At 37.7% G+C, this 144,179-nt stretch overlaps 2 protein-coding genes across 2 annotated transcripts; one reads left to right on the forward strand and one right to left on the reverse strand.

The window, feature by feature from the left end:
- Positions 1-29,305: 29,305 nt before the first annotated feature.
- MMRN1 (multimerin 1) lies at positions 29,306-115,144 on the reverse strand. Its single transcript, XM_052641741.1, has 8 exons — positions 114,555-115,144; positions 78,703-78,822; positions 75,510-75,616; positions 63,325-63,426; positions 61,518-61,691; positions 48,627-50,612; positions 31,340-31,492; positions 29,306-30,055 (listed from the first exon to the last, which is right to left on the reverse strand). Exons 1-8 carry the CDS (start codon positions 115,142-115,144, stop codon positions 29,634-29,636), a joined length of 3,654 nt encoding a protein of 1,217 aa, XP_052497701.1. The 3' UTR covers positions 29,306-29,633.
- Positions 101,687-104,414, forward strand: LOC128049482 (serine/arginine repetitive matrix protein 1-like). The gene is given in 2 exon segments (XM_052641742.1): positions 101,687-103,899; positions 103,901-104,414. Coding segments are annotated over 2 exon segments (2,706 nt in total). The 5' UTR covers positions 101,687-101,707.
- Positions 115,145-144,179: the final 29,035 nt, after the last annotated feature.

Below are 144,179 nucleotides of genomic sequence, written 5' to 3' on the forward strand. Positions count from 1 at the left end.
TCTTACTTCCATTTTATTTCAAAATTACTAAGTCAAATGTATGAGAATGCACCTATCACTAAGTTTAAAATATTTAAGTTTAAAATATTATTTGATATGTTATATAATATAGTTGAAAATAGTTTTGTGTATATTTTTAAAGTGTTCCTTTTTTTCTATCCTTAGAAGACCAGTGGTTTTCTAATTCACTTTGGAGCAGAATTCTGTTTTTAAATTTAATCTCATGTGGAAGCTCAATATAGAAAACAGATAGAAATGGAGTTGATCTATTTTAAGCTGCCTCTGCTTTGCCCTTTTGCAAGTGGCCTCTGACCTTGGAACACAGTTTGAAAACCACTACTTCAACCAGTTCAATATATTTAATGACATTTCTTGTTCCCCTATTTCTATATAATTTGTTGGGCCTGTTACTACAAGAAAGGAACAAATTGCTCATTTTCAGTGATACATGGACTCAGGGATTCCTCCAGAATACATTTAGTAAATTACTTCTAGTGAGCTAAATTGTACTTTTAACCTGAAAGAGATCATGAAATTCAGAAGAAAAAGCAACCTACATCTCATTTCATTCTTTTTGTTAGGTTCTGCTCATTCTGTACAGTTTGGGTTTTTAAGGGTTTTTTTTTTTTTTGATTGTTATTATTTGTCAATATTTTGTTTGTTACTTATTCCCAACAGACTATGTTGGGGATCACATATTATTGGTCCTTCTCTCTAATTTGTCATTATTAACCTTTCAAATCATCTGCCAGCTACATCTTCATCTAAGTACAGATAATTTTAAAACTCATTCTTGGGGAATGATCTGACAAAGCATAGTTATTACAGCAGGAAAAGGCAGGGACTGCATTCATTGATCTAATTACAGCCACCAGGAAGAATTCATTCTAGCAAGATCTCCATAGGGGCTGTAAGTAAGTGAAGGTTGCTCAGCCCTGTTCAACTCTGCGACTCTATGGACTATACAGTTCATGGAATTGTCTAGGCCACAATACTGGAGTGGGTAGCCTTTCCCTTCTCCAGGGGATCTTCCCAACCCAGGGATCGAACCCAGGTCTCTCACACTGCAAGCAAATTCTTTACCAGCTGAACCACAAGGGAAGACCATAGGGGCTGGAGGAAGACAAAAATTGAGTTCATTGTAGCCGCTTACACGCTAATACATTAGGTGTCCTATCAAACAGCTACGTACTAATTAGGAATTCAGAAGCTGACCAATGTTAATTCTGATGGGGTCCCAAGACATCTATCTCCTGCAAGCAGCAGAGAGTGCTACTGTTTCCAAAACATTGTAGATGCCAAAATTACAAATGACATTACTTGCTGCCTCACTATGCTATGGTTCAGTCATAAATAATATTATTCAATGGCAGTTCAGTCCCTCAGTCATGTCCGACTCTTTGCAACCCCATGAATTGCAGCTCGCCCGGCCTCCCTGTCCATCACCATCTCCTGGAGTTCACTCAAACTCATGTCCATTGGGTTGGTGATGCCATCCAGCCATCTCATCCTCTGTCGTCCCCTTCTCCTCCTGCCCCCAATCCCTCCCAGCATCAGAGTCTTTTCCAATGAGTCAACTCTTCGCATGAGGTGGCCAAAGTACTGGAGTTTCAGCTTCAGCATCATTCCTTCTAAAGAACACCCAGGACTGATCTCCTTTAGAATGGACTGGTTGGATCTCCTTGCAGTCCAAGGGACTCGCAAGAGTCTTCTCCAACACCACACTTCAAAAGCATCAGTTCTTCGGAGCTCAGCTTTCTTTACAGTTCAACTCTCACATCCATACATGACCACTGGAAAAACCATAGCCTTGACTAGACGGACCTTTGTTGGCAAAGCAATATCTCTGCTTTTGAATATACTATCTAGGTTGGTGATAACTTTCCTTCAAGGAGTAAGCGTCTTTTAATTTCATGGCTGAAGTCACCATCTGCAGTGATTTTGGAGCCCCCAAAATAAAGTTTGACATGTTTCCACTGTTACCCCATCTATTTCCCATGAAGTGATGGGACCAGATGCCATGATCTTCGTTTTCTGAATGTTGAGCTTTAAGCCAACTTTTTCACTCCCCACTTTCACTTTGATCAAGAGGCTTTTTAGTTCCTCTTCACTTTCTGCCGTAAGCGTGGTATCAGGCAGCAGAAGAGGGGGATACACATCATGGAGGATAACACAGATATGAGCTTTTTAGCAGTATTAGCCAAAGTAGTGTGTTGCTAGTGGGGGTTCTGCCTCCCCACTCTATTTCCTCTCACCCCCACTAGCAACACACTACTTTGGCTAATACTGCTAAAAAGCTCATATCTGTGTTATCCTCCGTGATGTGTATCCCTCTCTTCTGCTGCCCAACTTCTTTCTTGCCAATACTCATAACAACCCTGTTCTCTTATCCTTTTGATGCATTAATTTGGCAAAATGACAACCCTAAATCAACATAATCCCACCTTTCTTTTCTCATTCAGGAGATACTGAATGCTCACAACTACATAGACTAATATTATAGCAAAATCATGGTGTCCAGTCTTGATAGAGCAGACTCCCGTTGTTGACTGCCAGTGATTCTATGAGTAATTCTGTAAATATTTCAGTTCAGTTCAGTTCAGTCACTCAGTCATGTCCGACTCTTTGAGACCCCATGGAATGCAGCACTCCAGGCCTCCCTGTCCATCACCAACTCCTGGAGTTTACTCAGACTCATGCCCATTGAGTTGGTGATGCCATCCAACCATCTCATCCTCTGTTGTCCCCTTCTCCTCCTGCCTGCAATCTTTCCCAGCATCAGGGTCCGTTCCAATGAGTCAGTTCTTCGCATCATGTAGCCAAAGTATTGGAATTTCAGCTACAGCATCAGTCCTTCCAATGAATATTCAGGACTGATTTCCTTTAGGATGGACTGGTTGGATCTTCTTGCAGTCCAAGGGACTCTCAAGAGTCTTTTCCAACACCACAGTTCAAAAGCATCAATTCTTCAGTGCTCAGCTTGTGTTATAGTCCAACTCTCACATCCATACATGGCTTGGAAAAACCATAGCCTTGACAAATGGATCTTTGTTGGCAAAGTAATGTGTCTGGTTTTTAATATGTCCTCCAGGTTGGTCATAACTTCTCTTCCAAGGAGTAAGCGTCTTTTAATTTCATGGCTGCAATCACCATCTGCAGTGATTTTGAAGCCAAGAAAAATAAAGTCAGCCACTGTTTCCACAGTTTGCCCATCTATTTGCCATGAAGTGATGGGACCAGATGCCATGATCTTAGTTTTCTGAATGTTGAGCTTTAAACCAACTTTTTCACTCTCCTCTTTCACTTTCATCAAGAGGCTCTTTAGTTCTTCTTTGCTTTCTGCCGTAAGGGTGGTGTCATCTGCATCAGTAAATATTTATCAAGTCTCTATTATGTACCAGGAGTTATTCTATGCTCTGGTGAGGTAGCTGTCATGAAAACATAAGCAGGTCCCCTCCTTCATGACACATTCCAGTTGAAGAGATAGAATATAAATAAGTGAACCAAAAATAAAAGGAGGTTTCAGCTATTGCTGAGTGCAATAAAAGTGGTCACCAGGATGACAAGATGGAGGTAGAGGTATGTGAAGAGTGCCCCTGTTGGTCATGGTCAAGGAGGGCCTCTGGGTAGATAAATAAACATAATTGTATGTGTGTGAGTGAAGGTTCAGTGTACATACATATATTATCTAGCTCCAAGCAATGAGAGGATCTAGAAGCAGTGACTCTTTCCAAAGAGTACGCTCAGTGTTAGGATCTTGATTTTGAGTATATTCTCCAAGAAGAGAACCAGAACTCCTTGGAGAAACTGTGATTCCAGCGCTGTGTTGAGAAAAATGCAAGAGAAGCCTAGAGCATCTCATTGTGCCAGCATCAAATTGTGCCAGTTTGTGTGTTTTACAAACATGCTAAAAGAAGGAAAATAAAAAAAGTTTGGGTCAGATTGAAAAGACATAAGATTCAGTCTGAAAGAGTTCCTGATGGCCATATCTGGACCTATTGGGACAGTAATGTAATTAACTATGGTATTGGATTAAAATCTGAAAGATTATTAACCACTATGGGAGCAATCTGGTTTTAAGGCTGTTTATGGTTGACCTGTGTTTGATGCTGGTTTTCACTCTTGGAAGTTTCTGTGAGGAATTGCATAATGTACTTTTTTTTGCATGAGTGGTATATGACTTAATGAGCTGTTGTTGCATCCCCTCCCCACATCTATCCTTTTACTTCTGTGGTTCCTTGTCTTAGGCAGTCACACTCTCGCGGAAGGTTCCTTTCAAGATGACTCTGGCTCAGGGAAAATATTAATCCTGAGCTCCCCTGCATGCCTAGAGATGTAGTTTCTGGTTTTGTTTCCAATAGAGTCACCTCTGTTAACTCTAAGATCAGAAATGCCACCTGTCTGTAATAGTTCACTTAAAACTTTTCCAGATGTGGATAACACTGACTTAGTAACTCCCTGAAACTCTGAGCAGTACAAGTCAAACTCTCTAGTCCTCCTGACTACCATCTCGATTTGCTCATGGTAAAAAATGAATAGTCTGATCCTGTCTTTTGTTGACAGAAAAGGGAAAGGGAGAAAAAAATGCTGCAATGCTTCACCAGCCTTCCTCACAGAAACTCTGTCTCTTCCGTTCATTCAACTTCAGACGTTTAGAACTCAAAGAGGGAACAGCATAGGAAGAGGTATTGGCTAAGTGTGTAAAATGGATCTTTGATCACCTGCTTTATATGTCTTGCATAGATGCCCAGCACATCACTTTGAAATGTGGAAATACTTGCAACCTGTGTGTTAGTCCATAAACTATCAACAAATTCTCAAGCTTTTGGGTTCCTAGTATGTTTAAGACCCCAAAAGTCCTGTTTACTTCTTATTTTTAAAAACATTTTTATTTGCACACAGGATAATAAACTGTTGTGGCCTGTGAGACCTTTAGTTGTGGCATGTGGGATCTAATTCCCCAAACAAGGATCAAACCCAGGCTCCCTGAATTGGGAGTGCAAAGTCTTAGCCACTGGACCACTGGGGAAGTCCCTGTTTTCTTATTTTCACATAAAAACAAACTTGTCTAATAAGAACTAAGTTCTGTTCTCCACAATTCAGAATTGAATAACTTTCCAAAAAATTCTGTGGACTTCAGTAGAAGACCTTACCTTATTAGAAAAATGAAATCCAAGAGAAATTACTTCAATTTTTCCAACTCATCTACTTTTATCCATCCCTTCTTTTCATGGAGTGTCCAAATTAATGATTTAAATAAATCAATACCTAGACACATAGTGAATATTCAGAACACTTCTGGAAAAAGAGGAATATCTGTAAGCATCCAGAGAGGAAGAGAAAACCAAAAAATAGAGGGCCGCTAATAAAGAATGATGGGTCAAAACAATTTTGAATTTCTCCATGCTCACACAGAAAGCTAACAGTGTCATGGATAGTATGCTAAGAGAGCTGGAGGAAATTGCTTTAAATTGAGAATTTTAAATCAAACAACACTGCAATCAAGGATAGAATAAAGATATTTAGTCATGTGGAGTAGCAAAGAATTATGTCCCTTGTACACTTTCTATGAAAGCTGGAGGAGTTGATTCTTTCAAACGAGAGGCAAAAAACAGACACAGGAAAACACTGAATAGATTCTTTTTGGAAAGACATGAAAAGAATCCCCACAATGAGAGTACAAAGAGTCCTTGTATGACAGCTGTGCATCAGGCCTAGAGGGCAATGAGACTAGAGTGGAGCAAAAAAATGAAACTGACATAATGACTCATAAATCTGATCATTTAGGAGAAGATATTTAAATATTTGGCAAATGGTTTGGGATTGAATTAGTGAAGAGTATAGAGAAAACTAAGCAAACAAACAAGATGATTAACTCTAGAGAAAACTCATTTGTGACTAGGATTTGCATAATCATCATAATGTAAACAAAAATATTAATCTAATCAACATACGACATAGCTATATTGGGAGGGTTAGTGGTGGGATGGTTGTGTATTTGTGGGGCTCGTCTTCCACAGTAGCAAGTGATCGAATGATTCCTAAAACTGAAATGTCAAGAAGTAAGATTACCAATATCACTGCCTATGGAAAGGGGAAATGTGTGAAAGACATCCAGGGGATTGCTTTGTTACCAACCTTATGCACTTATTTCTTTTTAAAACTTCTGTACATGTAAAAATGTTTATTAAACACAGTAAAAAGAAAACTTTACCAAAGGCAGGTTCCTTACCTTAAGTATATCTGTCACATTGGCTAACTTTTCCAGGTTCCAGGGGTTGTGTTCAGGAGAGAGGGGCATCATTTGGCTGACCACAAGTTCTCAGAGAGCATTAAATGTAACTCTCATTGTTGATGAGGGAAAAGATGCAAAGTTGAAATGACCTGCTCAGACTTATCTAATAACAGGGCTGAAGCCAAACGCAAGCCCTTTGCTGCAGAGGTCTCAAACTCAATTAGAAACAGAAAGTCACTTTTTGTCTGATTTTGTATAGGCAAACTGGAGATCTGTGAATTATAGAAACTGGGGATCAACAATTCAAAAAGAAGTCATGAAATTTTTGGTTTTATTTGGATGATAACCCTAAAACTTATTTTTAATAGTTAAACATATAAACTTCTCATTTATAGTGCTAATTCAGAATTTTAAATATTTTATTAGATTAAGAATTGTGTCTTCAATTAATGTCTCTCAACTGGAATCACTTTCCCGAGTTTTCTGGAACTTTTTCTTCTTTTAAAGAAACAATGGTCGAAAACAGTGTTATAGACCAGTGTGTCAGCACATTAATTATTCAGATAATTAAATAATATTTCCCCTCACACCTGGAGAAATAGAAATAAACATTGTATGGCCAAAATCCTTCCTGTTGAAACAGTGAGGTTTTCCTATTTCCATACCATTTTTTGCAATCATACCAGCACACTCTTTTCCATTTTGTTTGTATATTTGTTCCACACATAAGATTTCTGAGCCAATGGGAGAAAAAGAAGTTAAAAACAATGTCATGGATGATTAAATCACAGCAGAAAGTGTGTTGGAATGGTAAAATTGCTATTGTCAGTCATCACTGCACAGTTTTCTGCCCATCAATTCTATTAGGTGAATAACCATTTAACACAAGAGGAAAGCATTCAAATTCAAGTTGTTTATTTGACAATCACTCAAAGTTGTCACAAGGAGGGATGAAGAAATAATATCAGCATATATTCAAAATAATTGGGTCAGTCCTAATGCTATTGGGAACTTTTCATTTGCAAATATCTATTGAAGAAGATTTTGATTTATTAACATGTTCAGCCCCACGACATTTTGTTTCAAAGGTGAACTTAACAAATACCATGTTCTTATTCCTATTTTATGATCTCGTTCTCAAGAATATACTCTAGGGGTAGATTCTAACTCCTATTTTGGCTGTATGGGCCTTCTGTTGTGGTAGGCTGATTACTCTGGGTGGTCTGGCAGGCAAGGCTGGCCTCTGTCCCAGACCCTGCCTTATGTAGAAGCTGCCAGTTAGTTGCTGGTTGTAGGTCACAAGGTGGCTGGCTACAAAACCCCAGAGGGCTGCAGAGCTAGGGCTGGCTCACTGGTGGGCAGAGTCAGAGTCCTGGGGTTGGTGCTCACCTTCTGGTGGATGAAAGTAGTGGGGCTAGTGCTGGCCCACCAGTGGGCAGAGCTGCATCTTTGGGTCTGCTGCAGGCTTCAGAAGTCCCAAAGCTGACACTGGACCACTGGTTAGTAGGGCCAGTTCTTGCTGCACTGGCTGCAGAAGTTTGGGTGTCCTGAAGCTTGTGTTAACCTTTGGTGGGATGCCTTTGTGACAAGAGGTGAGCTCATGGTCTTTCTGCTCTGCCATCTTGGGAACGCTTTCAAATCATTAATTTTAATATCAAAATATGAATTTTTTCCTACTGTTATCAGGCTTACACAACCATTTTTAACATGAGATCAACAGTTGTATAAATTTATACAGGGGTTTTTGAAAAACCTGGTTTCTTAAGTAACATCAACCTTAAAATAATCTTCCAGTGCAGAAACCAAATAGAACTGATTCACAATATTTCAGTGAGAGTTATGTATCAGTGTAGCAATAGACAAGAGAGTGGATTTTGGAGTCAGACATGGTTCATGTTTTGCCTCTGACATCCAGTTCATATTAGTGAGTACTCTAACACTCCAGTCTCTCACTAACTTCTTACGTAAAATTGGGATAATAATGTCTTGTGTGGTCAGTCATTCAGTTGTGCCTGACTCTTTGCAACCCTATGGACTATTGCCCACCAGGCTCCTCTCTCTATGGGATTGTTCTGATAAGAATACTGGAGTGTGTTGTCATTTTTCACTCCAGGAGATCTTCCCAACCCAGGGATTGAACTTGCATCTCTTACACTTCCTGCATTGGCAGATGGATTCTTTACCACTGAGCTACTGGGGAAATCCTAGTAATGTCTTGCTTGTAAGCTAATCTTGAGTGTTAAATTGTTATTTTATGTAAAATGTCTTGTAATATTATTTTAAGACATCACTTTTGTAAGATTTTAAAGAAGTAGAGTACTAAAATATTTGGAACCTATACTATAGTGGAATCCAGTGAAGTTTCCAGCTATCACTAAATCATATGGATCAATGTGTCCCATAACTATGGAGTATAAATATAATTCCTATGAAAGTGAGAATTTTTCAGGTAATGATCTGATCCTCACAGTTTTACTTAGCAAATGACACTCAGGCACTTAGTCAATTTTTAAATTGTTTATTTGACAGTCACTCAAAGTTGAGATATGAAAAATAAACTCATATAATGTCAACTGACTACAAAATGATGGTCTTTGAAGGGAAAATATAAATTAGATTTAAAAATTCTGGACTCACTTTTACTCAAGAATTAAATCTCATGGTTCTTAATGGTATCTTTAAAGTGAATCAGAAAAAGCTTGGCAATATTAACAATAATGTACCATATATGCTTCTCTTGGCCTCTGCCCCTGACCTCGGACATGGGGTAGCTCCTCTCTGCCACGCTTCTGTGTGGTCCATCACAGCTGGCGACAAAGCCTTTGACTGTATGGATCACAATGTGGAAAATTCTGAAACAGATGGGAAGACCAGACCACCTGACCTGCCTCTTGAGAAACCTATATGCAGGTCAGGAAGCAATAATTAGAACTGGACGTGGAACAACAGATTGGTTCCAAATAGGAAAAGGAGTATGCCAAGGCTGTATATTGTCACCCTGCTTATTTAACTTAAATGCAGAGTACATCATGAGAAACCCTGGGCTGGAAGAAGCACAAAGTGGAATCAAGATTGCCAGGAGAAATATCAATAACCTCATCTATGCAGATGACACCACCCTTACAGCAGAAACTGAAGAGGAACTAAAAAGCCTCTTGATGAAAGTGAAAGTAGAGAGTGAAAAAGTTGGTTTAAAGCTCAACATTCAGAAAACTAAGATCATGGGATCTGGTCCCATCACTTGATGGCAAATAGATGGGGAAACAGTGGAAAGAGTGTCAGACTTTATTTTGGGGGGCTCCAAAATCACTGCAGATGGTGATTGCAGCTATGAAATTAAAAGACGCTTACTCCTCGGAAGAAAAGTTATGACCAACCTAGATAGCATATTCAAAAGCAGAGATATTACTTTGCCAACAAAGGTCCGTCTAGTCAAGGCTATGGTTTTTCCAGTGGTCATGTATGGATGCGAGAGTTGGACTGTGAAGAAAGCTGAGTGCCGATGAATTGATGCTTTTGAACTGTGGTGTTTGAGAAGACTTGCGAGTCCCTTGGACTGCAAGGAGAGCCAACCAGTTCATCCTAAAGGAGATCAGTCCGGGGTGTTCATTGGAAGGACTGATGTTGAAGGTGAAACTCTAATACTTTGGCCACCTCATGCGAAGAGTTGACTCATTGGAAAAGACTGTGATGCTGGGAGGGATTGGGGGCGGGAGGAGAAGGGGATGACAGAGGATGAGATGGCTGGATGGCATCACTGACTCGAAGGACATGAGTTTGAGTGAACTCTGGGAGTTGGTGATGGACCAGGAGGCCTGGCGTGCTGTGGTTCATGGGGTCACAAAGAGTCGGACATGACTGAGCGACTGAACTGAACTGAACCATATATGCTTCATGAGCAAAGAATAACCTTTATTTAAGAAAAAATATACAGTGTATAAGAATGTGAGAACTCACGATCAATGATGTCAAATACAATAGATAGGTCCAACCACATGGAAGTTGACAGCATGCTGCTATCGGCATATGTGAGCAAATGATTGGTACATTCTTCTGAAAGATGCAGCCACCATAATGTGGGAAGATCAAAATGCAGACAGAAATTTCTCCTTAAGTTTGTTAGGTTGAAGGCAATTGTGTAAGTATGTTGTCAGCACTTTTTAAAATGCTCTTGGCTAGAGAAGGCAAATTCCTTGGTAGCAAAGTAGAATTTTACTCCCCAACAAGCTATCTATTTTGAATGATCTCTGCATTCTATGTTTTTTTTCAATTCATAGCTAGTGTTTTCCAACATAGATGAAAACTTATAAAAATTTATTACAGACATGAATAACTTATATTGACCTTAATATTATTTCTTCCCACCTTAATTCACCCCACTGGATCATTTATAGATAAGATATAGGTGATATACATGTAGATTTAGTGTTATCAAACTCTTAAAATTATATATAACAATATATAAGGTAAATATTCATGTTATATATTAATTTATTATACATTACTGTGTTATTGAATATAGTAAAAACATACATGTATATGATTGCATAATAATTATATATAAATAACTATATACAATACACATGTATTAGTTTTCTAGGGCTGCAATAACAAAATTTTAGATTGAGAGGCTTAAGCAGCTGGAAATTTACTTCATCTGGATTTTGTAGTCTAAGGTCAAGATGCTCACAGGTTTGTCTTCACAGGTTAAGGCCTCTCCTGAAGACTTGCACGTGGTCATCTTCTTGCTGTGTCCTCACATGGCGTTTCCTCAGTACAGGTGCTTCTCTTATTATAAGGACACCAGTCAGTGGATTAAAGAAAATGAAAGTATTAAGTCATTCAGTCATATTGACTCTTTGTGATGCCATGGACTGTAGCCCACTAGGCTCCTTTGTCCATGGAGTTTTCCAGACCCATTCTCTTTTCCAGGGAGTCTTCTCGACCCAAGGATCAAACCCAGGTCTCCTGTATTGCATGCAATTTCTTTATCTTCTGAGCCACTAGGGAAACCAGTGGTTAAGACCCAGCCTAAAAACCTCATTTTAACTTTATTACTTCTTAAAGACCTTGTCTCCAAATACAATTACATTTTGAGATACTGAGGATCATGATTTCAATATATGAATTTTGAGGGAGACACAATTCAGTCCATAACAATATATTTTATATTAATTGTGTGTATAACCATAACATTAATAGAGTTTTATTATAGTTGCTAAGTTTTGCATAATTAAGTTCAGTGCTCCATTTTCATTTATAGAATATCTTAAGGTGAAATGACTTGAGACTCATTTTAGGTCTCAGTTGCTACAATATTGGAGAAAGATGCCTACAGTCCTATCAAGTGATCCTTGAATGACACTTCCAGGGAAACTGGGAGTATTGAGGGGTGGGCATTGGCAATCTCAATGTCATAAACCCGCCACCTCTGATAAGTCCTATTAGGCAAAGCTTCTGAACATCCTTTCACATGGTATTTGTGTGCCTGGAGCACAGCATTCCCTTCTGGGTATGACATTCTAAAAGAGGCATTGACAAGTCATAGCAAGAATGTAGAAATTATTTTTATCTGATTTTACATGAAAGAACTAAACTAATGTGAAAATAAAATATATTTTACCTCAGTATTGGGAACAATATATGTGCCTTAAAATAGAATGGGCTTCTCATTATGTGATTAACCCCCTGGCCAATAAAGTATTCAGAGGCAGGAAAATCCCCAGACCACCCTCCATGAAATACTTATCTCTTTCAATTTCTACTATTAATTGTAACTGGGTCTAACTTGTGCATATATTGGTAATTACTAATTTGTTTCCTCCCAGAGAAAAGAAATCTGCAGACAAGTAAAAATCTTACATTTGAGAGCATCAGGGTTTCTGGAACATCAAAGACTGTGGTATATAATGGGACAGTTATCATCTTATCCTCCTTCAGTTTTTCAATATTTTGAGGATTTTTAATTTGTAAAGTTAATTTAAAAATTTAAAACTCAACAGGAAAACTCCTTTTAGTGATTTTTTTGGTATGGAACAATTATGTTCTTCTCAATATAAAGGCAAATATATGCTGAAGTATTATTTTTCTTTTTTAGAGAATTAACTGTGCAGTCCACTGTATGGCTTAAGAGCTATGATAGCTTATTATAATACACAAATGGATTTTTTAGAATAATTAAAAAAATCTTGACACCCGCTTATTGTGTATCTTCTTTTTGTTGTCTCTTAACTCACGACAAATCAAATAACTAGACAATATTAACTGAAGACATTTTTATTCCCAATGATTTAGTAGGGATTCTGCTTAGGCAGCTGCTCACTAAAAGAGAAGCAGGCATAACAGAGCAGAAGATGGGGCATGGGGATTGAAGCAGTGACTGAATTATATTTCCCAGGGGGTTGTGCACCTTGTATAGGATCCTGAGTTCAGAAGTTAGGTTTAGTTTAAGGGGAACCAGTTCTAGGGGGAAGGGAAATGAATTTGACCTTGCATTCCTGTCCTGAGAGCCATATTGCTATACCTAGCAAGTCACAGCAATAAGCATAAAGATAAGTGGAATTCTGAATTTCAGAAAATAATTTTCTATTATATCTTCCTCTGTCTATGCTCTCATTTTAAGTAGCCAGGTTTCCCTGCCATAAACAGAATGACTGCTTTCCTAGTGGTTAATGGTACACGTGCATTTCAAAACGGGTGAGGAATCCAGAGTACACAATTATTTTCTCTTGGTGGTTTTTTTCAAAATTTCAGCTTTTCATATGTGTATGTATATATATATGTATGACAAAAAAAAAAAAAGAAGAAAGAAAGCAACTGTATCTTCACCTTACTGCTTTTTTTCTCTCTTTGCCAAATCACTGATCTGAGTCACTTAACTAGACAACCGAGTCAGTCTTAATCTACTTCTGTTCTCATCTTACTCCACCTAATTGCATTCACTGTCTATGGGGTTCCATTGTTTTAACAGGCTTATTCTTTCATCAACTCTCCTTTGCTCTTTTAAGTGATCTACCACCATGATCTGTTTTTTATCTATTAATACATGGAAAACTTTTGACATCAAATGTGTGGATTTTCCAGACCAAACAATTCTGCATTTCTCAGCTAGGTTCCTACACTGATTATGCCAATTATCTACCCAGAATTAATGTCAACCCGAAAGTTAAGGGATCAGTCTCGCATGACTGTCTTCCATCTTTAAATGCCAGTCACAAGTAGTAGGTCACCCGTACTCTTCTCTGGCTTGGTTACAAATTGAGATTTCTACAACTATCTTCTCAGTTTTAATAATTTGCTATAATGGCTCATAGAGTTCAGAAAAAATTCTACTTAGTATTTTCAGTTTATTATAAAGGACACAAATGAATAGCCAGACGAAGAGGCATATAGGATGAAATCTGGAAACATTCCAAGTTGTAGGAGCTTCTGTTTCCATGAAGTTTGGGGTATATCAACCTTCTGGCACTCAAATACATTCAGCAACCCAGAATTTCTTCAAATTCCTTTGTTTAACCATTCTCCAAGACAGGCTTCAGCAATAGGTGAACCGTGAACTTCTAGATGTTCAAGCTACTTTTAGAAACGGCAGAGGAACCAGAGATCAAACTGCCAACATATGCTGGATCATTGAAAAAGCAAGGGAGTTCCAGAAAAACATCGATTTCTGCTTTATTGACTATGCCAAAGCCTTTGACTGTGTGGATCACAATAAACTGTGGAAAATTTTGAAAGAGATGGGAATACCAGACCACCTGACCTTCCTCTTGAGAAACCTGTATGCAGGTCAGGAAGCAGCAGTTAGAACTGGACATTGAACAACAGACTGGTTCCAAATTTGGAAAAGGGGTACGTCAAGGCTGTATACTGTCACCCTGCTTATTTAACTTATATGCAGAGCACATCATGAGAAATGCTGGACTGGAAGAAGCACAAGCTGGAATCAAGATTGCCAGGAGAAATATCAATAACCTCAGATATGCAGATGACACCACCCTTATGGCAGAAAGTGAAGAGGAACTAAAATGCCTCTTGATGAAAGTGAAAGAAGAGAGTGAAAAAGTTGGCTTAAAGCTCAACATTCAGAAAACGAAGATCATGGCTTCTGATCCCAACACTTCATGGCAAATAGATGGGGAAACAGTGGAAAGAATGTCAGACTTTATTTTTTGGGGCTCCAAAATCACTGAAGATGGTGATTGTAGCCATGAAATTAAGACATTTACTCCTTGGAAAGAAAGTTATGACCAACCTAGATAGCATATTCAAAAGCAGAGACATTACTTTGCCAACAAAGGTCCATCTAGTCAAGGCTATGGGTTTTCCAGTAGTCATGTATGGATGGATGTGAGAGTTGGACTGTGAAGAAGGCTGAGCACCAAAGAACTGATGCTTTTGAAGTGTGGTGTTGGAGAAGACTCTTGTGAGTCCCTTGGACTGCAAGGAGAGCCAACCAGTCCATCCTAAAGGAGATCAATTCTGGCTGTTCATTAGAAGGACTGATGTTGAAGGTGAAACTCCAATACTTTGGCCACCTCATGTGAAGAGTCGACCCATTGGAAAAGACTCTGATGCTGGGAGGGGTTGGGGGCAGGAGGAGAAGGGGACAACAGAGGATGAGATAGCTGGATGGCATCACCGACTCAAGGACATGAGTTTGAGTGAACTCCAGGAGTTGGTGATGGACAGGGAGGCCTGGCGTGCTGCGGTTCATGGGGTTGCAAAGAGTCAGACATGACTGAGCAACTCAGCTGAACTGAAGGTTTTTATGGAGATTCTGTTATCTAGGCAGGATTGATCAAATCACTGGTTGACAGTGATTAGTTAGTCCCTTTCCCTTCCCTGTAGGTCCACTGGGTAAGATTGTAAGTTTCAGCCTTCCTCTGGTTCTAAACAGAACCTTATCTGGAAAGCTATCTAGGGTTTCAGTAACTAGTCATGTAATTAGCATATATACTCAGATATAGTTGAAAGGGACTTATTATGAATTACAAAAACAATCTGTTCAGCCTTATCACTCAATAAATCTTGAGGGTTTTAGAAGCTCTATGCCATAAACTGGGGACAAAGAGCAAATATATATATTTCTTTTACATCACAACACCATAAATGGATTTAATCACTCTGTATAATAATAAACAGATATTTTCTGAACTTCTGTTTGAGTAAGTCATCACTAAATCAAGCATGCAGGAATCCATGTGGACAAAGTCTGAAATCTATGACTTACCTGTACCATAGACTAGATATTTGAAAAGATTCAGGAGGGCAACAGACATAGGAAGAAGTCATTTTAGCACTATTTGAATGTTTATGTTCTACATTAACTTACTCAAGAGATTCTTAATAAAATATTTCCTGTGAGAAGTATTTCAAGTGAGGTTATTATAAAATATTATGTTATAATAATAACCATAAAATATTTCAAGTGAGATTTTCTGAGAATCTCGTCATCTTTGTTTAAAGTGAAATCTTTGAGATTAAAATTAAACAAATGTTAGATAATGAATTGAGGTATACATCTCTGGGCAACACTGTACTGATGCCAAAGAAGTTTTTTTAAACTTTGAGATTATTTCAAATATTTTACCTTTAAGTGAAATTACAGATACCATAGTGAATATTTGAAGAATACCACTTATGTGCTAATTAGTATTCTCAATGCTATAGGTCTATTAATTTAATCCCTGCACCAATCCTATGAGGTAAATAGTATTACTATGCTTTATAGAAGATGAAACTGAGCCTCAGAGAGGTTATTAACTAACCTAAGGCCACACAGCAAATGGCAGAGCCAGGTTTTGAGCCAAGCAATCTTACTTATAACCACTATGCATTCCAGTTCCTTCATAAACCTTTTATTTAATTGCTCTGCTCTGCTTTTACTTTAGGATTTTTTCTAATGTCTTTGGAAGAAAAGTTATGACCAACCTAGACAGCATATTGAAAAGCAGAGACATTATTTTGCCAACAAAGGTCCGTTTAGTAAAGGCTATGGTTTTTCCAGTGGTCATGTATGGGTGCGAGAGTTGAACTGTGAAGAAAGCTGAGCACCGAAGAATTGATGCTTTTGAACTGTGGTGTTGGAGAAGATTCTTGAGAGTCCCTTGGTCTGCAAGGATATCCAACCAGTCCATCCTAAAGGAGGTCAGCCCTGGGTGTTCTTTGGAAGGAATGATGCTAAAGCTGAAACTCCAGTACTTTGGCCACCTCATGCGAAGAGTTGACTCATTGGAAAAGACTCTGATGCTGGGAGGGATTGAGGGCAGGAGGAGAAGGGGACGACCGAGGATGAGATGGCTGGATGGCATCATCGACTCAACGGACGTGAGTTTGAGTGAACTCCCGGAGTTGGTGATGGACATGGAAGCCTGGCGTGCTGTGATTCATGGGGTCGCAAAGAGTTGGACACGACTGAGCAACTGAACTGAACTGAACTGAGAATAGGGGAAAATATTTTTAAAAATTCTTACGTTAGATAAGTCAAGAAATTTTGTTGAAGCATTTTACCACTACTGAACTAAACAATTCTGAGCAATATAAAATGATTTTCTTTAGCTTCATGGAATTTTGATTCATTAGAACAGTTCATGAAGTTCAATAGCTTTAATTTCTACATGTTATATGTGATCTGTCATTTTGACACTATGGTTAATATAATCTAAGAAGGCTGGAATACTGCTACAGTAAAACTGATTTTAAAAAGCCATTTTTCCAGCCTAAAACTGTATTTAACTATTTATACACTTGAAACTAACATAATATTATATGGTGATTATATCTCAATTTTAAAAAAACTTATGTGAGAAATTCTTTTTCATTTTGCCATTTTTTCATATCCTTTTATAGTTAAACATTTTTGTACACCGTTGCAAGGTTTGTGTCACTGTGACATAAAGGTGACAAATTAATACAGAATTTGAAATTTAGCAAATAATTTTCTGTTACATTTTTTTCTTCACATGACCTCATTTTCTGTTTTCCCCAAACACTGATGTATTACCTCAGGCTAAAGATATATTTCATTTCAGAATTATTCAATCCAGTGTGCAAGGCTTGCTTTGTACATCTTTTTCCTTTCATATTTTTAGTCTGTCACAGATGAGTATACAAGTTTATTCTTGCAAAAGGGCATCTTTTGTCCTATCCATTTTCATAAGCTTACTTTCATTCTGTTTACTGCTTTTCGTTTTCCTTGTTAAAAGTTGAAAACAACAATAAGCAGTGGTTGAGAGCTTGCCATTTGTCTCCTCCCCTCCTCTGGGCATTCCCCTTTACTCTTCATGATCTTCTTTCCAGCATCACGGTGTTAGCCCATCATTTAGTGAGTATTTCCTAGGTGCTAACCATGGCTTCCACGGTGGCACAGTAGTAAAAAATATGCGTGCCAATACAGGAGACGCAAGAGATGTGGGTTTGATCCTGGGGCCAGGAAGATCACTTGCAGTAAGAAATGGCAAGCCACTCTCCAGTACTTTTACCTGGAAAATTCCATGGACAAAGGAGCCTGGCAGACTACAGTCCAGCGGGGTGCAAAGAATCAGACAGGACTGAGTACACAGCCACACAGCCACTGTGTTTAGTGTTTTACAAGCATTGTCATAATTAATCTCTATAAAAATCTTAATAATACATGGGAACTGTTTTTATGTCTATTTGCAGATAAAGAAAATGAAGCACAAAAGAGTCCAATGCTCATGACTGAGTTTGAACTTAGTAATTTCTGCCTATAAAATCGGCACCCATAATAGACAGCCTTTCCCATGAAATAGATGTGATCTCTGGGATTGACTGATAACTGATTTCAGGCCTTGTTATCAAAGAAACCTCTGACCATCTTGGGACTTAAATCTGTGCTTCATTCTGGTCAGAAAATTTGATTTAAGGTAAATAAATAATAAAAGTAGAAATTTTAGTTAGCAATATGCAAATAGTCAAGGCTTCCCGAGTGGCTCAGAGGTAAAGAATTTGCCTGCAAGGCAAGAACCACAGAAGATGCAGGTTCAATTCCTGGGTTGGGATGATACCCTGGAGAAGGAAATGGCAACCCACTCCGGTATTCTTGCCAGGAGAATCCCATGGATAGAGGAGCCTGGCAGGTTATAATCCATGGGGTGGCAAGAGTCAGACATGACTTAGCGACTAAATCACCACCAAGCTGTAGTTAACAAATGATTTTTATAACCTTTTATTCAGAGTTAACATAGTTTCATAGATTTAATTGTTACATAGGCAGATTATGGGGAACATCAGTTATATGAGAGAGATTGTTTTCATAAACTTTAAATATTACACTGACTATTTCACACTCTTGCATTTATAAATTATGTAATATGGCATCATTCTGTGTGAAATAATTTTAGCTTCTTTCTTAGGCAGTGTGAAACATTTGTACACACCTAAAACTTGTGCGTATGGACATTTAACTCATTTATTTTCGAGTTAAGTGTTCAGTAAACAAATACTAAATAAATATCTACTATACATGGCCACTGGGTTAGTCCTTGAGGATATTATAAACAAGAAAAACCAATATTAACTCTCTGTAAAATAGCTTTTATAAATATAAATGTAAATGAACATTAAACATTTTTGATTCTGGGATTTTTTAATAGTAGTTATGACTGAATGAAGATACCAAATATGAGAGTTTCTTTGAATGAAAAGCAACACATATAGGGTTTCAGAAATCTTTTTCTGTTTTAAAATCTCATCCACTTGCAAAATAGGTTTGATTATTTAGAGAGGTCTATAAATTACCCTTTATTCAAAATGTCTATAGTTTTAATCATGCTATTTTAGTTCCAATAGATTGTAAATTTGCAATAAAATAACAAGAGGGGAGGTTGTAACAGATGTTCTGTCAGCACAAGTGATTTCGTCTGAGATAATCAAGTATTCATCTTGCTTAATCTTCATCAATTGAAACATACAGATTTTCAATAATGTGAGCTCTGTACATTCAAAGGGCTTCTGATACTTAGGAAGAAATTTTTTTTGACTAGGACTTTTTTTGTATAATGGCTAATTAAACCCAAGGGTTGCTTCATCTCCTATTACAAGTCAAATTGTTATATTTTGTTGTATTTTTTTTAACTTGATTATAAAGGTGGCTATGTACAGACTTTTTTTTTTGTAATTCATCCCATACGTTTATTTGCACAAGACAAACATTTCACTTAAATAAGCAAGGTGTTTCTTTGCACAAGATAAATATTTCATTTAAGTAAAATCTATGCTTAAACTAATGGCAATTTGTAAATAATGATGTGAAATAATTTCTTTTAAATATAATACTCAGATGGCAGTTTGATTGGTTTAGATAACTATAGAATCTTGTTGAACAGAATATTAATGGTAACATTTTCAAAAAGAAAATATAATTAGGCCTTTCTCAGGTCTATATGGACTTCCCTGCTGTCTCAGAAAAGAGTCTACTTGCAATGTGGGAAACCCAGGTTCCATCCCTTGGTCAGGAAGGGCCCCTGGAGAAAGGGAACGGCTATCCACTCCAGTATTCTGGCCTGGGAAATTCCATGGACAGAGCAGCCTAGCGGGCTACAGTACACGGGGTTGCAAAAAGTCAGACACGACTGAGTGACTAACACTTTAACTTTCAGGATAATTACTACTTTTCTTTCAGGTCTATATACAATGAAAATAAATTTCACTGAAAATACAGTATTTCCTAGAAAGTGTTTTAGAGTATTCTTGGACTTTACAAAATATGGGGCAAAAAAAAAAAAAAAAAAAAGGAAAGAGTTGGAAAATAAAATACTTTTCAGAATGTCTTTCCATTTATTCTGAAAAGAAATTCTCACTTTAATCTGGATGATGTTATGAAATATTTCAGAAGGGAAAATCAGAATTATGTGCCTCTGGTATCTGTTCTGAGATTTTACAAAGAACTTCCTCTCCCAAACTCCACCTCTGTGATTATTTAGTTATATATTTGTTAATCAAATTCTCTTTTTCTAAAAGAGATGCAGGCTGAAATTAATGAAATTTTACTTTAGATGGAAATTTATTTCCTTTATCTTTTAAGAAAAAAGAGATTTGGGGAGAGAGAAAAATGCATATTATGATAAATTATTTTATGATTAATATTTATACAGAACATACTTTATAGTAAGAGCAATCTGAATTAAATACAGATTTACTTTAAAGCCACTACTCTAATTAAAAAAAAAATTCTGTAGCATTTTCTTTGCTTTTAGAGCTCAGAAACACATAAAAAGTTTAAATATATTTGCCAACTTCCTACACTTATCAGCAGCAATGCCAGTGTAGAAACTTGGCAGTTCTTGGTATTACCAGAACATAAGCTTAATTTGTTGAAAATGTGACCAATTTACCCATTCATGCCTTTTGTTTTAAAGTGCAGATCTTTAAATGGGACTTCAAATAATATGCTGAATAAACACACTGACAATCGTTTTATACTAGGAAATAATCTTAGAATTCCACTAAAAGACAATTTGTAGGAATGCTAACTTTTTCTCTCGTTAGACCCATTGCCAAGTTTTAAGAACAAAAAGGAAGAATATGAGAACACTATCATTCAGAATTTTTGGGATGAGAAAATAATTCCTTTTCCCTTTGCTTCCTATTTTGTGAAGTTGGTATTACATTACTCAGAAAATCAGTTCAGTTCAGTTTAGTTGCTCAGTTGTGTCCCGACTCTTTGCAACACCATGGTCTGCAGCACACCAGGCCTCCCTGTCCATCACCAAATCCTGGAGTCTACTCAAACGCAGGTCCGTTGAGTCAGTGATGCCATCCATCCATCTCATCCTCTGTCCTCCCCTTCTCCTCCCACCTTCAATCTTTCCCAGCATCAGGGTCTTTTCCAATGAGTCAGTTCTTCACATCAAGTGGCCAAATTATTGGAGTTTCAGCTTCAGCATCAGTCCTTCCAATGAATATTCAGGACTGATTTCCTTTAGGATGGACAGGTTAGATCTCCTTGCTGTCCAAGGGACTCTCAAGAGTCTTTTCCAACACCACAGTTCAAAAGCATTAATTCTTTGGCGCTCAGCTTTCTTTATAGTCCAACTCTGACATCCATACGTGACTCAGAAAATAGCACTCCACAAAGTTCAAAGGACAGCGTCAAAATTTTTCAAGACAAAGTTACTGGTTTTCTAAATGGCAGCTGGAGCAAGTAGATACAAATAGGTTGCAGGCTTTCTCTGTGGGTTTTCCCTTTGAAAACAGTGCGTGAAACACTGACCAGCTTAAACTGGTGTTGCCTCCTTATATAGTTGATTAATCAAACCTTGAATTATTTTACATAGACAGCTCTGGGTGTATACTGGATGGGAACTCATATTTCCAGGATAACCCCAGAACCAAGGATCTTCTTCACCCTACAAACTCAAAGAATAGAAGCATTGCCATCAGATCCTTTTCAGGTCAGTTCAGTTCAGTCGCTCAGTCGTTTCCCAGTCTTTGCAACCCCATGGACAGCAGCACACCCTTTAGGGATGAAGAATTCCTTCAATAAGGAAAATGTGGCTTCCAGCAGCGTGAGTGGCTTATATGTACTGATTTGAGACTAGCCAATCAGCTTCCAAGTTTGAAATTCCCCTAACCCCTAACTATTATTTTGAAGTCTGAAGCAGAAGACAGCTTTGAGCCCTGTCTCCTTGCTGGTGGACCTCAAAATAAAATTCTTTTCTTTTTTCAAATATTAGTGCCAAAGTATTTGCGTCTACTTGTGAGGGGCACTAAGCTCTTGCTGGGTAACAATGCCATCTGGGCTCAGAGGTAAGTTGATGAAAATGTACTGTTATCTTACAACTCAGATGGTTTTCAGTCCCCAATGCTACATCACTCTGTGTCTGACCATAGTCTATCTCTCAATACTAATCGATTTGGCTCTTTAGTTATTACTTCTGCTCCCTCTCATCTCTCTCTCCCTCTCAAGGGCACCCTCCTCCTCCTACTCATCTTCCTTTCCCTCATTCTTACTTCTCTTTTGATCTTTCTTCTTTTTTTTGTCTCCATACATTTTCTATCACATAGTTGCCAGAAAGAAGCAAGAGGGAAAGAAAATATTTAGGAGCTTTCTCTCTGTAGCTGGTGTTGTGTTTGATTTTACAGTTTTGGGGAAAAAAATGATGTTACAATTTTTAAACTTTAGTGATATAAGGGCAGTGAGTAGCTTGTGTGATGTGTACTTCAAGAAGAGAACTGCAATTCAAATTCTGTATAATTACTTACTGGTAAGAGAAGTCATTCTTCCTGAGGTAGTAGCTATTTTGCCTTCTTGAAAATAGTCTCCTCACAAGGTCACTTGCCAAGATCATTTTTCCATTGGCGTGAAGAATACAGTTGTTGGCACAACTGCATCAGTGTGTTAAGTATGTAGCTAGGGCAGGTAAGTAGCTATTTGTTACAGCCCAGAATGAGATTATTTTAAGAAAATTCAATGCTTTCATCACAGGCCTAAAACCTGTGTCTAACAAAGATAATAGCCTTAGCCAAATGTAGATGTCACATATTAATTTTCTAATTAAAAAAATTAGAACTAGTTTTCGTATTGGTGATCACAAACTTGAATATTCAAATTATTTTTGTTCCATCAAATTAAATAAAATGAATTTTACTAGAAAACTTTCTAAATTAGTAAAATTTAATTAATAAATTTAAGACATTTAGTCCTATTCAGTTCCCAGTATGTTCTGTATATTTACTGATCTCAGTGATCTTCCATTAGTTGCAGTGCCAAGAACTTTATTGATGGGCAAATGGTACCCAATCTCATGGAATTCTAAGATTCTCTACAGGCATCTTTGTCTGCCCATTTTTCAGAATACACTACAAAATCAGTTTTCAGATACCAATACTGCTCCAGTGGTATTTAAAATAAATTTCTGAAGTATAAAAGCAGAGGTTCTTTTGTGATACCCAAGAATGCCCTTAGGATATTTTGGTAGTGGTTGTTGATTATGATGATGCTGTTGTTGCTTTGTCGAATATGCCACATGGGATGAAAGAAACCAAAAAAAATAATAATAGAGAAATTCAGTAATGGTCTTTGTTCATTGCATGGGATAGAGTTCAGTTTGCTGTTAATATGGAGCTCTGTGAAAAGTTAAAACCCATGAATAACCTATCAGTTTGCGGACCATTTAAAGGAAATAGAATTAGTGTTTATGAAATAGAATCATGATTAAAAACCTTAATGACAAGCTTCAGAAAGGACAATGAAAGTAACATTAAAAAGACATGTAATCCCCGGACAGTCTTTTAAATTTCATCTACAGAATAATTTCCACACTATTTAACTGCCTCCTCAGTAGGATTAAAGAGATCTAAACATGTTCGTTGAACAGCAAATCTATTAATACAATGGTGGGATATGGAATCAGGTGCAGAAGGGGGTTAAAAAAGGGCTTGAGACAGTGGGAGGCATCTCTGTAGAATATTCTTTGTTAAACACAAGGTGACTGTGACAAATAATGAAAATTAGTGCTTATGAGTATATCTAAAAAATTAGGATACGAAAAGCACATGTTCTTGACATACATTGGATGTTTAAATAGCAAGTATGTTTGTCAAAGTTAATATTTTTCCTATCATATTATTCATCTAGCTATCTCAAATGATTTTGGAAATGGTTAGGTAGTACAAAGGTATTTTTCTACATACGTGTTCTGGTAAATTGTCATCCTTAATTCACAATTTTCATATAGATGAAGAAATAGATATGTGGTCCTCTTTATACAGATTCTGCACAATTAAATGCTTTGGTGATGGTGACAGCAAAGATCAATGAAGGGCAGTAAGTTACCAAAACAATTTTAACACTATCTGCAATTTTAGAAACTCTCTGTAATTGTCTTTTTCCTGGTAAGAAGAATCTAGTCAGTCAGTTTCTTCTCTGCTGGCTAAGTAAGCAAAGTAGAGTAGTTTTTATAAGAATGCCCAACCCTCGGGTTGTGTAATGTAGTGTTTTCATTCTTAACTTGAGTGGACTTGATACAGTAGTTGTTCGATTTTAAAAGATAGGGAATTCAAGTATTTTAATCCAAACTTTTGGATATAGATTTAAATACACTGGAAAAAACACTGACTCCTAGATGGTGGTCTTATAGCATTTTAATTGTAATCTTCTTTGGGCTTGCTATAAGTATTTATTTGAATATAATAGGAAATCACTCCTGGGTGTTCTTCGGAAGGAATGATGCTAAAGCTGAAACTCCAGTACTTTGGCCACCTCATGTGAAGAGTTGACTCAATTGGAAAAGACCCTGATGCTGGGAGGGATTGGGGGCAGGAGGAGAAGGGGACGACCGAGGATGAGATGGCTGGATGGCATCACTGACTCGATGGACGTGAGTTTAAGTGAACTCCAGGAGTTGGTGATGGACAGGGAGGCCTGGCCTGCTGCAATTCATGGGGTCACAAAGAGTTGGACATGACTGAGCGACTGAACTGAACTGAACTGAATAGGAAATCATGTTATAAACCAAAATCTGCTATAGATTGATATTTTTAAAATATGCAAATAACATTTTAAAATATTATAAATATTACTACATCTGACCCTTGTTTTCTGGGAAATGTTTTGACCAAAATCTGGGTTTTGATATTTCATGAAGAAACCCATGAATAAAAATAATTAAAAAATCCTAAATTTGGACATTTCCAGAGTTTGGGATTGTTTAATTAGCACGTCAGCCCAGAGAAATGAACACTACGTTGTTATTGTTTTTTTCCCAAGCACAGACCCAATATAGCTGACTGAAGATTCTCACTGATCTCACAGATTATAACACTTCTTGGCTCACTGATGAAGCACTGGGTTTGAAACCACTGGGGCAGCAAACATCTCTGCCTCTAACAGGGAAGATCAACCAGAGTAAATGTGCAATCTAGGAAGAGTGGGCTATCATTTCTGCTCTGAAGTGTCCCACACGTGCTTGCAAAGATAGAGGATAGGCAAACAATTTTGAGAAAGGAGTGTTTCATTGCATTTAAAAATTGCCCTTGAAAGCAAAGATTATTACTCAACTAGTTTCTAATGTGAAAAAATTGACAGTAATAAACTGTAGCAGTTATAAAAAAAAAGTGCCAAGTTGTCAACCCATTTCCTTCAGACTTGGATGAAAAGTTCATGATAAAAATCTTAAATTTTATATATATAATACAAATAATGTATATATAGAGATAGAAAAGTATTTAGAAGTATTTAGACATATATTAGATAAATGAAAACCTGAATTTACATATGACCAAATGTATGTGTAATGTAAATATCTATATATAAATAATGTTTATATATAACTGAACTTCTACCAATTAGAAGTTCATTCAATTCAGTGAGTTTATATTTTGAAACAGATGAACAACATTAAAAAAAAAATCCCTTTAAGAGCATTACTTTGTCAAGTGAAAATCAGTTTGGCTTATTTTTAGCATTTCTTGATGCCCCAATGGAGAAGGAAATGGCAACCCACTCCAGTATTCCCATGAACAGAGGAGCCTGGCGGGCTACAGTCACAAAGAGTCAGCGTGGGGTCACAAAGAGTTGGATACAACTAAGAGACTAAGCACAGGGCCCTAATGATCCTAGCCCATTCTCCAAAATGAGCAGTTTGGTAAGGTAGTAAGAGAGAACAATTTAGGCTCACTTGGCTTTGAATATGAAGTTTCTTTATTCCTGGAGTGAGCCAAAAACAAGTAATGGAAGTTTGTCAGAGCTGTAGAAAATAGAGGGAGGTTGGTTATTCAGTTCAGTTCAGTCTCTCAGTTGTGTCTGACTCTTTGTGACCCTATGGGCTCACAAAGTTGCCATCACCAACTCCTAGAACTTGCTCAACCTCATGTCCATTGAGTCAGTGATGCCATCCAACCGTCTCATCCTCTGTCGTCCCCTTCTCCTCCTGCCTTCAATCTTTCCCAGCGTCAGGGGCTTTTCCAATGAGTTAGTTCTTCACATCAGGTGGCCAAAGTATTGGAATTTCAGCTTCAGCATCAGGCTTTCCAATGAATATTCAGGACTGGTTTCCTTCAGGATTGACTAGATTGATTTTCTTGCAGTCCAAGGGACCCTCAAGGAGTCTTCTCCAACACCACACTTCAAAAGTATCAATTCTTCAATGCTCAGCTTTCTTTATAGTCCAACTCTCACATCCATACATGACTGGAAAAACCATAGCTTTGACTAGACAGACTTTTGTTGGCAGAATTTGTTATTAAAGATACATTTTCCATTCTTATGGAGCTATTCATGATTTTGGTGAGAGTAAATCTCAGCATGACTCTGAACAATGTATTTCAAATGCAGTATCTGTCTGTACTGATTTACTTGATATTTATTTTTACCTTACTTTATTATATGATTTATCCTGTCTGTCACAAAGTGGCTATTTATTAAATAACTGATGAATGAATGGGTATGAAATTGTCATCACTAATTAGGGTCTGAGTATACTTTGGGAGTTTGCTAGGCAGGAAGGTCTGGTGAGAGAGAATAGCTCTGGAATTCAATCTGAAAAATAATATCCATTAAAGTCTACTGTGTGCATAAGGAAAATCAAGAAAATCCCAGTGTTCTTTTTTAATATATGGAAAAATTTGATCATGACAGTTACAAATATGTTGCTAAGCTGTCCTGAATAATATTGTATGGCTTTTAAAAAGATACACAAAGAAGTTCACAGAAACTTAGTGGCCACAATGCCTTTTGGTAATTGTTGGCAATTTGTCATTTAATTGTGCATTTCTACAAATATGCGTAAAAATATAGGATAAAATTGGTAATTAAAACCCAAACACTAAAGCATTATTTAATGCTAAATGTTCTAAATTATCTAATTACAAAATCAAAAATTAACTTGTGCGTGGCAATGACAAATATTGTCAAATGACTCACTTCCTACTGTTCTTGCTATTACAAGGCAGTGCATTGAAATCACTGGTATCTGTTGAAAAGTATAATTGGAAAACAAAAATTCTGTTTAATCTAGTATTTGAAGTAATAAACATTTCAGATTGTGATGTTAGTTTAGGCATGGACTAAAGAAATTATCAAAATTCTCCGAATACTTTTGAAAATAACACATTTACACATAAGAGGAGAAACTGTCAGTCATTCGGCCTTCGTTTGTCAGCAACTGGCTTCCACTCTTCCTGGTGTACTGAGGCTGGGCTGTGAGGGCACAGCAATTTTGGCTCAACATGACACATTCTGCTGGGCAATACACACTTCACACTTACCTGCAGGGCTGTCCAAGTTTCATTAGGCTGCAGCTTGAAATCTTTACAGATTGGCATATAGTATGTGTTGTGTGTTCCTTCCTTTATATTGATTGGCAGTCCTCTGCTGTGTGGATATATCTGAGTTTGCTTAAATATTCATCTGTTGCCTAACATGTGGGTAAAACCTAGTTTTTGGCTATTACACACAAAGTTACTGTCAACATTTGAATACACCTCTTTGCTTGGACATGTGCATTCAAGTTTTAGAAAATTTGAAAAAAAAAATTGTTTCTGCTCTGAGGAAATAATATTTTCACTTTTAAGATTGGCAGCAGTTTTAAACACTGTAAGTTTTGATTAGTATGTCTTTCTTAGGGGCAATGAGTACTCCTTAACATGAGTAAACTGGATAACAATCTTCTCAACGGCCTTTCGATAGAACTTTTAGCAAAGTAGAAATATACGCTTATCTTTTGTTCTTGAAATTCTCACAATTTCCTGAACTACTGTGAAACTTACCCACTTATGTGCCTCTGTTTCTCACCAGTGTAAAGAGAATAATATATGATACATATCTCATAAGGTTAGTACATTATTCATAGGATTATAATAAGCATTAAATAAATTAATTGATGAGGAATGTTTTCCATACCAAAAACTTTTACTTCTTTCTTAGAATGTCTTACAGGAATTTCTTCTTCAGAAATATCTTTTTAAATATATAAGGAATGTATGTTTAAGAGTGTTCACTACAATAATATTGTTATAATGAAGCATTGGAGATAATCCAAATGAACTTCAAAGGGATTGTTAAATCAATTATGGTACATCTGTAGGAGGTAAGATAGAGAAAGGATGCAAGTGGGTGCTAGAGAAGGTTCTAAATCCTACCTTAGTCCTTCCTAGCTGTGGAACTTGGTTAATACCCACCTTTTAAAAATGTTGTAAGGAATCAATGAGATGTTACGTATTAGCTGCATAGAAGAGAACCAGTGCACAGGAAGCATACCATAAATCCATACATCATAATATCACCATGGAATATATGCACGTGTTATAAAAATACAATCAGGTCTGCATGTGTTGCCATAGGATACTCATTATAGAAACGTGTTTTTTATTTTTCCCCTGTATATATTGTATGGGCTTCCTTGGTGGCTCAGTGGTAAAGAATCTGCCTGCTGGTTCAGGAGCCCCGGTTCGATCTCTGGGTGAGAAAGATCCGTTGGAGATGGAAGCGGCAACCCTGCTCCAGTATTCTTGCCTGGGAAATCCCATGGATACAGGAGTCTTCTGGGCTGCAGTCCATGAAGTCACGAAGAGTTGAGTGTGACAGAGCACACACATGGTTATTGTATGATGAAAGAAAGATAAAATATCCACTTCTGTGTCTTTAGACTTGGGTGTAAATGTTTGTGTGTTAACTATTTCTTTATTCTCTAATTATAGGAAGGAAAAAATAATCTTTTAGAAAAATTTTATTGATGTATAGTTGGCTTACAATGCTGTGTTAGTTTGTGGTGTATAGCAATTGATTGAGTTACACACATATATATTGTTTTTCATATTCTTTTCCTTTATGGCTTTTCACAGGATATTGAATACAGTTGAGGAAGGAAACAATAGTAAAACATATTTCAAATTTCTAATTCAAGTTTAAAATGTTTCATTACAAGTGAAAATTTCAATATGTAAAATTTTAAACCAACAGAAAAAACTGAAATCAAAGTTAAAGGAAGACTTCTTGGTCTTTGAGTACTTTGAACTTGTGATTTTAAGAAACATATGTTATATATTTATGTACACAAGGAATCACAAAAGTTAAATGTTTTGTTGAAAAGATTACTGTGACTGGAGATATTGACTGATTGTCCTTTTATAATATTCCTTTATATTGCAGTGCCTTAACATGAAAGAACAAAAATAGGAATGGTTATGCTAAAAACTGATTTTGTTTTCTATGCTACTAAACCTCTTTAGGAGCAAAAATTCCTTCATATATGGGTTGTCTAAAAGATAATTAAATAATTTTGTGAAATAAACAAACTTAGAGCCTTACTCAGATTTTATAAAGAGGTTTGTTTTCATTCATGTTGAAAAACCAAAAGCAGAGCAGATGTGCATGCAAAGATAAATAAAAACCCTGGCTGCTTCTCAGTAAAGGTGACAGTCTGTCTTTCATGCTAATTTATGTACGGTATAATAAGTAACCACTAAATGTAGTGGCAGGGGGGAATTTGGCTGGAATTGTTCCTTTTACAAGGCGCAACCACACTTCCTGCCCATAATTTAATTCTAATAAGGCATCCCCAGTCAAAACCCTATCACAGTGTATTTCACTGTTTGCATTTTCAGACTCAAATGTAAGCTTGTCTACTCCATCAACCACTAAAAATCCAGAGATATGAGCACTAACTGACTCAATGGTATACTTAAAAACATACACCCCAAGATAGGGGATTCTGAATTTTCCAGTTCTTGGCGTATATGAGGCTCCATAGTTAACATCCAAGTTATTAAATAAGATAGGACCAGGTGTAGTCATTCCGTAAGTATGAGATGCAAAAAATGCCACCATCGGTGCATATCTGTAAGTTCCTTTTGAAAAATCTGTTAGTGGAAAAAAATGGAAAGAGTTGATTTTCATGTTTTGATCTTGTTTATATCTTTATTCTTTATCTCAGCTATGAAAAGGGTTAGTAGAAGTAAAATGGTTACGCATTGGACTTAACAAGGGCATGTGTGTCTGGATGTCTGCCTCTTTTCCTGCCTGAACTACCCAAAATTGCTTAGTCTCTCTGAGACTCAGTTTCTCCACTTAGATCATGGTAGAATGACAGTAACACTCAATATATCATTCACAAAAATGCCTCAAAGATTAATTTGTGTGTCTTTGATCTCTCCAGAGATGAAGGGATTCAAAGCATTTTATGATTATTATGGTATGCCAGAATGTTTTAAAGCCTCTTGCATGAATTAAAGCTGACACGATGTAGAAACAATTTTTTCCGCACGTTGTCAAACAGTTTCTGGAGGCTAAAACGGAAACCCAAGGAAATAATATGCACTATACAGAGCTAGACAAAAGCAATCTTCTATGTAATTAATGCCAAATGTACTTACAAAGGCTGAGATTTAAGAGCAGACTAAAAAATTCACTTTTTATTATGCAGCATATTATTAAGAAAAGCCTGATTTGAAACATATTTTTGCCATCATTTTAAAGAGAATATATATTAAGAACTGCACACATTTTTCGTGTGTGAAAATAAAAAATGATACACTCTGGAAGTAAATCTATAGCAACCAATACTTATGTAAGTAAATGGACAAAAAGGCATCTTGCTCTACTCACTACATTTTAGCATAGTCTAACCAGCCCTCAGCCAGTCAGAACGGTATTATGACCTTCATAGAAGACACTGCTATACACTTATTAAAGCTTTATTCAAGGGATCAGGTTTGATATGAATCAAAGATGTATTCTTGTTTGAGGAGAAAAAGTTTATATATATATATATATATATATATGTATGTATATACACTATGTATACATATATATTATATGGCATATATATAATATATATTTTCTTTTAAGAAAGTATAATTTATATTTTCTTATGCAATATATATTTTAAGATGCACTAAAAAAACAAGTTGGGGGATTTTTAATAAACTGCTTCTATTAAACCAACATTGAAAATTTCAACTAGTGTATATGAATTAGTCTATCTGACAAAATCATGTACGTTATTCAGTGAATTTCAGACGTAAAAGGAATTAATCCTCAAGTGAGTCCAGATTAAGCAGGTCTAAACATTCATTTGTAAACATTTCAAAAAATATTTTTGTTTAGGACATTGAGCAAATCCAAGGACACAAGCACTTTCTTACCTGGAGCTAAAGCATTTTCTCCTGCCACCTTGACAGTACAGTTGTCACCAGTAAAAGGATGTCGGCAAGCACAGATAAAGCTAGTTCTTGCATTTATACACGTACCCCCATTCTGGCACGGGGATCTACTACAGTATGAATACTCCTCTGTTACTGAAAAAGAATCAAGACAAAAGAGGGTAAAAGTGACCTGTTTTTCTGTTGATGTCAAATTAGAGTTTGCAGCAGAATGGGAAAAACACTGAGTCAGAAATAGGAAAAATGCATTCCCAGGCCCAGATCACCCACCAATGCAGTCATGGGATTTCACGAAATATCTGAACTCTCTGAGCTGCTGCTTCTGAAGCCCTTTCCTGCTTCTTGGAAGTGAGAATAATTCTGTGATCCACTGCATTTATTTGTGTTAAATATTAAGATTTTTTTCAACTGTAGAACTAATAGGCTATCTGGACACACAATCACATACAATTGAAACCAGTGCATGATGAGGGTAATATTTCAAATCACAGAAGGAAAACAAAGTCTGTTCAATAAATGGTGCTAAACTAACTGTATTTTCATAAAAATATAAATTCCATGTGCATAAAAATACTAAATGTGAAAAATGATTACATTATAATCAAATAAACAATATCTTTGTTGAGCTTTAAAATTTTAGAAAGCTCTTTCAACACAAAATAAGAGAAAAATCCTGATGTTTGACCACCTAGACTCAAAACTCATTTGCAATGAAAGCCACACATTATGAAATTTCAAAGTGCTGGGTGAAGAGAAAAATTTTTTTTACAGACACAACAATCTAATGACTAATATCTATAATAAATAAAAAGTTCTGACTAATCCCCACAAAAAAGAGTGTAACCCTGTAAAAATTGTGGCAAATGAGCAAGTAATACGAGCTGGGAAGTCAGTGAACAACTATAGTTTAAAACTTATTCAACCTCATTACTAATTAAGGAATAACAAATTACCATCAACAATGTTTTATATCAGGTGGCAACATTTAAAAACAAAACAGTCATGCAGAAAAATAAGCATTCTCATATAATGTTGGTTAGACCGTATATTGTTGGAACCTTTGAATAGGACAATTTGACAGAATTAAAAATGTTCATTTGCTTTGAGCCAGAAATTTCTCCCAGCAGAATATATATTCCAGACACACTTGCACAAAGCTAATGTTCAAGAAATTTCTTCATGATATCATTTGCACTAGTGAAGAATAGTAGGACCCCTAAATGACCACTGATGAAGGGACTTGTTAAATGAATTATAGTATCTTTTCAGCAGAGCTTCCCTGTATCTCAGACAGTAAAGAATCTGCATGCAATGGAGGAGATCTGGGTTCTATCTATGGGTCGGAAAGATTCCCTGAAGAAGGGAATGGCAACCCACTCCGGTATTCTTGCCTGGAGAATCCCGTGGACAGAGGAGCCTGGTTGAGCTACAGTCCGTAAGTCACAAAGAGTCAGACAGGACTAAGAGACTAACACCATTACTACCACTCTCTTTTCAGCAAGGAATATTCAGTTCAGTTCAGTCGCTCAGTCGAGTCGGACTCTTTGCGACCCCATGAATCGCAGCCCGCCAGGCCTCCCTGTCCATCACCATCTCCCGGAGTTCACTCAGACTCACGTCCATCGAGTCAGTGATGCCATCCAGCCATCTCCCTCGGTCGTCCCCTTCTCCTCCTGCCCCCAATCCCTCCCAGCATCAGAGTCTTTTCCAATGAGTCAACTCTTCACATGAGGTGGCCAAAGTCCTGGAGCTTCAGCTCCAGCACCATTCCTTCCAAAGAAATGCCAGGGCTGATCTCCTTCAGAATGGATTGGTTGGATCTCCTTGCAGTCCAAGGGACTCTCAAGAGTCTTCTCCAACACCACAGTTCAAAAGCATCAATTCTTCGGCGCTCAGCCTTCTTCACAGTCCAACTCTCACATCCATACATGACCACTGGAAAAACCATAGCCTTGACTAGACGGACCTTAGTCGGAATATTAGACAGCAGAAAAAGAGTGGGATAAATTCCCAACATACTCAATTTGCTGAAGACAGTGTTTCAGTTCACTTATTAGATATAGAATAATTTCAGTTATTTAGAAAGCCTCAAGTTATAAATATGGTCATAAACAATAAATATGGTTATAAACATAATACATAATGTGGAAAGAAAAGGTTGGAAGAATACATTACTGGATACAGTTACCACTATGGCTCCACCTTGTGGAAATAGTGTAAACTGTTTACAATTCATTCACTTCAAAACATGGTCATTGATGATTTTTAAATTTAAGGTTATTTGCTTTAACATCTATCTCGAGTGAGATCTATAAATATTTTAAATACATTATACTTCATATTTAAATAATTCAAATTCACATAAAATGTGACCAAACTGCATGCCTGTGTAATTAGAATGAAAAAAATTTTTTTAAGTCTGGTTGATTTACAGTGTTATGTTATTAGTTTCAGGTGTACAGCATAATGATTCAATATTTTAATAAACTATACTCCATTTAAAGTTATGATAAGATATTGGCTATATTCTCATTTTGGAAAAATATTTAATGGATACTTGTTAAGTACAGAACCTTGTAACAAACAACTAAAGATGGGTTGGCACTGATTTGTCAGTTGAAGCTATTTCTATTTCATTATACAGTCAGCTACAAATCTACTTTTGTATATCATCTGATTTGTATTTTTTTTACTTTATTACTAAAATATTTTTTAAATGGTTAGATACCTTTATAAGTTCCTGTACATATTTGTGTTCAATGGGCAATTTGTCCTTGAATTAATAAAAATCAGACTCTAAATAAAACATCATTTTCTTTTTTTTTTAGATCTTTCCTGTCCATAGAATTACATACATTCTCTTAAGTGTTTGATGCTCTGAAGCTCCTGTTGAATTTATCAGGCCTGTGTGCGTGCTTAGTCACTCAACCGTGTCCAGCTATTTGTGACCCCAGGATTGTGGCCCACCAGGCTCCTCTGTCCATGGGATTTCCCAGGCAAGAAGACTGGAATGGGATGCCATTTCCTTCTCCAGGGGACCTTCCCCACCCAGAGATCGAATTCATGTCTCCTGTGTCTTCTGCGTTGCAGGTGAATTCTTTACCCACTGAGTCATCATATGATTGCACATTTGTGCCTACTTTCAATTAGAGTGTGAGCTTTTGTGAGGACAGGGCTCAGGGTTCCCACTTCTTAAACTTTGTGTCACTACTGACCAGCACAGTGCTTGCCATATAGAAGTACTGAACTGTCTTTTTAAAGACGAATAAACAAAGCGATGGAAGATTGAGTAGATGATCTCACCCTTTATCTAATACTCAATTTCTTTCACGTTTTCTCAAAGATCAGGTAGAGTTTGATCCTATGATGTCGTTGGCGTGTTTTTCTAGAGACATGGAATTATTTCAAGCAAACTTTCCACAACTTCTATCTTGGGTAGAACTTCAAACTCCTTCTAGTCCATTTATTTTCTTTGATGAAGATCAGTACAATTAAGTTTGGCCAACTCAATATTCTCTCATTTTGTGCAAATAGTGTGACTAATCTGTTAATATTCATTTCCCTGCTCTGAACAGAACTAAAATTCCTTTACCACTGTATTGGAATGTTTCACAAGTCTCAATTTGTTCTGATCTTTGCTTTCTGAGCCCTGATATGTGCTCAAATTATACTTCTGTATCAATCCTACTCCCACATTTTATAAAGACTCTTGTTAAATGTGAACTGCTTGAAGAACTCCTTACATTTTCAAAGCCCTCTGTCTTTGCCAATATTTACCATTCTTTATTTTAATTGCTTGTTTAATGTCTGAACTCCATGAGAAGAGAGGTTGTGTTTAATTTACCCCTCTATCCACTTAATTTTTCTCAGTGCTCATTCAGCACTTATTCAATAGGCATTTGATGAATAATGAAGGGACACTTCATACTGATGTCTTCTACTTCTATTTTTGTTTATAGTACACCTAGCACCATACATGTTTTATATAATATTTTATTTTTATTTATTACTTATTTAAATTATTTTTATTTTTAATGCCTAGTTCTAGATTAGCATCAGGATTTTATTTTTTTATTTCATCATTTACACAGTAACATTGTGCAGGACCAATAACTCTGATCCCTGCTGAGGTCAGAATGGAGTTTCTAACAGACTTGTGAGAGGACTTCTCAGTGCCTCTGGACAACTTTTGTCATACACAGAGGGAAGCACTATATGAATCCACCAGTATCTGCTCTAGAGACTTTGTCTACACAACATTATAACTTTTCTTTATCTTTCATCCTGATGCCAATGCTAACATGTTTTCACCCTCATACTAATGTATATATTAATTTCAGTGCTATTCTGTTTCATCATTTATCAAAACCATATCTATCAAATAAGTCGTATCCTTTCATTGCTCTAAAAACACTTCATCTGTCCCTTTCCAACAACTTCTAGAAATGTGAGCAGTTGTTTATATTACTTTTTCAGATTCATTGCCTGTTCATTAGTTATGAACAGGCACTCATACTCTGTTCATTAGTTAGAGATGGATGGAAACATTGTTTTCAACCATCTTTACTACTTTTCCTTCAATTATTAGTTTTTATTCTGTTCTTTTAAATTCACGTCTGTGGTTATTGATCTTGTTTGTGGGATCATTTTCTCAACACTTCAAATATAATTTAAAGCTCTTTTAATCATATCAGCAATCTTTACCAAATAGATTAGCCCTGTCTCACATGATTTACTCTAACACTTGTCATTTATATTTATCCTAAGTCACCATTCAGAAAACAAAATATTTTTTACTCAACATTATCATCTGTTTTTGCCTTTTTCTTTAGAGTTATAATCTTCAATCAAAAGAATATTAAAAATGGCAAAGGTACTGAAATATGTTAACAATGTTAGTCATTAAGAAAATGCAAAATAATATCACAATTAAATACAATAATAATCTATTAGAATAGTAAAATAAACAATATTGGCAATGCCAAGTGCTGACAAGATCATGGAGCAATTAGGATTCTCATACATTTCTAATGGAAATGGCGAGTGGTTGACCAGTTTTTACAAAGTTAAAACTATATTTATTTTATAACTAAGTTATGCTACTGCTGCATAACTCAGGAGAAATGAAAACTATGTATGCTCAAAAACCTGTATGTATGAATGTAAACCTGAATGTTTACAGCAGCTTTATTCATAATCACCTCAAACTGTAAACAGCCAAAACATCCTTCAATTGCTAAACAGGTAAACAAACTGTAAGTCCATCCATACAATGGACCACTATTCGGTGATAAAAAGGAACACATGCAACAAAGGATCTCAAATATACCAGGTGAAAGAAGCCAGGCTCAAAAGCCTACACAGCATGAAAGATAAAGAAAAGTTATAATGTTGTGGTGGACATAGTATCTAGAACAGATACTGGTGGATTTGTATAATGTTTTACATGATTTAATGTAAAAGATACTCTGGAAAAGATAAAAAGGTAAGGGGAGAAAACATATCACTGTTGACAGTGACTGGGAGTAGAGGTAGATTTGATTAAAAAGGTACATAAGAGAATTTGAGGGTGTGATGGAACTGTTCTCCATCTTGACTTTTGCGGTGATTACATGACTACCCATCTGTCAGAATTCACAGACTGCATGTCAAAAATAGTGAATTAAAGAAAAAAAAAAAACAAGTGAATTTAACTCCATGTAAATTATATCAACAATAAACAGACATCTCCCCAACGTTTTTATTTCTATTATTTTGTTTGCACAGGTCCTCCTTCTACATCATTATGTCTTTTTAAAAAATCTTTTCTTTTTTCTTAAAGACTTTGATTCAGAGGCTCATGTACTTGCCTGGTTCTGATTGCTCCTTTTTCTCTCTCCCATGGTTCTATCTTCAGTTCTCTACTTTTTCTCTAGCTACCTAATTTACTTCTGTGCCCTCAACTATCATCTCAGTGCAATAATTTCCAATATTTATCTACAAACCCTTTTCTGGTTCCAGACCTACATTACTCATTGACTTTTGGACATTTCCATAGGGATAGAGGTGGCTTAGTGGTAAAGAATCCACCTACCAATCCAGGTGAAGTTCCCAACCCATTTGGGAAGATCCCCTGGAGGAGGGTGTGGCAACCAACTCCAGTATTCTTTCCTGGAAAATTTCACGGACAGAAGAGCCTAGCAAGGGGCAGTCCATGGGGTCACAAAGAATCAGACATGACTGAGCGATTGGGCATGCAGAAGCTCACACACACACAACGATAGAGAGCTTTAAACTAATGTATCACAGACTAAACTTCTCTTCCCCTGTGCATCTGTGCTTCCTTCTTAACCTTTCTCTTTCCATTAATGGAATGACTGACTTCTTATCACTGATGCTTTATTTAAATGTTGGTGTTATTTTTATTCTAAGTTTTTGTGTTTTCAATTGGCTATTTTCTGTTAAATATATATTCACATTTAACTAATGGTCCCAGTTTTCATTTTGTTCCTTTCTCTATCACCTATTGAGGTCTTAATATATTCCAGTCAGGATAGTTGTAATTTTGTGACTGATCTGTGGAAGAACTTAGAATAAATCTTAATAATGCAAACACATGATTATGCTATCGTCAGTTCAGTTGCTCAGTCATGTCCAACTCTTCGTGACCCCAGGGACTGCAGCATTTCAGACTTCCCTGTCAATCACTAACTCCTGAAGCTTGCTCAAACATCAATTGAGCTGGTGATGCCATTCAACTATCTCATCCTCTGTCGTCCCCTTTCCCCCCTACCTTCAATCTTTCCCACCATTAGGGTCTTTTCCAATTAAAAGGGTCTTTTCCACCTGTTCTTTGCATCAGGTGGCCAAAGTATTGGAGTTTCACCTTCAACATCAGTCCTTCAAATGAATATTCAGGGCTGATTTCCTTTAGGATGGACTGGTTGGATCTACTTGCAGTCCAAGGGACTCTCAAAAGAGTCTTTTCCAACACCACCGTTCAAAAGCATCAATCCTTCGGTACTCAGGTTTCTTTATGCTCCAACTCTCACATCTAAACATGACTACTGGAAAAACCATAGCTTTGAGTAGATGGACCTTTGTCAGCAAAGTAATGTCTCTGCTTTTTAATATGTCTGGGTTGACCATAGCTTTTCTTCCAAGGAGCAAGTGTCTTTTAATTTCATGGCTGCTGTCACCATCTGCAGTGATTTTGGAGCTCAATAAAACAGTCTGACAATGTTTCCATTGTTTCCCCATCTATTTGCCATGAAGTGATGTAACCCGATGCCATGATCTTCATTTTTTGAATACTGAATTTTAAGGCGTCTTTTTCACTCTCCTCTTTCACTTTCATCAAGAGGCTCTTTAGTTCCTTTTCACTTTCTGCCATAAGGGTGGTGTCATCTGCATATCTGAGGTTATTGATTATCTTACACTCTTGCTCAAAAGTCTTTCATTGTTACTAACAGAATGAATTTAAACATATAATACTCCACACAGCGTATAAATGGTTGATTTAATGAATGCTCAGCCCAAAATTACTTCTTTCATGAGATTTGCCCAAACATCCAGTTCTTAATAAGACACTAAACTCTTATGATAATAAACTCCTATAACCCTCATTTAGTGCTTAGCATATGCTGTGACATGTCTCTCTTCTTTCATGTTCAAAACAGCTATATCAACATGGTGTTCAGAAACACATGGAAAAAACTTTGAAACATAAAACATAACAACAAAATACCACAGTACTCTATACGTACATCTTCCACTGTCAACTTGTGTTACAACAAAATTACAAAGCTTTCTTTATATTATTCCCATTGCCTTCAGGGTTCACTATTTTTCCAGATATTGAACCCTATCCCATGATTTTATTTACTAACACTACCCTTGGCTCCCTATACACACGCAGCACATCCCAGAGTACTCTGATTTTCTACCTTTCTCTACTTTTTCTTTTATGCATAATGCTTATCACCTTTTACCAGACTATATAATTTACATTTTTACTTATCTTTCTCTATCCCTGACAGAGTGTTAGCTCCAAAAAATAGGAATTTTAAAAAGTGTTATATATCCCAAATATCCATAAAAGTACCTTATTTTATTGGCACTTAATATTTGTGCAGATACCTCTTGAATCTATTATAAATATCCCTGAAAATTTTTAAATTTAACACTTGTTTAAGATTATAAAGTCTAGAAAAGAGTTCTTAAGGCACTGTTGATTATAAAAATGATATCCTTTTTGGTAAAAGGTAGATGTGTATTTTAATTTCTACATGACTGACTGGCAAAATGAGACTCAACAATTTTCTTTCACTGACTTCTTTAGTTCTCCAAACACTGTATAATAAATTTTTGGGTAATTAGTTTGGGAGGTAAAGAGACTTGAGTTTACATTAACCAATTATATCAACAAAACAAAATGCCATGTTATATTTCCCCTGAAAAACAGTGATGTTCAAAATAAGTAGATTTGAATAATTCAAATTAAATTTATAATAAAATACTTATTATTTCTCTTAAAAACTATTTCCTATTATTTAAAACCAAATAGTGTTTATTATTAAACATCTCAACTAGCCACTCTGGGACCATGAGAAAATATTAATACTTATTATTTCTGAGAAATAATACTGAGAAAATACTTATTATTTCTTTTCAGATCCAATTTCTTTTCAGATTGAAGCTATGCATAGTAAAACTGGCAATTATAAACTTTTGGGGTACGTTTTTCAAATTTCGTGTGCAGTTAACATATGGCATAACTATTTTTTTATGTTGCAATTTTTTGTCAAGATGCGAGAATCATGTCCACTCAGACAGCTGTGCAACATGCTCATAATTTGTGATTTAATAATCCCAACAGATTATTCCTCATGCTTGACAATGAGTACAACACAAAATAATACTACAGTGTCAGGTGCAGTTTTGAAACTTATAGTGTTGTTAGCGACCAGTGGAAAGACATCCATTCACTGTATTTAATCACAGGCCAGTTAATAATTAGATCTGGTGTAAAATCTTTGGTGTCAAAGAAACACCAAAGATGTTGTTGAGAAATAGCTGCTGTGCTTCTTGTCAGGAGACTAATCTTAGCATATGTAGTGACTATGTAAATGAATCTTGGTATCCTGTCCCATTTCTTTTTTATCGTCAGATGCATGTGTTATAAATTGGCTCAGATGAAAATGTCAAGCACATAGCGTTCTCACTGTTCACCTAGATTCCATGGTCACTTTACGACATGAGGCAGGAAAGAATTGTCAGTTTTGCCAGCATCTCCTCTTCAACTGTCATCCTTCCATACACAGGGGAATCCTCTGAAAAGCTAGGGGATTCTTTTCTTCTTCTCGGGAACAATGAACAAAAACTACTTCATTTAATATTCTCTTCGACCCTGCTTTATTGACACAAACTGGGGATGCTATCCCCAGAGACAGGCTTGCTAACCAACTCTGGCACAAAGAATGTCTTTAAGATCATGAGCAGAAAAGAGTTTATATAGCAGGCCTGAGACTGCTACCTTTAGAAATGCTGACTTTCAAGGATTTGCCCTTGATCCATATCTGGGAACTTGGCTTCTCTAATTAAAAAGTGTCTTCATAGTGCCCTGACTCATTGTACAAATGATATGTTTTAGGCGGAACTTCTGCTTTCCTTTTAGAGTTTTGATATGTGCTTACGTGACCAGCCCTGTTTAAGATGAAACTTGGTGTCCCCCACAAACTCATATGTGAAATTTCTAACTCCCAAAGGGATGGTATTAGGAGGTGGGGCCTGTGGGAGGCATTTAGATATTTAGGGTGGAGCCTTCATGAGTAGGATTAGTGCCCTTTTAAAAGGGACCCCAGAGAGCTCTCTCCCTCCTTTTCTTTCTGTCATGTGAGAAGAAAAGAAGTTGAGTCTGCAGTCCAAATGAGGTCTTTCATCAGAAACTAACCATGCTGGTCTGATCTCAAAACTGTGAGAGGTAAAGTTCTATTGATTATAAGCCACCTTACCTATGGTACTTGTCATAGCAGTATAGCAGTGTGAGCTGACTAAGACAAGCTCCAGTAAAAACCTTAGGAGTTGGATATCTGGTGGACTTCTCTGGGCAGAAAAATTGCATGTTACTGCATGTTTTGGTGACTGGGAAAGAAAAAAAAGATCCCACACACAAGTGTGACCCCCTTATTGAAGGGAGAAAGCCTAAGAAAGCCTATGCCTGGATTTCTCTAGATTCTGCCTGGGTCCTTTTCCCTTGCTGATTATATCATGCATAATTTCACTATAATAAACCTTAGCTGTGTGTGTAGCTATTTTCTGGGTACCATGAGTGCTTCCAGCATATCAGCATACTTGTGTGACATTTTGGATACCTTATGAAACACATTGTAAACTAAATTCAAGCAACAATCCTTCAAACTTTAATTAGCTTATAGTCACTATTTTGTATAGAAGTCAACTTATCCTGAGGCATATGTGAGAATGATTATTTTTTATAACATGGAAAAGCATATAAAGAGCCGAAATATGGTGAAGAAAACTCTAAAACTTCTGCAGATCTCTTTTGTGCTTGTAATGCACAAGCATTTTTATACATTAAAGTCTTTACATTTTTAATCTTGTTCTTTTTGACTTATTGTTATGTGATAAGCTTAAGCTCATTTATAAACATGTTGACTTTAAAACACACTGAGACTTATAAATTAAAAGTAGAACAATGGAATACCATGAGCATTTAAATTATGTTAATACATGGAAATAATTACATATCAAATATTAAGTGAAAATATTGAAGAAAATAAAATATAAACATTGAATATAGCTGAGAAAATTTTATCATATAGTCATAACCACGTTAATAATACACTGTATTCCAGTTGATTTCTTTGATCCTTAAAATAAACTTTGTAAGGTAGATATGTTATTCTAATTTTATAAATGAGGGAAGTATGTTTTAGGAAAAAAGACTTATTACAAATAAGTCTTGCTAGGCAATTCAATGCTTCTTAGTCATCCACAACTGCCTCTATGCTGTGTCACAAAATTTATAAATGATTTTAAAATGATATAACAGTTTAATGTTCACAAGTTTCTTATTTTTCTCTTTTAAACTGCTTATATTCACAGCAATGATCATTTTAAAAGTTGTATATCATACACTACCAAACCTTTTACAGAATCTTTCTTAAAAAGAGTTAACTAAAGTGATCATGATGAATGAGAGGTTTATTAAGGAGAGTTAAATATACCTGGTAAATACAGGGGAAATAGTTAAAGTAGAAAGCTAGTGGTCTCACGAGCAGAGGACACAGCCTCAGCCATGCTGCTGACATTGTTACCACAGGATTCAGCTTCTCTTGGAAGGCAAGCAGCCAAAGTCTTTCTGTAGGGACAAGTCTGCCAACTGTACAAACAAATCTTCAAAGTGGAAATGAAATCCTCTTGATGTCTATTGGACTATTGTTTAGAAACAAATCAAATATTTAGGGATTCAACCGGAACAGTTTATCAGCATTGGCCTAGGAGGAATCATAGTCAGCATAACTGAATGTGGAAATGGCTCAGAAGGAAGTGAGGGGAAGAAGACTCTGAATTTTACCTGCTATTGCATCAGACCCAAGAAGATCTTGTGAAAAACAAACGGTAACTTTCAATTACAACTGCCCACTGGCCATTATCATGGAAAAGCTACACTGAAAAACAGCCACTTACTTCTCTCTGATGAGAAGCAGAAAAAAGTGGCAGTATATGGATTCTCAAGAAAGCAAACTCTCTGGGAGTATCAACTCTGGTCACGTGGAATATTCAGATGTGGCCAGACTCTGAAGTAGGTATGATGCATCAAACATAAGCAGAAGGAAGAGAAAGGCAGGTGAACACACTTCAGAGTCTACTTGAGTACCGTGGTTCAGCTGAGCCCTGGGTCCAACAGCCCAGGAGTCAGGCTGTCTCACTTACAAGGCGTGACCTTAGGCAGAGGGTTAGTTTACTCATCTTCAAAATAAGAATAATGATAGCTACCTCACAAATATCAAATGAAGGAACATATGTAGAATAGTTTGAAAAGAGCCTGGGATGTAGTGTTATTAAATAGTATTCAATATTATATCATTATAGTATTCCTATTACTAGGCTTCAAAGGAGGCTATCAGTTATTAAGATTAAACAGAAAGACACTCACAGATATAGAAAACATTTATGGTTACTAAAGGGGAAAAGGGAAAGGGAGGAGGGATAAATGAGGTTGTGATTAATATATATACACTACTATATATAAAACAGATAAACAGCAAGGACCTACTGTATAGCACAGGGAACTATGTTCCATATTTTATAATAACCATAAGGCGAAAGAGTCTAAGGAAGAATATATATAATCTAAAAAAGAATCTAAAGAAGAATATATGTGTGTCTAAGTGAATGCTGTGTTGTACACATGAAACAAAAAATATATTATAAATCAATTATGCTTCATTAAAAAAATTAAATTTAAAAAAGTATGTTTATGTGGATTTTATTTCTACAAATTGTATTTATTCTGCAAACGACAGTGGTTCAGTTCAGTTCAGATCAGTCGCTCAGTCGTGTCCAGCTACTTGTGACCCCATGAACTGCAGCACGCCAGGCCTCCCTGTCCATCACCAACTCCCGGAGTTCACTCAAACTCATGTCCATCGAATCGGTGATGCCATCCAGCCATCTCATTCTCTGTCGCCCCTTCTCCTCCTGCCCCCAATCCCTCCCAGCATCAGGGTCTTTTCCAAGGAGTCAACTCTTCACATGAGGTGGCCAAAGTATTGAAGTTTCAGCAATAGTCCTTCCAAAGAACACCCAGGACTGATCTCCTTTAGGATGGACTGGTTGGATCTCCTTGCAGTCCAAGGGACGCTCAAAAATCTTCGCCAACACCACAGCTGAAAAGCATCAAATCTTTGGCACTCAGTTTTCTTCACATTCCAACTCTCACATCCATACATGACCACAGGAAAAACCATAGCCTCGACTAGACGGACCTTTGTGGACAAAGTAATGTCTCTGCTTTTGAATATGCTATCTAGGCTGCTCATAACTTTCCTCCCAAGGAGTAAGCGTCTTTAAATTTCATGGTTGCAATCACCATCTGCAGTGATTTTGGAGCCCCCAAAAATAAAGTCTGACACTGTTTCCACTGTTTCCCCATCTATTTCCCATGAAGTGATGGGACCAGATGCCATGATCTTCGTTTTCTGAATGTTGAGCTTTAAGCCAAACTTTTCGTTCTCCTCTTTCACTTTCATCAAGAGGCTTTTTAGTTCCTCTTCACTTTCTGCCATAAGGGTGGTGTCATCTGCATATCTGAGGTTATTGGTATTTCTCCCGCCAATCTTGATTCCAGCTTGTGCTTCTTCCAGTCCAACATTTCTCATGATGTACTCTGCATATAAGTTAAATAAGCAAGGTGACAATATACAGCCTTGACGTACTCCTTTTCCTATTTGGAACCAGTCTGTTGTTCCATGTCCAGTTCTAACTGTTGCTTCCTGACCTGCATACAGATTTCTCAAGAGGCAGGTCAGGTGGTCTGGTATTCCCATCTCTCTCAGAATTTTCCACAGTTGATTGTGATCCACACAATCAAAGGCTTTGGCATAGTCAATAAACCAGAAATAGATGTTTTTCTGGAACTCTCTTGCTTTTTCCTTGATCCAGTGGATGTTGGCAATTTGATCTCTGGTTCCTCTGCCTTTTCTAAAACCAGCTTGAACTTCTGGAATTTCATGGTTCACGTACTGTTGAAGCCTGACTTGGAGAATTTTGAGCATTACTTTACTAGAGTGTGAGATGAGTGCAATTGTGCAGTAGTTTGAGCATGTTTAGCATTGCCTTCCTTTGGGATTGGAATGAAAACTGACCTTTTCCAGTCCTGTGGCCACTGCTGAGTTTTCCAAATTTGCTGACATATTGAGTGCAACACTTTCACAGCATCATCTTTCAGGATTTGAAATAGCTCTACTGGAATTCCATCACCTCCACTAGCTTTGTTCATAGTGGTGCTTTCCAAGGCCCACTTGACTTCACATTCCAGGATGTCTGGCTCTAGGTGAGTGATCACACCATCGTGATTATCAGGGTCGTGAAGCTCTTTTTTGTACAGTTCTTCTGTGTATTCTTGCCACCCCTTCTTAATATCTTCTGCTTCTGTTAGGTCCAAGGAAATCCAACCAATCCATTCTGAAGGAGATCAGCCCTGGGTGTTCTTTGGAAGGAATGATGCTAAAGCTGAAACTCCAGTACTTTGGCCACCTCATGCGATGAGTTGATTCATTGGAAAAGACTCTGATGCTGGGAGGGATTGAGGGCAGGAAGAAAAGGGAACGACAGAGGATGAGACGGCTGGATGGCATCACTGACTTGATGGATGTGAATCTGGGTGAACTCCGGGATTTGGTGATGGACAGGGAGGCCTGGCGTGCTGTGATTCTTTGGGTCACAAAGAGTCAGACACGACTAAGCAACTGAACTGAATTGAAGGGATTAATGTGGCTGAACTATATTTACCATATCATAGCAAAGGTCAAAGGAAACAGCCAAATTTAAGTAGTGTTTCAGTGTGCCTCACAGCTGGTATCAAAGCAAGTAGTATATTTTGCAATTGGTTTATTCTTATAGGAGAATTTAGCCTGAATCCACTGATTTTATTACCTTACATATATTTTACCTGCTCAGCTGTCTAATGAATGCCACTAGTTTCATGGCTCATAGAAGCAGACCTGGCTTAATGAACCTGAGTATCTACGCATCCACTTGAAAGGGCCCCACATATTATGTTGCTATTCCTGCATAAAGTGAATATCTACCCCACATATGAAATTAGGCCAATAAATCTCCATTGCTCTGATATCATTATGGGTTATCTTTACAAAGATAAAATAAAGAACTTTTAATTAATTATTAACTTTAGGTCTATAAAAATTCTACTTACAGTAAATAAAGAAACCAGAAGTAATTATATCAAAGCATCATTAAAAAAAAGAATCAATACTAAGTTAATTATTAGCCCATTAATATACTGGTATACAAATACTCAATGCAATTTTTATAAGCTCCTAGCATGCATTCTTTGTAATGAAAGAATATGAAACTGTTAGTTTTTTGTTTTCTATTGAATCTCTTAATTTTGAAGCTATTTAAATGTATAGTTGCTCTATTGATACAGGTATTTTTTTGATTTAAGGGGGGAAAAGACATGGCTTATCTGGTGTATGATCACACATCCTATGGAGCTTAACAAACTCATTTGCAGTGTCCACAGAGGAAAGACCAAGGATTAAAATAGTATGGAGGAAGAACAACTTACTTTTCCTAAAATTATTATTATAAGAACATCTTGTATTGAAACACTGCCTTTTCTTGGAAATATGTAAAGCCTAAATAATTGTTCTGTGATCCCATAGGGTGGGATTAGTTCTCCTGAGTCAGATTAATTTGAAAGGAGTCATACATAAATAAATGCAATAGTTTAAATAGTGAAGAGATATCTCAACTTTGTATTATTCTGTGATTTTTAATATTATCAGAACATTCAGAGATAAAACATGAAGGGTCATATTATTCTAGGATAATGATTATCCTTTTGTAATTAAAAAACAGTAAAGTACAAAATTCATCCAAATGAGTGTATAATTTAAAAGCAGACTTGTATGAGAGGTACACTGCCATTTCTTTTAGGAATAGTATTCTTTTCATTGTGAAGAGATTATTTAATGTTACTCATATGCCAAACATCTCAATAAAACACTTCTTTCATACAGAGAGATTATTAAGTAGTTTATATGCACTACAATAAATTCCTCTTTCCTCTCAAATGTATGCTTCCCCTCTGGTGTTTACAATATTTGTCAATGGTACTTCTACTCTCTCATTTCCCAAGTGCAAAACCACAGAATAGTCTACTTTTCTCCCCTTCCCAAGTGCCATGCATTCAGGCTGTGAATGGCTCACATATTTTTTTTTTTAAATGATCCAGTCTGTGACTGATACAGTCTGGGACTGGATATTTCTGCTAATGAGCTCAGCAAAATACCTATTGCAATTCCATCACATGAATGGAAGAATCTGAGATTCAGAGAGGTCAACTTACTCAAGGCTACACAGACATACTGAAACAACTAGGACTGGAACTATGTGTTGTTGTTCCTTAGACCATTAATTTTCCCACTATCTTTTCATTTCTGCTAATATTACTTTTACATTATTCATACCCATCTCCTCTGATTCAGCTACCTCTTCCCAAGATCTGGTTCTTACGATTTTGCCAATAATGTCCTAACTGGTACTCTAATTTCATGCTACACACAACTATTGGCTTCATGCTCCTGAGACACACTTCTCACCATACCCCAACACTTTGCCCGAAATTTCCAAAGACCACTCTTTACAAAATCATGTCTACCTGCCTGAAATGTATCTCCCAAAATTTATAGGTTGAAATACTAACCCCCACCATTGATGATATTAGGAGGTGGGACCTTTGGAGATGCTTTGGAGATGAGGGTTGTGCCCTCATGAATGGGATTAGTGTTCTTATCAAAGACCTCACAGGCTCCCTCACCCCTTCTGCCATGTGAGGATACAGCTAGTGATTACCAGAATCAAGTGAACCAGGAAAAGGGCCCTCACCAGATTGTTACTATGCTGGCACCTTAATTTTAGTTTCCCCAGCCTTTACAATGTTGAGAAGTAAATTTCTGTTGTTTATAATCTACCTAGTTTGCGGAATTTTGTTAAATAGCCCAAAGGGACTAAGATACTTAGCTTGTCATTCAAGGCCTTCTGTCATCAGCCCAAACTGAATTTCTGCTCACTGTACATTCACTGGGCCAGTCATTCAACAGATATACTCTGAGTTCCTATGGCATACCAAACATTTTGCCAGGTAACACCAAAATGAACAGGACACAGTCTAGTCTTATTCATCAAGGAGCTCATTGTCTAATAAAGTCCTTTAATTACATATGCAAAGAAAATGTTCTACAAGGGCAAGCTTGATTGTTTTATAGGGGGCCTGTCAGAAAAAAAGTTAAGACATATAGAACAAGTATTTATGCTATAAGCATTTGTGTTGTATTGATAACTGCTTTACACAGGATGAAATAAGATTCAAATAATATATCAGAGATCTTTGAATTACTTAGCTATTTGTCCAAGCTCAGTTAAGTGCCAAAGCTTATGATCTTGCTAAACCATACATATCTACTAAATAGACTTATATAGGAAAATGATTAAAAGTTATTTTTTGATAATAGCTTACCAGGAAGTAGAATGTTGTCTGTGTTTCTTTGGGCCCGGCCTATCTGGACAGTTGTCAGGTTCACTGTTGTTTTAAGAGTATTTGGTTTCTTCAGTGACGTTTTTATCTGCTTCTGTGACTTGACAATATTTGCAAGACTACTGGGCAATGATTGATTTACATACCAAGTTAAATTAGATAGGACAATTTGAGTTTTTATTTCAATTACTGATTCCACATATTCTGTCAGACTTTTCTGAAGACGTTGTATATTTGGTAGGGAATCTTTTATCCTCTTGGGTATGGTAGCATTTAGTTCTGATATACTTCTAGAAGCATCATGACATATTGTTACTACTTCATAGAGAGTCTTGTTAATAGAAGAGAGATTAATAGAAAGATGGATGGATTTTGCTTCTAGTGCTTTAAATCTGGAATTTAAGACCTGCAATTGTAGAGCCTGGTTGCTCTCATTTGTAGCTGCACTGTCTTTTTTTAGTGAAACATAGTAAGGTATGAGCATCTTGGTCACTTTAGACTCAATGCCTTGCAATCGAGTTTCAAAATTTTTGGAAACTTTTGTGGCTGAGAGTATTTTTTCCTCCAGATGACTTATATTTTGCTGGAATTTTATCACTTGGGAACTGGTTTCATTGAACATTTGGGAAATCTTTTGAAAGTTGGATGGCCTTAGTTTTTCATCTTTAGGAATATATGCAAGGGCCTTGGCAACTTGCAGAATGAAGTTATATCTCTGATTGTCATTGATCAAAATCTGAATAGAGTCATTCAAATGTTGGAACTGAGAAATAAATGTCAATATAGTGTCCATATTTTGGGTACATTTATGATGGATCTCTGGATTATAGTTTATTCTATGTAAAGTTTCTTTTAATACATAGTTGTCTTGAATGAAATCAATGGCATCATTTACAATAGTTATTGTCTTATTTATACCATCTTCCGTTTCTAAGGCATGTTCATCAATACGTCTCTCTAAGGCAACCCCACGACTCTGTACTTCATTTCTAAGTAAGTTGTATCTTCTTGTAAGTTCTTTGGTAAGTACATTAAGACTGTTGACAGCCCTAGTCAGACTTTCCACTTTTTTCTTTGTAGCTACTACTTCCTTTGGTTGTTCATAAGTCATTGTCTCTCTCAAGGATGCTCCCTGCTCGAGCAAAGGTTGAAGAATCTCCATATCATAAGTCAAATCATTTAGTTGCTCATTCATTTTATCCATTTTATTGTCCATTGGAAAGAGAAACTCAACCAGTGTTTGGTTTAAAACTTGTAAATTCTCTTCTGTATCCTTAATTTGAACTTTGATATCATCTCTGTACTTGGATAACATGTCTTCACATTCCTCCCTGACAGATTCTTTCTCCATCTCCAAAGCAAGGGTGAGATTGTTCATCCTGCTGTCTTGGGCATGCAAATCATCAGATATCTGCAACAACATCAAACCTTGCTTCTTTATATTCTGATGTAGAGTAGATACATATTCAGTGATGTTATTGCTAACTGATACAGGAACTGGAATAGTCTTCTGATTTGATGCTTGTTCAGTTGATAAAAGATGCTCTTGCACTTCCTTCATTTTAGAAAGGGTCTTGTTGAGGGATTCATAATATAGAATTCTCCTGGAGCGCTCCTGTTCTAGAGCATCTTCTAAATGAGTCTGCTTTGCTTCTAGTTCTTTAACAGGCCTCTCACACATAAAGGTCATTTCTTGTCTTATATTTACAATGTGATCTTTCAGGTCCAGTATATCAGTTGAAGTAGGCCTATTTTCTTGCATTAAAACAGACTTTTGCTGGACTGCTACTGAAATTACAGATTCATTAACTTGTTGAATTATTTGTCTGACATTTTCGAGTTCCTTGGAGACGGTTGATACAGTCTTGAAGAGCTGCGCTATGGTCTCTTCTATGTCAATTTGAAAAATTTTAAATTGTTCTCTTACTATTTCTTTTACCAGATCATTAATGCTTTTGGACTTTAGGCCTGGAGAAAGAAATAAGAAACAACAATAAATGACATATGATTTTAACTGCGTAAACTCTTTATATCTCTAAAAAGATAAAAGTTTGTGACTAAACATTAATGACATGAAATAAAAACATTTCTTAACTACATTGCTTATGAAATTAAAAAAAATTACTGGCGTTCCTACAAGGTGATCATTTCTTAATTGGTAAGTCTTGAGGGGGAAAAATCAGTTGCAGGTAGTACACACTAGAACTGTAGAACTAAGTTTCTTTGAACAAAAAGACATGAAGCAAATACGATGGACTTCAGTTAACAGACCCTTGTATGCAATGATTCTAGCCTTAGTTTTATATGAAAATAAACAGTTTGGGGCTTTATGCCTTAGTACCTAACGTTAGCTCGTGACTGTTTATTAGCTTTCTAGTACAGTTGACCCTTGAACAAAGCAGGGATTGGAGCACTAGCCCTCTGCACAGCCAAAACTCCACATATTACCTGTAGTGGCCCTCCATTATATGCAAGGTTCCTCTGAATCCCTGGTGGCTCAGTGGTAAAGGACCTGCCTGCCAAAGCAGGAAACATGGGTTTGATCCCTAGGTTAGGAAGATCCCCTGGAAAAGGAAATGGCAACTCACTCCAGTATTCTTGGCTGGGAAATCTTGGTGTGTTACAATCCATGGGGTCACAAAGGAGTTGGACATGACTGAGTGACTAAACAACAAATCTCTGAATCCACAGTTCCACATCCTTAGATTAGACCAACTGATTGTGGATTGTGAGGCACTGTAGTAAGTACTACTGAAAAAAGTTTGCTTATGCTTATGTAAGTGGGCCCAGGAAATTCAAACCTATGTTGATAAAGGGTCAATTGTAATTAGGTTTCAGAGCTTGTATTTTGTGCTTCTAAAACTTAATATGTTGACTGCAGAAAGAAATTTCATGAGGTTCCCAAATGAGGAGCAATAAGAAGTAATAATCAAAATTCAACAATAGTTCATAATAAGAATGAAATAAAAATAATGAGATGTTTGGGGAACCACAAAACTAAGTCAAACAAAGAGAGAAATTTAAGATATACATGACCTATCATAACATGATGTTAATTCTTTTTTAGGTGATTTTATTTGTTTATTTTTAGTTTGATAATTCTTTCTTTAATTTTTTTTAATTAAAGTATAGTTAATTTACAATATCATTACATTAATGCTTAACAAAAAGGGGAGAGGAAACTTGCCATTAATAAAATACATACTAATACCTCCCTTTTAGAAAGAACAGATTGATCACAAACCAGAATTATGGACATCCAAAAAGCAGCATTAAAAAAAAGGAAAAGAGGAAAAAACTCTTGAACTATTCAGAATCGTTTAAAACAGGAAATAAATATTTTTAAAATGTAAAAACAGACAAACCAGTTACATACAAAAAAACAAAGTGGAAAAACTAAAACATATTTGAAGCATATTTATAGTATGTGGCAATGAAACAGATATAAATGGAAGATATGTCCATTCAAATCCAACAAGTAGCCAGCATTTATAATGCAAAATACAGGTAACATATTACAAAGTATTTTAAATTGTAGGTCTGCACAATGGAGTATTGTGAAACAAGTTATGGCTACTATGAAGACTATTCAAGAAAAATGATTAGCAAATAAAAATATATAGTCTCAACATGTCTCTATTTTTTAAGAAAGTTTTAAAAAGTATTTAAGTTGCTTGAAAGACTTACATAAAGCATATTGTGAAACAGCAATTATATCAAATGGAATGATGTATTGCTTGAGCATCTTGATACTTGATAATTAATGTGGTACAAAGACAAAGCTGTGAATGGATAAATATTTCCTTAGAAATCCTAAACACTAAAGATGAATGTTGTTAATAGATCTTTTAGGGTCTAGGATTTCTAGAGCACAAAATTTACATTTCTAAACCTATTGGACACTGAAATAAACTTAGTCTAAAAACTATAAGTAAGTGAAAATCAACTTGCATGTAATAGAAAAAAAAAAGTATGTGAAGTATGAAATAGTAATCAGTGACACACAGCACCAAAATACTAAAGAAAAGCTAAGTTTATTAGAAAAGATTAAATAGCTGCAGTTAAGATAAATTATACTGAAACAGTCTAGCTTTTGCATTTACTAACATGAACAATTATACCAAGAAAGGTTTTAAAGTATTTTTATTTTTTAAATTTTACTTAGCATTTGACACACCACTCATTTATACAACAAATCTTCACTGAGTATATTCTAGATGCTACATAGAAAATGAAATTTGGCCAATGAGATTTATGACATTTAAAACAGAATATGGTAGCTTCGCTGAGTGTAAGGCACCACTTAATAGAAAAGATATTTTTATGGCACTTTATATAGAATCATTTAGTCATTTCCTGTTAGTTAAAATCATCTTTAATTCTCATGGCAACAACTAGATGAAACACAATAAAATAATTAAGGTTAGGAATCAGACTTCTCTGAAATTTATAACCTAACAATTTTGGCTTTAAAATGTTTTTCAAGATTGACAAGGTAGGGGCAGCAGTCCTAAGATGGTGGAGGAATAGGACCGGGAGACCACTTTTTCCCCTACAAATTCATCAAAAGAACATTTGAGCGCCGAGCAAATTCCACAGAACAACTTCTGAATGCTGGCAGAGGACATAAGGCACCCGGAAAAGCAGCCCATTGTCTTCAAAAGGAGGTAGGACAAAATATAAAAGATAAAAAGAGAGACAAAAGAGGTAGGGACGGAGATCTGTCCCGGGAAGGGAGGCTTAAAAGAGAGAGAAGTTTCCAAACACCAGGAAACACTCTCTCCGGCCAGTCTGTGGTGAGTCTTGGAATCTCAGAGGGCAAAATAACCAGGAGGAAAAATAAATAATTAAAACCCACAGATTATGTGCCTAACAGCAACTCTCAGCAGTGCAACAGCCCAGATGCTCACATCCCCCACTAGTAAGTGGTGGGTGGGGACGGGGTGGGGGGGGGGGGGGCGGGCCCGGGCAGGGGCAGGAACAGGGAGGGGTGGGCGACGTTGCTTAGGATAAGCACTGGGCCTGAATGCCCTGAGGGCAATCTGAGGGAACTAGCTTGAGATAGCAACCCAGACTGTGGGATAGCTATCCCGCGATCCAGGGAAAAGCCTTAACCACCACCAGGCACGCCAGCAGAACAAAGGACTGAGCACGGCTAGCCGGCTGCGGACCGGCCCATTCCCCCGCCAGCCGGGGTGGGGGTTGGGGGGTGGGGTGGGGGAGCCAGAGCCGGAAGGGGGTAATTGCGGCCCCAGAGAGGCATCCTATACCAAACTGAAAGCAGACTTTGTTGCTAACCAAGACTTCTCGGGATTCTGGACAGTCAACATCTGCCAGGAGGGTCGCAGCTAGAGATCAGCTTCTCAGAAGAGACACAGGGCACACCTGAGAAGGCGCACCCATTGTACACCCACAAAACTGAGTGGCAGGGATGGGGGAGGGGATAAGTTGCAGCCTTCAACTGGGGGCAACTATGTGCGCCAAGGACCTGGTCACCTGAGATGCTCGGACCTGGGACGGGCACAAAACGCAGGCCCAACCAAGTCTGCGCCTTTGTGGAGTACCCGAGAAACTGAACCTGAACCAGAGCTGCTTAGACCTGGGAAGTGCATGCAAACCAGGGCTCGTGTCAGACAGTTCCCAGCAGAGCAACCTAGAGTCTGAGCAGTGTAGACTGGGAAAGCACACACGCCGTGAGCGGGGGCAAACCCAGTGTAGCTGAATCACTGTGAATACATGCCAGTGATATTTGTTGGCAGTGTTCCTCCCTCCCCAAAGCACGACTGAACAAGTGAGCCTAAAAAAAAGTGACCACCACTGCGCCTCTTGTGTCAGGGTGGAAAATAGACACTGAAGAGACTAGCAAACAGAAGAAGCTGAAATAAACAGAGGGAATCACTTTGGAAGGGACAGGTGCAATAGATTAAAACCCTGTAGTTAGCACCGACTACATAGGAAGGGGCCTGCTGCTGCTGCTGCTAAGTCACGTCAGTCTTGTCCGACTCTGTGCAACCCCATAGACGACAGCCCACCAGGCTCCCTGTCCCTGGGATTCTCCAGGCAAGAACACTGGAGTGGGTTGCCATTTCCTTCTCCAATGCATGAAAGTGAAAAGTGAAAGTGAAGCCGCTCAGTCGTGTCCAACTCAGCGACCCCATGGACTGAAGCCTACCAGGCTCCTCCATCCCTGGGATTTTCCAGGCAAGAGTACTGGAGTGGGTGCCATTGCCTTCTCCAAGGAAGGGGCCTATAGACCGTGAAAAGTACAAGCTGGACCAAGGAACTATCTGAAAATGAACTGACCCCACACTGTCTGCAACAGCTCCAGAGAAAGTCTCAGATATATTTTTACTATTATCATTTTTTAAAGTAAAAAAAATTTTTATTTTATTTTTTTGTTATTTTTAAGTCCCCATTACTCCAATAATTTTCATTTTTATAAGCTACTATTACCTTGCAAAAAAAAATAAAAAAAGAAAGACCCTATTTTTAAAGCAAACTTCAAAACCAAAAGCTGGTTCTTTGAGAGGATAAATAAAATTGACAAAACATTAACCAGACTCATCACGAAACAAAGGGAGAAAAATCAAACCAACAAAATTAGAAATGAAAATGGAGAGATCAAAACAGACAACACAGAAATACAAAGGAACATAAGAAACTATTATCCACAACTATATGCAAATAAAATGGACAACTTGGAAGAAATGGACAAATTCTTAGAAAAGTACAACTTTCCAAAATTGAACCAGGAAGAAATAGAAAATCTTAACAGACTCATCACAAGGACAAAAATTGAAACTGTAATCAGAAATCTTCCAGCAAACAAAATCCCAGGTCCAGATGGCTTCACAGCTGAATTCTACCAAAAATTTCAAGAAGAGCTAACATCTATCCTACTCAAATTCTTCCAGAAAATTGCAGAGGAAGGTAAACTTCCAAACTCATTCTATGAGGCCACCATCACCCTAATACCAAAACCTGACAAAGCTGCCACAAAAAAAGAAAACTACAGGCCAATATCACTGATGAACATAGATGCAAAAATCTTTAACAAAATTCTAGCAAACAGAATCCAACAACATATTAAAAAGATCATAGATCATGACCAAGTGGGCTTTATCCCAGGGATGCAAGGATTCTTCACAAATCAATCAATGTGGTACACCACATTAACAAATTGAAAAATGAAAACCATATGGTTTTCTCAATAGATGCAGAGAAAGCCTTTGATAAAATTCAACATCCATTTATGATATAAACCCTCCAGAAAGCAGGCATAGAAGGAACATACCTCAACATAATAAAAACCATGTATGATAAACCCACAGCAAACATTATCCTCAATGGTGAAAAATTGAAAGCATTTCCCCTAAAGTCAGGAACAAGACAAGGATGCCCACTCTCACCACTACTATTCAACACAGTTTTGGAAGTTTTGGCCACAGCAATCAGAGCAGAAAAAGAAATAGAAGGAATCCAGATTGGAAAAGAAGAAGTAAAACTCTCACTGTTTGCAGATGACATGATCCTCTACATAGAAAGCCCTAAAGACTCCGCCAGAAAATTACTAGACAAGGCTATGGTTTTGCCAGTGGTCATGTATGGATGTGAGAGTTGGACTGTGAAGAAAGCCGATCACTGAAGAATTGATGCTTTTGAACTGTGGTGTTGGAGAAGACTCTTGAGAGTCCCATGGACTGCAAGGAGACCCAACCAGTCCATTCTGAAGGAGATCAGCCCTGGGTGTTCTTTGGAAGGAATGATGCTAAAGCTGAAACTCCAGTACTTTGGCCACCTCGTGCAAAGAGTTGACTCATTGGAAAAGACTCCCATGCTGGTAGGGATTGGGGGCAGGAGGAAAAGGGGACGACTGAAGATGAGATGGCTGGATGGCATCACTGACTCGATGGACGTGAGTTTGAGTGAACTCCGGGAGATGGTGATGGACAGGGAGGCCTGGCATGCTGTGATTCATGGGGTCGCAAAGAGTCGGACACGACTGAGTGACTGAACTGAACTGAACTGAACTGAATCAGTGAATATAGTAAAGTTGCAGGATGTAAAATTAACACAGAGAAATCCCTTGCATTCCTATACACTAACAATGAGAAACAGAAAGAGAAATTAAGGAAACAATTCCATTCACCATTGCAACAAAAAGAATAAAATACTTAGGAATATATCTACCTAAAGAAACAAAAGACGTATATATAGAAAACTATAAAACACTGGTGAAAGAAATCAAAGAGGACACAAATAGATGGAGAAATATACCACGTTCATGGATTGGAAGAATCAATATAGTGAAAATTAGTATATTATCCAAAGCAATCTATAGATTCAATGCAATCCCTATCAAGCTACCAATGGTATTTTTCAGAGAACTAGAACAAATAATTTCACAATTTGTATGGAAATTCAAAAAAACCTTAAATAGCCAAAGCAATCTTGAGAAAGAAGAATGGAACTGGAGGAATCAACCTGCCTGACTTCAGTCTCTACTACAAAGTCACAGTCATCAAGACAGTATGGTACTGGCACAAAGACAGAAATATAGATCAAGGGAACAAAATAGAAAGCCGAGAGATAAATCCACACACCTATGGACACCTTATCTTTGACAAAGAAGGCAAGAATACACAATGGAGAAAAGACAGTCTCTTTAACAAGTGGTGCTGGGAAAACTGGTCAGCCACTTGTAAAAGAATGAAACTAGAACACTTTCTAACACCACACACAAAAATAAACTCAAAATGGATTAAAGATCTAAATGTAAGACCAGAAACTATAAAACTCCTAGAGGAAAACATAGGCAAAACACTCTCCAACATAAACCACAGCAGGATCCTCTATGATCCACCTCACAGAATATTGGAAATAAAAGCAAAAATAAACAAATGGGGCATAATTAATTAAAAGCTTCTGCACAACAAAGGAAACTATAAGAAAGATGAAAAGACAACCTTCAGAATGGGAGAAAATAATAGCAAACAAAGCAATGGACGAAGAATTAATCTCAAAAATATACAAGCAACCCCAGCAGCTCAATTCCAGAAAAATAAAAGACCCAATCAAAAAGTGGGCCAAAGAACTAAACAGACATTTCTCCAAAGAAGACATACAGATGGCTAACAAACACATGAAAAGATGTTCACCATCACTCATTATCAGAGAAATGCAAATCAAAACCACAATGAGGTACCATTTCACACCAGTCAGAATGTCTGCTATCCAAAAGTCTACAAGCAATAAATGCTGGAGAGGGTGTGGAGAATAGGGAACACTCTTAACATTGTTGGTGGGAATGCAAACTAGTACAGCCACTATGGAGAACAGTGTGGAGATTCCTTAAAAAATTGCAAATAGAACTGCCTTATGACCCAGCAATCCCACTGCTGGGCATACACACCAAGGAAACCAGAATTGAAAGAGACACATGTACCCCAATGTTCATCGCAGCACTGTTTATAATAGCCAGGACATGGAAACAACCTAGATGTCCATCAGCAGATGAATGGATAAGAAAGCTGTGGTATATATACACAATGGAGTATTACTCAGCCATTAAAAAGAATACATTTGAATCAGTTCTAATGAGGTGGATGAAACTGGAGCCGATTATACAGAGTGAAGTAAGCCAGAAAGAAAAACACCAATACAGTACACTAACACATATATATGGAATTTAGAAAGAAGTTTATAATAACCCTGTATGTGAGACAGCAAAAGAGACACAGATGTATTGAGCAGTCTTTTGGATTCTGTGGGAGAGGGCAAGGAATGGATGATATAAGAGAATGGCATTGAAACATGTAAAATATCATATGTGAAACAAATTGCCAGTCCAGGTTTGATGCATGATGCAGGGTGCTCTCTGGGCTGCTGCACTGGGATGACCCAGATGGATGGGATGGGGAGGGAGGTGGGAGGCGAGTTCAGGATCGGGAACACATGTACACTCATGGCAGATTCAAGTCAATGTATGGCAAAACCAATACAATATTGTAAAGTAAAATTAATTAATTAATTAATTTAAAAAGATAAAAAAGATTGACAAAGTAAAGTAAAATTTAAGTGTAACTGAATTTATTAATTGTGAATAATAGCAACAATAACAACAGATTTTAAAGGAGGAAAGCAGCATGATCTGAAAACCAGGAAAAGAATGAAAATAGGTGAAAACACTGTAAATAGGTATAAAATTCAGTATAGAATCCTGAACAAAGTAATTATGAAAAAAATAAACAATAAAAGTAACAATTCATGCTTTAAAATTTTAATGGAAAACTACATTGGGTAAAGGGTAAAAATTATAGCTAGTGTCTGAAAAGGAATCACAGATTATTAGCTTTAAAAACTTGTTTCAAGAAAACAAGCTTTTCAGATAATATTCATATAATTTGTTACTATAGAAACATCTGTGCAAGAATCTAACTTTTGCAAAAATATGTCAAAATGCCTTATGTCAATATCTGAGGGAGCACATCATTTTATGTGTAGTTTGATTCTGTTTCATGTGACTCAATGTGCTACTGCTGCTGCTGCTGCTGCTAAGTCACTTCAGTCGTGCCCGACTCTTGTGCGACCCCATAGACGGCAGCCCACCAGGCTCCCCCATCCCTGGGATTCTCCAGGCAAGAACACTGGAGTGGGTTGCCATTTCCTTCTCCAGTGCATGAAAGTGAAAAGTGAAAGTGAAGTCGCTCAGTCGTGCCCGACTCTTAGCGACCCCATGGACTGCAGCCCACCAGGCTTCTCCGTCCATGGGATTATCCAGGCAAGAGTACTGGAGTGGGGTGCCATTGCCTTCTCCCAATGTGCTACTACTTCCTAACAATTCAATATTGTATATGGTAACTTAAAAGATATATCTGATATCAGATACCTTGGCATGTCCCTCCTGTGGGTGTGAACGCATGGCCTATTCATAACATTTAGATAACTCTTTAAGTGTTGGGGCATTTGATTTTAAACAGTTTCTCCAGCTCCTAGCAGATAAAGCAGTGCTTCTCAGTCCAATGTAGTTTAAGTGAGAGAAGGGTCATGGTTTTGCTGGGAAAGTGCAGTACCTGCGGGGTGAATTTAGCTCTTGTTCCCTGTATGAACATTTATTAACGGCAAGCCCTCTGGTTCTTTTAACTGATTGGGCTCAGCTCACAATTAATGCCTCCTATTGAAGAGGGACTGTTGTTGTTACTATGAGTGCATATTTTTCCTGTGTCAAGGCGTTTTTTTGTCAGTGGGTTCGCAAAGGCTGTTGACAGGCCTAATTCTTTCAGGCTATGATAACTAAATTTTGCTAAACAAATTTTATTACTATGGTTATAGTTGACTGTGTACTGTTCCTATTTAACTTCTTTCTCATGCTATCACTTCAGGGAAAATATATTCCTTTCTCATTCTTGCTATGAGTTTTAGCCATAGGGAACATACCAGAAATGTAAGACAGAGTCTTTCTTTCAGTTGGTTAATAGCACTAATAATTTACATGACTGAAAAAATAATGATGGCTCTGTACTAGTAAATAATATGGAAATCTTCACCTTTTTATTTCTTTTATTTGTGAACCACATAAAATAGAGAAAAAAATAACATGAGTGGTAAAAATGGGATGCACAGTGAATATTTTTTATGTACAAAATAAAGTGAAAGGGACAAGTAATCCTGAAACTTGGAAACATACAATAAGCCCAGTGAATTGAGATGCTCCTAGTAACCAAAACACATGTCTAGAATATCCATGGCCTACCTGAAATCTCTCTGCCAAATTAAGTCCTCCTGATCCATTACTTATCAGTTGACTTGGTTTTTCTTTGTAGAAGCCTTCCCTGATCCCTTTAGATTGGATTTATTGAAATTATCAAGGGGCCCTATTGTATTGCTACCATACCAATTACTCACTATACATAAACTTCCTGGTAGGCAGAATAATGTTGCCCCTAAGATGTTCAGCCCCTAATCACCTGAACCTGTGAATATGTTACCGTCTATGGAATCTTGACAGATATGATTAAGGTTAAGAACTTTGAAATGAGGAGGTTATCCTGGATTATCCAGATGGGTGCAATGTAATCATATGTGTCCTTAATGAGGAAGAAGGCAGAAGAGTGGATCTGAGAGCTGCCATGAGGACTCAACAGCTGTTGAGTTGGCTTTTGCAAATGGAGGAAGAAGGCCATGAGCCAAGAAATGCAGCAGCCTCTAGAAGCTGAAAACAAGTTTAGTCATCAAGAAAATGGATCCTCAATCCTACAACTGCAAGAAAATGAATTCTAACAACTCAAATGAACAGGAAATGGATTTTCCTGCAGATCCTCCAGAAAGGAACAGAGACTGCTATTTCAAGAGCACAAAATTCAGGCAAAACTGACTCAGATTTCTATGAATAATGACCTGTGGAATTTAGAATATATTTTATTGATTATATTCCATGAGCTAGATAGCTTCTGGGGTAATAATATATTTTAGATTTATCCTCAATATCTTTATCAATATTGAGACAATCATGGATCTATGTGCCTTGATAAGCATCCCTTGACCTCATCTTTATCTTGAACTGGAAACCACAATGGAAGCAGATTAAGTATAGCTCCTTTTAACTATAAAAAATACAAGTAAGGCTATAACTAGGTACACAGTGTCAGTAGGTCAGATGAAATATTTAAAGATTTGTCTGTATTAGTAAAAATATATTTAGATGGTTCAAATTATTTCAGAAATTAAGGGATTTTAAAGTATCTTATTCCCCCAAAAAAATCTGTTTTAGACTTCTCTACCTCCCAATCTAAAGAAAAGACCTTAAAATGATGTGGGAAAATATAAATGAGTCATTTGCCTTCTGTCTCAACTAAATGAATAATTTACTTTTACCTTTTAGAAAAGATTGAAATTCCCCGGTTTTGTCTTCATTGATTTTCTCTTCTAGTGAGGAATATGTGCTCCTTACATCACTCACGGCCAAAGAAATATTGTCAATCTTCTTCTGCAGAAGGGTTAGTTTCGTTGCCTGGTAGTTCATCTGGTCAGTCATTTTTTGTGTCACTGCTGATATATAAGATGAGAAAATAGGAAACATTTAAAAATTCATATTTAAAACCACTCAAATCTCATGATAGATTGTGTGGTAATTCAGATAAACCGTGTTTGTGCTTCATATTTGAGAATATAGATTATATACACTTGGCAAATGGCATCCTAAATTTTATACTATTTAGGGGAAGAAATTTATAAAAAGCATTCTAATATCTTAGAAGTCTAAAATGTTTTAATTTTGCCCAGAATTTTCAGTCTCTTTTTTCTTAAAGAGTGTCTGTTAAATTTTCAATAGATGGGGAAATTGAGAGTCAGAAAACTAAAATAACTTGCTTGAGGTTACCAAGCTAATGTCTCATCTTCTGCTTTCAAATCCAATGCTCCAAAATTGAGCAGATGTAACTTTATATATATATATACATATACATGTGCATACATACTACATACATACACCTACATATGCATATATTACATATATATGTAGTTTGTATCTATATTCTGATAATTTTTTATTTACTGCTGCTGCTGCTGCTGCTAAGTCACTTCAGTCGTGTCCGACTCTGTGTGACCCCATAGACGGCAGCCTACCAGGCTCCCCCGTCCCTGGGATTCTCCAGGCAAGAACACTGGAGTGGGTTGCCATTTCCTTCTCCAATTCAGGAAAGTGAAAAGTGAAAGTGAAGTCACTCAGTCATGTCTGACTCTTTGTGACCCCATGGACTGAAGCCTACCAGGCTCCTCCACCCGTGAGATTTTCCAGGCAAGAGTACTGGAGTGGGTTGCCATTTGTTTACTGAGCTATTCTTTAATGAAAGATAAAGAGATTCAGAATTTGGTTAGAATCACTTTATAAAGCAATGATACTTTCCATACCTTTACATGTGATTTCAATAATTCAAGGAGGCTTTCATTGTATTTTGTGAAAATACTGATGTTTGACCCCTTAACAAAAATTGAGTACAGTTTATAAGCTATATTCACCTGAATTCTTAAAGAGATTCCCTTAAATTAGATTCCTCAATTTGAGTGCCTTGTTTTGTATGACTAGGTATATGCCAAATATAGATGTTTTTAGCAGTAACAAACTTTATGTTTCTAAGAGATGAAGCCTAAAAGGAATGGTGAAGTATTTATGATTAGAAAGATGAGAAAGTATGTGACATGCCAACTTTAGATCAACATGATATTCTTGTTGATTCTGAGCCACAATTCTTTGCTCTAGTCTGTCATCAATGCACCTTGGCACTCTCTTATCAAACAAAGGAAGAAAGGCTTCTTAGCTGCTTTAAAATGATCTAGTCCTGCCCTCCATGCCAAAGTTCTTCCATAATTGTACTCTTTGGAGGACAATAATGTGATTTAAATTTGAAAACCTGTGAATTCCTTACAACCTAGTGTGACAGCATTTCTATTCCCTTCTGTGTCTGTACAGAAAGCTCCAATAATTACACACGTTCCCTTCATGTTGGGAACCAGCAATTCATTCAGTTTCACCTAATACACAGCAGCAGTAGAAAAGGGTCAAGAGGTACATTAATGTGTCCTCATCAAACATTTGACAGGCAAGTGATGTATTGTTTGTAAGTCTTCATAAATAGAGTTGACAATGATTGGGTTAGGGACAATAGTAATTGCAATCTGTGACCTGGGTCACCACAGTCTTGGGGCTGCTGCTCCGATCTTCCTCTGCCAACAGCCGCGTGACTTTCAGCCTGTTTGCTGTGTATCAGCTGCTGTTGTTCCTGGGCTAGATAGAAGCAAAAAGAGAAGAGAGAGAGAGTTAAGCACTGGGTTTACCTCATTTTTTTCCAGTCCTGAGCAGCAACATGGCTAACATGCATTTTCACATGTACTGAAGCACGATGGTCATGGTCCAATATGACTGCAGAGTGAGCAGCTCTGCCCCTATCCACAGGGTGATGTGCTACCACACTGGAAGTGCAAGATTCTAGTTCTCTTTGAAAAAAGTAAAATTATTCAGGCTTCCTTGTAATTGAAAATGGGTGATAGTTTGGGGGAAGCTGTGTAAACTAGGGGATGTATACTATCAGTATAATTGAGGGGACCTTAAACTCAGCTGTGTTAAAAGCTGTAGCAACTTTCTAAGTGGACTGTCTCAAAGATGGTTTGATTAAACAAAGCAATTTCCAACTGGTGGCTACTTGAAAGTAAGGGAGAGCTACAAGTGTTTTACTAAGAGAATATTTGCTTAATAGTGCCACTTAAAAGGGTTTTCCCCAGATTTTTAAGAAATACATAGGTTCAAAACAGAAACACTGTAAGTAAAAGCAAACCATTACAGGGCATGTCTAAAGGGGATCAGGCAGTAAAATCAGTGAAATTTCAGAAAAATAGAAATTCTTATAAAATAAATTTACTCTCTTAAAACATTGCTTCTTTTTTCCCATGAATCAAACAATATTTTAAGTGGGAAAATAATTTTTCACTGGGGAAAACAATTTAGAGGAAGATTTATTAAAAATATTGAACACATTAAGTAATATATGTCTGTAATTTGCAGACTTCTAATGAACAAATTTATTCATTGAGGTCTGAATATCAGACACGAGAAAACAAGTGCTTGGTGTCTGTGTTTCTTCCCATGTGAAATTATGTACCAATGAAACTGCACTTCTGGCATATGTTAATTATGCTCTGTAAGGATATGTCGCTGTGACAATAATACTAAATCATCTCTACTCCATCGAAAGTATATATATTTGGCGCTAATTTGACTTAGTCTCTATTGTTGGATTAAATTTTGCATTGCTTTCTTTAGAGCACTGAGCTAAATTAATGAATCTCCATTCATGTCTGGAGTTTTTGTTTTGATTTTCTTCTCTCCACTGATTAATAGATAGCCTGGCATAATTTTTTATTTATTTGGAGGAAGAAGACAATCTGTAGCTTGTGGAAAAGTGTATGCATTTAGGAGCTATGGTAGGTGGTGAAGAGTATTAACTTTATGCTAGATCCTAGCAGTAAAATTATTATAGCCCAAATTCAAATTAATTTATAGAAATATATGCTAATTAATTGTATAATTTTTAAAATCAAGATACTTTCTTAGATGTAATGAAGCATTTTCTTGGCAGCTAAAATCTATCTACTTAAAGAGTGTTACCAAAGAGTAAAGTATTGATTTTCAAACCAGGGTCCCTGAATCAGCAGTATCAGCATCACCTAGGAGTTTAAAAAATACAAACTGGGCACCCCCCACAGACCTGCTAATTTAGGAAACCCTGGAGTGAGGCAGAAATCTGTGCTTTAACAAGCTCTCCAGTTGATTCCAATGCACACTGAAGTTTATGAATCACTGGAATTAAATCCATCTATCAAGATAAATCATTCTTAGCAACTTTCAACCTCACTACCTTACCCGTTCCTCTTAGCCATGGAAGAGTGTTCTGGATATAGGCTTGTATTTATAGCAAAAGGAAAAGGTGGGTTTAGCAAAATGAACAAATGGTCTTTTCATTTTTTTACTGCTAACCTTTCTGAGCCAGATCATAGGAGAACAAAAAGAGCTGGTGCATTGGAATGCATGCCACAAACAGAGGATTTTGTTAGGAAGTGATGTGTGATTATGGTAAAAACAAAGACCACATATTTTGTGGCATACAAACACGGCTGCTCTTCAGACTTATTTTTCTATTATTAACTTGTAAAGCATATTATGTTCTTGCTTTTCTTCTTTTTTCCTAACATCTCTTTAGACTAGTAGTTGTTGTCATGGATGGAAATCAGAAGTGATTGTTAACTTTGAAACTAAGTGTCAACATTCTGTCCATCATCCTTGCCCCATCTGAAGATTATGAATCGTAGCTCTGTTCTAGGGAATTGAGAATGTGTGTATATATAGTTCTTTAAACTCTGCATGTGATTTCAATGCATGACCGTGGTTAAGAACCATTAATTTAGAACAAATTTCAAAATTTTCTAATTCTAATAAATAAAGTCAATGTTATAGGGCAGAAAATACTAGATTTTTCTTTTTTCTTTTTTTTTAGAAACCATCAGATGTTTTTAAGTTAAAAATTGCAATCCAGATTACAATTGGATTGATCTTTCAGAAATTTTTAAACAACCACTAGCTTTGTTGATAACAAGAGTACATGTTAAAGACTTGATTTAATAAGTGAATAAAAACCTTTAGTCTCCTACCATTCCATAGACAAGCAGACCTTTACAAGGAGTAAGTGAAGTGAGGTGGATGTGGAGAGTGGTTTTCACAGTTCCCATTCCCTACTATAGATAATACTATTCTCAGTGTTAGGATACACAATCCCCGAAGAGAGATTCCTAAGTGTGTGCATGTGAAGTGTTTGAGACACCTACCCAGCAATCAAATCTAGAGCCCACTGACAATTTCAGTATGTCTCAGAAATAAAAGGGCCTTTCCACTCATAGCCTAGGCTATAGCACCTCACTCTTATCTGGTAACATCCCACAAAGCCCTAACTCCAAAACTGTATTCAATCAGTATGCACCAATGTGACCTAGCAATTATTAAAATATTGAAATACAGCCATACATACTGGAAAATATATTATGATAAAGTGTAATAACTCATAAGCACTTCCCTAGTGCCTCAGTGGTAAAGAATTTGCCTGCCAATGCAGGAGACATGGTTTTGATCCCTAGGTCAGGAAGATCCCCTGGAGAAGGAAATGGCAACCCACTCCGGTATTCTTGCCTGGGAAATCCCATGGATAGAGGACTAGACAGACCTTTGTTGGCAAAGTAATGTCTCTGCTTTTGAATAGGCTATCTAGGTTGGTCATACCTTTTCTTCCAAGGAGTAAGCGTCTTTTAATTTCATGGCTGCAATCACCATCTGCAGTGATTTTGGAGCCCCCCAAAATAAAGTCTGACACTGTTTCCACTGTATTCCCATCTATTTCCCATGAAGTGATGGGACCAGATGCCATGATCTTCGTTTTCTGAATGTTGAGCTTTAAGCCAACTTTTTCACTCTCCTCTTTCACTTTCATCAAGAGGCTTTTGAGTTCCTCTTCACTTTCTGCCATAAGGGTGGTGTCATCTGCATATCTGAGGTTATTGATATTTCTCCTGGCAATCTTGACTCCAGCTTGTGCTTCTTCCAGCCCAGCGTTTCTCATGATGTACTCTGCTTATAAGTTAAATAAGCAGGGTGACAATATAGAGCCTTGATGTACTCCTTTTCCTATTTGAAACCAGTCTGTTGTTCCATGTCCAGTTCTAACTGTTGCTTCCTGACCTGCATATAGGTTTCTCAAGAGGTAGGTCAGGTGGTCTGGTATTCCCATCTCTTTCAGAGTTTCCCACAGTACATGTATTTTACTAAATATTATTTAAGAATTTACAATAAATTATTAAAAACACTGGAAAAGAGACAAAAGTTTAAATTTTCAAAGTATTTTAGATATCATGAGTGGGAATTTTTTGAACCTTAGAAAAAAATGGAAATGTTATCAATAATGAGCCAAGTCCTGGATTGTCTAATGATACAGTGCAAATATCAGTCTGCAACATCTTTTGCTATATAAGATATCAAAATCAAAAATAACAAATCAATATCAAAAATAAATTATATTTTAAAATATAATCTGTATATTTGAAATAAAATCGACTTGATTTTCAATACAAATTAGTGAACTGTTTTGTTTTTTTTAGTCCCTATGTTGTGTCCAACTCTATTGTTGACTCCATGGACTGTAGCCCATCAGGTTCCTTTGTCCATGGAATTTTCCAGGCAAGAATACTGGAGTGGGTTGCTATTCCTTTCTCCAGGGGATCTTACTGACACTGGGATCACACCCTCCTTTCCTGCATTGGCAGGTGTGTTCTTTACCACTCAACAACCACAGAAGTTCATCAGTTTTTACTTAATATATAAATGTTGACTTCAAATAATGATCTAAGTTTGTATCATTAAAAATTACTAGACTTTTTTGTCTTCAATGACTTTTGATTTCTGTTAAAATTAATTTGTGATCAAGAGAAAAATATTAAAGAACTTTATGAAATTGCATGTGTGCTAAGTCACTTCAGTTGTCTCTCTTTCAGACCCTATGGACTGTAGCCTGCCAGGCTCCTCTGTGCATGGATCCTCCAGGCAGGAATTCTGGAGCGAGTTGCCACTTCCTTCTCCATGTGATCTTCCTATCCCAGGGATCGAACCCATATGTCTTATGTCTCCTGCATTGGAAGGTGGGTTCTTTACCACTAGAGCCCACTAATTAGTTTCATGAAATAAGCTTTAGTAACAATAAAAATTTTCAAGTAAAGTAAAGCCCTTGAAATAAAAAAAACTTCAAAACGCTTTATCAAATATGTTAGTAAAATTCAATAAAATAAGAATTTTAGAAAAAATTAGAACTTTTAACATCATCATGAAATTCAGATCAGTTTTATGTTTAACATTTGGAAAACAAGGTTGTTTTTTTTTCCTACAGAAAGGAAAAGGAGAATTGGTTTTCATAAATGACATTCTAAATCTTTTTTTAACTTCATAAGGAAAAAATTATTTCCCTTTTAAACTGAAAATAACATGAAAACTGATAAAAGATATTTCAGATATGAAAAATGTTTACAGATACTACTTAATACAAAAATTAATAAGGGAGAAATTACATGAGAAAATACAGATTTTCTAATAACTTATGTGAAAATGAAATTTTTATGACGAAACTCAAAAGTATAATGTTTAAGCTCCTTGATTTATGATGCCCTAAGGTTGACTAAATGTTTGCAGAGCTCTATGAATTGATTAAATAGGACACTCCTATAAGAATTTTTATGATTTAGTTAATAATAAATATATTAAATATTTAAAAATACACATAGAAATAATGAAAAAACATAATGCAATCACTGTTAACTCAGTGGTGTCTAGTAGATAATTCAGTCACATGGCAATACCATTGATGTTAAAAGAAATTATAGACTTGCTGAGATTTCATGTCACTCATGGCTCTAAATCTGATGAAGAAGTCTTTAAAACAGACCGAGGCAGTTACCTATATTAAATCATATCTCTGACGGGGAGATCATTTAGCTGGTGTCATCCATGTCAAAAAAAAGAGCACATCAATAATTTATAGAAATTACTAAATTGCTTAGAATTTACTTGAATGATACAATGACGGATTTGTGTTATGATTTATATTACTAGGTATACAGTTTTATAATATAAGAAACATATGCACTGGAGTGGGTTGCCATTTCCTCCTCCAGGAGTAACTTAAGAAAATAAAGTAATATTCTTAATTTTTTATTTTTATATTGATTTATATATTAATTGATACCAAGTTAGTTGTCGGTTTTTGAATATAACCCCTGCCCCTTGCCATAATCAAGAGGCAGATTAATTGAGGCAATCATGATCCTGACTAAAGTGGAGTAACCTCAATAAAAATTGCAATAGCTTTTTACACAGTACATTCCCAAGGGTTTAAAATACGATGCTAAAAGTTTTCATTACAAATTATAAGGCATTATTTTATATTGCATTATATTTTAATGAAATTGGGTGTCTTCTCTGTACAAAGTATTAAATCTTGCATATTTAATATGGAGATTGTAACATTCTATTTCATTGAATGTTCCTGATTTGGAAAGTACGAACAAAAAGAGAGTAGTCCACACACACACACACACACACTCACACAAAAGGAAGTGAAGAGTATGCTATGTGTGTTGGGTCTTTTTTGAGGCAGACTATTTCATCCAATTATGGTTGTCTCTTTGCCACTCACTCCAGGCCAGATCCTGAATGTGCAAGAAGTGAAAACAAACCTAGGTAAGAGGTAAAGGGTCAAGAACAGAAAGGAGGTATACAAAAAGAATTTAAGTGTAATTTTCTATTCACCTTAGGGTCAAAAGAATTTCAAGTAAATTTCATTCATGCAATCTGGAAAAATGCCATTGCATTGCCAATGAGAGAATAGTAAGTGACACACTAGAGCAAATCAGCAAATTAGAAATAAAAAGACAAGAAAAAACTTTAGAATAAGAAAATGGGAGAAGAGAATTAAATAAAGAAAGCTTTCAGATAGTCTCAGATGGTAAAGAACCTGCCTGCAATGTGGGAGACCCAGGTTTGATCCCTGGGTCTGGAAGATCCACTAGGGCAGGGACTGGCTACCCACTTTGGTATCCTTGCCTAGAGAATTCCATGGACAGAGGCTACAGTCCATGGGGTTCGCAAAATGTCAGACATGATGGAGTGACTAACACTTCAGGAAGAAAAAGAGAAATAAACCAAAAAGGATAAAGATTAACACAGAAATACTGACTGAAGCCTTTAGTTTTCTTGCATACTCATCTTTGGTGCTTCATTCCTCAGCATGTGGAAATATTTTTATGAAATAACAGTTAATATTTCTCCACATTTATATTAATTAATTTTTTATTTAATGATAATTGCTTTACAGAATTTTGTTGTTTTCTGTCAAAACTCAACATTAATCAGCCATAGGTGTACATATATCCCCTCCCTTTTGAAAATCCCTCCCATTTCCCTCCCCATCCCACCCCTCTAGGTTGATACAGAGCCCTGTTTGAGTTTCCAGCCACTATGGAAGATGGTATGCAGATTCTTAAGTAATCTAGGAATATTTTTCTATATTTTTTAAAGTTTTAAAAAGATTGATTTGAAAGAAAATGTAAGTGGAAAGAAACCCTTTCAATATTGAATGACAAAAACTAATGTGATTGCATGTGTGTGTGTGTGTGTGTGTGTGTGTGTGCATAAAACTTCCCATTTGCTCTTAGCTATAGTCATTTTTAATTAATTGTTTTAGGAGGAAATGGATGAAGAACTTTATTCCTAAGTAAAAGAAACAACCATTAAGCACCACAAAAGATCTTTGAGATCCAATTGTTGTATGAACCTCTTTTCTGTGGAATTTATTGGATGGGGTCTCTGCCAAGGCTGTTAAAAACCTGAAATGCCTGTTTAACAAATTTAATAGTTTGTTATCTTTTCTTAGCTCTGTTTGTTGACCGGAGTTCAATACTTGCATTCACCCCAATTTATTTCTCCGGATTTAGATGGTGGAGAAGCACTGATAAGATCTCTGACAGTGGAGTCAGTTACTCTCCTGTGATAAAATTCCTGGTTGATCGATGCTCTTTTATTTTTTCATTTAGCAATCTTTCTGTCTTCCTTATGTATTCTCTACCACAGGACTGCCACAATTCTAGGTTTTCCAGGCAATCATCTTATCTTGCACTTAAGCAGAGACCTTTGTTTTGTTCCATAGGTACAAATTTCTAAGTCTTTTTTTCTTGATCCTTTCTAAGAGATTGGTGCTGAGACAGAAGGACATTTATTTAGAATAATTCTACCCAGATCTTTATGTTCTTCTGATTTTTAAAAAGTTCAATATATTTTTAAAATTGTATTTCTTTTTTCTCTTTTCCAAATATAATTACTCTTTCTTCCCTTGCACTAGAATCTCTGATCTTAGTGGATCAGGGCTTAAGAGAAGCAAGGTCAGCAAGTGTCAAGAGCAATCATCCCTTTATTAGGTGGTTTTCCTTTTTTTCTTTTAATTACACGGGTGTTATTTTTGAGTTTTTCTTCCTTCCAGGCTTTTGAGGCATATGGAGGAAGTCATTAATGGCGTCTCAGTAATAGGAAGCTTGCTCTCTCCACCTTAGACCCAGATACCTTCCTGTGTGGTTTGACAAGGCCAGTTTCCAGCTGATCCTTTGATATCAACTCAACACTGCATGATGATGTTGAGTACATATGTAAACATTTACTGAGATTTGGTGGCTAAATAGAATACAGTTTGATGCAACAAAAGTACATTGTGTTTTTTGACTAAATGTATCATACTATCATTGAGCAGAGGAGGTAATGTTCTTTTTCAGGGGAAGGCGTTAATCACTACCAAGAACCAGATATGCAAAAATATAAGAAATATATTTTTATTTGTTTCAAATATTTTAAATATTTAATTATTTAATATGTAATGAAATATGTAACTTTTATGGCATATTAATTGAAGTAATTTTCAAAATAATCTTACTAGAGAAGGCACATATTTAAAATAGTACAATAGCTCTTACATAATTTATTGAGTTAGTGCACACTTATGAAAAGAAATATTTTTATATATTCATAACAGATGGCAGGGTCTGATTATTCTAATAACCAACTAATTACATTTTTCAACATTCATAATAACTATGATATATTTTAGAAAAGTTTTATAAAATATCTTTTTACTAGATAGAGGATCTGATTAAAGCTGACTGGATTTTTTTGAAAACAGATTTTTAGACAAGTTTTTTTTCCCTCCTCTCTAATCTAACATTATTTGAACTCAAATTCCTGTCCTTTGTGTTATTAGAGCAAGCCAAAATTTCCTTTAACTACTTCAGAACATTTTAGAGACATCTACTGGAAAAGCACATTATTGCAAAATTTATGAAATTGTCTTAGAAAGTATGTCATTACTGATATTTCAAAACATATCTTGGATACCATATCAGAAATCTAGGTCACTTTGTGAAGACAAGCTTGCTGACCCTCAAGAAAGGTGTAACAAATGTAAAATATATAAAAATGTTACTTTGATATTGGACTTGGTGCTCCTTTTTCTTAGCAACAAAACTCTATTCACTTACGCTTTTTAAAACTTAGTTTCTTCTTAAGAGTGTGACTAATATTTTAATAGCTAATCTAGAACTTCTTGCCAGAATTTTGATTCTCTGAGTTGCAGCAAAAAGAGAATGTATGGAAAGTCAGTAATAATATAAATAGTATGTTGGAGAATAAGACCACAGAAAGAAATGCTCCATGGGTTTTGTTTTTTTTAATGCTTTATGTTATATTGGTGTATAGGTAATTAACAATGTTGTGCTGGTTTCAATTGTACAGTAAAGTGATTCAGTTATACATAAACATGTACCTGTTTTTTTTTTTCAAATTCTTTTGCCCCCATGGATTTTGGATCACACATCCTTTCCTAACAGGTTGGGGATTGGTCTACTGAAAGGGACAGAAAAAGAGAAGGGTAGAAAGTGAAGCAGGAGAAATAAATGAGAGTATAGTTGCCAGCAATTCCATTTTCTGATCTATTGATTATATATTTAAAAAACCTCCCTAGAGCAATTTAAATTAAAATTGTTTCTTTTTCTATTATGAAGTTAATTTTGTTGTGGGAAGGAAAGTTGTGGGGAAACAAGGATTTATGACATTCATGTAATACTTTACAAATTTTCCATGAATAACATAATTCCCTCTTGTTGTAAAGGACTGACACGGAAGTAATTATCATCATAGCTACATAACCAGGTTATTTCAAACCCTTGAGGGCTCTGAAGGGATTTAAAGAATGGATCAGCCACACTGATTGTTCTTGCCATATTTGGAGCTGCTTGTCATGTGAGACAGCATGGAGAGTGCTGTCAAAGGAAGCCTGACAATTTTCTCTCCCACATATGAATAAAGGACTGTTGGCATACGTATAAGGTGTGATGAAAAGGGGAGGAGTACCTTGGTATGTAATTGGGTAGGAATCAGAAGGAAAATGTGTGCACTCCCCTCTCACCCCGAACCCCTGCCCCAAGGATAGATGAGATAATGAAGAATGGTTCAAGGGACAAAGGGACACAGTATTTCTTGATACTACCAGTGCATCAAATGCACTAATGAAAAATTCAACAGCGTTTATGTACTGCAATAAAAGTGAAGACTGGGATGGTCAGGATATTGTAGGCAGCAACAGTAGGTTCCCTTGGAATCACAGTTGTATTAGGGTTGATTGTATGACAAATTGACACAATGGGCACATCTACCATCAGAAAATTATTCCTACTATAGATTTCAATGGAAAGAAGACCTTCCCATAGCAGCTTAACCAGCAGATATCTGCATAATTCTAGTTACAGTATTGTGACAGAAAGTCAGAGTCAGAACTGTTGTGGAATGTGTTTGTTAATGGGGATTCAAGATAACAATTTGTGAATCTAGTATTAAAGGTATCCACAGGTTGCTTCCATTATACCAGAGGGTGTTGTTAAAAAACAAAGCAAATCCCGTTTGGATTTAGTTTAAATATTTCATAGAATACTTTGAAAAAAGGGGAAAACAGTACATAGTAGGTATGCAAAATTGTCAACTAGTCTCTTTTTTTATTGTGTGTGTATATTTATAACGATGGAATTCTGTGTTTTTCCCTCCTGGGCATAAACAGTCCACCTTTAGTGATTAATAATCCATTAGCAGGTATAAAAGGAAGAAGCATGAAGGAACATAGTCCTCATCAGCTGGAGACGATGACACCCTTTGACATACAGGCTCCTCTTCCTGCTACACATCTGCATTCAGTCTGTTAGGTAAAATAGAACGTGGAATGACATTCAAAATTTCTAGAAGGGTATATTGTGAACCCTTCTGAACAAACACTATATTTAAGAAATGATAATGGAATTAATAATCCTAAGGATCTTTTTTCATAAGAAGAGAAATATAAAAATGAACTGTAAACTTTAGAGTAGAGTACTACATATTCTCCAGAACTCTTAACCATCTGACACACACAGACTATAAACAAATATGTTTTACCACAGAGAGTATGTCTGTGTACCTGATGGAAATCAGAAATCCTTTGAAAGCTGGATCATATTTTGGGTTTTTTTAGAACATGCTAAACTACCTTCTTTGCAAATATTTTTGGTATAGATGATATTTTGCTTAAAACTTTGTTTTACCTGATGCTATACTCTGAAAATGTATTAAATAACATTTCTGAAATTCAGCCCAGATCCAGAATAAAATAGCAGTACAGTGAAATTTGCCTACAGATTCTCAATGAATGGGCTAGAAGAACCATATATAATATCCTTAACTAAACTGCAAGTTTCCTAGAGCTTTTATATTATAACTTTCTTTTTTTAAAATGTGACTCATAATGGTTTCTCCACACTTACATTAATTTTTAATCACAGTCTCTTACACTGTTGATTGAATTCCCTGCTACCTCTAATGGCTTTTCTTGAAATATTCATTCATTTAAAATATGTATTCTGATGCAGTATTTTATTTTTCAAAGGAAACCTATTTAAAGCCCAAAGCAAAATAATAGTCACATGGATGTTAGACCATAGCAGGTTACCATGCATTTGATCAGGCTTGCCACCAGAAAATCCTTAAACTTTGTTGAAAAATGGCTCCATTAGAATATGTTTTAAAAAGGAGAATTTCACTTATAGATGATATTATTTCAAATGATTGAACTGGAACAAAACTAGAAGGTGATTTTATTTTTACATAGGGTCACTTCTAAGACAGTTTACTTAAAAATACAAAGTTAGGATTTCTTATATTTTAATAAGGCATTGTTGATACCACAGAGCTAAGGGAAATTAAAATATTTAGACAGATCTCCAATTATTCATCATATGAAACCAATACAAAAATGAAAGAATTTAAAGGATAGCTTATGAAATTTTACGGTGCTGGAATAGCTCCCATATTAAGAAGCTCTAAAACAGTAACTCTTGGTAGTTTCACTTCATGTTAATTTACTTGAGTTCAAAAGAGAAAACACAACTCCTTTAGAATCAGTTGTTTATTCTTTAGTAGTTTTATGCTTCTCATTGTGATTATGAAATTACTATTAGAATATACCCTTTTAAAAATTTTAATTAGAGGCTAATTGCTTTACAATATTGTGCTGGGTTTTGCCATATATTCACATGAGTCAGCCATGGGTGTACATGTATTCCCTATCCTGAACCTCCCTCCCACCTCCTTCCCCATCCCATCCCTCAGGGTCTTCCCAGTGCACCAGCCCTGAGCACCGTCTCATGCATCAAACCTGATACCTTTTAGCTGGCATTTTGGTCCGCTGAATCCAGGACAGCACTTCCATTCTAATGAGGTAACAATCTTATGTTGCATCCTGTACACAGAATTTGGTATCTTCTGAGATCTAGAGGAGAGGAGCCCAATTAGGGGAAAACAGATTATTTGTCTCACATTAAATTATTAGTTGGAATAAAAGTGGGATGATGCCTGGAATATAATAAGCTTATGTTAAATGTTATCTGTTATTCTTCTTATTATAATAATGTTCATCATCAATATTGCTGTCAAACAGAGTTCTTTAAATACATTATAAAAAAATTAAGGTTTATACTCTTTGGTATTTAAATTTTATACCTATCATTATGTTTTCTAAAGATACTACAATTTTTCCCTTGATAATGCTTTTCACTAAACCAATGTTAAAATCTATTTTAATTCTAATGTTTAAATAGCTTATGGGAATAATTAGTTTTAGTTCTTACTATTTCTTATATCATTAGGGTTAAAAGAATCCGTTTTCCTCCAGATCAATATTAAACAACTTGAAACAAGTTAGATATCGGTGATCTGATTAAAAATATGATAGCCACTATGATTTTAACCTGTACTTTCTTATCTCTCAAGTTTTTAAATTAAACTACCTATTATTTCTCTTATATAGTATCTCTCTTAGAGGGAGAGAGAGAGGGAAGAAGGGAGGGAGGGGAAGAGGGAGAGAGAGAGAGAAAAAAAAGGGTCTAACATGAGAGAATGTTTCTGAGAAGAAACCATGAAAGGGAAATGAAGAAACTCTAGCATTTCAAGTTAATAATCAATATATTAATAAATAGTGAATGGTACTAAATTGCAAGCTTTAAATATGTAAGTGTAAATCATAAATACAACTTGGTCACATGATTCTTATCCCTATGACTTTAATATTTAGGTAATACTTCTTATTAAATGGGTCTGTGAAATTGGTTTGTATTATCTCGTTTAATCCCCATATTAGTTCTATGAGGACAGTATTACTACCCTGGCTTGGTGATGAGGAACCTATTATTATCTTAATTTGTCACATATGATTATGTGGAGACAACAGCAGCCACTATCATGGATAAACCCTGATTATGTGGGGAAATGTATTATAACAGGCCGAGTCTTAGTTTCTGTGATAACTTGGGTGATTAATTATGTGTGAAATTATTTCTCAGTGTTAAAATGAGCTATAAGACATCTTCCATCTCTGAAAGTAGGCTAATCATTTATCTGTATTTATTTCTGTAAATTATAATCAGCAAATAACTCTGTCCAGGGCAACAGCATCTCTAGTCCAGCAGCTAATGCTAAACAGGGAGTAAGGCAGTTTGGAAGAAGACTCTAGAGTTTATCAGGGTGAACTCAAGCAGTTAGTTGCATTACTGTTGGACTCAACCGTTGCTGCTTTGACAAACTGTATCCCTGGTGCATGTGGCTCAGACAAAGAAAAACTGACAAATGTTGCATTTGTACTGAAATAGAAAGTAAAAGGAGAGATTCACTCAAATGTAAAGAAAGATTAAAAAATGGGAACAAAGATACATATTTCTAGGTTGTTCAAAGAGAAAAAAAAAGCTCACCTTAAACTCAGAAGGGCAGTGTGATTGGGGTTACTGTAGTGATATTTTCACTACTAAAGAATTAACAGTCCTTTCTTTGTATTGCACGTTGACTAGGAAATTGTCATAAAGGGAGTAAATGCCAGAAGAACCGGAGCTCAGGTCTCCCAAATCCCTAAGATGTGCTTAGCTCTTTGGACCTTGGACCTTAGCTATGCTCTTAGGGACTAAGAAACACCCTGATTTTATGTATCCTTACTGCACACTGTTCCAGACTGATTCATTGCCCGAGTTATTTGTATGACAATTTGCATAACATTAGCCATCATGGCCTGAATAACAATTTTAGTTTTTATTGCAGGCTTTCCTGAAACACCCCCAACTGAGCTACTGTGACTGCATGAATTCAGAGAATTTATCACTCAGCCTCACATTTTAGGAAAATTACATAATTAAAAAAACAACTCTAAGTAACATAAGTCATTAAAATAGACACGAGGAAGAAAGAACCCACTTAGCTGCTTTACCAAGCATAATTGCAATTAGTGGCTTGCCAAGTTATGGGCTTCTCTTTAGCCTAGTAGGAAAGGGAAATTATCAATAAACCTTTAGAACCATATGAATTTCATGGAATTAAAGGACTGTTGGTCTAGTCATAGAATATAAGTAATAGTAATAATAAAAATAGAAACAAACATAAGAGTTAACATTTATTAAAAACCCACAAATTACCAGGCACTGGGCTAAGCATATTACTCCATTTATCTCACATATGCTAAAAACACCCATAAGGGGCAGTTCAGTTCAGTTCAGTTCAGTTGCTCAGTCATGTCCGACTCTTTGTGACCCCACGAACCACAGCACGCCAGGCCTCCTTGTCCATCACCAACTCCCGGAGTTCACCCAAACCCATGTCCATTGAGTCGGTGATGCCATCCAATCATCTCATCCTCTGTCGTCCCCTTCTCCTGCCTTCAATCTTTCCCAGTATCAGGGTCTTTTCAAATTAGTCAGCTCTTCGCATCAGGTGGCCAAAGTATTGGAGTTTCAGCTTCAACATCAGTCCTTCCAAAGAACACCCAGGACTGATCTCCTTTAGGATGGACTGATTTGATCTACTTGCAGTCCAAGAGACTCTCAAGAGTCTTCTCCAACACCACAGTTCAAAAGCATCAATTCTTTGGCGCTCAGCTTTCTTTATAGTCCAACTCTCACAACATACATGACTACTGGAAAAAACATAGCCTTGACTAGACGGACCTTTGTTGACAAAGTAATGTCTCTGCTTTTTAATATGGTTTCTAGGTTGGTCATACCTTTCCTTCCAAGGAGTAAGCGTCTTTTAATTTCATGGCTGCAATCACCATCAGCAGTGATTTTGGAGACCCCAAAAATAAAGTCAGCCACTGTTTCCACTAGTTCCCCATCTATTTGTCATGAAGTGATAGAACCTTATGCAAGGATAACTAGTTTGTGCATTTTAGCTAAAGATCACACATTTAGTTTAATGTGATGGCTCTACCCTGACCCTACTGAACATACATGTACTTGGTATGATTAACTTTCTTTGCATATTCCAGGCCACACATGATTATGGTATAAGCAGTGGGTATTTTCAAGAAATACTACATACCTTTGAGGACAGGGTCCACTGGTCCAGCCACAGGGCCCTCTGCCACTTGGAACATAAGTGACTTGGTTGTCCAGTATCACTGTTGGAGATAATCTGGTATGTACATAAGCACACCAGTTCCTAAGGAAGAGATCATTTATATTAGGAAAATATTATTGTCAGAGAGCATTCTTTTCATCAAGATTATTTTCATAGACCTATGTCTACTGCCACTAGTGTGTATTAGATACATTGAAAATTTGATATCTAACTTTAAAATATCTAGAAATGAGAGAAAACATGCCTATTATTGCATGACTGTATTTATGGATAATAAACATTGTAAGATCAAAGTAAATTAAGAATAAATCAGAGCTAAAACCAGAATCTCTACTGTTCACCTTTAAGCTAAGTCAAAATCCAAGATTGCCCTTATGCAAATTATCAATACTGGACTGAGATAGTGACTCAGACATAGATCCATTAAACAATATGCAGTAAGACAAATGTAAGCAAATGAACGTTGTAAGGTTCAAAAGAGAAGAAAAATTGTTATTAGCTGCAAGTGATACGATTGTGAATGAAAATACAGCTGTCTAGGTTGGTCATAACTTTCCTTCCAAGCAGCAAGCGCATCTTTTAATTTCATTTCAATCACCATCTGCAGTGATTCTGGAGCCGCCCAAAAAAAGTCAGCCACTATTTCCACTGTTTCCCCATCTATTTGTTATGAAATAATACAATTTAGGAAAAACATTCATAATCTTTCCCAGGTTCAAATAAGCCAAAAATATTAACATTAGATGAAAATGATCTATGGACTTTTAAGCTAAAAATATGTTCAATATTTATATTATGATAACTAAGAACTATAGAACTTAAATGAAAGTCTTTAAAATACATACCAAGATATATTAATGTGTTTCTGTTTCAGCTCAGTCTCTCAGTAGTGTCTGACTCTCTGTGACCTCATGAACTGCAGCACACCAGGCCTCCCTGTCCATCACCAACTCCTGGAGTTTACCCGGACTCACTCTTTTAATTTCATGGCTGCAATCACCATCTGCAGTGATTTTGGAGCCCAAAAAATTGTCGGCCACTGTTTCCCCATCTATTTGCCACTGAAGCATAGCTGGAAAATCCAGCTGCCCTCGCATCTGTTTTGCATGACCTTTCAATCATCAGCAAATACTTCTGCCTCTAGGAATGGAGGACTGGGTAGGATATGGCTATGTGACTTTCTAAGCTATCACTATGGAAAGCATATTGAAACAAAATTCATGCATGCCATGTACTGTACCCAGAAATTAGAGACTTGTCTAGATGGCGTTAAGGTTTTGACCTATCTAGAGTGCTCATACCTGCTTCTTACATTCATGTTGTTAATCTTTTGTTCATAAAATGAGCCATATTATGAAATATGTGAATGGACTTCTCTGGCTGAAGTCTTTAATGTTTAGGCTCCTAAACTGGTTCAAACTAAAATAACATTCATGAAATAGTGTCTTTTAGACTTCTAATGATTATATTTATTATATGCAGATGCCTATGTGATTTGACTTAACTCTCTGCTTCCATGAGAGCCCTGACTGGATTACAGTACCTGAGTTCTTGGTTGTAACAAAATGTTCTGAAAATAGGAAAAGAAGGGAAAAAATGACTAAAGAATCCCTTGAAAGGATTGTCATGAAGTTTACTCTTACACTAATAAATTTCATTCTCACACTAATTTGATGAGAAGCCAGTGGAATAGGTGCAAGAACACAGTTTGGTTTATATCAAGACCAATTTTAGCTGTTGTCAAAGAGAAGCAGTTATACTGAACATAGTAGTTATCCATAAATATTTGAATCGAGCGTTTAAAGAGAGGGAACTTTGTTTAGAAGGAATATTGTAGGTGTTGGCATTTGATAAGTCTCTCTGAGCTGAACTTTGATTACCCCGGGATGAACTTAGGGCTTCCCTGGTGGCTTAGATGGTAAAGAATCCGCCTGCAATGTGAGAGATCTGGGTTTGATTCCTGGGTCAGGAAGGTCCCCTGAAGGAGGGCATGGCAACCCACTCCAGTGTTCTTGCCTGGAGAATCCCATGGACAGAGGAGCCTGGTGAGCTACAGTCCATAAGATCGCGAAGAGTCAGACAAGACTGAGCGACTAAATACAGAACAGATTGAACGTATTTGTAGGATTGCCACAGGCAGGCTAATAATTTGGATAAATCAACAGTATTGCTTTTTAAATTTTTATTCAATATTTATGTGGAGGGAAGGTTGAGTACTTTGTTCAGGGAGAAGAGTGGGTCCAGGATCCCTAGAGATCAACCTTCTAGGATGCTCTGATCCACTTCACTCTGCCCCATACTTGCCCACCCTGCTCAGCAAAGCAGCCCTCAGCCAGGACTAGCTGGTGTTGTTCGAGAGTCTCCCTAAGGAGTCACTCCCTGATGCTGTGCTACTTATTAAAGTATCTCATTCAACCCCATGAAGTTCTCTCCCCTAAAATCACCCCCCAAATCACAGTTTTCTCCCCCTCCCAATATTTCCAGTGATGTTCACAGCTTCTCATGGATGGGCACTCTGGGCAACTGGCCACTAGACCGAATTCTTAAACTGGTGTTCCCTCCACTGAGGAACCACTGATCTTGGAAAAGCTACAGAATTTGGTTGAGTCTATAAGAGAAGAGTGAAAAAGTTGGTTTTATGCTGAACATTTTGTTCTTCCCATTTTTCCCCTATAATAGGTCTGAAATCTTGGTCTACGCCTTGCTCATAAGATCTATGTCTTTGCTGTTTCCGTAAATTGGGGGACTAACACATCAAGTCAAGAAGTCTTTTATTTTCAAGTAAAATCTTAACCAGAAGGGAAAATAAATAAAACCTATTAATAATGGAGTTCTCAGAGATAGAAATGGATGCTAAGGCAAAAACTCTGCTGGCTTCTCTCCAGGGTAACTGAGATGGCCCTGCTTATGAGAAAAGTTTGAAAACAAGTAAGCAAGAAACAAATCAATACTGTTAAAATTTTCTCTGCCACCGGAAGAAACAATGAGTTGTCTCAATGTGATTTTCTGGTGCTGGACTGTAAGCAAAGATGGGACAATAGCATCGTGGCTCTTTTTTTTTTTTTTAAAGCATTCCATATCAAGGAGAAATTCAAGCGCCATGAATCCCTTCTTTCTTTCATTAAAATGCTGAGCAGCTAAATGCAAATGGTCCATTTAACTCCATATAATACAAGTGGATTTTTTAATGTCACTAGATATAACACTCCAAAAAGAAGCTAGTATTTTCATAAGCCTATTCTACCAGAGAAATTAAATATGGCTTTGGCTGTACTAGTATTCTGATTTTCTGTTCTGTTATATCAACACTCCAAATAGTTAATCTGTTCACCCGTATGAATCAAAAAATGGTACTTCTATCATAAATGGATTGGAAATGTTCTAGAGAAAACTTAATCAGATCTTCAGTAGAATTTCCCAAAATGTAACAATCTACCCATCTGTAAAAAGCAACTAGCTAATCAAAGTTTTGCCTCAGTTCAGTTCAGTCACTCAGTCGTGTCTGATTCTTTGCAACCCCATGAACTGCAGCACGCCAGGCCTTCCTGTCCATCACCAACTGCCAGAGTCCACCCAAACCCAAGTCCGTTGAGTCGGTGATGCCATCCAACCATCTCATCCTCTGTGGTCCCCTTCTTCTCATGCCCTCAATCTTTCCCAGCATCAGGGCCTTTTCAAATGAGTCAGCTCTTCGCATGAGGTGGCCAAAGGATTGGAGTTTCAGCCTCAACATCAGTCCTTCCAATGAACATCCAGGACTGATCTCCTTTAGGATGGACTGGTTGGATCTCCTTGCAGTCCAAGGGACTCTCAAGAGTCTTCTCCAACACCAATTCTTTGGTGCTCAGCTTTCTTTGTAGTCCAACTCTCACATCCATACATGACCACTTGAAAAATGTAGCCTTGACTAGATGGACCTTTGTTGACAAAGTAATGTCTCTGCTTTTTAATATGCTCAACATTCAGAAAACTAAGATCATGGCATCTGGTCCCATCACTTCATGGGAAATAGATGGGGAAACAGTGGAAAGAGTGTCAGACTTTATTTTGGGGGGCTCCAAAATCACTGCGGATAGTGACTGCAGCCATGAAATTAAAAGATGCTTACTCCGTGGAAGGAAAGTTATGACCAACCTAGATAGCATATTAAAAAGCAGAGACATTACTTTGCCAACAAAGGTCCACCTAGTCAAGGCTATGATTTTTCCAGTGGTCATGTGTGGATGTGAGAGTTGGACTGTGAACAAAGCTGAGTGCCAAAGAATTGATGCTTTTGAGTTGTGGTGTTTGAGAAGGCTCTTGAGAGTCCCTTGGACTGCAAGGAGATCCAACCAGTCCATTCTGAAGGAGATCAGTCCTGGGTGTTCATTGGAAGGAATGATGCTGAAGCTGAAACTCCAGTACTTTGGCCACCTTGTGTGAAGAGTTGACTCATTGGAAAAGACTCTGATGCTGGGAGGGATTGGGGGCAGGAGGAGAAGGGGACGACAGAGGATGAGATGGCTGGATGGCATCACGGACTCGATGGACGTGAGTTTGAGTGAACTCTGGGTGTTGGTGATGAACAGGGGGGCCTGGTGTGCTGCAGTTCACGGGCTTGCAAAGAGTCGGACATGACTGAGCAACTGAAATGAACTGAACTGAACTGATGCTTTATTATTTCCCCACTAGTGTGTCCTACGTCTTGGAGAAAGATTATTTTCCAATGTCTTGGAGAGTTGTTGAGACATATGGGGTAGTACATGTGAACATACCAGAGCTACAATCCAGTCTTTTTTTCGAGGAGACAGTAAGCAATATTACTCAAAATACAAATTTACATTTTTAGTCCTTTGTCCAGAAAATGAGTTGTATTTTGTAATATCTGGATGGACCATTATAGCTTAAATCTCAAGTGTTCTCAAATAGGTTTGAAACTTGCCATCAACTATCTCAGAGACTCACAATGCACATTTAAACATATTTCTGTGAAAAAGAAAAATAATTAATAGTTTAAACTATGTTTTACTTAAATATATTTGACCATGAGCACTTTAACTTAAAAAAACTTTTATGTATCCTATATAATACAATTTGGGAAATATTGGCTCATCTTTTTTCTTTTTTCGGGTGAATACCCTTAGTCATGAAATTAAAAGTCTCTGGTGTTGGAGAAGACTCTTGAGAGTCCCTTGGACTGCAAGGAGATCCAACCAGTCCATTCTGAAAGAGATCAGCCCTAGGATTTCTTTGGAAGGAATGATGCTAAAGCTGAAACTCCAGTACTTTGGCCACCTCATGCGAAGAGTTGACTTATTGGAAAAGACTTTGATGTTGGGAGGAATTGGGGGCAGGGGGAGAAGGGGACGACAGAGGATGAGATGGCTGGATGGACGTGAGTCTGAGTGAACTCCGCGAGTTGGTGATGGACAGGGAGGCCTGGCGTGCTGCGATTCATGGGGTCGCAAAGAGTTGGACACGACTGAGCGACTGAACTGAACTGAACTGAACTCCTTGGAAGAAAAGTTATGACCAACCTAAACAGTATATTAAAAAGCAGAGACATTACTTTGCCAACAAAGGTCCGTCTAATCAAGGCTATGGTTTTTCCAGTGGTCATGTGTGGATGTGACAGTTGGACTATAAAGAAAGTTGAGCACAGAAGAACTGATGCTTTTGAACTGTGGTATTGGAGAAGACTCTTGAGAGTCCCTTGGACTGCAAGGAGATCCAACCAGTCCATCCTAAAGGAAATCAGTCCTGAATATTCATTGGAAGGACTGATATTGAAGCTGAAACTCCAATACTTTGGCCATCAGACACAAAGAACTGACTCATTTGAAAAGACCTTGATTTTGGGAAAGATTGAAGGCGGGAGGAGAAGGGGACAATAGAGGATGAGATGGTTGGATGGCATCACTGACTCAATGGACATGAGTTTGAGTAAACTCTGAGAGTTGGTGACGAACAGGGAGGCCTGGCCGGCTGCAGTCCATGGGGTTGTGAAGAGTCAGACACGACTGAGCAACTGAACTGAGCTGAAACCTTAGTCATGCTTGCCTTCACAGTTTAAACCAGAGGGTCTCAAAATTCTGTGCGTATTAGAATCTTCTAGAGGGTCTGACTCCTGGAGTTTCTAACTCAGGTCTGGAGCTGGTGATTATCTTTATTTCTACCAAGTTCCGGGTGAAGCTGACTCTCACCACCTGAATACCAGTCGATGAGTAGCACCTGTTCTAAATCTCGGTCCCACGCTTCTCGCGTTAATATGCAAATGCCCCGAGGATCTTGTGCCTGAGCCCGCCCTCAGAGATTCTGATTGGGTGACTGGGATGGAGTCAATAACCCATTTCAGAGCGGCTCTGATGGTATTGCTGGCCCACAGACCACGCTTGAAGGAGATGTTCTCTCGCTTGGATCTCTCTGAAGGTGAGGGACCTTAAGAGAATACAGGTAGAAACCGGCGTTTTTTAACTTCCTCCTGTGTCTAAGACCAGAGACACCCACTTCAGTTTCTGAAAATTAGTCAGTGTAAATAATTATAATAAATGAGTTTAGCAATTTAGTGAAGATTAATATAAACATTTTTATAATTAATAAAAAGTTTAGACATATGGCTAAGATCAATTATAGTTACAATAGCAAAAATAAGATTCAGTTCAGTTCAGTTCAGTCGCTCAGCTGTGTCCGACTCTTTAGGCTTATTAAATTTTAAACAGCAGGTAAAATGTTGACTGGCTTAACCTAGTTTCATATTAAATATATCATTGATTAATCAAATGGAAATAGCACCAGCTTAAGGGGTCTTCCTGGTTAATAAAACCTTGAGTTATTTCACAGAGACAGCACTGGGCATGTGCAAGACAGGAACCCTCATCTCCAGAATAACCGTAGGATCACGAATCTTTGGTTTGTGGAACTCAAGAGGATAGAAATGTTGCTACTTGAGGCTTTCATGAAATGAGAAGTTCTTCAGTTGGGAAAATCTGGCTTCCAGCAGCAGGGAGAGCTTACATGGACTAAGCCAATCTGGTTCAAGACTAGCCAATCAGGTTCCAAGTTTAAAATTCCTCTGAAAAAGTGAAAGTGAAAGTCAAGTCGCTCAGTCATGTCCGACTCTTTGCGACCCCATGAACTGTAGCCTACCAGGCTCCTCTCTCTATGGGATTCTCCAGGCAAGAGTACTGGAGTGGGTTGCTATTTCCTTCTGCAGGGGATCTTCCCAGCCCAGGGATCAAATCCCAGTCTCCCTCATTCCAGGCAGACGCTTTAACCTCTGAGCCACCAGGGAAGCCCCAAATTCCCCTAATCCCTGAGCCCTGGATGCAAGAGATAGCCAGTCAACCTTGCAATACACTTTTATCTTCTCAAAAGCTGGTACCTTGGTATTGGCTTCTGTGCACAGTGGGCAGAGAGCCCTTGCTAGGTAAAGATTTTGGTGACCCTAAGGGACAGAAATCTTGTGACTGTCTGTCAAAGGCACCAGGGGCACTCTGGCCCCTGGCAGCAGGTGGACCCTTGCCACTGACCCTAAGTGGCCACCCAGACCAAACTTGTCTAGGGGTCAGCAGTCACGTTCCTGTATCCTGCTGCTGCTCTCCAGGCTCCTTGGTGCTGCTTTCACTTTTGAGAGAAGAAACTGCTCCAGGATCAGACGTCTTTCCGGTGAGTAACCTCGTTAAAAGGTGCCTGTGCTGAAATTGTGCTGAAACCTTCTCAGGATTGTTAGATTCCCACCCTAAGGGAGGATGGTGTGGCTTCCCTGGTGGCTCAGACGGTAAAGAATCTGCCTGCCATTCAGGAGACCTGGGTTCGATCCATGGGTCGGGAAGATCCCCTGGAAAAGAGAATGGTAACCCACTCCAGTATTCTGGCCTGGAGAATCCCATGGACAGAGGAGCCTAGTGAGTTACAGTCCACAGAGTCGGACAGGACTGGGGGACAAACACTTCCACAAGTTAGGGTGGGAATAAAAGGTTATAGCTGCTGAGGTATGCAAAGGATTGAATCTCAGGCTTTTGGATTTCTTTGTCCATGCTTGTCTGTGTCTATTTTGTTAGGCTTGGTTAATAGCCATTGGCTTTTGGAATGACTGCAGCAAAGTATTAAACTTGATATATTAAAATTTTTATTTATTTATCTATTTTAATTTTGGCTGTGTCCTGTCTCCCTTGCAGCTCGCAGGCTCTATAGTGCAGGCTCAGTAATTCCGGCAAACGGCCTTAGTTGCCAGAAGGCATGTGGAGTCTTCCCTGACCAGGGATCAAACCTGCATCCTCTGCATTGGAAGGTAGTTTCTTACCCACTGGACCCCCAAAGTCCCTACACCTGATATTAATGAGGGTCTTCTGATTCAGGAGAAGATGTCACTCTCTGACTAGAAATTTTACTTTCTGCAGGGGTTGGTCTTTCACTCATGCCTATATGATTGCCTGGAGGTATAGATGTGTGTTCTTAATGGAACCAGCCCTGATTACTCTCTTATGTGAGAGTGTAAAGAAGAAATGAGGGAGTGTAAATCAGGAAAACTGCCCACTTCAGAAGAACAAAGTCTGTGCCTGGGTTAGAGGAATTTTCCACCTAAGACACATCCTTGGTATCATTTCCCTCTAGTCTTCCTGAGGTGTAGGGGGGAAACTTCCAAAATGGGGTATCTCAACCATTTACTTGCAAATTTAATGGGAAAAAAAAAAGAGAAGTATGTGATCATACCAATCAGCCTAAGGAGCAAGCACAGGAAAAATAAATGGGAAATACATGAAGTAAAATTAGTAAAATGGGAGCTAGAAGAAAAATCATCTATTTCCAAGTTGGTCAGCATGATATAAGACACCCGTGTAACTTCAGAGTGAGTTAATGAAAGAGATTAAAACAGGTGGGGCAATGTTATTAGACAAATAGTAATTTAAGGAAGGTTGAGATAGTTAAAGCAGTAACAGGAAAAAAGAATTTTGTATAATTACTTGCAGTTTAAATAATAAATATGGTAGTCAATTTGGCCTACAATTAGTCAGGTATAAAACAAAGCAAAAAAACACCTTCCAGAACACAAATAAAACTTTAAGAGGATGCTTGGTAAGCTCATTGAAAATAGCAGTTGCTGCTGCTGCTAAGTCGCTTCAATCGTGTCCGACTCTGTGCGACCCCATAGATGGCAGCCCACCAGGCTCCCCTGTCCCTGGGATTCTCCAGGCAAGAACACTGGAGTGGGTTGCCATTTCCTTCTCCAATGCATGAAAGTGAAAAGTGAAAGTGAAGTCGCTTAGTCGTGTCCAACTCTTAGCGACCCCATGGACTGTAGCCTACCAGGCTCCTTCATCCATGGGATTTTCCAGGCAAGAGTACTGGAGAGGGGTGCCATTGCCTTCTCCAGAAAATAGCAGTTAAGTAGTATTAAATACATTTAAGAGTGGCTGGAGAAGGTTGAATTATCTCAAAGATGGAGACACTTTCTAATGGAGATATCTAAGAATCATTTGGTTACAGAACTCTATCAGTAAGTTTGTACCTGTCCTTATAACATGGCTCTTTCAATTATGTGCTTTTATTTAAATGGTAACATGTTCTTGCAATTTCTATATAAAACTTCCTACTGTATATATAGTAAAATGAAGTTATGAAAAACAACAACAAAAAAGAAAATGGCTTTCTTTTGTTACACAGCATAGTTCTATCAGCTGGAGTCGGAGGAAAATGCCAGAGAATGGTCTTTGAATTATAACACTCATTTACAATTAGACTTCTTTTGTAAAAGAGGAAAAATGGGAAGAAATTTGCTGTATCCCTGTTTGTTGAAAGGGAAGAAGCCTTTATACAACTGAATACATTTTGGTTTTTCCTCACTGACAATTTTAACCTTCTTTTGTATGAGCCAAGCTAGCAGGCATTATACTGGTTTTAAGGGTGTGTGTGTGTATGTATGCAGGGCTTCCCTGGTGGCTGAGCAGTAAAGAATCAGCCAATGCAGTAGACACAGATTCCGTCCCTGGGTCAAGAAGATGCCTTGGAGAAGGAAATGGCTACGCACTACAGTATTCTTGCCTGAAAAATCCCATGGACAGAGGAGTCTGGAGGGCTACGGTCTCGGGAGTTGCAAAACGTCGGACATACTTTAGTGACAGACAACAACATATGCATTTAAGAAAGGAAACTCTGCCAGTAGGAACAAACATTGGTGGTGGTGCTCAGTGCCACGGACAGTAATGTGGAGGCGGCTTTGAGGTAAATGCTTCCTACCTGGATGAGTGTGGTCTCTGCTGGGGAGGTAAAATGCTTTGATTTTCTACTGGGAAGATTAAAACCCAACATGCTCTGACAGAAGTGAGCGCTTGATTATTTCAGCCTGTTTAGTTTTTCAGTTGTGTCCAACTCTTTGCAACCCCATGCACTGCAGCATCTCAGGCTTCCCTGGCCTTCACTGTCTCAACCTGTATCCTCTGTCAAATTCAGCTTTGAATCTCAGGCAGCCTCCTCACTTCACTTTCTTCAAGGTGATATGGTCACCTCTTCTACCCTCCTCATCAGGTAAGCTTTCAAGGTGGTGAGTGAGACAGAGCCTGGGCTTTCCTAAGATCCTCTGCAATAGGCAAGCCCACATCCAGCAAGTTGGAGAAAACTACTAAGGATCCTCTGACCAAGCTGGCGGCAGTCTTGGGAATGCATGGATGGATTTCCTTGGCAACTGGGTAACACCTGTGTACACTATACTTCTGACAACCATCTCTAATGGAAAGCTTTCCAGTGATCCCTGAATGAGTCCTCACATCCGAGCTGGTCACCTTTGAGACTGTCATTTTCTTCAGGGGTGTCTCGGGGACTTCTTATAGCCAAGTCACTGCTATGTTGGCTTGTTTCTTTCCAGAAACCAAACCAGACTAGGGACTGGTTTCTAAATCCTAAGGTTCTTCTTACTTTCTCTCTCATGCCTATTGAGGCTGTTTCATTTCCTTCTTTTTGAGGGGAGTAACAATCCATTTGCAATCCATTTACAATCCATTCTCAGCTCTTGAGTTTAAAATTAGGACATTGACCAAGCTTTGATGTAGGGGTTGCATGCCCACCCAGGTGCTCTCTCTCTCTTTCTAAACCTTCACTCTTGGAGGGGTGGGCTAACCCCTCAGAACCAGCATTACGGTTAAGAGATGGTGAGGAGGGCAAGGCTCTACTGTGCTCAGGTACTTCCTATGAAGGAAAATGTATGCTTTGAACCCCAGATTGGTGCCTGCCTTCATCTCCTGTGAACTCAAGGGTGCAGCCAACGTTGAATCACCCAGACCTTGAGTTTCTGCCTGTTGACACCAGACCCACCCCATGAATGTGAGGATAGGCCTTTCTAGGCTCTTGGTATTTTTGCTAGCAAACAAGCAAACTATTTTGAGCACTACTATGGAGGAAATCTTATCAGCCAACTGCAGAGCTCAGTTTCACTAAAGGGCTTATTTTTCCTCCAGTGATGGAGGACTCCTGGTTGTTCTACCATCAGCTCTGCCTTGCACTGTGGTTATCCACTTTCCTCAGATTAAGAATAGGCACGTACAAGTAATGGGGTCACATATTTCACTTCAACTGGTTTTTCCAAGTTATTAAATACATTTTTCAGCAGCAAAATCAAACTGGGTATTTATAGAAGGAGGAAATGGCAACCCACGCCAGTATTCTTGCATGGAGAATCCCATGGACAGAGGACCCTGGCAGGTACAGTCCATGGGGTTGCAAAGAGTCAGACACGACTGAGCGACTTTCATTTACTTCACTTCACTTCAAGGATTTGCAAAAGAGATGTAAAATTCTGATTCAGAGGGAAAACCTTCAGAAAATGCCTGTCTTGCCTGAGTCGGAGCCTAGTGATGACCTTGACTCTTCCTGTGGAGTTTCCAGTAGTTTTCTCCCTATATGAAGGGAGGAATCTCTTCAAGCGCCCCTGAGGTTTTCACCAATCATCCTAGAGCTGCAGGTCGAGCTCTGGACTTGTACCCTTCCTTCCAGATCATCAAAAGGGATTGGTCTCCCTTCCCCATACTCACCAGAGTACATGATTTAGTCCAGGGAGTCCTCTGCCTCAGGCAGGGCAAAATCCCTCGAGACAAGTTCCCACAGGCCTGGATGACCAAGGTCTACCCCAGGGGATTTGTGTATGTCACTCACTCTTTTCTACCTTTGATCTATGATGGTGGTGGTTTAGTCCCTAAGTCGTGTCCGACTCCTGCTACCCCATGAGGTATAACCTACCAAGCTCCTCTGTCCATGAGATTTTCCAGGCAAGAATACTTGAGTGGTTTGCCATTTCCTCCTCCAGGGGATCTTCCCAATCCAAGGACTGAACCCAGGACTCCTGAATTGCAGGCAGATTCTTTACCAATGGAGCTACCAGGGAAACTCATATAATTTGATAAATAAAATGCTGTCCTACTGAGATGATCCTAAAAAGATTAAACTCTCCAGGCTATTCTAATTGGGAGAAAAACACCAACCTGAAATTCCTGAAAAATTTCAGGAAGGAAAGTCTAAATGGGATGACAGGAGGGCAGTAAGAACCAAGATGGCTGACCCAATAGTAGTAAAAATTAGTCCAGGTGCCAGGACTCCAAATTCAAAGCAATAGCCTTTAAAAGAAGCATGTGGAGGAAAATATAAAGCCTTTGATAGCCACATTTCTTATATGCAAAGTAATCTGACTTTGTTAACCCCCACATAACCCTCCAATCCTGCTCGTACAAAAACTCAGAGAGGGGTCCCTAGCGGGCTTCTGGTTAGGATTCCAGGACTGTGATGTGTGAAAGAAAGTGAAAGTGAAAGTCACTGAGTCACGTCTAACTCTTTGCGTTCCCATGGACTATATAGTCCATGGAATTCTCCAGGCCAGAATACTGGAGTGGACAGCCTTTCCCTTCTCCAGGGGATCTTCCCAACCCAGGGATAAAACCCAGGTCTCCTGCATTGCAAATGGATTCTTTACCAGCTGAGCCACAAGGGAAGCCCTGTGATCCTGGTTCAGTACCTGGTCAGGGAACTAAGAGCCTACAAGCCATGTGACATGGCCAATAAATAAATAACAAAAGCTCAGGATCAGAGATTATCATTTTTGTACATTTGAAAGCCATTAACCAAATTGTAGAGGATATATATCCTGTGGTGCCAAATACATATGCTTTGTGAAGAACTTTATCTAGAGCCTACTGCTGGTTTATAGTTCTGGATTTAAAAGATGCTTTTTACTACATAGCCTCGAGTCCCAAGAATTGTTTCCCTGTGAATGAGATGATCCAGAGACTAATATAAAGCAATATTTTTTGGATGGTATTGCCACAAGGATTTTAGCATGCCCCTCCCTGCTGCTGCCTATTTTGGGGGGAGCCTTAGCCAAGAATTCAAGGATCTCCAGTTAATGGAGTTTTAATTCAATATGTGGATGATATACTAATTGCTAGTAAAATTAAGAGAGCTTCAGACCAAAATATAATCTTCACTTTAAACTTGTTGGTAGACCAGGAATATAAAAGCATACATTTTCAACCAATTTTAAGATATATACGATTTGAATTATCAAAAGGGCAAACAGATTTACTGCAAATAGAAGGAAAGTATTACCTAGAGTAGCCGTACTCACTACCAGATGGCAATTGTGTGGATTCTGGGGAATGGCGGGGTTTTGTCATACTGGGATTCTCAAGTTTGGACTTACGGCTCTGCGCTTATATGAGGCTCTTAAAGGAAATGACAGTGAGTCTTTAAGATGGAACTTTTAACATTTTACTGGAGGTTTTATTCAGGGTAACTGGGGAAGAGTAAAAAAAATGGATCCATACTAAAAAGGAAGAAGTAAAACTTATATTTGCATATTTCTTGCATTTAGGAAATTGAGTCCACTGAAACACTATTAGAGCTAATATGCAAATATAGCAAGGTTGCAATATATGAGAAATAGTTTTGTTTATACACATTAGAAACAATTCAAAAAATGAAACTAAGAGAGCAATTCCATTCACATTAGTATCAAAATAATCATATCCTCATGAAACATTTAACAAAGGAATTACAAAAATTACAAAATATCATGGAAAGAACTTAAAGGTGACATAAATAAATGAAAAGTGTTTACCAATTAGAAAACTTAACATTGTTAGATCAATTTGGTGAGTATTGCCATCCTATCTCTTAAACACAATCTTGATCAAAATCCCAGCTGGCTTTTTCGCAGAAATTTTAAGCTTAAAATTCATATGGGAAATCCAAGTAACTCAGAATAGCCAAAGCATACTGGGGGAAAAAAAAATAGAGCACTCTGTACTTACCCTATCCAATTTCAAAGCATACTACAAAACTACATTAATTAAGACTTGCATTTGGCTTAATTAATAAGATATAGATAGAGATCAATGGATCAAAGTTAGAGTCCAGAAATAAACCTATACAATTATATTCTGTTGATTTTTGTCAAGAGTGCCCAGCACTTTAAAGGAGAAAAGAAAACTCTTCTCAAGACCAGACAAATGGATAGCCACATGCCAACAAATGAAGTTGAACTGCTATCTTAAGCCAGATATGAAAATTAACCAAATAACAGGTCAAAGCTCTCAAAGGAAGAGCTAAAACTCTAAACCTCTTGAAAGCATAGACGAATATCTTTACTACTTGGGAACCTTTTCTAGTATAACAAGATAAGAGAGAGAAAGGCACATAGACTGAAAATAAGTAAATTATATTTACCTGCAGAAAACATGTTTTATGTGGAAGATTGTGATGTATTTACAAAAATATTTTGGAGGTAATGAGTGAATTTAGCCATCTTGTAACATATAAGGTTAAAGTACAAAAATAACCCTCTTGTTTTTCTTTGTACTAACTAAAATACTTAAATATATAAAATTTTAAAATTTCTATTCATGTGAAAGCACCAGAAGTAATCTAAAAAGAGACACTGTGGATGAGAAGAAAATATTTGACAAAGACAAAAAAAAAAAAAATCCAAAAAATATAACAAATTCCTACCAATAAGTAATATAAAGACAAAAAAGTAGAACACTGAAAAATGGATAAACTACTTGAACAAACATTTCATACAAAGAGATACTAATGTCTGTTATACATGTAAAAAGGTCAGTCTTGTCAACATCAAGAAAATGCAAATTAAGATCATAATGGAATAATACTTTATACCTCCAAAAAGCAAACATTGAGGATTTGACAGTCTCATGTGTTCAGAGGAGATAGAGAATTGGAATCTCATACATACTACTGCTAGAATTATAAAGTGGCACAACCACTCTGAAAACCAATGTGTTAATATCATGTAAAAATGAACTTGGAATCCTCTGATCCAGTGGTTAGATAAACACTTTAGAGAAACCATGGCACATATGTACCAGGAATCATGTATCTGAGTATTTATAGCAGTATTATTCATAATTATCAAAGGTTAAAAGTAGTTTCAATGTCCATTTACCACAGAAAGGTGAAATACATTCTGAAATATTTACACATAGATTTATTCATCAATACTTAAACTTGTGATGCAAGCAAGTTACAGAAATAATACCATGTGATGCTCTTTTCTTACATAAAGCTAAAAAATAAATCGATTTTTTATCAAATATCACACAATTTTAAGTATCCTTTAAGAATAACATAAAAATAAATCCTGCCTTACAGAAAGATTCAGTTGAATTGCTGTGCTGATCCATCTCTTATCAGTTAGACCCTACAGTACCTATAACTTTTCTCAAGGCCATTTCTAAAAAACTTTGTTTATATCCAGGCATGTATGCTCACTCTCTTCAACATACAAGATAATAGAGGAATGTGAATTGACCATTCTCCAAGGAGGCTAAGAAACTGTAACATTAAAGTAGGTCATTTACCAAAAATGCCATGATCAGACAAAAATGGCTTTTATTAAAGTACCTATTTTTAGTTGACATTCTGGCAGAAACCATCCAAAATGATATTTAAAGATATTCCACACCTCAAGGAATCTTAAATTGAAGATATATATTAATGTTACAAATTAAGTTGCAGGGGAATGGAAAGTTAAATGTTAATAGTTAAAAGAGTATAGATGCAAAAAAATTATTTGCAATTTTATAAAAATAATTTATTAAACAAATCATATGAGAAAGAAAATTATCTAACATAAATGGATGAAACTTAGTTGCTATAAGCAGAAGTCTGGAAAATGTTTTTACTGTGCTTGTAAATCTGAAAAATTATTTTTCTAATTTTTAATGGAATGAGACTGGAATATATAGATACTATTTGGGAAAACAAAAATCAGCCTCATTTCTGGTTGTAATACCAGTTATTTTATTACAAGAGATATCCTATACTAAACTGTAAGAAAGTTCTTAATAACTATATAACTTAAGAACTATATAATAATTTAATAACTATATAATTGAATGATTGGATTATATGATTTTTTCATTCTTAGGTTTCTATTTCTATCATTTTCCCTATATATAAATATAATAAGATACATATTCCTGCTCATTTGTAACTGAGACTATTTTTCTTGAAGGTAGAGGCAGAAATGATTTACAAAGTAGCAAAGCTCATGACTGTAACATCGAACAAGAGAACCTCTTGATGAGGGTGAAAAAGGAGAGTGAAAAATCTGGCTTAAAAACAACATTCAAAAAACTAAGATCATGGCATCTGCTCTCATCACTTCATGGAGAATAGATGGAGAAAAAGTGGGAACAGTGACAGACTTTATTTTCTTGAGCTTCAAAATCACTGCGGACGGTGACGGCAGCCACGAAATTAGGAGATGCTTGCTCCTTGGAAGGAAAGCTATGACACACCTAGACAGCATATTAAAAAGCAGAGACATCACTGTGCTCACAAGGCCTATAGAATCAAAGTTTTTCCAGTAGTCACGTACAGATATGAGATTTGGACCATAAAGAAGGCTGAGTGCTGAAGAATTGATGCTTCTGAGATGCTTGAGAGTTCTTTGGATTGCAAGGAGATCAAACTGGTCAACCCCCCAAAGGAAATCAACCCTGAATATTCATTGGAAGGAATGATGCTGACGCTCCAGTACTTTGACCACCTGGTGCAAAGAGCCCACTCATTGGAAAAAAACCCTGGTGCTGGGAAAGATTGAGAGCAGAGGAGAAGGAGGAGACAAAAGATGAGATGGTTGGATGGCATCACTGACTCAACAGACATGAGTTTGAGCAAACCCCAGGAGATAGTGAAGGACAGGGAAGCCTGGCATGCTGCAGTCCATGGGGTTGCAAAGAGTTGGACACAACTGAGTAACTGAACAGCAACAAATGAGTTCAAATCAGTATGAGACGTATGTCAGCAAATCACTAGAATATAAGAAATCTATGCTGCTTAAAATAATTATTATTATTAAAATAATACAACAATCAACCTAAATGTTAAAAACCAAAGAAGGAGCACATTTTTCCCCAGAGTCACTAAATATCTGCTTTGAAATATTTAGGTTTTCTACAAATAAAGCTGACTCAGTCATTCATCTATCTAAGGCAGATAAATTGAGCTTTATACAGCTTATTGTGCAAGGTTCTTTTGAATGAGAAGTTTGACAGTTCAGTTCTGTAAAGACATAAAAAGACATGTTAGCAAGTTTTGTTCAAGTGTGTTGATACTTGGAAAAATAATGTGAAACAAAGAACTGGCAAAAACAGCTAACAAAAATTTAAAAATTAAAGACTACAATAAAGGGATATTTTAAAAATAGATTTTTCATGCAAATCCACTGATTATCCTAATTACAGAGAATGATTAACTTCAGCTGAAGCCCAGTTAAATTGTCTGTTATGTAAGCATTGGCTGAATGATTATGGAGGGGACAGTATGAGGCAGGAAAAAAGTACCGCTGTCACTATATAACCTGGGTTTTGGGGGAAAAAAAGATGATAGAAAGATAGCTAGATATTGTTTGTGAGAGTAAATCAGCATCACCTGCAGTGATTGTTTAAAACTCTAAATAGTAAAACCATTTCTTGACTAAAATAGTGTAGTAGGCAAAAGAGCAGATCAGTAGATTGCTTATGGCCCAGCAATCTTTGATCCAGTGTAAATTGGGAGAACTATCAACAGCCAAAGAGTCCCTGGTGTGACTCATAATTAGGTTTATGCTACCAATGAAATAAGCTCATTAAGGGATATTAAATATGTAAATATAATTTTAAAACCGAATAATTTGAAAATATAAGTTTTAAAATAGAAAATTCAGCATGGTGAAATGGTGACAGGCAAGTTTAAAAGCAATGTAATGATCCCAGACAAGCATTTTGCTTAAATCTAGAAATCCTTTGTACCTTTCCAGACTGATTATGGCAAACAGAGAGCAGTTTCTTTGAAGTGTTGAGCTTTCCGTGGGGTCCTAACCCTCCAAACAGCAGACTGCATTTGGGATTCTCTTTAAGGGTAATAACTTGCTTTTGTGCAGCAACATGTACTGGAAAAGGCTTGTATTAATCCTTTGGATTTTCCAAGTTAATAGGCAAAAGATTTGTTTCAGGGAAAAGCAGACATCTTTGGCTATTTATGAACATGAGATGCACTTGCAGAACTTAAAAAAGTAATGATAGAAGAAGATTCTATTTTGATTCAGACAACTTGAAGTCTTGTGGTTAATGAACTAAGAAAAGCAATGTAAATAAACAGTCATTCTATTTTGAAACATTTTAGAAATCCAGTCTTCCAAGGAGCCAGTGAAAACACTAAATTAAAAAATCCATGAGTTGGTCACTTGCCGTTTGCCGTGCACACTGACCAAACCATGGCCCACACATATCCATTCTTATCCTTAGTCGAGAGTGGACTGAAGCAACAAAGGATTCATTTAAATAATGACCAGGACACATATTTTTCTTAAGAAATAGAAAACACCAATCTAAAAAGATTAATGTAATGTATTTATACTAGTCCTTAAAATTCAGATTAATAAATTGCTTGTCATCCTGTTCATAGAAGACAATGTTTAAAGGTTTATATTCACACCCTGTGATTTGAATTGACACAATACCATGAAAATACCAATTCCTGAGACTATACACTAGAAATCAAAGTCAACCAGCAAAATTCCCACCATAAACTAGCCAATGGTATGTAATTTTCTTTTGTAAATTGGATAAGATTTTGTACTTGGGGAGACTATGTATTTACAATAAATTTAATAATGTTACCTACCTCACAAATTGTCATGAGATTAAGTGACTTAATATATTTAAAACAGTTGCTGCTGCTGCTAACGACTACATGCTTCAGAGAGTTCAATAGGATATTTTTATGAAGGGAATAGATACCTATATAGCTGTATATATGTATGTATAAATCACCCACTTTGTTTTTTGCCTCATACACTAGTAGAGATCGCTCCTTTTTCCTCTCTAATGACCTGATAAATTCATCTTAACCATAAATGCTTATGTATATCAGGTCAATACAAAAGATTATTATTCTTGTGGTTCAATGCATATGATGAAGCTTAGCTCTCAGAAGAAATATATTCCAGATGTCTCTACAGTCCCAAGAAGACATGAACCTAAATACTTCCCAAATGTTATGTAATCTTTATAGGAATCTTTATTTTCATTGGGCTTCCCTTGTGGCTCAGCTGGTAAAGAATCTGTCTGCAATGCAGGACACCTGGGTTCCATCCCTGTGTTGGGAAGACGCCTGGAGAAGGTAAAGACTACCCATTCCAGTATTCTGACCTAGAGAATTTCATAGACTGAATAGATTAGGATTTAGAGGTAGTGCACAAATTACAAAAGAGAAAGTAGTCCAAAGGAAATATACAATGTGAAAGAAATATTAACAGAACTTGGAAGTAAGTATTTATATTTAGTGAAAAGATTCTTATTATGTAAATCAAGCACAAAGCATTAGACATTTTATATTTAGTTTTGGCAGTTAGTCCAAAAGATATGTCCATCTTGATAATAATCTCCTTAAGAAAATGACTCTTCAAATTTTAAAAATTGTGGTTCATTTTATTTTAGTGTAATACGGCGGTGGCGGCGGCCGGTGCACTAAGCGCAGGTGGCAGGCGGTGGCCGAGAGCTATCCCACATCCGAGGTCAGGGCAGCGGCCTAGAATGCCAGGCTGCAACGGCGCAGGAAAGGCTGAGAAGAGCTACCCCACGTCTGAGGCCAGGGGCGGCGGCCGAGAGGAGCCACCCCGCAACTGAGCAACCCCACGTCCAAGGAGTGGTGGCTGTGCAGGTGCAGGAGGGCCTAGAGGAGCCATTCCACGTTGAAGGTCAGGAAGGGCGGCGGGAGGAGATACTCCTCATCCAAGGTACGGAGCAGCAGCTGTGCTTTGCTGGAGCAGCCATGAAGAGATACCCCACGCCCAAGGTAAGAGAAACCCAAGTAAGATGGTAGGTGTTACAAGAGGGCATCAGAGGGCAGACACACTGAAACTATACTCACAGAAAACTAGTCAGTCTAATCACACTAGGACCACAGCCTTGTCTAACTCAATGAAACTAAGCCGTGCCCGGAGGGCAACCCAAGACAGGCGGGTCATGGTGGAGGGGTCTGACAGAATGTGGTCCACTGGAGAAGGGAATGGCAAACCACTTCAGTATTCTTGCCTTGAGAACCCCATGAACAGTATGAAAAGGCAAAATGATAGGATACTGAAAGAGGAACTCCCCAGGGCAGTAGGAGCCCAATATGCTACTGGAGGTCAGTGGAGAAATAACTCCAGAAAGAATGAAGGGATGAAGCCAAAGCAAAAACAATACCCAGCTGTGGATGTGACTAGTGACAGAAGTAAGGTCCAATGCCATAAAGAGTAATATTGCATAGGAACCTGGAATGTCAGGTCCATGAATCAAGGCAAATTGGAAGTGGTCAAACAGGAGATGGCAAGACCGAACGTTGACATTCTAGGAATCAGACAAATAAAATGAACTGGAATGGGTGAATTTAACTCAGATGACCATTATATCTACTACTGTGGGCAGGAATCCCTCAGAAGAAATGGAGTAGCCATCATGGTCAACAAAACAGTCTGAAATGCAGAACTTGGATGCAATCTCAAAAACAAAAGGATGATCTCTGTTCATTTCCAAGGCAAACCATTCAATATCACAGTAATCCAAGTCTATGCGCCAACCAGTAGCGCTGAAGAAGCTGAAGTTGAATGGTTCTATGAAGACCTACAAGACCTTTTAGAACTAACACCCAAAAAAGATGTCCTTTTCATTATAGGGGACTGGAATGCAAAAGTAGGAAGTCAAGAAACACCTGGGGTAACAGGCAAATTTTGGCTTGGAACGCAGAATGAAGCAGGGCAAAGACTAATAGAGTTTTGCCAAGAAAATGCTCTGGTCATAGCAAACACCCTCTTCCAACAACACAAGAGAAGACTCTACACATGGACATCACCAGATGGTCAACACCTAAATCAGATTGTTATATTCTTTGCAGCCAAAGATGGAGAAGCTCTATACAGTCAACAAAAACAAGACCAGGAGCTGACTGTGGCTCAGATCATGAACTCCTTATTACCAAATTCAGACTTAAATTGAAGAAAGTAGGGAAAACCGCTAGACCATTCAGGTATGACCTAAATCAAATCCCTTATGATTATACAACGGAAGTGAGAAATAGATTTAAGGGACTAGATTAGATCGATAGAGTGCCTGATGAACTACGGAATGAGGTTTGTGACACTGTATAGGAGACAGGGATCAAGACCATCCCCATGGAAAAGAAATGCAAAAAGGCAAAATGGCTGTCTGGGGAGGCCTTACCAATAGCTGTGAAAAGAAGAGAGGCAAAAAGCAAAGGAGAAAAGGAAAGATATAAGCATCTGAATGCAGAGTTCCAGAGAATAGCAAGAAGAGAAAAGAAAGCCTTCTTCAGCAATCAATGCAAAGAAATAGAGGAAAACAACAGAATGGGAAAAACTAGAGAGCTCTTCAAGAAAATTAGAGCTACCAAGGGAACATTTCATGCAAAGATGGGCTCGATAAAGGACAGAAATGGTATGGACCTAACAGAAGCAGAAGATATTAAGAAGAGGTGGCAAGAATACACAGAAGAACTGTGCAAAAAAGATCTTCACGACCCAGATAATCATGATGGTGTGATCACTCATCTAGAGCCAGACATCCTGGAATGTGAAGTCAAGTGGGCCTTGGAAAGCATCACTACGAACAAAGCTAGTGGAGGTGATGGAATTCCAGTTGAGCTGTTTCAAATCCCGAAGGATGATGCTGTGAAAGTGCTGCACTCAATATGCCAGCAAATTTGGAAAACTCAGCCATGGCCACAGGACTGGGAAAGGTCAGTTTTCATTCCAATCCCAAAGAAAGGCAATGCCAAAGAATGCTCCAACTACCTACAATTGCACTCATCTCACATGCTAGTAAAGTAACGCTCAAAATTCTTCAAGCCAGACTTCAGCAATACGTGAACCGTGAACTCCCTGATGTTCAAGCTGGTTTTAGAAAAGGCAGAGGAACCAGAGATCAAATTGCCAACATCCTCTGGATCATGGAAAAAAAAGAGAGTTCCAGGAAAACATCTGTTTCTGCTTTATTGACTATGCCAAAGCCTTTGACTGTGTGGATCACAATAAACTGTGGAAAATTCTGAAAGAGATGGGAATACCAGACCACCTGACCTGCCTCTTGAGAAATCTGTATGCAGGCCAGGAAGCAACAGTTAGAACTGGACATGGAACAACAGACTGGTTCCAAATAGGAAAAGGAGTACGTCAAAGCTGTATATTGTCACTCTGCTTATTTAACTTATATGCAGAGTACATCATGAGACACGCTGGGCTGGAAGAAACACAAGCTGGAATCAAGATTGCCAGGAGAAATATCAATAACCTGAGATATGCAGATGACACCACCCTTATGGCAGAAAGTGAAGAGGAACTAAAAAGCCTCTTGATGAAAGTAAAAGAGGAGAGTTAAAAAGTTGACTTAAGGTGGCGGCGCGGTGCACCTTGGGATAGGGAGCGATCTCCCAGCGAGGCAGCAAGATGGACGCGGGATTCTTCCACGGAACAAGTGCAGAACAGGATAATCGGTTCAGCAACAAACAGAAGAAGCTACTGAAGCAGCTGAAATTCGCAGAATGCCTAGAAAAAAAGGTGGACATGAGCAAAGTAAATTTGGAGGTTATAAAGCCTTGGATAACAAAACGAGTAACGGAAATCGTTGGGTTTGAAGATGATGTTGTGATTGAGTTTATATTCAACCAGCTGGAAGTGAAGAATCCAGATTCGAAAATGATGCAAATCAACCTGACCGGGTTTTTGAATGGAAAAAATGCTAGAGAATTTATGGGAGAACTGTGGCCCCTACTCTTAAGTGCACAAGAAAACATCGCTGGAATCCCTTCTGCTTTCTTAGAACTGAAGAAGGAAGAAATAAAACAGAGACAGATTGAACAAGAAAAGTTGGCATCTATGAAAAAGCAAGATGAAGACAAGGATAAGAGGGATAAAGAAGAAAAAGAAAGCAGCAGAGAAAAAAGGGAGCGGTCTCAAAGCCCAAGAAGATGCAAGTCCAGATGTCCTTCCCCTAGAAGACGATCTTCCCCTGTCAGGAGAGAGAGAAAGCGCAGTCATTCTCGGTCTCCCCGTCACAGAACCAAAAGCCGGAGTCCTTCCCCTGCTCCAGAGAAGAAGGAAAAAACTCCAGAGCTCCCAGAGCCATCAGTGAAAGTAAAAGAAGCTTCAGTACAAGAGGCCACTTCTACTAGTGACATCCTGAAAGTTCCCAAGACTGAACCAGTACTAGAGCCTAAAGAACCTTCTCCAGAGAAAAACTCCAAAAAGGAAAAGGAAAAGACCCGACCAAGAGCTCGGTCACGTTCCAAGTCAAGATCCCGGACACGTTCTCGCTCTCCTTCTCATACTAGACCAAGAAGGCGCCATAGATCTCGATCAAGATCTTACTCACCTAGAAGGCGGCCAAGCCCAAGAAGACGGCCCTCTCCTCGAAGAAGGACCCCACCGAGACGAATGCCTCCTCCACCAAGGCATAGAAGGAGTAGATCTCCAGTGAGACGAAGAAGGCGTTCGTCGGCATCCTTGTCTGGGAGTAGTTCATCATCTTCTTCGTCTCGTTCCCGGTCACCGCCAAAGAAGCCTCCGAAGAGGACATCCAGCCCTCCTCGAAAAACTCCTAGGTTATCTCCTCCAGGAAGTCCTCCGAGGCGAAGGCATAGGCCATCACCTCCAGCTACTCCGCCGCCAAAAACTCGTCATTCCCCAACACCCCAGCAGTCAAACCGTACAAGGAAAAGTCGTGTTTCTGTCTCTCCAGGGAGAACTTCGGGTAAAGTGACAAAACATAAAGGTACTGAGAAAAGAGAATCCCCTTCACCAGCACCGAAGCCTCGGAAAGCAGAGTTATCTGACTCGGAAGATAAAGGTGGCAAAATGGCTGCAGCAGGTTCTGTGCAGCAGAGGCGCCAGTATAGACGACAGAACCAGCAGTCTTCGTCTGATTCTGGCTCCTCCTTTTCTTCAGAAGATGAACGACCCAAAAGGTCCCATGTGAAGAATGGTGAGGTAGGCAGGCGACGGAGACATTCCCCTTCCCGGAGTGCCTCTCCATCACCTCGAAAGCGCCAGAAAGAGGCTTCCCCTCGTGGTAGACGGAGGAGAAGTCCCTCCCCACCGCCCGCCAGAAGGCGACGTTCTCCTTCTCCTGCTCCTCCACCTCGTCGACGCAGGTCGCCCACACCACCACCACGACGAAGGACTCCGTCTCCTCCTCCACGACGTCGCTCACCTTCCCCAAGAAGATATTCTCCTCCAATACAGAGGAGATACTCTCCTTCTCCACCTCCGAAGAGAAGAATGGCCTCGCCCCCTCCCCCTCCTAAACGAAGGGCATCACCATCTCCACCACCAAAGCGTCGGGTCTCCCATTCACCACCTCCCAAACAAAGAAGCCCCCCAGTCACCAAGAGACGTTCGCCTTCATTGTCATCAAAGCATAGGAAAGGGTCTTCCCCAAGCTGATCTGCCCGGGAGGCCCGGTCACCGCAGCCAAACAAACGGCATTCGCCCTCACCACGGCCTCGCGCTCCTCAGACCTCAAGTCCTCCACCTGTTCGAAGAGGAGCATCATCGTCACCCCAAAGAAGGCAGTCCCCATCTCCAAGTTCTAGGCCCATTAGGAGAGTCTCCAGGACTCCGGAACCCAAAAAGATTAAAAAAAAAAGCTGCCTCACCAAGCCCTCAGTCGGTAAGGAGGGTCTCATCTTCCCGACCTGTCTCGGGATCTCCTGAGCCAGCAGCTAAGAAGCCCCCAGCACCTCCGTCACCTGTCCGGTCTCAGTCACCCTCCACCAACTGGTCACCAGCGGTACCGGTTAAAAAGGCTAAAAGCCCAACACCAAGCCCATCACCGGCAAGGAATTCAGACCCAGAAGGAGGTGGAAAGAAAAAGAAGAAAAAGAAGGACAAGAAACACAAAAAGGATAAGAAGCATAAGAAGCACAAAAAACACAAGAAGGAGAAAGCTGTAGCTGCCGCTGCTGCAGCTGCTGTAACCCCTGCAGCTGTGGCTGCTCCCACAACCACATCAGCACAGGAAGAACCAGAGGCAGAGCCAGAGCCTAAGAAGGAGACTGAAAGTGAGGCTGAAGATAACCTTGATGACTTAGAAAAGCACCTGCGTGAAAAGGCCCTGAGATCAATGCGGAAGGCTCAAGTGTCCCCACAGTCCTAGGTGGAAATGTTTGTTACGATGTAAATTTTATTTGGTTTGTACGCAATTCAATTTCAAAATTGCTAAAATGTGTTTGAGCTTTAGACTATAACATTTGTTATAGTTATATAGTTATTTGTTATAGACTGTGTAATAATTGCTAGGTTGAAGTTCACCATGTAAAAAAAAAGGGCATGGATTTACATTGCAAAAGGTGTCCACAGTGTATTAGTGACATTCTTTCATTGATAGCTGACATAAATTCGTTTAGAGTGAAATATTTTAAGCCAAAAAAGAAAAATCCCCTTTTTAAAAAAGGGGGTTTAAATATTGTTGGCATTCTTATGGTTCCTTTAAGTACCCCTGGCTATTCCCAGAGGTTTTTCTTTCTACTTTTTCTTTCCTTTTTCCTTTTTCTCATTTGAGTCTTAGCAACCATTTAAGTTATGATGCTTTCAACCTTGATGGTTTGCAAGCTTGCGCAGAAATAAGACCACTGTTGAACTACCACACAAGTATAAATGAATATTTTAATGCCACGATCTTTCCTGTTGCCTGTGGAGTCTCTGCTGAAATGAATCAGGATTCGAGCTCTAAGATGAGACAGAAAATGAAAGCATGTTGTTTGCCAGGACACTGTGGGTTTATATAGATGTGTAACAAGTTGATTTGGAACACTGGAATTTCATTCTTTTCTCTTTTTTTGTAAAGGCAATTAATTAGCCCCAGGAAGGATCCTTCAGTTACATAAAATTTTGTTTTATGAAATGTCATGGCTCCATTCATAATTTTGTCTTGTTCCAGTCAGTATATACAACTTTCAGAGCTCTTGTATTTGGAAAGCTGGAAGGGCCCAGACTTTGAAATAGTGTCTTGTTTTCACTGTTTTTGTTTTGTTTTTGTTTCTGTTGTTGTTTTTTTTTTTTTTTTACTAAAGCTACATAAAGCTTGTGGATTAAACAGAATAAATTTCTAAATTTAAAAAAAAAAGTTGACATAAAGTTCAACATTCAGAAAACGAAGATCATGACATCCGGTCCTATCACTTCATGGGAAATAGATGGGTAAACAGTGGAAACAGTGTCAGACTTTGTTTTCGGGAGCTCCAAAATCACTGCAGATGGTGATTGCAGCCATGAAATTAAAAGCAACTTACTCCTTGGAAGAAAAGTTATTAGCAGCCTAGATAGCATATTCAAAAGCAGAGACATTCCTTTGCCGAGTAAGGTTCGTCTGGTCAAGGCTATGGTTTTTCCAGTAGTCATCTATGAATGTGAGAGTTGGACTGTGAAGAAGGATGAATGCCAAAGAATTGATGCTTTTGAACTGTGGTGTTGGAGAAGACTCTTGAGAGTCCCTTGGACTGCAAGGAGATCCAACCAGTCCATTCTGAAGGAGATCAGCCCTGGGTGTTCTTTGGAAGGCATGATGCTAAAGCTGAAACTCCAGTATTTTGGCCACCTCATGCGAAGAGTTGACTCATTGGAAAAGACTTTGAGGCTGGGAGGGATTGGGGGCGGAAGAAGAAAGGGACAACAGAGGATGAGATGGCTGAATGGCATCACTGACTCGATGAGCGTGAGTCTGAGTGAACTCCGGGAGTTGGTGATGGACAGGGAGGTTGGCGTGCTGCGATTCATGGGGTCGCAGAGTCGGACACGACTGAGTGACTGAACTGCACTGAATACCTTTATATAGCCCATCCATTTTCTAAAGTCTGTATAATATTTAAACTGCGATAGAAGTATTATAAAAGTTTTATAGAAGTATTTTATAAAATATTATAGAAGTTTTATAAAAGAATCATAGAAATATTTGAAACAGATCTTGAGAGGCAATCATGAAAATCTCAGATGATAGGAAATTTCTGATACTTGCATTTTCTGGTTAATTTAGGTTTTAAGAAAAATAAAAAAACCTTTTATATACCATCCTTTGCAATGAATGTCTTTTGTCAGGCACCACTGATTTGCCTTCCATGGTGGGCACAATGTAGTGAATATAATTGTGTTTTTAATGACATATGCTCAGAGTCACAAATTATTGTGTATATACAATAATAATAATAATAATAATAGTAATTTTCAGTGTAAAATTTTAGGCGAATGAGCTGAGGGTGCCCCCTGCCCAAGATATGCATGGAGTTTGCCTTTTGGACCAAACCTATTTTTCAAGTTTTAAAGCCAATGATAGAATCTTCTTAAGAGGCACATAACATATGCATTTTTATAAGTAGCGATTATTAAAGGAACCTTAAACTTTTTTTCATACATTTGTTTTATTTTATCTAATTTTATTTTATTGTTGTTTTCCCCATCCTGTGACTTGAGTGTTTTCAGGGATATTGTAAACTCTACTCCAGTAGGTGTCAGGCTTTCCCACTGTGCAAACTGCAGAGCCTCAGGAAAGGCAGGCTAATAGATGCTGTGATGCTTAATGCTATACTTAAATCAGTTGTTCCTGTAAACTGACTCTTTTAGCATCCCCCCAAGTAACACATTTTTAAATTAATTTCATATTTAAGTAAACAAAGTATACAAACACTTCTCATCTCATCACCTGGATTATATAAGCACTCCTTAAAATCTGGCATGTATCATACAATGTGTATTTATATATTCAGCAGCAATTTAGTGAGTAAAAATATCAAAGAAATAAAAGAAAATGATTAACAAGAAAAAAATGAGATGCGGAATATACTTTAGTATTTTCACTGGCAATAATGTAGTAGATACATTTATTTCTCAAGGACATAAATGGTGTGTTTCCTTTTAGATATTTACAGCACGAGAGAATAATCCCCTTGGATGCTGCTAGGCCTTTGATAAGAACTTTGCAAACTACACATGTTACAGACTGAATGTTTGTGTCCCCCTCCAACTCCATTTGTTGACATCCAGATGCCCATTATGATAGTATTGAGAGATGGGGGCTTTGGGAGTTATTAGGTGTAAGGTATTAGTGCCCCTATAACAGAAGCCCCAGAGAGATCCCTCATCCCTTCCACCATATGGAGGTCAAATGAGAACTTAGGAACCTGAAAAAAAAAGCCCTCATTGACCATGCTAGCAACCTGTTCCTGGGCTTCTAGCTTCCAGAACTGAGAAATAAATTTCTGTTGTTTATAAGCCACCCAGTCTTTCATTTTGTTATAATAGCCTGAATGGACTAAGATGTTATCTGAATTTAATTGACCAGATTTTTCACATCTAAAACCTCATAATTTGCAGAATTAAGCAGAAAAATGCTTATTATGATAAGCAATAGAATTAATTAGATGGTTAGTTTTTGTGATTTTAAACCTTTAAATTTTAAAATTATATTTAAAATTTCTATTTACAAGTGGTCTAATTAATAAAAGACTTGTCATATTTATTATTTTAGACATACTGTGCTATGCTTAGTCGCTCAGTTGTGTCTGACTCTTTGTGATCCCATGGGCAGCCCGTCAGTCTGCCCAGTTCATGGAGATTCTCCAGGCAAGAACACTGGGGTGGGTTGCCATGCCCTCCTCTAAGGGATCTTCCTAACCCAGGGATTGAACTCAGGTCTCCCGCATTGCAGGCAGATTCTTTACTGACTGAGCCACCAGGAAAGCCCTTAGACATACTAGAAATCATGATTTATTTAACTTGAGCCACCTGTTTGTACTTAAAGCAAGTTATATAGCTTTTAGAAAGAATAAACAAATGGAATTCTAAAATAATCAAGTTTCCAGTAAACTCAGCAAATGAAGTATTCATCTTGTTTCATAGTCAACTTTTCCCTTCTGGCCTTTTCATTAACATTTTACAATATTTATGGCTATTCTCTATGCAAAATAAAATACAATGGCAACAAGAGAGTGGGAAACTCTCAGGGCCAGCTCTGATTTCTGCCCTCTCTCCCTTTTCCTTTTCATTAAAAAAAAAAAAAAAGGAGAAAACTCCTCAATTGATTATCCATATTTTTATAGTTCTCATATTTTCCAGCCTTGATCTCTGCTTCAAACTCCAAATCCATCCAATAAGCTGTCATTCCACAGAATTTTACTTGGCTTTTTCTATGTGCATGGCACTTATGTTAGCAGCTGTAAAGAATACTAATTGAAAAGGGCAAGGTTCCTATTATCACAGGGTGTATTTTTGACATGAAAAAATATAAAATACATGAATGTCTATATTAATAAACCCAATAATTTCAAATAAATGCTTTAAAGAAAAAAGTAAAGGTGATAAGGATGGCAATTTGACATTGGATTGTCAGAGAAGGTTTGCTTGAGAGAGGGACATCAATGCTAGAGTTGCACGAAGAAAAAGAATCCATCATTCAAAATACTGAAGTTAGAGCATTCTATCAAGAGCAAACAGGAAATTTCCTTGAGATAAATATTAAATTGACATGGTCAGTAACCAGAAGGAAGCCCACTGTGGCTGGAGAAAATGAAGTAGAGTGGACTTGGAGCATGGTGGAAATTTAGATCGTAAAGATGGGGGTTCATGAGCAAACCCAGTGTGCATAGTGAGGATTTAGAATTTTATTCTATAGGTAACGGAAAGCTACCAAGTGAATTTGAGCATGTGAGCAAAATACCAAGTTTCACTGATTTTTAAGACACATCTCTGAAATCAGGAATATGTTTTGAAATCAATGGTATCTTTTAGTCACTATTGGTTAGACAGTAGGTATTATTACTGCTTTGCATTGGAGAAGGAAATGGCAACCCACTCCAGTGTTCTTGCCTGGAGAATCCCAGGGACGGGGGAGCCTGGAAGGCTGCCGTCTATGGGGTCGCATAGAGTCGGACACGACTGAAGCAACTTAGCAACAACAGCAGCAGCAGAAATAGCTAAACCAGTTTTATTTATATTTTCATTTCAAGGAGCATAAGTGATATATAATAAAACTCTAAGAGATAAATCTAAAAACTTTAATGTCATACTTTCTTATTAGTACATAAGATAATGCATCACAGTATATGAATTCTTACATTCAATGAAATTTATTAACCTGAGTTAAAAAGTTTAAATGCCTTGAAGTGAAGTGAAAGTCGGTCAGTTGTGTCGAAGTCTTTGTGACCCCATGGACTATACAGTCTGTGGAATTCTCCAGACCAGAATGCTGGAGTGGGTAGCCTTTCCCTTCTCCAGGAGATCTTCCCAACCCAGGGATGGAACCCAGGTTTCCCGCATTGCAGGCAGATTCTTTACCAGCTGAGCTATCAGGGGAGCCAATTTTTCAAAACCTCAGGTTATCTCCATTTTCACTTGCAATCCCTAGCCCTTTTCAGTGTTTTTCAGATGGCTACCACTGTTTCAGCGTCAAATCCAAATTGAAAATATCCAGGCACAGCATTATCCAATGGAACTTTCTGAAACAATGCCAATACTCTGTGTCTACACTGTCCCATATGGCAGCCACTAGCCCCAGGTGAACAGAGTGCTTGACCATGTAACTAGTGTGACTGAGGAACTGAGTTTTTATGTCACTTAATTTTAACTAATTTAATTTTAAATAGACACCTGTGCTTAGTGGCTATCACAGTAGAGAGTGCATGTCTAGAAGAAGAGAAACCTCGAGTGTCGAGAGTGGGCAAGTTTTCCCTTGAGGTCCCCCTGCAGTTTTTCCCAGGTGTCTCTTTGGTCAAAAGCTGGTCACATGCCTACTAAGTCCAACATTGCCAAGGGAAACCATTTCCACAGTTCGCTTAAAATTATCAGGATTCAGTGCGGGCGCAGTGGCCCTGGCCCTGGCGGCACCTGGGTGGGAGCGGGTGGCCGGGCACAGAGGGACTCAGAGGAGCCGAGTTCTATGTCAAACACACAATGTTCTACGTCAAATTCACTCACTAAAAAAGTCTGCAAGATCTCACACGTGTGGAGGCAAGAGTGGAAATGTGGCCAAGTTAAGAGATTGGTGGTGGATGACGGTGGTAAGCATGGGACGGGATGGTAAAGGTGGAGAGAGGCTAAGGGTTTGAAGGATGTTGGAGAGGACACTGAGACTTCTTAATTGATTATATAAAGGCCAGGGGAGAAAATGTAAAAGATATACCAAAGGTTCCTAATTATGGAACCAGCCATTCACTGAGATGAAGATTCAAGTACACATGTGCAGGCTTTGGGATTGTAAGAGAAGTTATTAGGTAGGCAGTCGATGCCTCTTGATATCTCATTTTACCTACTATATTCTTAAGAACTTCATTCAGAATGTTGATCCCCATTTTAATTCCACATCAGTATTTGTGATGCAGTCTTTTTCCTCCCCATGCCCTCCTGGACTGCAGGTTCCATGAGGGCAGAACAGGTGGGAGTTTGTTTTCACTGTTTTACTCTCAGCACAAGCACAATGCTGGGGACATATTGAAAGTTGAAAGTGTTAGTTGCTCAGTCACGTCTGACTCTTTGCTACCCCAGGAACTGTAGCCTGTATTAGTCTTCAGCAAATATTGGCTCACCACATAGATACACTGATTCTAATTTCTCCTTTTTATCCTGCCTGTTTCAAAGTGCTTGGTCACTGACCAACCTCCGTTGTGCTAGACAGGAAACCACAACTCTGGTGGGCCCAGGAGTTCTGTGGTGCTAAGATGAGACAAAATACAAGATGAGACAAAAACATGCCAGAAAAATTCTACTGATGTAACTATTCCTTTTAAGTGGAATCACTATAAAATTCCAAGAGTAGTAGGGGAAAACCCCTAAAAGCTAAAGATGAATTTATCCCCAGTCAATCAGGTTTTCTTATACAGAAATAATAATTCTTTAGGAAGGAATTGTTTATACATTCACATATAGATCCATAAACTTTACATTCAGTTCATTAAATATTGTTTACTTATTATAAACCAAATACTTTACTAGCAATGAAAATATGTCCCTAAATGCAAGGAGATCAGGTATATAATTATAATACACTACTGTAAGTGTGGCAAAAGAAGAATTCAGAGTATATGTATAGTCAGAGAGCCCACCTGACTGAGTCTGAGAAGGCTTCCTGGAGGTATTGTTATTAGGTATAAAAGAAGTAGGTGATAGGAAAATAAGACTATGCTAGCCAGAAGTACAAACAGGGACCAGAGATGGGTTTAATAAACAGTATACTGTGGACTAGAAAACTACACGTTTTAGTGGCCAGAAAGTGACAGAAGATAAGGCTGGGGAGATAGGCGAGAGCCAGGTCAAGGATGGCATTGTGTGACTGACTGGGTAACGAATCTGGACTCTATTATGTAGCAAAGAATGTGGAGCCACTGATGCCTCACAAGTGGGAAAATATACTGGCCACTTGTTTTTTCCAGTTAGGATAGTAGACTGTGTTCGCTGAGGGAGTATAATGTAGGGATAGAATGCTTTGTCTCTGAAGACAGTCAGCCTGGGTTTGCATTTTCGCCCTGCAATTTACTAGCTAAGTGACCCTAGTTAAGTTTCTTAACCTCTCCATAATGAAATAGTAAAAGAATCTTCCTCATAGAATTACAGCGATGTTTAAAGGATTGAAAATTATGTATTTTCATATATACACACACACATATACACACACTCAGAATAGTACAGTACTAGGGAAAATACCATAAAGTGTTTGCTACCATTGTTTGTTAATCAAATGAAAATATGAAAGATCTCTTTTGACCTTGTTAAGGTTTCTTTTCTTCAGCACTGTGTCCATAAGAGATGGGCCTAAATTTTCTCTAATACCATTATCAATTGCATGGCTTAGTGAGTAAGAAGTCTGGGACTTAATGAAAAGTTTACCAAAAGGAAACCTCAGGACCTCCCTGGTGGTCCAGTGGTATATAACTCGGTGCTCCAACGCAGAGAGTTTGATCTCTGGTTGGGGAACTGAGATCCTGCATGCTGCATGGTTCAGCCAAAATGAAACAGAACCTCAGCTCTCCAGGACTTCAGGATGTAGACTTTCTAAGTTGTTGTTGTTCAGTCCTCCACTGTCTCCTGGAGTTTGTTCAAGACTCTCTAAGTACATGCGTGCTAAGGAGCTTCAATCATGTCTGACTGTGCAACCCTATAGACTGTACTCTGCCAGGCTCCTCTTTCCATGGGTTTCTCCAGGCAGGAATACTGGAGTGGGTTGCCTTTATCTTCTCCAGGGGGTTCTCCCGACCCAGGGATCAAACCTGCATCTCTTGCATCTCCTGTACTGGCAGGAGGGTCCTTTATCTCTAGAGCCACCTGGGGAGCCCCAGAAATAAGATTATTGTCATTGGAAAATCCAAGGGATGGCGTTCTGCTCAGCAGGTTACAACTTTAATGTCTTGTTTCCTCCTAACATATAGTGAATTTTTAAAAATCTGAGACATGTTGGTGCTTACTTTTTATAGAAAATATTCCTTGGAAGCAGGAATTATTTTAAAAATTCTCTATTTCCCCAGAGATCAGTACAATGTTAGGCACATAATATAAAAATCATCAAATAAGTAGGTGTATGTCATAAGCTTTGACAGTGAGGTCTCTGGGTAAAACAATTAGCATGTATCTAGTATTCATCAAGTTATCAACTACTACTTCTAATTATGAGACAACTATATGCCATTTCTATATGCCATGTAAAACTTTAAAAAGTATTTTAACTAGAACTGTTCCATTTTTCTTTCGGTTGTATTTACTAGTCTATTGAAAAATCTTGACACACATCTCTAAAAAGTTCAAGTCATTTTCTATGAGTGCCTAAGGTTTCTATACAACTTATTAAAAAAAATTAAATCATAGTATATTACAAAATATTAATAGAGATGATTTTATAAGTGACTATGACTCTCAATAGTTTACATTTTACTATTATTTGATAGTCCATATTCTGTTGTTCATAAATGTGAGAAAGTTTAATTTATATCTGTTAAAATGTCTATTATAGACAAAGTATATCCATCCCAAGTTAAACATTTTGTAATCTGTAGTATTTATTTTATAGTACATTGGCATGTTCTACATTCCAAGTTAATGTTTTTAGTTAAAATCACATTTACTTCCATATTTAAAAAATTCTATAACCTTTGAAATGCAGTGAAAATGGAATTAAATAAATACAAATCTATTGGTTTATATTCCCAGTGTGTCCTCATCTTTATATCAAGAACATCTTTATATCATTAACACAATGCCTTTCATATAGCAGGTGTAAGTTGCTATTATTAACTTGAATTAGTTTATATAGTCAGGTGTTTAACTCAAGCTTCCAAGGCATTATTTGGTGTCTTGAAATTTTTATTATAAGCAAAAGATATTTGAAAGTTTAATTTCATAATGCTAAACATCTAGTATTCCAAACATAGAAATAATTTTGGACAATAAATGAATAGAACATTGACTTGCATTTCTCAGTGTTTTGTTCTTGTTTTTTGGGCCTTTTAAAAGTCTTCTTTAATGATACTGTTTTAAGCTTTGTTTTATTGTTTTGTTTCAACAATTCAAATTGAATTTTCTCTAATTTTAAATCAAAATCAATTTGAAAACTTGGCCTTTCTAATCAACACATTAATAATAATAGCATAACTCAGTATTACAGTACTAGTAAAATATGATTTGTTGAGCACCCATTCTGTGAGAAGTATGTGTCTACGCACATTTCATTTCTTTGAATCTTGCATGATAACCCTGCAAAGTTGGTATTTTTATCTGTATTTCCTATCTGTATTTTACAAATGAAGAAACTTAGATTCAGGAACATCAATTGACTTGCTCAAGTCAAGGATCTAGACAGTACGGGAGCCAGGATTCCAATCCATCTATGCTTGGTGTGTTCTTGATAACTGTTTAATTTCCACAGCACCAGACTGTTTTAATTTTTAAATCTGTTCACACCTTAACTATACTGACATTTTTTTCTTTCACCTTGTGGGTGTAATTCTGAGCACAAACAGCATATGCTTGACGTGAGTTAACTAACAAGTCACTGTAGGGTTACACTGTAGGGTTAGTGACCATCTCCAGTTAAAGTACCTCTATTTAGTAACTTGGACCACTTCAATTAAAACAAATTGTTGCATTTTGTTTGTTCAGCTTTTCCTTTTAAGATAAGGTAATGCTCAATTCCCTCATCTAACTGACATATGATCTGGTCTCCTCTTGAACATAAAATCCTTTCTGGAAATGAGACTGTTTAACTGTTAGCTTGCAATCTTATAAGCCATATCATTAGAAAGGGGGAAAAAACGAATTTTCTTACTTTCCTCTAGTTGTTTCAAAACTTGGTTTTTGTTTGCTGGTTCTTTGGCTTCCAGGGCGGTCACCTCTGCTGAGATACGTTTCCCGCGGCGATCGATTTCCCACGCCTCCAGCTGAGTTTGGAGAAATGCCTTGTTCATCTGTCTCTCTGGCAAAGCTCTGAAGAAATTTCAGGGTGGAGTTGGAAAGAATCACTGACTCTGCTTTAGGACTGAACTTGAGGGTAGATTCCGTCTGGAGGACAAGAGTTTGTAACTTCAGCATCCCTTCTCCTGTCTTCTCTGTGGGTGTGAGAGTTTGTTTTCTCACACCCTCGGGAGATCCACTTGTCTCCGAGGCCAGTGGTACTGATTTCGGAAGACTGGCTTCGGAAGCGCTGGAATCAGGAGCTGTGGCCACCTCAGTTGATGTGGTCTGGGGTGTTGGCGGCACCTGGAGACTTTGTCCTTTGTTTGGAGGAACTGAAGCAGAGGTCGCATTCTTCTGGGAATTCTCATCCTCAGTTGTAGTCCAAGCGTGCATAGGGCCATTAAGCCCAAAGCCTCCACTCCATAAACTAGAAAGCAGGATAAATAGCCTTGCTCCTTTCATTTCAGTAGTTTGAAGCTAGAAAGCTCAGGTACAATTGGGGGATAAAGTCCTTCTAGCCTTTCTGACAGCTGCTTCCACACTGAATCTGCTAAGAGAGAGGTTTGCCAATTTGAGATGTGAAGAGGAAACAGGTTTCTATGTATTGTAGTGGACTCAGGAAGTTTGATTTCCTGTTTCTGTAGGTTCTGTGTGATCTGTGACCTCTGGTAGGATGATCTATGGAAGCAGTAAAGTGTGTCCGATGAAGCTGAGGGTAAATGGAAAAACACAGGCAATGATTATCAGGAAAACCCATGAAAGAAACCTTCCCAGGTACACTTATATTTCATATGTTGTTCAGTTTTGAAGAGGAATTTCATGGTGATAATGGAATTTTGTTTGGATGGGTTAAGTCAAATAGTTTACATTTTGTTCTACTATGCAAGGAAATTGAGAAAAAAAAAATGTGATACTTCCTTTCAACGGTGCCCCATCCAGAGAGCCACGTTTTGTTTAAGGACGTATACGCATGCACACGCACAAATAAAAACTTGGTCTGCAGTGCCTCTGCCCTTTCACACAGCACAGGCTAAATTGTGAAAAAATAAAAACATATCCCTATTTTTCTTTCTACACTTTAGCTGTAGCATTATTTGAAGTCAATCTCAATGATGATAATAAAAAAGAAAAGCATAAATTACTGAATTATGTGAGTATACAGGAAACTCACTTTAAATTTTCTCTCGAAATTCCTATTAGAACCAATTAATGGAATGAAGCATCAGAAATTTAATTATTCTATTTTCTAATGCTTATCTTCTCATGGTTGAGAGTGATTAGTATTTTACCACTAAAAAAGGATGAAGAGAGAGTGGACTCATATGAAAATAAATTAAAGTGGAATCATACATATTAGTTTTTTTTATTTTTACTGTAGTGACAAACGTATCAGCAGAAGAAAATAGGGAATTGCATTGATCAGAGACTTTTCAATGGTGGTTTTCCCAGTAGAGATGCTTCATGGGATTTATGATTTCACTGTTCCAACAAATGTCTGATTCTCAGGCTTCCATTAAGCTCTCTGAACTATAAAAAAATTTTCCATAGCATACCCTTCGGACATATAAGTAACAAACTAGAATAGTTCATCCATCCATATGTTTCTTCTCTCTTTCATTCATTCAGTAATAACCCAAACCACCAGTCACCTTTAGTGAGGTGCTCTCTTAGATGCTGAGATTATAAAGCAAGAATATTCTTGGGTCTCAGTGTACTTGTGTTCTGTTATATATTACCTGAAGGCTAGATCTCTGTGTAATTAATCTTTTTGTCAACTTCAATGCCTGCTATTAAGTTCTTGTTAAATATTCAGTCTTGTAATGTTTTCTTTCAGAACCAAAACACTAGAAACCTCATGACTATTTCGTTATATATTATTATAGATATATACATCCTTTATACATGGGGTTGCAAAGAGTCCAGGGGATTACAAAGAGTCAGACACAACTGAGCCACTGAACAACAGATATACATTCTTGTCTCTAATCCTACATACAGGACACCAGCTTTTGAAAGAAGACATAAATTTCCTCTGAACTACTAACTTTTTGGTCTTCATACATTCCCCACCCCCCTTCATTTCCGTCATTCTCTTATACAAGCTATTGTTGACATTTAGATAAGCTCGGGTGCATTCAGAGTGGTATGGCTGTAGACTGTTGTTGACATTCACAGAGTATGTAACATGAGGTTATTTAAACTACGACACACTAGTCAGCAGCAACCCAACTGATTTTGATATGTAGTAGCAAAAAACATATGTTTCTCAGATATATCACAGAACAACTAACTAACTTTGCATTTGTAAAGGAGCAAATAGGTTCAGTGCAGACAATCCAGGCAGCAATTACTTACTAAAAAGAGTGATGAAATGCATAATTTTCACAACACAAGCATAGTTGTCAGTACTAATAAAAGACATTACAGCTTCTTTATCTGGAAAAGACACAAGTAACTATCTTTGACTTAGAACAGAATAGTAATTAGAAAGCTCTAAGTGAAGTATTTCTATTTAGTGTACAATTTTAAATCATTTTCTTAGATTTATTAAAAGCAGATGAAGAGACCATCCTGAAAGTTTAAGAAATAATCAGAATAATGACACACATATAATTTTTTTTTTCTATGATTTGAAAAAAAAATATTGGTCCTATTCAGGACACATGAACTTGAGTGGTAAAGGGTCACACTCATTGGATCTATAAGAGATAACAAATGGCTCTCAAATGGTAATAACAACTGAGCTGAGCTGAAGCAATTCATTTCTCCTCCTGTAACATATTGACCAATAATGATTTTTGTTACCCCTATCCTAGCTTACAAGTGACCTTGTGATCAGAAGGCTAAAGGTTCTGTATCTCATTATCAGTCCAATAAGCCATCTTGTGCTGTAACTCCCTAGAGAATCACCATCTCATCTGAGGGATTTAGATGTATGGATTAGTCCTTAATTGGAGACATAAAGTAAGTATCTATACTTAAGAAACTGTCAGAAGTCTAGCCTCAAATTCTGCTTTTGAGACTCATTAATATTCATCAGCTAACAATGAAGAATAATAATATTCCTGGAATTAATGCCTAAATATTCAGTCATTCTTCTAATTACTATAAAAACTATCCCTGGATTAAACTATATTGTCAGAGTTTTTACACCTGGACCCAGTCATTTTGCTACACCCCTGTGGTTGCTAAATTGTTTAAGTTTTATTGTTTCACTCTATCGCCAGTTTAGTTCATTGAGTAATTTATAAGAAGTGAAGTGAAGTTGCTCAGTCGTGTCCAACTCTTTGAGACCCCATGGACTATAGCCTACCAGGCTCCTCTGTCCATGGGATTTTCCAGGCAATAGTACTGGAGTGGATTGCCATTTCCTTCTCCAGGGGATCTTCCCGACCCAGGGATCGAACCCAGGTCTCCCACATTGTGGACAGATGCTTTACCATCTGAGCCACCAGGGAAGTCCTAATTTATAAGAAAGCAACTATAAAACTCATATTGTGTACTACAAATAGATCGGAGAAGGCAATGGCACCCCACTCCAATACTCTTGCCTGGAAAATCCCATGGACGGAGGAGCCTGGTAGGCTGCAGTCCATGCGGTCACTGAGGGTCGGACACGACTGAGTGACTTCACTTTCACTTTTCACTTTCATGCGTTGGAGTAGGAAATGGCAACCCACTCCAGTGTTGTTGCCTGGAGAATCCCAGGGGCGGGGGAGCCTGGTAGGCTGCCGTCTATGGGGTCGCACAGAGTCGGACACGACTGATGTGACTTAGCAGCAGCAGCAACAAACAGATGGGGAAACAGTGGAAACAGTGTCAGACTTAATTTTTCTGGGCTCCAAAATCACTGTAGATGGTGATTGCAGCCACGAAATTAAAAGATGCTTACTCCTGGGAAGGGAAGTTATGACCAACCTAGACAGCATATTCAAAAGCAGAGACATTACTTTGCCAACAAGTCCGTCTAGTCAAGGCTATGGTTTTTCCAGTGGTCATGTATGGATGTGAGAGTTGGACTGTGAAGAAAGCTGAGTGCTGCCAAAGAATTGATGCTTTTGAACTGTGGTGTTGGAGAAGACTCTTGAGAAGACTCTCCCTTGGACTGCAGGGAGATCCAACCAGTCCATTCCAAAGGAGATCAGTCCTGGGTGTTCATTGGAAGGACTGATGCTAAAGCTGAAACTCCAATACTTTGGCCACCTGATGCGAAGAGTTGACTCATTGGAAAAGACTCTGATGCTGGGAGGGGTTGGGGGCAGGAGGAGAAGGGGACGACAGAGGATGAGATGGCTGGATGATATCACCGACTCGATGGACATGAGTTTGAGTAAACTCCAGGAGTTGGTGAGGGTCAGGGAGGCCTGGCCTGCAGTGATTCATGGGGTTGCAAAGAGTCGGACACAACTGAGTGACTGAACTGAACTGAATTGATCATCTGGTTTGTATGTCATTTTTCACTGTACCTTAAGGATTGAATATATTTTGCAAAAGTGCTCTCTCTAGCTGATGAGATAATGGGGTTATTTCCATTTTCTTTTTGTAATATATTATTCATCATTATTATCTTAGTCTTTTCTAATCATAAGAAAAAAATCATATTAAGTTGAAACAAAAATGTAATTAGAAGTTAAAAGAGAATCTTATAAGGACATCATGATTTGTAGATTGTTGTACAGTCACACAGTTGTGTCTGACTCTTTGCGACCCCATGGACTACAGCACACCAGGCTTCTCTGTGCTTCACCATCTCCCAGAGCTTGCTCAAACTCATGTCCATTGAGTCAGTGATGCCATCCAACCATCCCTTCCTCTGTGGTCCCCTTCTCCTCCTGCTTCCTATCTTTCCCAGCATCAGAGTCTTTTCCAGTGAGTCAGTTCCTCGAATCAGGTGGCCAAAGTACTGGAGTTTCAGCTTCAGCATCAGTCCTTCCAATGAACATTCAGGACTGATTTCCTTTAGGACTGATGGATTGATATCCTTGCATTCAAAGGGACTCTCAAGAGTCTTCTCTAACACCAGAATTCAAAATAATCAATTCTTTGGCACCCAACTTTCTTTATAATCCAACTCTCACATCTATACATGACTCCTGGAAAAACCATAGCTTTGACTATACAGACCTTTGTCAGATTTGTAGATAGTGCTATGTATTATTTAAAAGCCGTTTTATGGCTGCAAGAGTTATTGTCCTCTATAAAATATTGGGAGCAGGGAATAGCTTCAACTAGAATAACAGGGTTTCTTGGCAGCATCTTTCTTTCTCACAAAGAAATTCTTATCTTTAAAATAGTATAAAATTTTGAAAATAATACTTCACTATAGCCCTTTTCCATAAGTTGGAACTGTCATGCCAAGTAAGTATTTAACTCTCATTTTACTGATAGAAAATCAAGCTTAAAGAATTTAAGTAACCTCCTAAAGTAGCACATTGTTAATTGATGCATAGTATGTCCAATTCTTTATTGTGCCCATTTTGCATGAAATGTTCCCTTGGTATCTCTAAATTTCTTGAAGAGATCTCTTCTTTGCATTGATCACTGAGGAAGGCTTTCTCATCTCTCTTTGCTATACTTTGGAACTCTGCGTTCAAATGGGTATATCTTTCCTTTTCCTCTTTTCCTTTAGCTTCTCTTCTTTTTTCAGCTATTTGTAAGGCCTCATCAGACAACCATTTTGCTTTTTTGCATTTCTTTTTATTGGGGATGGTCTTGATCACTGCCGGTTTTACAGTGTCAAGAACTTCCATCCATAGTTCTTCAGGCTCTCTGTCAGATCTAATCCCTTGAAACTATTTGCCACTTCCACTGTATAATCGTCAAGGGATTTGATTTATTAAGAAATGGTGGCAAGAATACACAGATCAATTATACAACAAAGATCTCCATGACCCATATAACCATGATGGTATGATCACTCACCTAGACCCAGACATCCTGGAATGCAAAGTCAATTGGGCCTTAGGAAAAATCACTACAAACAAAGCTAGTGGGGATGATGGAATTCCAGTTGAGCTATTTCAAATCCTAAAAGATGATGCTTTGAAAGTGTTGCACTCAATATGCCAGCAAATTTGGAAAACTCATCAGTGGCCACAGGACTGGAAAAGGTCAGTTTTCATTCCAATCCCAAAGAAAGGCAATGCCAAAGGATGCTCAAACCACTGCACAATTGCATTCATCTCACATGCTAGCAAAGTAGTGTTCGAAATTCTCCAAGCCAGGCTTCAACAGTATGTGAATCATGAACTTCCAGATGATAAAGCTGGATTTAGAAAAGGCATAGGATCCAGAGATCAAATTGCCAACATCCGTTGCATCATCAAAAAAGCAAGAGATTTCCAGAAGCACATCTCAGTTCAGTTCAGTCACTCAGTCGTGTCTGACTCCTTGCAACCCCATGGACTATAGCACACCAGGCATCCCTGTCCATCACCAACTCCTGGAGTTTACTCAGACTCATGTCCATTGAGTAGATGATGCCATCCACCATCTCATCCTCTGTGGTCTCCTTCTCCTCCCACCTTCAATCTTGCATCAGGGTCTTTTCCAATGAGTCAGTTCTTTGCATCAGGTGGCCAAAGTATTGGAGTTTCAGCTTTAGCATCAGTCTTTCCAATGAATATTCAGGACTGATTTCATTTAGAATGTACTGGTTGGATCTCCTTGCTTGCCAAGGGACTCTCAAGAGTCTTATCCAATACCACAGTTCAAAAGCATTAATTCTTAGGTGCTCATCTTTCTTTATATTCCAATTCTCAGGTCCATGTATGACTAAAAACATCTACTTTGGCTTTATTGACTATGCCAAAGATTTTGACTGAGTGGATCGCAACAAACTGTGGAAAATTCCTAAAGAGATAAGAATACCAGGCTGCCTTACCTGCCTCCTGAGAAATCTGTATGCATGTCAAAAAGCAACAGTTAAAGCTAGACATGGAACAACAAAATGTTTCCAAATATGTAAAGGCTGTATATGCAGCCTATTTATTTAATTTATATCCAGAGGACATTATGCAAAATGGAGAGCTGGATGAAGCACAAGCTGAAATCAAGATTGCCAGGAGAAGTATCAGTAATCTCAGATACACAGATGACCCTACCCTTATGGCTGAAAGCAAAAAAGAACTGAAGAGCCTCTTTTTGGAAGTGAAAGAGGAGAGTGAAAAAGTTGGCTTAAAACTCAACATTCAGAAAACTAAGATCATGGCATCTAGTCCCATCACTTCATGGCAAATAGATGGTGAAAAAATGGGAACAGTGACAGAATTTACTTTCTTGGGCTCCAAAATCACTGCAGATGGTGACTGCAGCCATGAAATTAAAAGACACTTGCTCCTTATAAGAAAAACTATGACCAACTTAGACAGCATATGAAAAAGAAGAGATATTACTTTACCAACAAAGGTCCATCTAGTCAAAACTATGGTTTTCCCAGTAGTCATGCATGGATATAAGAGTTGGACTATAAAGAAATCTGAGCACTGAAGAATTGATGCTTTTGGACTGTGGTATTGAAGAAGACTCTTGAGAGTCCCTTGGACTGAGAGGAGATCCAACCAGTCCATCCTAAAGGAAGTCAGTTTTGAATATTCATTGGAAGGACTAATGCTGAATCTGGAACTCCAATACTTTGGCCATCTGATGCAAAGAACTGACTCATTGGAAAAGACCCTGATGCTGGGAAAGATTGAAGGTGGGATGAGAAGGGGATGACAGAGGAAGAGATGATTGGATGGCATCACAGATTCAATGGACATGAGTTTGAACAAGCTCTAGGAGTTGATGGACAGGGAGGTCTGGTGTCTGCAGTCCATGGGGTCACAAAGAGTCAGACCTGACTGAGCAAATGAACTGAGATTGATGTCCAATTCTTCTTTCTATCATCTAACAGTAAACTCTGCTGCCCCCCAACTCCATGACAAAAATAGAAAACTAGAAGCCTAGTTTACAAAAATCTAGAGAAAATAATTTTCAAGTTGTCATCATTCATTTTCTCAATTGTTTTTAACTGTATATTTTGCTTTTATGTCACAGCTAAAACGTATAATGAGATACTGCTGATAATATTGTGATTTATATTTGTTTAAATTTATGGAATTAGAGAGGAGATTTTTTTGTTTGTAAATTTGCTTTTCGTCTAATCTTTACAACTTTATTCTCTCGTTTGGGTGCCATTTTCAATTCCTGTTCAGTATGGTAAGTGATATCACTGATCATTTGCTAAGTCATGTCCAACTCTTTGTGACCTCATGGATCCTCTGTCCTCCACTAACTTTTAGAGTTTTCGCAAATTCGTGTCCATTGAGTCAGTGATACTATCTTTCCCAGCATCAGGATCTTTTCCAATGAGTTGGCTCTTCGCATCAGGTGGCCAAAGATTGGAGCTTCAGCTTTAGCAACAGTCCTTCTGATGAATACTCAGGGTTCATTTCCTTTAGGGTTGACTGATTTGATCTCCTTGTTGTCCAAGGGACTCTCAAGGGTCTTCTCTAGCAACACATTTCAAAAGCATCAGTTCTTCAGCACTCAGCCTTCTTTATGATCCAGCCTTACATCCACACACGACTCCTGGAAAAGCCGTAGTTTGGACTAGATGGACATTTGTCAATAGTGTTGTCTATGCTTTTTAATCCACTCTCTAGGTTTGTCTTAGCTTTCCTTCCAAGGAGAAAGTGTCTTTTAATTTCATTGCTGTAGTCACTGTCCACAGTGGTTTTGGAGCCTAAGAAAATAAAATTTGTACCGTTTCCACTTTTTCCCCTTCCATTGGCTGTGAAGTTACAGGACCAGATGCAATTGCCTTATTCTTCACAAGCACAGATAATAGGCTCCTTCACTTGCTAGAGCGAAACCTCCAGGACAGTATGAGTGCTACATCCCCAGAATCTAGAATAGTGTTTGGCAGACATTCAATAAGTGTTTACTAAATAAATGAATGAAGGGATAAAATGATGAAGTACTTCTATATAGCTGTAGTAGCACCTTTCAGGGGTTAGAAGGGAGGATCCATTCCCCAACTCATAGCTACACAAAAGAAAGAAAAAAGGTAAATACATGGTATTCCTTCTATGAATACAACTTTAAGAAGTCTCCTAGAATACCCTTTTAATAAGATTACCTCTTGCATGCAAATCCTTCTGAAATAAAACTCAGAAAGCCCACTGTTTCTACCTCATCTGTTTTCAAAATATGTTTGAGACGGTTTATCTTGAAACCATCACAGGCACATGAGAACTACAAAGCAAAGTCTAAGAGCTGTATAATAAAGGGTAATAAAGAAATAGTTATGCCAGAAAAATCTCAGGTGTGCAAACAAACCAAAATTAACTATAAAATTTAGGTCCAGTAGTCTGGTCCAGTAGTCTGGAAAGGAAATATGAAAGTATAATGAGTCAAATAATTTTTAATATTAAATGAGACAAGCTTATTAGTTTGTCAGGAAAGAACATATTCTGTCCTAATATAAAAATTTTGACTCTATAATTAGGAAAGTTAAGAGCAAATTGATAAAAGATGACCAAATAACCCTCTTAGGAAATGTTTATATTGTAGTTTGAAAGTTTTCCTACTGCTTATTTTATATTTTCTGTTTAAGTAGAGCAATATACTTGAAAGTATTAAAAAGTCTTCAAGACTAATTCCTTTTGCACATTTTAGAAATAGCATTTTCTTTTCCTTCATGAAAGTTACGGCTAATCATTGACTGACTTCTGCTTCTGGAATTATAGAAGCATACGTTTCCCTCTTCCTCCTACTAAGCACATCTAAAACTCGTGGCCACTATGTATAATACAAACATAAGAAGACTCTGGAAGGTGAGGAAGGTGGATGGGCTAGGAGACCTGAGGAACAACTGCACTGGGTTCTCTGGATTTTCTTTTTGCCTAATATCTCCCTGACCATGTATGGGAGGATTTGACAAACTAGAAACACTGATGGCATAAACAATAAAAACCTCAAGAAAATCCAAAGGCCCAGAAGAAAATGGTCAACCTAGAAAGACAGAAGTATTTTTAGACAGTAATTGCTCTACTCCCACCAAACACCACAGAAAGAACTGTGTTGCTGCCCTTGTCCCTGCCTGCAGAGGCTGAATGGAGAGCTTAGATTCTACACTCACAGGATTGTTACAAGCAGCCTCAGCTTCCATCCCTTTCCTGGGGTAGTGACAAGAAGAGGCTAATAGAGGAGGAATTAGTTTTCACTAAGTCACTGCCATAACCCTCCAAAGGCTGCGTAAAGGGCAAGAGGACTGAAAATAAAAATGGTTTTGAGGTATGCTAGTCTTCACTGAGCACACTTCAGTGGTCTTCTAAAGGCAGAACAGAAGGCAAAAGGTGGGAGAAATCCTCCAGAGTGTAGAAATCCAGGGGTGGTTCTGGAGAAGAAAGAAAACTCACTAGAGATAGATTTCTTACTGTAAAACAGGAGATCTCGCACAGCATTTTAATCACCTCCTCTTCACTGGTGAGGAATTCCCACCTTATGATGGTAGGGATGGATGACACATGACACCTGACAATGGGCAAATGAGATTGGTAGTCATTTGTACATATACTCACAGTCCTGGGAAAGAAGACGCTACACGCCACACTAGTCTGCACCGAGGTTGTACCTGATAACAGAGTTAAATAGCCAGGGGCTGTAAGGGGCTGGCTTTATAAAATCAAGAATGTAGGTTGTCCCCTGGCTCTCACTGAAGGGTGAAATCAGCTTGTTTGAATAATTCTACAAGCTGGCAGTGAACTGAATCCCACTACTCAGGGACGAGGAGGAACTGTGCTTGGTCCCCTTGATAAGGAGAATTATTTGGCCAGGGGACCTTATCCACTGGAGCAGAAAGGGGAAGGGAACTTGTGGTTAGGGCCATAAGAAGCCCTCTAGGTTTCACATGTTGAGGCAGCATATAATTGGAAACCTTATTTTTAGGCCTGTAACACACGAAGTTCAGAGATATTTTTTCTGTATTGCAAAGAAAAAAGAACTCTTCAGAGCTTAGTTTGTGCTCTGATCGCAAGCTTAATTGAAAGGAAAATCCTGATCATACTCAAAGTATGATCAATTTTAAAACTGTATTGAGTTAAAACAATAAAAGATGTAACAACTTTAGCTTAGATTAAACCTACCTCAACTACAAATTGGTGTGACTTAGACCCCATATTGGGGCTTTCCTGGTGGCTCAGTGGTAAAGAATCTGTCTGCAATGCAGGAGACCAGGGTTCCATCCCTGGTTGGGAAGATCCCCTGGAGGAGGACATGGCAACCCACTCCAGTAATCTTGCCTGGAGTATTCCATGGAAAGAGAAGTCCATAGGGGCACACAGAGTCAGACGCAACTGAAGGGACTAACCAGCAGTGGACCTCATATTTGAGGCCTGACAGAAGTATGTCCCTCTCTGAAGTAAATATTATTTACTACAGTTCTTTTACACATAATACTCTCAAAAAAACATGAGACAAATGAAGAAACAAGAAAATGTGACCCATAGTCAAGAAAGAAAACATTAGTAGAAAAAGATCCAGAAAAAGCTCAGCTGTTATATGTATTGATATAATTTAACTTAAATATCCTAGAATGAGAACAACATGTCTGAATACAGAAGGAATGTCAGCAGAGACAAAAACTATAAAGAAAATAGAAATAATAGAAACAAAAATATGATATTAGAAATAATGTGATAAGCTTAATAGCGCAATGGAAATAGAAAGGGAAACAACTGGCTAATATGAAGACAAGCAGGTTAAAAACAAATCGTCCAAACTGCAACACAAAAAAGATAAAGGTGTAGACAAACAAAACCAAATCTGAGATCTGTGGAACATTTTCATATGGTATAACATAGATGTAGGATTTAATAAAATAAAAAGAAAAGGAGATTAGGACAAAAGATACAGTTTTAAAAGATAACAGATAAAAATTTTCCAAAATTGAGGAAACACATTAATCCAAATGCTAAAGAAGTTCAGAAAATCCTGAGAAGGAGACTGTGCCTGGACATATTGTAGGTAGAATCCTGAATAGCCAAAGAAAATACTGAAAGCACTCAGTAATTTTTAAAAATAAGTTACACAAAGTGTACAACTATTATGGCTGACTTTTAATTAAATACAATGAATGAGAGAAGACAATGAATGATATCTTTAAAATATACAAAGGAAAAAAAGTTAAGTTAGACTTTTCTATCTATGTAATAAAAATATCCTTAAAAGCAAAGGAGAAATAAAGACATCTTTAATAGGCAAAAGCTAATAGGATTTGTCTCTCCAGAAGACCCACATGCCAATATACTTGTCAATTTAAGTGAAAGGACATATTATATTTTTATAAAAACTTGATACATAGAATCAAAAAAATCTTAAAAGCTACATTCATAATAGACTTTCCAACAACAACAACAAAACTCCAAGCCCATATGGATTCATTAGTAGGTTCTTTAAAACATGTATCACGTCTTCATGAACTCTTTTCAAAAGTAGAAGAGGAAGTAATATTTTCCTACTCAATCCATGAGGTCAGAAAAACACTAGAACAAAGTTTTTTTAATCCAAATATTTCAATAAAAATAAAACCACAGATTAACATTCTGCATGGACATGTAAACAAATATACTCTAAATGCACTATGTAAAAGGCTAATATATCATGACACCATGATGATTATTTTAAAGAATTCAAGGTTAGTTTACAGTCAGAAATCAAGCAATGTAATCCATCACATTAGCTAAAGAAAATATATAATGAAAAAATGTAGATATATATGTCTAAATAGATGCTGGAAAAGCGTTTGACAAAATTAAACACCAATTCATATTAAAATCCCTTGGTATACTGGGACTAGAAGGGAATCAATAAAAACCTACAGATAATATCTGTATTAATCATAAAACATTTGAACATTTTTCCTCCGATTTAAAAAACAAGCAAAAATCTTTGATCCTAGTCACTGTTACAAGGCAAACAAAAAAGACAAAAGCAGAGTGACTGAAAAGGAAAAATGCTGCTACTAGAGATAACATACCTATGTACATAGCAACGCTGTGTAATCCTCAAAATTTTTTTAAAAATTTCTACTAATTAATGAATTTAGGCAAGTTCATAAGAAAGTGAATCTAAAGTGTTCAACCAATTTTCAAAAAGAACTAAACTGATTAACTCTCACACCTGATTTCAAGACAATCTATAATCTAAATAGAGCCGTTTTGGTATTCCAAATAAGGCCAAGAGAGTTTTTTTCCTAAAAATGGAACAGTTGAAGGAAGTAGTGAGTCCAATAGTCAATCAACAATGATTTGGAAGCAAAAACACTGTCATTCTATGATTAAAAAAATCTTACTGATAAAAGATATTGGAGCAAATAAATATATAATTTAAAAAAAATGAAATTTTACCACTATTTGACTCCAAACCCCCAATTAATTTAAGGTGGATCGTGGACTAAATTTAAAACCTAAACCATAACCGTCAAAAAAGAAATGTAAGAGAATATCTTCATGACCTTGGTGCAGAAGAAGATTTCTTGGATAGGACACAGAAAGCATGCACCATAAAAAATTGATCCATCCAATCCCTTCAGAAGCTCATCAAAAGATACAGTTTTGTTAAATGAATAGCAAGCCTCATGTTGAAGAAAAATGATAGACATTCAGATATTTGAATAAGTTACCTATCCAGATTATAAAATGTATTCCTGTAAATAAATAATAAAAAGAATCCAATTAATAAATTGGCAAAAGCCTTAAACAGACACAACAAAAATATGTATAAGTGGCCAACGTATGCATGAAAAACTGCCCAGAATTTATAGTTATCGGAGTAAAGCAAAACAAAACTAATGAAATACCATTTCACTACCATTAGAACTAGAATTTAAAAAGAGTCACAACACCCAATGTTGGAAGAGAGTAAAGCAATCAGAACTCTCATGTATGTCCTGTAGAAACGTACAATGGTGCTATCACTTTGGAGAACTGTGTGACAGTTATAAAGTTTAAATATGTATCTCACCCTTGACAAAGAAATTTTACATGGAGATATTTATCCAAAATAAATGAAAACGTGTCCACAAAAGGTCCTGTATAAGAGTATTCATGTGTGCATGCTCAGTCATGTCTAACTCTTTGTGATGCTATGGACTGTAACCTGCCAGGCTCTTCTCCATGGGATTCTCTAGGCAAGAATACTGGACTGGGTTGCCATTTCCTCCTCTAGGGGATTTTCCCAACCCAGGGCTCAAACAGTGTCTCCTGCATTGGCAGGTAGACTCTTTACCAGTGAGCCACTTGGGAAGTCCCTTATAAGTGTATTCTGAATACAAGAGTAGTTCAGTTCAGTTCAGTGGCTCAGTCGTGTCCAACTCTTTGTGACTTCATGAACCAGAACATGCCAGGCCTCCCTGTCCATCACCAACTCCCAGAGTTCACCCAAACTCACGTCCATTGAGTCAGTGATGCCATCCAACCATCTCATTCTCTGTCGTCCCCTTCTCCTCCTGCCCTCAATCTTTCCCAGCATCAGGGTCTTTTCCAGTGAGTCAGCTCTTCGCATCAGGTGGCCAAAGTATTAGAGTTTCAGCTTCAACATCACTCCTTCCAATGGACACCGAGGACACCTTTTAGGATGGACTGGTTGGATCTCCTTGCTGTCCAAGGGACTCTCAAGAGTCTTCTCCAACACCATAATTCAAAAGCATCAATTCTTCAACACTCAGCTTTCTTTATAGTCCAGCTCTCACATCCATATTTATCTAATGGAAAAACCATAGCCTTGACTAGATGGACCTTTGTTGGCAAAGTAATGTCTCTGCTTTTTAATATGCTATCTAGGTTGGTCATTACTTTCCTTCCAAAGAGTAAGGGAATTTCATGGCTGCAGTCACCATCTGCTGTGATGTTGGAGCCAAAAAAATAAAGTCAGCCACTGTTTCCCCATCTATTTCCCATGAAGTGATGTGATCAGATGCCATGATCTTAGTTTTCTGAATGTTGAGTTTTAAGCCAACTTTTTCACTCTCCTCTTTCACTTCCATAAAGGGGCTTTTTAGTTGTTCTTCACTTTCTGCCATAAGGGTGGTGTCATCTGCATATATGAGGTTATTGATATTTCTCTCAGCAATCTTGATTCCAGCTTGTGCTTCTTCCAGTCCAGCGTTTCTCATGATGTACTCTGCATATTAGTTAAATAAGCAGGGTGACAATATATAGCCTTGACATATTCCTTTTCCTATTTGGAAGCAGTCTGTTGTTCCATATCCAGTTCTAACTGTTGCTTCCTGACCTGCATATAGGTTTCTCAAGAGGCAGGTCAGGTGGTCTGGTATTCCCATCTCTCTCAGAATTTTCCACAGTTTATTTTGATCCACACAGTCAAAGGCTTTGGCATAGTCAATAAAGCAGAAATAGATGTTTTTCTGGAACTCTTTTGCTTTTTTGATGATCCACCAGATGTTGACAATTTGATTTCTTGTTCCTCTGCCTTTTCTGAAACCAGCTTGAACATCTGGAAGTTCACAGTTCATGTACTGCTGAAGCCTGGCTTGGAGAATTTTGAGCATTACTTTACTAGTGTGTGAGATGAGTGCAATTGTGCAGTAGTTTGAGCATTCTTTGGCATTGCCTTTCTTTGGGATTGGAATGAAAACTGACCTTTTCCAGTCCTGTGGCCACTAATGAGTTTTCCAAATTTGTTGGCATATTGAGTTCAGCACTTTCAAAGCATCATCTTTTAGGATTTGAAATAGCTCAACTGGAATTCCATCACCTCCACTAGCTTTGTTCATATTTAGAGCTGCCTTATTCATAATAGTATCCCCAAACTGGAAACAACCCAAATGTCCATCAATAGAAGAAGATATAAATGAAGATTGAAATGTTCATATGGTGGAACACTACTCTGCAATAAAAAGAAATGAAATACTTATGTGTACAATAACATGGATTAATCTCAAAATCAATACATTGAGTGAGAAGTTTGAGACAAGAAAGATAGAAAAGAGCACAGTTCTAATTATAGGATATCTAAGAAAAGGAAGTAATAAATTATGGTGGTAGAAATCAGAAAATAGTTTTTCTGGGATTGGGAGGACTTATTGGAAAAGGACATGAAAGATCTTTCTGAGATGTTGTAAATATTTTACATTTTGCTTTGGGTTGTGAGTACTGAGGATATACAGTTGTTAAATTACTGTGAATTTTAATGTATGTAATTTACACATTAATTTTTTATAAGTAGGAAAAGAATTTAATAAGTGTAAATCAAGAACATTTGCCCCTTCTTAGCAGTGTGTTGAACTTTCTTAATGTAAGTGTACAGTCTTTCTTTTATCAAATACAACAAATCTAGTACTCATATTCATTTGTAGAGCAGATATGATCTCCAGGATAGAAAGTCAACTTGAATTGATATTAACCAAAAATTTAGTATGTCTGAAGGAGGAAAGGAACAGGCCGAGCTGACTCCATCTTGAGAAAGAAGGAAACTCCATCTTGTACTTTCAGTGAACTTTGGACTATGTGCCTGGTATCCATGGGGATAATATACCTAGGGCCGAACGGGCCTCCTGGACTGATAAACACCAGACTCCATAACAGGATTTCCCACTGCCAAAAAGAATGTAATAACCCCCTGTGTAGTCAATCATCCTTGTAATCTTTATGGCATCCATTGGTGTAGGCTACAATGTATAAGCAGCTGACCCTTCTGATTATTAATCATGGCTTTAACCTGATTATATCTCCCTTTAACATTTTCCAGGCTAGGTTTAAGGAATTTGGGGATGTGGGCTTGAGCAGTATACTTAAGGTATATAAGGTTTTCACAAAAGTCGGTCAGGGTCCCTGGCTAAAGAGGAGACTCTGCCTCAGACCCACTAGTGTAATAAACAGCACTCCGCTATCCACGCGGTCCTTCTGAGTGAGTTTGTTTCCTGGAGCATTTGGCTATAACATGTCTAGAACACGAAATGAAAGAAAAAATACAGTGGGACACTCAGTGGATTCTGCTGTTAGAATCAGGACTAAAATCCAGATTTTGTAAAGCAAAATCAATATTCTTTTTATACCTAATTCTGTCTTCATACACATTCTCTTAAAAATACCTTAGTAAAGTTTACAGAGCGTAGATGATTTTGTCTAACTTTAATACTGGGAAAAATGTTAAGTGCTCTTTCCAGCTGACTAACCATGATACATATGCAGACGTGTGTGCACACACACACACAGAAACTTAATAATAAGTGATGATAAGTAGTTGACTAACAATCAAACAATTCTTTTTTTTTTTTAACCAGAACAAAATTTCCCTAAAATAGGAAAATAAGAAGCCAATAATTTTGTCACATCTTAGAGGAATTAACTAAAAGAAATATGGTCATTCTGCAGACTTGATTGTAACACACAGAGACAAAATATGAAAGTAATTTTCCTAAGAAGTTTTCTTTTCTTAAGCAGCAGGAAAATGGTTTAGTATCCTAATTTAGATAAACTTAGCTTAAATTTAGAGCGATCCCAGCTGCTAACAAACTCTCATTAGTAATAAATTTAGGAAATGACCAGATGTTGTAAACAGTGTTATAATCAGAACAAAAATAGCTCACAAAGGACTTTGCATTCATCTGAAGGATTCTCAGCAGTTGTGATGCATAACTTATTATACTCAACTCCTTCATTAGTAGTATCATTACTGTTATGTTCCCAAAGCAAAACTGTAAGTTGAAAAGACCTGCAGAAATGGATTCAGTATATTATTCACAAAAATACAATGTATTGAAGAAGGTATATAGTATTTGACTGGATAGATATATAAATCAAGGCTAGTGGAACCATTATCAGAGTAGTAATAACAGTACTGAGTAGAATAAGACATCTCACGTTCACCATGGGCAACTCTGAGAAACATAAAACAACTTTAACATTTCTGTCTCAATCTTTCATTTTAAAAAGGCATATAACTCATTCATACACACATAAGCATTTACACAAAATGAAAACACTTTCATTTCATTTCTAACACTTTAATAGTTAAAAGAAATCATTTTAAGAAAACAACTGTATCTAACAGTAATTCTCAAGTTTTGAAGATTTTTACGTGTGATAACTAGAAAACAGCCACATTACCTTGGGTCCTTTAATCTCTTAGAATAAACAATTCCTATATTTAAGAAATATGTTGCAAATGCATTTGCTTCAACTTTGCAAATGGAATTTTGAAGTATGTATTTGCCAGATTGTAATTTAAACCTTAACTAGATATTAGCCTACATGCCAGTAAAATTAAGAAATTGCCTCCATTGACATTTACAGTTCATTGCTTAGCATAGAGTATGCAGATTTGTGTATTGTTAGTTAAACTGAAGAATAGAAAAGGGAATTATCCATTCAAAACATCCCTATGACTGTAGGCAAAGGACCTCTCTGGATTTGCATTGAAGTAGCCAACAAATGGCTTTCCCTTAAATTTACCAGCACTTCTGCTCCTGAATCTCAGTGAATAAATCTCTTTTCTAAATGCAGCTACCTCATAAAGCACATAATTTTTCTCATATTATCATGAACCCTTTCTCTCCAAATTCTTTACCTATTTCTTTTAGAACCATAGGCAGTGCAGTGTAGAAAGAAGGCAGCGTGGCAAAAGGTCTCAGGCTTGAACCTGAGATCTTTCTCATCCTTGCTCTGTCATGGACTGATGGTATGATCTTAGACATGTCCCTCAATCCTGCCAAGCTTCTCTTATCTCCTCTCTAGTGCCAAGCTTCTGTTATCTCCTCTATAGTCTCCTTCTGATGATTTCATGGGTCAGTGTACATGAGACTTTTTATACAATGTAAAGTAATATGTTGGTCAAAGTTGAGATGTTATTATACCAAGAAACCAGAGTTATACTTGATCAACCCAGTGCTTAATTTCCATTATATGTTCTGGTGGTGAAAGAAAAGTCCAGTGCTATAAAGAACACTATTGCATAAGAACCTGGCATGGTAGGTCGATGAAATAAGGAAAACTGGATGTGGTCAAGCAGCACATGGCAAGAATGAACACTGACATTTTAGAAATCAGTGAAATAAAATGGACAGGAATGGGTGAATTTAATTCAGATGAGCATTATATCTGTTACTGTGGGCAATAATCACTTAAAAGGAATGGAGTAGCCCTCATAGACAACAAAACAGTCCAAAATGCAGTATTTGGGTTCAATCTCAAAAACAACAGAATGATCTTGGTTTGTTTCCAAGGCAAACCATACAGTGTCATGGTAATCCAAGTCTATGCCCCAACTGAAGAAGCTGAACAGCTGACCTGTTCTATGAAGACCTACAAGACCTTTTAGAGCTAACACCAAAAAGTAGACGCCCCTTTCACCATAGGGAATTGGAATGCAAAAGTAGAGAGTCAAGAGATAACTGGAGTAACAGGCAAGGTTGGCCTTGGAGTACAAAATTAAGCAGGGCAAAGGCTAACAGAGTTTTGTTAAAAGAACACACTGGTCATAGAAAATACCCTTTTCCAACAAACCAAGAGTCCACTCTATACATGGACATGGCCAGATGGTCAATACCTAAATCAGACTGATTATGTTCTTAACAGGCAAAAATGGAGAAGCTCTATACAGTGAACAAAAACAAGACCTGGAGATAACTTTGGCTCAGATTATGAGCTCCTTACTGAAAAATTCAGGCTTAAATTGAAGAAAGCAGGGAAAACCTCTATGCCATTCAGGTATGACCTAAATCAAATCCCTTATGATTATAGATTGGAGGAGGGGGAAACGAATAGATTCAGGGATAAGATCTGGTAGACAGAGTGCCTAAAGAACTATGGGTGGAGGTTTGCAACATTGTGCAGAAGACTGACCAAAATCATCCCAAATAAAAAGAAATGCAAAAAGGCAAAGTAGTTGTCTGAGGAGGCCTTACAAACAGCTGACAGAAAAAGAGAAGTGAAAGGCAAAGGAGAAAAGGGAATGATATACTCAACTGAATGAAGAGTTCCAGAGAATAGCAAGGAGAAATAAGAAAGCCTTTTTAAGTGAACAAAGCAGAGAAATAGAGGGAAAAAAATATTGGGGAACACAGGAGATCTCCTTAAGAAAACTGGAAACACCAAGGGAATATATCATGCAAAGATCAGCAAATAAACGATAGAATGGCAATGACCCAACAGAAGTAGAAGAACTGAAGAGATGCCAAGAATACACAGATGAACTATACAAAAAAAAAAGTCTTAATGACTCAGATAACCATGATGGTGTGGTCACTCCCCTAGAGTCAGACGTCATGGAGTGTGAAGTCAAGTGGGCCTTAGGAAGTATTGCTGCAAACAGAGCTAGTGGAGGAGATGGAATTCCAACTTGAGCTATTTCAAGTCCTAAAAGATGTTGCTGTTAAAGTGCTTCACTCAACACAGCAGCAAATTTGGAGAACTCAGCAGTAGTGTCCACAGGACTGGAAAAAGGTCAGTTTTCGTTTCAGTCCCAAAGAAAGGCAATACCAAAGAAAGTTCAAATTACAGTACAGTTGTGCTCATTTCACATGCTAGCAATGTAATGCTCAAACTGCTTCAAGCTAGGCTTCAGCAGTATGTGAACTGAAAACTTCCAGATGTACAACCTGGATTTAGAAAAGGCAGAGGAACCAGATATCAAATTGTCAACATTCACTGGATCATGGAGAAAACAAGAGAATTGCAGAAGAACATCTACTTCTGTTTCTTTGACTACACTAAAGCCTTTGACTGTTTGGATCAATAGTCAAACTGGAAAATTTGACTGAACAAATTTTCCCATCAAAATTGGAAACTGGAAAATTCTTAAAGAGATGGGAATAAATAGATCACTTTAACTGCCTTTTGAGAAACCTGTATGCAGGTCAAGCAACAGCTAGAATCAGACATGGAGTAACAGACTGGTTCAAAATTGAGAAAGCAATATGTCAAGGCTGCATATTGTCACCCTGTTGATTTAAGTTATCTGCAGAGTACATCATGTGAAATGCCAGGCTGGATGAAGCACAAGGTGGAATCAAGATTGCCAGGAGAAACACCAGAAACCTCAGACATGCAGATGACACCACCCTTATGGCAAAATGTAAAGAGGAACTATAGAAACTCTTAATGAAGGTAAAAAGAGTGGAAAAGCTGGCTTAAAACTCAACATTCAAAAAACTAAGATCATGACATCTGGTCCCATCACTTCATGGCAAATAGATGGGGATAAAATTGAAACAGTAGCAGATTTTATTTTCTTGAACTCCAAAATCACTGTGGTCTGTGACTGCAGCCATGAAATCAAAAGATGCTTACTCCTTGGAAAGAAAGTTATGACAAACCTAGACAGCATATTAAAAAGCAGAGATATTACTTTGCTGACAAAGGTCCATATAGTCAAAGCTATGGTTTTTCCAGTAGTCATGCGTGGATGTGAGAGTTGGACCATAAAGAATGCTGAGCACCGAAGAATTGGAGCTTTAGAATTCTGGTGCTGGAGAAGACTCTTGAGGGTGCCTTGGACTGCAAGATCAAACCAATCAATCCTAAAGGAGATCACCCTCAATATTCATTGAGAGGACTGATGCTCAATCTGAAGCTCCAATACTTTGGCCACCTGATTGAAGAGCTGATTCATTAAAATAGACCCTGATGCTGGGGAAGGAGAAGGAGGTAGCAGAGGATAAGATGGTTAGGTAGCATCACTGACTAAATGGACATGAACTTGAGCACATGCCAGGAGACGGTGGAGGACAGAGGAGCACGGCGTGCAGCAGTCCATAGGGTTGCCAAGAGTTGGACAAGACTCAGGTACTGACCACCAACAACAATGCTTTACTTCCATTATATTTTCTATACTCTTGACAAAGTAAGACTTGGACCCATCTATTCTTGAATTTCTCTGATCTTCAAGGAAAGATTTTTCTTACTCAAAACACCAGAAATCCTTCTGTGTGGTTCATCTCTTTTTAAAATTTTTGTTGGACATATTTATACATTTTTCTGTTTCCTCTTATGGCCTTAGACAGACAAACAAATAACCTCTCCTGATAATTGCAGTAATACTTTAACTTTGAGGCTTTGCCCTCTTTCCAGGTTATCCTGATATCATGTATTATGCTAGATTCTTAATCTTTGTTGACACACAGAGGCCAGTTCCTGTTAGAAAACTGGTTGAAATAATGAACATGGAGCTTGGTTTCAAAAGGAAAGAAAGCAGTCAAATTTGCAAATGGACAAAATGTCCTTCATGATTTCTGTGTCCAGAGCAATCAGAATATCTGTAAAATTACGGCAGCAGCAGTCTTTTTCCAAAATATCGACAGCTTCACAGTACAAAGTCTATTGATTTAGTTTATCAACTAAAGAAACAGTTAAGTAATTGTGCCATAGGCAATAATAGCATGGTAACAGTTTTCACCATAAATGCTTTCCTTCAGTCTGTATTATTAAATTCTGCCGAAAAGATTTTTTCAAGTTCCTGCTGAATTAAAAGTGCCACACATTTTTAAGGAAAATCGATGCCTTAAAAACAAATTTATTGTGCGTTCAACAAAATACTAATACTGTTAATATTCAAAATAAACCTGCAATCTCATTAGAGTCAACAATATCAAACTTCTGTTTAAAAAAATTTCCTTTAAGTAGAATGCTAATTTAGAAAAACTCCTTGATAGCTCTTACCTTAAAATTCTTTGCCCAGGGATATTAACTAGATGGTAACGTGTGGAAATTTCTGTTGGCCTCTTTGTAGTCTGTTTCCAAATAGTCACTTATTTCAGAACCAGAGAAACAGGAGCTTAAGAGGGAAAGGGGGAAACCACCCTCAAACAATAGCCCTGCCTTTATTCTCTGTAAGTGCCTAGCAACAGAAGCCCAGAGAAAGAGAAACTAAGATGCCTGAAGGCACTGACCCCCGGTCTGCTCCTATCCTTTCAATGCTTATGTGATCCTAAGGCTGTTACTAAGAAGTGTTATCCAACCTGGAGATTTAGCCACTGTAATGGAAGTGTTCTGACTAATATAAAGCTAAGAGAGTTTTCTCAAAAAACTTGATGGCATTATACTTTGGTAATTAATAACATTTAAGTCAGCATTGAAAACAGGCATAATATATCAATATATATAAATCTTCTGTATTACAATTTAGTCTTAATTCTATCAGATTTAGGAAACAAAACAAAAAAGTGGAGAAAGCTAGGGAAACCTGTTCTAGCTTTTTGATTAACACAATTGCTGCAGGCCTGGGTTACTTTACTAAGAGCATTTCATAATCAGCCACCCTCGCTGATAAAATCTGCTCTAATTCTTTGCTAAAGTGATCTCTATAGTTTCTTATACAGCTCTAGGGAGTGGAGAGAAAATTAGTTCTTGAGAGTTTGCCTCTGACAGAATTTTTCTAGAGTCTAAAAGTTTCAGTCAGCTAAATCTCTTCACTCTTAGCTTCTGCCTCTGTTTCAGCATGTGTTACATTTCTCCAGGTGAGTAAAAAGATTTTCCTCCACAAGCTGGTGGGAAGGGCCATGCGCATTGTTGTCTTTTGAATCCCATAGGCTTAGTAGTGCACATGATTAGTGATCAGTTCATGGTGTTCCTTCTGTAGCTCAAAGGAGTGAAAGCTTTGACATCAGTTTGATGTGTATTTTGCTCCCTTAAAGATTTTTCTCTCCCTCATCAGCTCAGACTCCCCAACTAAATGCATGGTTAACGACTGAAAATCAGTCTCCAGGTTATAGTACATTCAGATCTCTGTCTAAAATACATTTGAAAGTTTAGAGGCATATGGATGGAAGTGTATCGAGATTCCAGTGAGTCTTCAGTGTTCTGCTTTTGACACACACATATACACACACACACAGTCTATTTGAGAAAAAACCAACAAAAAATATAAACCCTGACTAGAACAATGTTCTTTTTAAAATTTAAAATCCATTTATGCTTCACATATTTGCATGCTTCATATACAAAAATTGTTTATAACCTTTGGGAAAAAAATGGTGTTCTTTTTTCTTTAATGATGTAAGCGTTCCAATAGTTACCCTACTCTTATGAAATGGGTAGAGTCATAGCAAAGTATCATAAATCTCTCACATGAAATAATCCAAAATTTTATCACAGATTTTGTGAAAATACAACACATAAAAGAGCATTGCATTCAGTTCTGTGTTCCACTAAGCTATCCTATTCAGAGTCACTGTAGAAAACTTCTAAATTGTTTTATAAATATCCGTTAGGTAGTTAGAATAGGACAAAGGAGTCCAGAATGGCGGTGGCCAAAAGACAAGGAAGAGAAAAGCCTGCAAAAATAGGACAGAGGAAGGTCCGAGGACCGGAGTGAGGACCTCAGGTGGAACAAACAGCACTCCTGGCTAGCCCAGTTTACACAGGGCAGGCCCAGGGGGAGGAGAAAGCATAGAAAAAGAGGAGCCAAAGGCCGGGGGTCTCTCTCTCCCTCGCGCACAAGCACGGGCATTCTCTCTCTCTCTCTCTTCTCTTTGCGTCTTTTGGGTCAGCATGGCCTCACGTCTTGAGGATGTATTTTCCTTTTATTTTCTAAATAAAACTGAGCTGTAAGACAGAGCTGTAACTCTGATCTGTTCAACAGCTATAACATGGTCTGTCTGAGAGCTGTGACACGCCAAGGGCTTTAACGTCCGTCGCTTCAAATTTTTGTTGTGATGAGACAGAACCGAGGAAATGACCCACTCCCCTGACATATCTATCACAAATAGAATGAGTTAAATAATAATTAGTCATAGGTAAACAAAAATATTTTTGCCTTGACACTAACTTTTGACTTATATTTAAAAATAAGAAATGTTTCTTTAGGTATATTTTCACATAAAATAGGAAAAAATATTTAAAATAATTATTTATTAAAATAAAAATATAAAATTATCTTTATAGAAACGTATAAACACAAGTTTGTGACTTCAACAGAGAATGTCCTGTGGTATATTATATAGTATTGGGCATGACAAAATTGAGATTACCCTACAAACTATTAAAGTTACTGCTGCTGCTGCTAAGTTGCTTCAGTCGTGTCCGACTCTGTGCAGTCCCATAGATGGCAGGCCATGAGGCTCCTCTGTCCCTGGGATTCTCCAGGCAAGAACACTGGAGTGGGTTGTCATTTTCTTTTCCAGTGCATGAAAGTGAAAAGTAAAAGTGAAGTCGCTCAGTCGTGTCCAACTCTTCACGACCCCATGGACTGCGGCCCACCAGGCTCCTCCATCCATGGGATTTTCCAGGCAAGAGTGCTGGAGTGGGGTGTTTTCAGGTTTGTTAACTATTTGAATAAAAGTAGTAACTTTAATTACTACTATGTTAATTACTACTAATAAAAGTAGTAGTAACTAAAGTTATTACTTTTATTCAAATAGTTAACAAACATGAAAACTCTATGTATTAATGCATAATTTAGCATGGGCGTATTATATATAACATCTATATAGTATTCTATACACATATATGATATATATACTATATATACATAATATATTCTGAGAGAGATGGGAATACCAGACCACCTGACCTGCCTCTTGAGAAATCTGTATGGAGGTCAGGAAGCAACAGTTAGAACTGGACATGGAATAACAGACTGCTTCCAAATAGGAAAAGGAGTATGTCAAGGCTGTATATTATCACCCTGCTTATTTAACTTATATGCAGAGTACATCATGAGAAACGCTGGACTGGAAGAAACACAAGCTGGAATCAAGATTGCCGGGAGAAATATCAATATCCTCAGATATGCAGATGACACCACCCTTATGGCAGAAAGTGAAGAGGAACTCAAAAGCCTCTTGATGAAAGTGAAAGAGGAGAGTGAAAAAGTTGGCTTAAAGCTCAACATTCAGAAAACGAAGATCATGGCATCCTGTCCCATCACTTCATGGGAAATAGATGGGGAAACAGTGGAAATAGTGTCAGACTTTATTTTGGGAGGCTCCAAAATCACTGCAGATGGTGACTGCAGCCATGAAATAAAAAGACACTGACTCCTTGGAGGAAAAGGTATGACCAACCTAGATAGCATATTGAAAAGCAGAGACATTACTTTGCTGACTAAGGTCCGTCTAGTCAAGGCTATGGTTTTTCCAGTAGTCATGTATGGATGTGAGAGTTGGACTGTGAAGAAGGCTGAGCGCCGAAGAATTGATGCTTTTGAACTGTGGTGTTGGAGAAGACTCTTGAGAGTCCCTTGGACTGCAAGGAGATCCAACCAGTCCATTCTGAAGGAGATCAGCACTGGGATTTCTTTGGAAGGAATGATGCTAAAGCTGAAACTCCAGTACTTTGGCCACCTGATGCGAAGAGTTGACTCATTGGAAAAGACTTTGATGCTGGGAGGGATTGGGGGCAGGAGGAGAAGGGGGCGACAGAGGATGAGATGGCTGGATGGCATCACTGACTCGATGGACGTGAGTCTGAGTGAGCTCCGGGAGTTGGTGATGGACAGGGAGGCCTGTCATGCTGCAATTCATGGGGTCGCAAAGAGTCGGACACGACTGAGTGAGTGAACTGAACTGAACTAATGCAAACATAATCGTGCTCATGCTCAGTGGCTCTCATGCCCATGTTCAGTCGCTCAGTCATGTCCAGCTCTTTGCAACCCCATAGACAGTAGTCTGCCAGCCTCCTCTGTCCATGCGATCTCCCAGGCAAGAATACTGGGGTGGGTTGCCATTTTTTACCCAGGGGATCTTCCCCAGCCAGATGTCAAACCCATATCTCCTGCACCTCCTGCATTGGCAGGTGGATTCTTTACCACTGTGCCATCTGGAACCCATACACACACATACATACATAATATACAGTTATAACATATAGAATATATCTATATATATAATGTAGTATGCATATAGATAGTGTGTGTATGTATCACAATTAACTCTAATACAAAGTAAAAAAATGGTATTTTTAAAAAGCAAAAATATATGAAGAGCTATGATTATTCAGAGATTACTTTTCATACATTCAATTTTATAATTTGTGTTTGTGCATAGAGAAGTGATAGGGATAGAAAGAAAATCTCTTTATAGAAAATTAAGCTTCATTAAACAAGATATTTTGTCTTTTTCTCATCACTGTATTGCTAGAGTGTGGAACACTTCTGTATTTATTAAATAATTGTTGAAAGCAGTTCTCAAAAATAATGTCAAGTTTTCTGAAGTCTTTTTAATCCCTAAGTATCTGTTTCTCAACTGCACCCAGAGATAATTTATGTACCATATTACTCTGATCACATGTGCTTTCACTGGTGTTAAATCCTTGTCTTCCATTGTGCCTAGAAAATAACCCAGATTCTCAGGCACTGAGTGATCTTACCACTCTCATCTCATGTCACACAACTCTTTTGCTTACTGTGTCCCAGTCAAGCAGATGTTCTTCTAGTTCTCAAACTTGTCACTTTGTCATTGAATGGACCCCTTGCCTAGAAATCTGTGCTCCCTGAGGCTGCTTCCTCCTCATCACTAATTCTCACTTATATAGTTCCCTCTTTCCTATGAGCATCTCCTTCAAATACATATTTCATAATTAGTCATTTGTTTACTGTTTATTAATATTGTCTTTCTATCACATATCAAAATTAGCTATTATTTCACTTATTTACTTGTTTTCAATCATTCTTCCAAATGAGTCACTGAATGTCATGATGGCAAAGGAACACACCATCACATTCATTTGTTTTATCATGTTGTCTAGCGTGGTATCTAACATACAGTAAGTGCTTAATAAGAATTGTAAATGAGTGGATAAACTGTACCCTCTGAAACCCACCCCTCTTTGTTTGCGTTTTTCTTCAAATACTTAGTTCTTCCAATCTTGTGTTTGAGTTCTTTGGAATGTAACTAGAAGGTAAGGTCCTCATTTGGCAAATGAGGCAAATGTGTTTTCTGTTTCCTACTTTATCCTCCACAGCAATCATACTTCTAGCAGTCTTCAATGGTAGATATTACAAGGTCCCTTTACAGGAATGAAGATTTTTTTCCCCCAAGTGCTGGCAAAGAGCCCTCAATTGTCACTTCTCTTTGGAAATTTTCTCAGCTGAAGAGAATTGTCTTGCCCAACATATCTTTCAGCAAGAGTCTGCAGCCTGCAGTAAGTGACCAAAGTTGAAATATGAATACTGACTGCCCCTGCCCACTTCCAGCAATGGACAACTCTGAATGGGACTGGCTTCGATCTTTGTTGGGACTGTGGAGCAGTTCAACATCTCCCACAGGCATTCTCTTCCCCAACCTTTCATCAGATGTCGATCCTGAGAACACTCTCCAATAAACTTCCTTGGGAATAACCTCTGTCTCAGATTCTGCTTCCTAGGGAACTTGAAATGTAACATCTGCAAATATTTATTTCCCTCTTTCCCATACCAATAGAACCTGTTATTTTTATCTGTATCACCCAGAATGAAGGCTGCATGTCCTCATTTTCTCTGCAGTCAGCCATGGCCTTGTGGCTAAGTTCAGTGGTTGCAAGCAGAAGTTGTGCACCTAACTGCCAGAAAGTATCACTAAAGGAAAGAAATACACTTGCATCTTTATTTGCCTCTTCCTCCTGCCTTCTAGATGGAATGTTTAGAGCTCTGATAAATACCTGGTATCATAAAAATAACAAGAAATGAAAATCCATGTAGGGCAAAACATTAGGACAGACATGCCTATGTGTTGGACCTCATCATTATCACCATTTGGATTAGCAACATTTCACATGGTTGGTGATGCCATCTTTCTAGAAGCACTATCTTCACTTGGAATATGGAGAATGCGACTGTCTTGCTTTTTTTATCTCATCTCATTGGGCAGTTTTTCTGTTTTTTTTCTTACTCCTCCTACACTCCCAACATCTGAGGTTAGAATTTCCCCTAGCTTAGTACAATACATGGGCCTCTTGCATTCCCTATCTCTATTTAGTACTTGCTGCTAAGTCGCTTCAGTCGTGTCCGACTCTGTGTGACCCCATAGATGGCAGCCCACCAGGCTCCCCGGTCCCTGGGATTCTCCAGGCAAGAACACTGGAGTGGGTTGCCATTTCCTTCTCCAGTGCATGAAAGTGAAAAGTGAAAGTGAAGTCGCTCAGTCGACCCCATGGACTGCGGCCCACCAGGCTCCTCCATCCATGGGATTTTCCAGGCAAGATTACTGGAGTGGGGTGCCATCGCCTTTTCCGATTTAGTACTTAGAGGTCATCTATTTAAAGATTTTTAATCTATATCCAGCTGACTCTGACATTTACACACATTTATGTCTCTAATTCAATGTTTGCCCTCTAAACTCCCCACAGCCATAGAAAATTGACTAACTTTTCTATAAATCCTCATTTATATGTATAATGGGTAATTTCAAAACTGAACTTTTGATTTCTCTATTCCCATATTAACAAAATAAAAATTTGTTCTCTAGCTGCTTCACTCATAGTAAATAATCATAATTCACCCAATTGCTTTCTCTCAAAATGTAGATCTAATATAAAAACAAAATTGACGGCTTCCATTTTCAATATATATTTAGAATTAA

This window comes from Budorcas taxicolor, chromosome 6 (assembly GCF_023091745.1).
Source record: "Budorcas taxicolor isolate Tak-1 chromosome 6, Takin1.1, whole genome shotgun sequence".
NCBI classification, from domain to species: Eukaryota; Metazoa; Chordata; class Mammalia; order Artiodactyla; family Bovidae; genus Budorcas; species Budorcas taxicolor.

Coding starts and splice junctions, on each gene's coding strand:
- MMRN1 (XM_052641741.1), bottom strand. CDS start 115,144: ATGAAAGGAGCAAGGCTATTTATCCTGCTTTCTAGTTTATGGAGTGGA. Junction 63,427..75,509: donor ACCAAAATGCCAGCTAAAAG/GTATCAGGTTTG, acceptor GCTTCTATCTAG/CCCAGGAACAACAGCAGCTG. Junction 30,056..31,339: donor AGAAAATGCTTTAGCTCCAG/GTAAGAAAGTGC, acceptor TTCCACTAACAG/ATTTTTCAAAAGGAACTTAC.